Raw genomic sequence first — 144,179 nt, forward strand, 5'->3', positions numbered from 1 at the left:
ACCAAATATGGCAATATTATATTATATTCATGTTGATCGATGCACTAACTTATCTTGGGCATGGGCAAGATTATGACAAGCGGCTGGAAGGGGGCGGGGTGCCGGGTTGGGGGAGGGGAGAGGCAACTGCCAATGTCCACATTTCCTTAAACATCCCAGTACAGTACAGAAGAAGAACCTTATCAATTGCACTCAGCGCTCCAAATCCTTTGAACTTTCTACACTACTAAATGTCTTATCACTTTTATCATGTCCCATTTGCAGGCCAAACAAATGAAAAAGTTGAATTCCAACTGCATTTGAAAGATAATACTAATTTAGAACTTCCCTAACAAAGGTGGGGCTTGAAAATGACTTCTAGTGGGAAAATAACGACTATTAGTTGTCAAATCGACTTTAGGGCTATAGAGCCCAAAAGTAATAGTCTTGATTTTCAGACAATTGTACCGAATATGGTCATACGTTTTATGCTGCGCAAAGAATCAATCAGTTTAATCTTGGCAATTACAAGAAGTGGCTTATTGATGTAGACAAATGCTCATGTACCCTTTACAACTCTTTTCATGTATGTTATTACCAAAGAAGAAAAAAGCCAGTCAGTCACTCAATAGTGTCTGACAGTAAAGTCTAGCAAGTAAACGGGTTTCCTTGCATAATTTGAATATGAGGACACTGCTAACGTTTAAATTTCACAGATAGGACACACATGACATATTCATAATTCCTGCAAAGTTCTACAGAATTTGAGGTTGGCTGCAAAAGGGACATAGTACCTTTAATATACTGATATACTGGCCAAAATCAGAGGAATATCTACAATAAAGCACATTTTTGGCTCAAAATTTACATTTCACACACTACATCACTCATTGAAATTGATATCAGAATGAAGGTATTTTAATTATCCATCTTTTGACACCAAATACATGGTGATTAGAGGTTTTAGTTCAAAGTTATCTTTAAAACTCGATGTAAACACACCAAACAGGTCCTTAATACACTAATGCACGTATATGCATACAGTTAATACACATGTGGGCAAAAATGTTGTTTTTGTGGAAATCAAATCAATAACTTTGGATTGCTATAACTTTTTATTGAAATGATATATAAACCTCTCCCTCGCACAGGATATTGTCGTTGTACATAAGCAAATTCCTGGAAAGTTATTAAAAAATTAATTTTTCAATTTTGATATATGGAAAATAATGTTTTTTGGTAAAATTCAATTTTTTGAAAAAAAAACACAAAAATCATGTTTTTTACTTAAATTTGCGATGTTAATTAATCCCAAATTCTTTAAAATTGGTATCAAAATGTAGATAATTTAACTCTCTTTCATATGACACTAAACTCATGGTGGTTCAAGGTTTCCTTAAAATATTATTTACAAAATACTATTTTGTCGTCAAAAGGGCCACTTTTTTGGTTGGGGGCGTCCCCCTGGCCACACCCACCACTTAGAACATGCCAGACGGTCAATTTGTTATGTGAAGGTATGCGATCTTTACATCTGTGCACATGAAAATTGGTTTCCTTCCCAGCTAGGTTGACCCCCCCTGGCTCCTGTACTATTATATATGTAATGTTATTGCGGGTATAAATAAAGGCTTAACGAATAAATGCACTCTGGTCTTCCTGCTGAACTCTTGTTCTAAGTAAGTTCTGGGTCCAGTATCACCACGTGGGGCAACAATTGATCGTAGGATTGATATTATTTCGACCATGAATTTTTGTTTGCGAGTGATTGCATTAAAGGCATCGTTTAAACAATGTTAAATCTGAGATACACGGCCCTAAATGTTGTCAGTGTCTGTATGTTGTGTAATATTGAAGTCCCCCCCAAAAAATGCGCTTCAAAAAGATCAACATTTTACCATACTCGTTTTCCCCAATGTAGTTTTATGAAAACCGTTAGGAAAACGCAAAATGTGATTTCGATTTCCAATCATAAATACCTTGATAATCAGACAGGCGACGGCTCGTAAACGTCATGGGGTTCCTTACTGACCTAGAGCTTTATAATTGTCATTGCAGCATGAGCTAAATCCAGGATTTTGTTTCAGAATCTGAGACAATTTACCCAATCCCTTTATTTATTATATGCAATCAATCGCATAAATCAATCGTATGAACAATTGCTAAACTTTGGTCCTGCATCAGGATATCGGGTTGTTTATGTTAATATCTATCACAGCCTATCATAACCTTCCCATGTTTCCCCTCTAAAGATAATCGATTTCACAATCACTTCCGGCAACGTGTTCCCTCTCATTTCCGACCATGACGTCAGTTCTTCCTGTTATTGGTTTAGTTCTTATCATAGGCATTAACACAAAGGATACAGGTTGTTCGATTAGTTGCCATCAATGACCTTAACATATAAAAGATACATGTTGTAACCTATTCATTTCTAAAAGCTATGGATCGCACAACACGCACTATAACAACCGTATTCGAATAAGGTTGCTGTATATCTCTTCATAATGTACCAGAGGTAATAATAAGAAAAACATTATATTCTAAAAAACCGATATTCTTCCTTTGAGAGGTGGTTAGTGAGAGGAGGGAGGGTGGGGGGGGGGGTTGTCTGCAGAATAACACTGTACGTAGAGATTTAAAAATCATGATTCATTATTTTAGTATTTTACTCTGATCGAGACTCATAGCATTTTAAACTTTCACGTGATAACCCTACAGCTGTTATGGTACTTCAAATGGTACAAATATGTTGGGCAAGATAAACTGTTATTGCTTTGAAATAGTCATTCAAGCCTTTAAAATCTATCAATAGGATAGGGCTGTGAATAGACAATGTGGTTTATCTAAGTATGTTCTCATGGTACTACGTATAATGTTGATGAATGCTCCCAATGTGCAATTATTTAATCTAATTTATGGATTTTGAACAAAAAACACACCATAATTCATCATATAACGACTACCCCTGCAATGTTTCCCCAGCGGCCCTCATGACCGCCCAACTCTCATCATCGCCCCCGCCCCCCCCCCCCCCCCGCCCTAATTCCAAACATTTGAATGGCTCCCAAAAAGGGGGTGTGAATACAAAAAGAGTTGGCCTGTCATTAGAAACCGTTAAAGGGGCATGTTCCCCGTATCCCAGAGGGCGCTCAAAATACGTACGTGCTGGCGGACGGCGCTATAGCTGCCTATTGACACCAACAGAATGCGGCTCTTACGCAGATGGCATGTTTCGATAACTACACTGGCGGGAACGTGCCCCTTTAAAGGGACATCCACACGTGACCTTGATAACAAACTATTCTAGAGGAAAGCAGAAATATCAGAGAAGCAGACCGGTGAAAATGTGAATGTAATCGGGAAAAAAGTAATGAATTTTTGGCAGTTGTAATCACTATAGGTATGGGTTCTTCAAATTGGCTGAATCGGTAATGTCTCTGTGATGTAGTGGCGGACAGCTTTCCCGTTTGTTTCAACCAAAAAATGACTAAAATTTCAAGCCTGTAAGAACATGCTATCCATAATAAATGTATGAGTAGTGCCCCAAGGGAGAGGGCACTAAGGAGAATAAAGAAGTTAATGATATTCTTGTACTCGACTAATGGGAGAATTATTCGCGACTACGTCACAAACCACTTACCAAACTGCCATTGGAGATTTGCATGGACTTTGATCTCGTCTTCCAAACTTTCTTAATATTGGCCCGATTTATTTCAAATTGTCGCCATTCGGTTTGTCTTATTGTTCTGCCTATATAGAAATGAAATTTGTAACAAGGGTTGGATTTCCCTTTAAAAACTAATCGCCAACCGGCTCTCCCTGTCAGTTGCGGATCCAGGGGGGGGGGGGGGGGGGGGGGATGCATATTTTCAAATTTTCGAGGGCAAACAAATAAAAGTGCTTACTACCCCCCCCCCCCCCCCCCCCCCTGAGCGCATTTTCGGGAGCAAAAAGAAAACAAATTGGGCCCCCACCCCTAAACAGTCCTGGATCCGCGCCTGCTTCCTGTTACTGGCGTTCACCCCGGACGTTCAAAGTTAGTATAAAACCTGCTGCTAGTCGATAAACCCAACTCACTTCAGATACTGAGCTAACTCGCTTCAGCGTCCCTCTCTCTCGCTTCTTGGTCCGCTCATCGAACACGGCTCTGAGAAGACGGAAGAAATAGAAGTAACTATATCTGCCAATATCACGAAATAACAATCCTCCTCAGTCTTTCTTCATTACCGTTGAAGCCGAAATCTACATCAATATGGTAAGTCATAACTGATCCTTCTTATTTTATTCATTCTTTTAGTATGCCTAATAAAACATTATTTCCTACTGAGTGATAGTTTAAATTGAGTTTGAAGTCTTCATGTGCTGGTCACAAAAGATTCAGAATCCAATATAAATAGTAGCCAGGTTCATTTCTGCCTTGTAAGTAAAACGGCTAGGAGATGAATTTTACGCTCTTCCTTTTGTGTCAGGAAAAAAATCTCTGTAACTGAAGACAGTTCTTTTAAATTGTATCAACCTCCTTACTTACATTGCATAGCTATCGCTCTTATTTGATCAGATAATGCGTTTGGTCTTTAAGCCTGAACAAATATTCTAGTTTCGATTGCCACTTTATTTATATCCTTATTTTGAGCGTTGATATAATTGATACCGTAGTGGAGTGACTCTCTTACTCTTCAAACCATTTTCACATCCATGTTTTTTCTCCTTTAATGGAGTACTAACTCCCCATGTCATAATACAGGGTGATATATTGTGTCTGAAATGAATTGTGTGCATTTGTGAGAGGGCTTCAAAATGAACGATATCCTTGTGAGATCTGGATAATATCCAATACATCTGAACGTTTTCTGTGGCTGTTCATCCATCTTCTGTATGGGGTTTATGAATCAAAACTAACATTAAGAATTTACCTCGATGCAAATGTTATGGATAGGAATTAAATGGTTGCCTCTTATTCGTGAATAGACTGACTAGTAATATAAACTGTACAGGAAACAATGAAAAGTGTTTTTATATCCATAATGATAGTCCATTTCCGGCCTTTTGGTAAGTTTTAGTTGAATACGAAACTGAAATTGTCAATAAATCGCCCTTCGAGTGCAATTAATATGCATCACTATATAATGACCACAGCAATACTTTCTAGAAATTTGAAAATGCTTTATCTGTCATTCTGTCAGTCTCCCCCCCCCCCCTCCCCCGTTTCAGTTCTTAAGGTTTCCCTTTATTGTTCATCAAGTTATTGGGTACAGCCAAGAAACATTACTGAGTTCTTCAACAAATGTGAATAATACTGGTGCTTACTTGAATCACGGTTGACAAATAAATTGTTTATCCGTAGTCAAAGTGCTGATTGACCACCAAGTAATCATAAGATAATCGAATAAAAGATCAATTTATTTGGCTCAGTAATTAAACAACGATGTTTTGCGTGGTTGCAAAGCAATAATTACATTATGATAATGTAACCAATAAGACAATTATACACTGGGTTTTAAATCAAGAGAACGCTATCAACATGATCAAGAAGCAAAGTGAAATCTTTGGATGAGTTGTGAAAGAGATATGGACAGTGTCAACATTATCTAATACAAATGCCCGTGCTTCATTCCAATAATCCATATTCTGCAATATTTATTTAAACATATTTCAAAGTACAAAGAAAAAAAGTATAGGTTTTTCAGTAGTTCGCAGGAACAGAACCTAATTTGAAACTTTACAGCAATTCCTGAATCCTTGAGCAGAGCCTAGCTTTGCCAGTCTCTTGCCGTTAAGAGCAGCTAAAGTACAGAGTATGTGTAGTATGCCAGCAGCATAGTCTCACGGTGCAGACAATGTAATTACGCACAGCGCTTGAGAAGGGCTTGTGCCTACGGACTAAGCTTTCTGTTCCAATATCTTCCGGAAACTCCCATTAAAGCTAAGCTACCCTGGGCATGATGTGGTCACGTGATGTGATATGGTGTGACCACCGCTGGGCCGGGAGTTCAGCCTCCTATCTTTAGAGCGAAAAAGAGGTAGGGAGGGAGAGAGAGAGAGAGAGAGAGAGAGAGAGGGAGGGAGGAGAGAGGGAAGAGAGAGAGAGAGAGAGAGAGAGAGAGAGAGAGAGAGAGAGAGCGAGAGAGGCGATGAAGAAGAAGAAGAAGAAATATAAGAAATCCTATGACTTTCCACAAATCTATAATAATGACGAAATTGTTAGCAGGGGTTACAAACATTTGAAGCAAATTTCCCTTTAATTTATCTTAAAGTTACTATGTCCCTTTTGCAGCTAACATCAAATTCTGTAGAACTTTGCAGGAATTATGAATATGTCATGTATGTCCTATCTGTGAAATTTAAACGTTAGAGTCCTAATATTCAAATTATGCAAGGAAACCCGTTTACTTGCTAGACTTCACTGTTAGACACTATTGAGTGACTGACTGGCTTTTTTTATTCTTTGGTAATAACATACATAAAATGAGCTGTAAAGGGTAAATGAGCATTTGCCTACATCAATAACCCTCTTCTTGTAATGGCCAAAATTAAACTGATTGAATCTTTGCGCAGCATAAAACGTACGACCAGTCGGTACAATAGTCTGAAAATCAGACTATTACTTACTGGCTCTATAGCTCTTAAGTCGAATCGACAACTAATAGTCGATATTTTCCCACTTAAAGACATTTTCAAGCCCCCACCCCTTTTTTTAGGGAAGTTCTAAATTAGTATTGTCTTTCAAATGCCGTTGGAATTAAACCTTTTCATTTCTTTTTGGCCTGCAAATGAGACATAGTACCTTTAATAGTTTCTTCTGTTTTAATTTGGGCGAAACGCATTATATTTTTCGATTCAATTAAATGTTGTGAAAGATCATGGATGGGTCTTTGGGGAATACTACCTAGACTAGAGAGTGAGAGGTATATTTTTTTAGAAAGCCCCTACCTTCCCCACCCCCACCCCCACCCCCCATCGCGGCACAAATTTAAAAAAAAAAATCTCTTTTCGAAAATCAATTTCATTTTTTACTATCCACTGCTCATTCGTGAACTATTCTCCGACCGTTTCTTTTGTAACATATTTCATCCTGGCAATCAAAATCTATAACTCAGCTTTTTTCATTGCCATAAAAACTTTAAAGCCTGTCTGCACTAGTTTGATCAGGAGGGATTAGACCTCCCTGCATGGTCACTGACAGGGGGTTATCACTTCGAATCAGCTCTCACTTAACATAAGAAAAGGGGGATCATGGGTACCAACGGGTACTGCTTAGGCACTGTTTGCTATGTAGAGGGCGCAAGTAGCTACAAGTAGTGCAGTCCCGCTTTAACCAGAAAAGCCGGACAGGAAACGACGCGGCCATTCTCCATGTTTGCAATCTTTGTCATCAGTATGATCGATCGATTTAATATCAACCTGCATCCTGGCTGTAACTTTGTTGCGGATCAAGGAAATCAGATAAACCGGCTCTGCTTCTTGCGTGAAGGAAGTATGCAGATAAGATTGAGCGCGTGAACATTTTAGATTTAGTTTGATGTAATGTATCGTACACAAAGGGGAGTAGTAAAACGTGTTTTCTGATAATGATCATCCCTTTAAAGAAAACAGTTTAGTTTTCAGAAATCATTTCGATCGACTTAAGAGAATTGTTTTTCTCACTTATCAATCACACTGCACAAAATCATTTCCAGCTAAGTAATGGTCACACGAACTAGATAACTAATTAAATAATTGGATCTTAGTATTATTTTGTCTGTCCATAAAAACGGTAACACCAAATAGCCTGGGTTCACTCAGTTTTAATAGTAATTTGTATCGTTATATTTGCTCGATAGCGGATTTTGGGGAGCGAAATCAAATATTGCATGCAAGAATTGGCAAATCTCAAAATGGAATTCCAAATACATTATTGAATTCTAAAAAAATATAAAAGTACGCGTTTTCATCCCCTTTAAAACGGCATTTGGGAGCACGTACTTGTGAGGTTTTGCACCGGTACTTTCAAACATTCTTCTCCAAACATGGCAGAATGCCGATGGTATGCATGACTCTTCCCCGGCGTTATAATTAGCCAACTTCCGTGTCACCCCGAAAAGGGCAGCCTGTTGAGGAAGTGATTCAAAACATCCAATTTAGGCAACTTCTTACTCCTAATCTTTAGTATCCTATCACCATCTTATAACAACGAGGGTCCTGACACTGTGTTTACTACAAAGGCAGACGATTTCTAATTTTTTAGTCACAACGTCTAGAAGAGTTGCATGGATTACATTGGAAATCTATGCGACAGACATTAGGGTTATTTTCGCGAAGGTCGGGATCATAACGATTCAGGAGAGACCAAGTTGGAGGGAATAGTCATTTGGTGTCTGACTGCCACTATCTTTTGATGATTATTTATTGCGGAGAGTTGGTATATTCAGAACCATGGAGAAAATTACGAAACTGTACACTAAACAAGCTACACGGGTAATTATATTCTTATATCTAGCATATACTGCTTGCTGGCAGTACATTCTATTCTTCTATCTCTTGGAGCCTATACAACTCACTTTTTCATGTACCACAACCGGGGAGCGTTTCACAAAACTTGTCATCGGTGACAAATGACAGTTTTTGTTATAAGCTACTGAAATCCTTGCTTCTGATTGGTTATCAACAAATCTGTCACTGATTTTTGTAATTTGTCATTGAAAAAAGGCGTTGTGAAACGGGTTCCAGATAAACTGTCGGTAATTTTCGCTGGAGAATGACGAGACGGTCAATTCTTCATCAGTGGTGTTTTATGAAGTGCGCCACCCTGTAGTATAACGGCATGCATCAGCCATGACGGAATGGTTAGCCTGTTTGCATAATTTGTGTTGTGGATGTTGTAACCAATCTTTGTAATTCATGGAGGGAAAGTGGAACCATTAATGTCAAACGTCAATGATTATTAGCATCCATGTCTTCGTACTGTTTCACTTTTAAAGTACTTTTGTCGGAACATGCCATTCACGTTGTCGCTTTCCCTTGCAATGCTGACGACTGTCAATATAGACGAAGTCGGCGATTATTGAGCTCGGACGATCACCAAAAAATGAGACAACTTTACATCTTGAGTAATTCTTGACAGTCAGATATATTCAAAGAAGTGGCTTGCATGTCTAACCTTTTTTTTCCCTGTTTTTCATTAACAACAGCGTGAATGTATCTCCATCCATGTCGGCCAAGCCGGAGTCCAGATGGGTAACTCCTGCTGGGAGTTGTACTGCCTGGAGCACGGGATCCAGCCCGATGGTATGATGCCTGGTGATACCTCCCCCGGCAAGGAGAATGATGCCTTCAACACCTTCTTCAGTGAGACCGGTAACGGGAAGCACGTCCCCCGGGCTGTCATGGTTGACCTTGAACCTTCGGTCGTAGGTAAGACTAAGAGCCATGCATGTCATGTATGCAATAATAATAATAATAATAATAATAATATGTCTTGTTTACCCAGTGTAGCCTCATCAGTTTTCATACTGTTCTCCCTGTGGGTCCTGCAATCATGATAATTATTACCCCGGTCATCGGATTCAGGCTTACCCACACACAATGTATGCACATTCTCCACTCCCTGGGGAGCATTTCATTCAGGCGTCATTTTTACAAGCGCACACTTGCTAATCTATAAGCACTTTAGCTTTCACATCCTACCCTACTGTAATCATCACGAACCTGTTTGGGCACCATGGCGTAGCAAAATTAGGCCACTCCATTCAGGAGGAACTGGAACAATTGGGGCGGGTGGGGGGGGGGGGGGCATCAGTCTTATACCCGGACATTTAAATGTGAATTTACAAGGCTACAGATTAAGGGGGTGCGGAAGATGTAACACGCGACTTCTTTACTCGTCCTTTAATGATACTGACATACAGAAGAAGAAATGTCAAGTTCAAGCTTAAGAACTTAAAGCCCCACTGTCCTACTTGTAGCTACTTGCTCCCTCTTTATAGAAAACAATGCCTAAGCGGTGCCTGTTGGTCCCCCATGATCCTCTTTTTCTTATGTTACTTGAGAGCTGAGTTGATGAGATAGCCACCTGTCAGTGACCTGGCTGGGTGGTCTAATCCCTTCTGGCCCAGTAGTATTGCCGGTCTTTAACATCTTTTCTAAAGAAAAGTCCAATGACTAGCATGACTATAGACTATAGCTGCTAGACAGAAAAGGCGAGAGAAAGAAACGGGAATAGGAGGAAAAGAATAAGAAATCGAAGTAATTTGTTCATTAAAATAATAAAAAATCATCATGATCTAAAATACATGTTTAAAATGTAAAAAGTTAATGGGATGCTCAATATTTACGAATCTTCGTTTCAGATGAGGTCCGTACCGGTACCTACCGTCAGCTCTTCCACCCTGAGCAGCTGATCACCGGCAAGGAGGATGCTGCCAACAACTACGCCCGTGGTCACTATACCATCGGTCGAGAGCACATCGACAATGTCATGGACAGGATAAGGCGATTGGTAAGATTTTTTTCTTCAAATATTTATATGACTTAATTAAGTAGTATTGTTGCTGAACAAACATGGTCATGAAATAGGCCTAAAGTCCGAGCTATTTCGTCACATAATTATCTAACCGATAATCTCAGGGCAGTATTCATACACCCAATGATAATAGTCCAATAAATGTTTGATCAGACCAAATATGAAGCAAAAAGATATCATAATAATTCGATTTATGTTGGTAACTTCACAATACTCGTTAACGGCTGGGACACCAACATGGCCTCAAATCTTGGACGTATATAAACAAAAATAGCATGAAATATGGAAAATTGAGACATGCTACAAACAGTGATAATAGTAGATTCATATATCGAAGTCGATTCTTATATCTCATTATATGCGTTTGATGGTAGCGATGGCGGCGTTGACAACCTTTGGGACGAAATCACCACAGCACAATACTAATGGTTCCTTGTTATTTTCTCTTTAGGCGGACAATTGCAGCGGTCTCCAGGGCTTCCTTATCTTCCATAGCTTCGGAGGTGGAACAGGATCTGGGCTAAACGCTCTCCTCATGGAGCGTCTCTCCGTCGACTTCGGCAAGAAGTCCAAACTGGAGTTCGCCATCTATCCGGCACCTCAGGTTTCCACCGCTGTTGTCGAGCCATACAACTCCATCCTTACCACTCACACCACCCTCGAGCACTCCGACTGTGCCTTCATGGTCGACAACGAAGCCATCTACGATATCTGCCGTCGTAATCTCGACATCGAGCGTCCGTCATACCAGAACCTCAACCGTCTGATCGGCCAGATTGTGTCTTCCATCACCGCATCTCTGCGATTCGATGGCGCTCTTAATGTCGATCTGACCGAGTTCCAGACCAACTTGGTGCCATATCCAAGAATCCACTTCCCTCTTGTCACATACGCACCCGTCATCTCCTCTGAGAAGGCTTTCCACGAGCAGCTCAGTGTTTCTGAGATCACCACTTCCTGCTTCGAGCCTCTGAACCAGATGGTGAAGTGCGATCCCCGTCACGGCAAGTACATGGCCTGCTGTCTCCTGTACCGTGGTGATGTCGTCCCCAAAGATGTCAACGCCGCCATCGCTACCATCAAGACCAAGCGTTCCATCCAGTTCGTCGACTGGTGTCCAACTGGCTTCAAGGTCGGTATCAACTACCAGCCACCCACCGTCGTCCCTGGTGGTGATCTTGCCAAGGTTCAGCGTGCCGTCTGCATGTTGAGCAACACCACCGCCATCGCCGAGGCTTGGGGTCGCTTGAACCACAAGTTCGATCTGATGTACGCCAAGCGTGCTTTCGTCCATTGGTACGTCGGAGAGGGTATGGAGGAAGGAGAGTTTGCAGAGGCTCGGGAGGACTTGGCTGCTCTCGAGAAGGACTACGAAGAGGTCGGCATCGACTCCTGCGACGCTGAGGCAGAAGATGATGAAGATTATTAGATACCGCTGGGCCTCGGTTGCTAGTCTAGACGGTTTCTATGTACATCCATCGTAACAATCTGTTCCTTTATCATGTGTACAACTTCGTCATGAACTCCCAGCCTTGTATTAATGTTTAACAATGAAACGAATAAGACTACTAATCCTATATGAATAACGCCTTTATCAAATCTGTTCAGAGTCAGCAAGGCGTTCATTCTGCATTACAATAATGAGTTAATGCCCTTCTGGCTCCGAACAGACGGTTTGTTCTATTATTTTTTTTAAACTTAAATACGATCAGACGTTAGTCGTTCCATCGACGGTGTGTGACGTATATACATGTTATGCCATGCTTCTTGCCATAGTCTTTCTTTGGGTCCCTCTGGTTGGAACCATTCTTATTACGTGTGCTATCAAGTGCAATTTGAGACAGTGAAAACCATGACTCGATGAGGCTAATGAAATCCATGTGCCTTTTTTCTGTCTATAATTAAAAAATACATATTGTTTCCATATCCGTGTTGATTACTGAATGTCAAATAAATTTGAGAACATAATTATATTATTACGACTATTTATTTTTCTCTTCAAAGTGTTCTTGCGTTGACTCATTCTACAAAAGATTGGCTCGCTCGCTTCGCCCTCTCGCAAAATTTAGAAACAAATTTCCCCATGTGTTCATGGCATTTGACGAGTGTCAGAGTGATGCAAAATGAATCTTCTGTAAATAAATTTGGGACTGGGATGACGCAAAAATATTATTTCTTAAAAGGGTGCCGTGACTAAAAAAAAGTTTTAAAAACGCTGCTTTAGTTGACCGTAACTAAAGGTACAATTTGTAAGCGACAGTGGGATATACAGGTAGTTAGAGATACTCATTAATGGGTAATTACATCACAAGTAACAAGAGGAAGTTAAAAGTGATACTTATCAGAGCTGAAAAGGGCTATGTATAAGTAAGGCAAAGGTAATTTATTAAAAGGGGAAAGTGGTAATTTATTATAAAGGAAAAGGGGCGTTTGTGTAAGTAAAGGGGGCTCCTATCATAATAGGGTACTAATCAGAAGTGAAAAGAGGCATTTAGGAGAAAATAAGAAGGGGCACTTATTATAAAGAAAAAACTTGTGAAAAGTGGCACTATTGGAGTGTTCGATACGTGTGTGTGCGTGTGGGTGTGCGTGTGTGTGTGTGTGTGTGTGTGTGTGTGTGTGTGTGTGTGAGGGGGAGGGCAATGTGCCTATTCACCCTCCTGTGGAGCTCCTGCTCTGCAGGCAATTTAATGTGCATGTTTAAAATTGTTTAAAATACAGACTATCTGAAGCTCTAACCTAAGCCACTATGAAATGGAAGGATGGACGTCAATGGAGCGTAAATAGAATGGAATGACAGAAAACAGGTTGCGAACAATGTAAAAGAGAGGGGCCAGACATTGTACGCGAGCGAGAGAAAAGAGAGGGAGAGAGAGAGAGAGAGAGAGAGAGAGAGAGAGAGAGAGAGAGAGACCAATGTGACCTTCTCAGCATTAAATAAAATGCAAGCTTCCATACAAACTATACAACTTTTTTTTCTTTCTTGGATCATCAAGTCCAATGACGCTCCGCTAAAATGTTTGTTATGTTCGATTATTTATCTGAGTAAATTTATTACGTATTATTTTGGTAGGGGGGAGGGGCGTAGTACCACCAGGTACTGCAAAGCATGCTTTGCACATGCGCAAATACGAAGCGCCGGAAAACTAAATTTACTGAAATATCTAAACTAGCCCCTCCCCCCTCCCTCCCCCCCCCCCCCCCCACCGTCACTCTCACATACACAAGTGGCACACACCCGTGTCCATCAACCTCTGAAATGGCGCATGTATCGCACATGGGTCGAACCATGTAAACCTGAAGAGGTGCCCGGGGGGGGGGGGGGGGGTTGTGCGATCAGTGCTTGAAAACAGGACGCCGTATAGCTGTTTTCAGCGCACTGGTGCGAAGCCAGTCATGTTGGGAGTGACCCCCCCCCCCCCCCCCCCCCCACCCGAAGCACGCAACGCGTGGGTAACGTACCACCTTTGTTTACATTTCGAATGAATTCTGCCCAGTAAGAAATATACATCACACCAATTGCATGTATTTTTTTTAAAATCTAGTATAGGCCTATAATTATTAAGATCTTCACAATAATGACTTATGGCTGAATAACAATTATTTTGTTCGAATTTTGTGGAAAAAAGCACATCTAGGGTTCTTTTACTATTTTCGGGGCTAATTTTTGTTTCCCTAATAATCAATTAATTTTGAACAGCCAAATATAGCTACTATAGGGCTGTATATACTGGGGCTTGGCCAATGGCAATGCTATGGGCTGGACCCCCCCCCCCCCTACTCCAGGTTCGGAGGGACCGCATGCGTGTTCCCCAAATCACCGGTAAAGGGGTACTTTTCCGCGGGACAAAGTCTGGCCCGCCATTGACTTTCACACCGGAGATAGGGGTGCTTTCGAAAAGAGGGAACCTGCAAAGGCGTACTCTAAATAACACTGAGTATTGGGGGGGGGGGGGGGTTCTGTCCCCATTCACAGCCGGCATTTTCTTGGTTAGTTTTTTTGTTTGGCATGCAATATGTTTTCGAGCATTCTACGGAAGTATTTCAAAGTTAGGTTTCTCCGCATTATTTTAATTGCTAACCCTCTAGTTTATCATTCTGGCCTTTCGGTGTCTGCTACATTCACTGACCTCTACCACTGTCTGCTATAGCGAGGATTTTTTGTTGTTGTTGTGTTTTGAGTTATTGGCGATTAGTCAGTTGTTGTTGTGTTTTGAGTTATTGGCGATTAGTCAGTGATTTGACTATTGTCGCCAAATTACTTTACGGCACGTGTTATATCTCTCAATTTTGGATTTGACTATTGTCGCTATTGGAGCTATGGTATCTTCAAAAGAAAAACGTCAAATTTTTAAAACGTCAAACGATATTTTTAAAGGTAGGCCTACTATGTCCTATTAGCAGGTCAAAAAAAGGAAATGGTTAAATTCCAACGGCATTTGAAATACAATACTTATTTAGAACTTCCCTCAAAACGAAAGGGTTTGAAAATGTCTTTTGTTGGAAAATAACGACCATCAGTTGTCGAATCGACATAGGTGATTGCAACCACCTAAGTAATAGTTTGATTTTCAGACCCTTGTACCGAATGGTCGTACGTTTTTGTGCTGCACAATTATTTAATCAGTTTTATTTTGGCCATTTAAAGGGATAGATGAGTTCTGTTGCAGAGGGCGCTACGCAAAATAATTGTTTTGTGAGATAACGAAAAACCGAGTGTCAAATTTGAAAGAACATACAATTTAAATGACAAAATCATATTTGTTTGAGTAAAATCGGTTCAGAGACGGCTGAAATATCCATAAATATAACGATTTCTAATACTTATGTAGCACCACAAATATTAGATAATTTGAAAAAAGCTGTTGAAAAAACGAAAAAGCGCCTTTTATGTCGTATTTCAGCCAATGCCGATGTTGGCTTTTTTGTTGGCATTTTCGTGTTGGTTATATTACGCACAACCAGCCGGCCCATGTATTTTTTTATTTTTTATTAAATAAATGATTAACGGTCACCGTGTTTTTTTAAGTGGAGCTGAATTGATATGATCGTATTGGCTAAATTTCACATATTTTGGGGTCTAAAATTACCTTCATAGCAATTTTAGGTTCTAAAAGCGCACTAGAAATGTCATAGATATGAATTAGAACAATAACCATGCACTTTGAAGGCATTTGTGGTCTGAAAACAAAACTCAACTATCCCTTTAAGTAATGGGACAATAATGTAGACAAAATGCTCATGTACCTGTTTAAAATGTTTAAAACATTTCATGAGCTAGCACCTAAATATTATGACTGATAAATTTGTATTTAACGAAAAGTGTTACGGGCTGCTTCCGAAACCAACTACCAATCAGTGTAAACGTACATTCTTATATCGGGGATCCGTGTTATACAATGAACTACCTATTAAGCTCCGTCAGTTAGGCACACTAAATTTGTTTAATAAACATGTACAAAAATACTTCAATTATTTTGATATTTAAATTTCGCAATCCCAATGGCTTTTGCCATAAACATAACCAATTTAATAACAGACTAAATTAGATAATGTGTAGAATATTTTAAAACTAATTAAGTTCATTGTTAGCAGGGTGGGTGATAAGGGTGGGGTCGTATTTTTGTTACATTAGGGATGGTAGGGGATATTTGAATAGATTTTAATGCTTTTTGTTAGTGTTTTTTGTTTAATTTAATTTAATTTGATTTAGTTAAGTTAAGTACAAGTACAATGTTGTTGTTTTTTTTTAAAATATTTCTAATTACGACTTACTATTTTGTTATATCATTGCTTATTATAGTATCATTATATATATATATATATTGGACTCCATGGAAGAACAGAGCCATTAGGTTAATGGCTCTGAAATGGACTATCCAACCGTTTTATCATTCTATCATTGTTATATAAGTCTCTGATTTTGTTATATTGTGTTATTGTTTTTTATGATGATTTTCGGAAATAAAACAAACAAACAACTCATTTATGCATATTATTACCAAAGAAAAAAAAAATGTCAGTCGGTCTGACAGGAAAGTCTAGAAAATAAAAGGTTTCCTTGCATAAGTTGAATACTAGGACACTGCTAACGTTTAAATTCACAGATAGCTAGACATACATGTCCTATTCACAATTCCTGCAAAGTTTTACAGAATTTGATGTTGGCTTCAAAAGGGACGTAGTTTCTTTAAAGCCTTTAAAAGGTACTATATAATCATGTCCCATTTGCAGCCAACATCAAATTCTGTAGAACTTTGCAGGAATTGTGAAATATGTCACGTATGTCCTATCTGTGAAATTGTGTCCTATAAATATTATTATAGTATTCAAATTATGCAATGAAACCCGTTTATTTTCTAGATTTCACTAGCAGACACTATTGAGTGACTGACTGACTTCATTTTTTCTCTGGTAATAACATACATAAATTGAGCTGTAAAGGGTACATCAGCATTTCACTAATAACCCCAGTTATTGTAGTGGCCAAAATTAAACTGATTGAAACTTTGCGCAGCACAAAACGTAGTATTTGATACAATGGTCCGAAAATCAGATTTACTATATGATTGTAATCCCTAAAGTCAATTCGACAACTAACTGTCGTTATTTTCCCACAAAAAGACATTTTCAAGCCCTTTTGAGTTTAGGGAAGTTTAAAATTAGTATTATCTTTCAAATGCCGGTGGAATTAAACTTTTTCATCTTTTGGCCTGCAAATAATTATATTTGCTTATATAGCGCCTTATGTATTTTAATCTTCTTTTTATTGGACTCTCGGTCTGTGCCTGATTTAGTTATTGCACAGCTCGAGAGCCCTTTTTTGATGTAATTGTAATGATGTATACTTATTCGTTTATATGTCCTTTTTGCAATATTTACTGATAATAGTTTAGTTATTTGATATTTTAACTTATGTAACTTATGTATTTATGCATTACTGCTATTTTATTATGTATATTTGATTTAATTTTATTTTTGTACCCAAGACAGTTGTCAGTCTTTGGACTGTTTGCTCTTGGTTTTTGATGTTTTGATTTCAATAAAATCCTATTATATAACACTTACTTTATCAGAAGTCTCTAAGCGCTCTACAATAATGCAGCATAATTACCCTGGCTTTAGCAGTGCAGCTGTTACGATGGGACATATAGTACCTTTAATCTTTAAAACGTATTTTGGCCATTACTGTATTTATTGTGCAGATATATAAAACCCATAAACACCAGGTTCAGCTCTAAATGCAATCTGACTAAGAGTAAGACACAGACATAAATTTGTTCCATGTATTAGAGTAAAGAACAAAATTTCAGCTTTAAAATGGTGTAGGTCATTATTTATACTAAATGTGACACAGTATTTTTAAAAGCCATTATTGTATATGTATTGTGTGTGTGTAAACCTCATAAATGCCGAGCCCTCACTTTAATCTGAACAATAAGACCCCAAAAAGAAGTTTCTGCTTGTGACATTATACCATATTAAAGAGAAAAAAGATTAAAGTTATTTTATAGTTAAAATGTTATACGACAGTTTTAAAAACATCCGAATCTAATCTCTTATTCCTGTTGCCGCTATACTGTCACCCATGCAAGACGTGGAGAAAAAAATAATCCGTTTCCTTTTTGATTTACTGCTTTGGAGAAACCGTTACCGGTGGCTACTTTCTTCCTTTATTGGGCCTGGGCGCTGGCATGGCACGGCTTATCAGTCGCTAGTTTCAAGGAGCCTTGGTTAGGGGGGTAAATTCAAGCTTGAATGTGACTTTTTAGTCTGCAGTCTTCGTCGAGTGTATGATCCAGATCAGCTCAACAATATACAGTAGACACAGCCGTTCTGCTACTTACACCTTTTTCGTATTCTTTATTGGAAAACACCAACAAGCAACGAAGTGATCGTTCCCGTCTGTCTGTCTGTCTGCCCGTTCAGCATGACTACAGCACAAGGTAAGGTTTAGTCGCCAGGACTTAGCCGAGGCGCGATAGAGGGCAGGTAGGGTACCTACATGTATGGAGCACTAGCGCTAACTGTATAGTGCAGTGCAGTGCAGAGTGTACATGTATACTAGTGTAATTCTGTGAGCAGCCTGTGCAAGTGAGTGTGTAAGTGTAACACTAACAAACATGATCAAAGTAAGCACTAGTGATAGCTTGATACTTGAATGATGAAAGTACTAAATTAACCAATCCCTTACGGGCTTTGCCTTTAATCAGCAGCTCAATCACACATATATAGGAGCATCACTATCCTAGCTGTGACCTGTGTAGAAAAGCTGTGCTTTGGATTCTCAACATTTCAAACACCACTGTACAAAACTCAACTGATTTCACTCAAAATCGGTACTTTAGTGACAATTGATGACACCTAAATAGCAGTAAAATACATTTTTTTTAACTTACTGATGTTAAAAAGAATAATTTGAAAATTCAAATTGTAAGTCTAGTGTCAAACTTTGCTTACAGTTACAGCTGCATCGACATGATTGTGTACAGTCTATGCAATATTGTGTGGTGTGTATATTTGTGTATGGGTCTAAAAATACCCGCCTCACAGCAAGCATGCAGTGCTAGAGGTCAATATGCATTGGCATTGACTCTATGCTTTGCTGGAGTGGCTCAATCAGGATCAGGAAGCAGTCTTTTGCATGCATGTTCACACTTTGAATTTCACATTTCATTGGAGTTATATTGGATTCTAATTTCTAAACATGCATGTAAAAGAATATAATAATTTTTGATTAGGCCTGAAATCTATAAGTAACGAATCATTTTCAATTTCACAATACATTTGAATTGACTTCACATGAAAAAAGAATATAACAATGTTTTACTCAGTCATAGATAGAAGTTATTGGATGGGTGAAAATATGATTTGCAAGAGAGAGCTATAACTGCAACTTGCAAAACTGTCCGAGTCTGACTGAAATGAAAGTGAGAGTGATGACTATTATAACTTCTTCTTCTTCTCCTCCTCCTTCTCCTCCTCCTCCTCTCCTCCTCCTCTCACTGAATTGACTGAATTGAATTCAGATACATGTGCACGATTAATATTATTCTTGTTTAATCATTTGTTTTCTCCACAGGTACATGCAGTATAGTTATCAAGCAAGAGGTGTCAGATGAAGGTTACTTTGACAGCAAACAGTCTAATTCACAGACATTCTCACAAGGTAGATATTCTTGAGATAGGAACTCATACATTGTAAGCTGATCAATCATTGTCCCATGGTTTTATAGACTTTTGTGACCTATTGTGAGTTTTGTGACCTCATGTAAGCCCCCCCCCCCCCAAAAAAAAAAAAAAAAAAGAAAATGTAGCTTTTTGTTCTTGTTACGTGTTAAAAACAAATGGTAAACTGTACATTTGTATACTATTTGGTCTTGTATATACATAATTTTTAATTTTGTCTTTAAGCTGTAAGTGAAAAAGCCTTTTAGTTAATCATTTATTCTATTTGTTTACCTCTATTTATTTATTTAAAAAATGTATGTATTTATTTTTGTTTATTTATTTCTTTACTTAAATGTTTATTTATTCATTTCATTTATGTATTTATTTGTCTTTATTTTCATAATGAAATTTCATTCCAATGGACTGCTCACAAATTTGTCAAACTTGTTCATTTGTTTCGTATTCAGAACCTTATTTCAATCTTTTTATCATTTCTTCAGAAATTGGCTGTAGCAGGCTTTCAGATGAGACCTGTATCAAGGAGGATTCAGCACTCTCAAATTCAGAAGAGCACCCTTCATCACAGGCCACATCAGAAGGTATGTGAACGAATCATCCGATAGGGAATAAAGAACATGGACTCCTCAAACTGAAAACCCTTGTCTCTTGTCCACTCCTGACGAAATCAGTACATGATATAGGCCATGCAATAAAGGAAAGTTGGGGAGGTAATTCCATTTTGCAGTTTCAAGCTCTGTCCTTGTAAAAAAATAAATTTAAGGTCTACTCCAATACATTGATAATTAATCTTAAAGGCATCGTTTAACAATGTTAAATCTGAGATGCATAGCCCCAGTGGCGGATCCAGAACATGTTAATTTTACCTTGTTTTGGAGATGGGCCCCCTCAACTGGCACTCAAAAGGGGGGGGGGGCGATTTTTCAAATTTTCGAGGACCCCCCCCCCCCCCCCCCCCCCCCACCACTTATTCACCGTCTGGCCGTTTGGCCGCCTCTTTGGCCTCTCTTTGGCTGGATTCGCCCCTGCATGGCCCTGTGTGTTATCAGTGTCTGTGATATGGTGTAATATTGAAGCCCTAAAAATTGCGCTTCAAAATGATCATGAAGTGCCTCAAAAAAGTAAATATCTTTGATTAACCGGTTTAATATACCATACTCACTTTCCCCAATAGATTGTAGTGTCCCTTGATCTGCTCACTGAATCCTAAAATTCTCTACAACCCAATTGTTTTAGTTTTACAGTCTTGTATTCAATAGCTCTTCTTTCTATCCTTTATTTTCTCTTCTTTTCTCAGAAATTAGCCACAGCAAGACTCCTGGTGAGACCTCTAGAGCAGGAGCTTTATCCCTCTCACATTCAGAAGAGCATCTTGGAGCAACACAGGCCAGCCAAGAATGCAGTTCAGCCATCTTGAATGATTCAACATATAGCTCTACTAGTCATGGACAATGTCGTGAGGGAAAGAGGAAACATTGTGACTCTAAAAATGGAGATGGATCTCAGAGTGAAGTGAATCGAAGAAGTTCATCTGACAAGGATGAAGAAATGACCATGAAAAATTGTCATCCAATGCACATGAGATTAAAACTGAGAGACAGGACCCCAGCTCGTTTAAAAGGTGGAAAGAAATTGCAGGGAAAACCACCTTTAGGTCGCGGAAAACGAGTGAGGAACGAGGAACATGAAGAGAGTTATCGATGTACTGTATGCAAGAAGGATTATTCCAACAAACATAACCTCAGGAACCACATGAAAATCCACATCTTAGACAAACCCATTCAGTGCTCTGTGTGCGCTAAGGGTTTTTGCTACAAGTCCGATTATGAGCGACACGTGAGGATTCACAGCGGGGAAAAGCCGCACCAGTGCACCGTTTGCGGAAAGGAATTCACCCAAAGAAGCCACTTGACCGATCACATGAAAATTCACACAGGAGAAAAGAAGCATCAGTGTACCATGTGCGGAACGTACTACGCCCGCAAAACCCATCTCAAAACGCATATGAGAATCCACACGGGTGAGAAGCCATTTGAGTGTTCTCTCTGCGATAAGGCGTATTCTCGTAGAAATGATCTCAAGAACCACATGCGATCGCACACCGGTGAGAAGGCACCTCATCAATGCTGCGTGTGTGAGAAGGCATTCTCCCACAAGAGCCATCTTGCGCACCACATGAAATCTCACACTGGATCTGAACCGTTTCACTGCTCTGTATGTAGCAAGGCATTTCTTTACAAATCTGATCTGACTAGACACGAGAGAGTCCACAGTGGAGATAAACCTCACAGCTGTAAAATATGCGGCAAGGTGTTTGGCCAGCGATGCCATCTCACAGACCATATGAGAATCCACACGGGGGAAAAGCCGCATAAATGCTCTTTGTGTGATAAGGTCTACTCTCGTAGGAATCAGCTTACAGCTCATATGAAAGTCCATGTTGGTGATATGATCCCTCTTCACTGCACTTTGTGTGCTAAAGAAATCCCTAATGAAACTCTTCATACAGACCAAGTGCCTGATTATTGTTTTGACTGTTGCAAGAAACTGCTTTCACAGGTGGATCCTACTCCACCGATGAAATCCCCTGCAGGAGACCTCCCTTTGAACTGTCTCAAGTGTGATAAGAGCTTTCTAACGCAGTCCGATCTCATGGACCATATGAAATCACATACAAAAGAAAAGCTCTTTCATTGTGCAGAGTGTGATCAGAAATTTGATCAGCAGTCTGATCTTACGGATCATATGAAATCACATAAAAGTAAAAAGTCCTTCCAGTGTGCGAAGTGTGATGAGAAATTTCCTATGCTGTCTGATCTTATGAACCACAAGAAATCGCACCGAAAAGAAAAGCCCTTCCATTGTCCGAAGAGCAAAAAGAAATTTCAAACCGAGTCTGATCTTATCAACCACAAGAAGTCGCACCTCAAAGATAAGACCTTCCAGTGTCCAGAGTGCAATAAGACATTTCCAACAGAGTCTGATCTTATCAACCATAAGAAGTCGCACCTCAAAGATAAGACCTTCCAGTGTCCGGAGTGCGATAAGACATATCCCAAGCAGCCTGATCTTATGGATCATATGAAAATGCACAAAGGTGAAAAGCCCTTTCATTGTCTTGAGTGCAATGAGAAATTCCTTCTGCAGCGTGATCTGTTAGACCATGTCAAATGTCACCCGGGAGAAACAGCGTATTATTGTTTGGAATGTGATAAGGGCTTCGGTACAGAGTGGGATCTTATTAGTCATGTCAGCATACACACCGGAGAAAAGTAACAACAGTTTTCTGGATGATGCAATGGAGAATTGATTAGTCACTCACAATTCACAAAACAACAATGGTCATCACTTGTGTAACTCTCGGCTGAAAAAAAAAAAAAAAAAAAAATCCCTACCTGAGATACTTTAAAAGGGGTAGTGAGTGGTCAACTTTGGAATGTACATGTATTCATCTCATGCAGTTGGTTAACGCTTTTTAACCTGTTCGCAACTTCGCATGTATGAAGAGAAGGTTCTGAAATAATATTTTTTAAATTTTGCATGGAGGTGCTATGTATGATGTATTAACAACTCAAGTTGCATTGTAAATTTGTAATGCTATGGTCACAAAGGTTCGTACAAACGATATTTTCGTACAAATCTCCCTGTTTTTCCATTGTCTGAAAATCATTCATACTGCGTTTGTAGCAGTTCGTAATGGCATTTGTGACCGAGGCTTAAAGCATACATGTAATGTGCAGCAAGAAAGCAGCAACCAAATATTGATGATAAAAACAAGTGAATATGAACTTTTTTTTATAGGGCCCCAATGTTGGAAATAACCAAGTAAAAAAACACTGTTCTTGATCCTCCTCTCAAATGTTTGGGTAACTGGTCTGTCATGGTACACTTGTAATTTGTGTGTTGGATGTGAAATATGCTAAGGGATTTGTAATTGGACAATTCACACTCTTTGGTTGAAGGATGATTTCCTCTTCATTGTTACAGGAGAGAAATGGGAACTGTGTAGAAAGATTAAAGATATTACAAAGTTTTGAAAATTGGGTGGATAGTGATTCTTTACAAATTTGACATATACTTGGATGCCCCTGTGGATGTATTATAAGCACTAGAAAATTTAGCCCCTAAAACACTTCTGCTTTCAAGAAAAATTAAATATGAAAATTTACCGCTGCTCCTGGTAAATTTTGATGAATTTCAAATAGCGCCTAAGGCCGTTCATTGGTACATAGCTGCGACCATGAAAATCTCAGAGTATATAGTTGTGATATATAGTTTCCAAACGGGAATAGCAAATCGGTCGACTTCAGTCAAAAAACATTGTTTTATGGCTTAATTAATATCTAGACCTTGAGAGGGAGCTATACAACTTAAAGAGTTTATTATTTACAATTTTATAACTTTTTAATTTTTTATAACTTTAGACTCGATTTCAACTGAGACAACGATCATTGAATATTGTAGGATCGCATATGCTTCCAATATGTTCATTTGAACCAAATTCATGACCCCATACCAAAACTTTGTATTACCTTTAAGGAGGGTCATGCTTGTTTTCTGCCCATGAGCAGACACAGGTTATACATACATATTGGATGAGGGGTCACTAAAGCTACTCAATCATTCATTTGAAGGGGAAGTCCACCCTGATATGAAGTTGGTTTCAATACAAGCGAACAAATGATAGGAACAGGTCAATGTAAGTTTGAGAAAATTCTGATTAGAAATAAGAAAGTTATGAAATGTATGAAGTTGTGATCAATCAGACTCAAATTGACAATTCTGTGACGTATCTTACAAGCTTCCCCTCCATTTGCTCAAGAAAGTTTTCAATCCTATCCTAAATATAATTATTGCAGATACATGTATGTTTTTATACCACCCCTATATGAAACATATCTATTCCGTCATCAATGACTAAAATACACTGTAATGAAAGTTTGTGAAGAGCTTGCAAGCTACGTCACACAAACAAATTCTTAACTTTCCTTAATTTTAATCGGATATTAGTCAAACTTTCACTAATTTGTGTCTCTAATTGTTCTGCTTTTATTAAAATCAACCTAATATCAGGGTGGACATTTAGGTGGGAGTATTTCTCTCCTCAAAAGGGTAACAAAAGGAACTCCTTGAGTCCCTCACTTTTGGATTAATTATTCTAAAATGCATGAAGTGGGACCACTTTTTGTTAAGACAGATTTGTGGATATGTTGGGTAATTCGTGCAATGAATTACATGTACATGTAACTATGAAAATCATGAGTTTGAAAAAAAGAATTTAGAAATTAATACTTTTTGTAAAATTTGAATTTATTTTATTAAAACACAATCAAAGACTAAAACTTGTTCGGGTAGCTGAAGTCATGAGGATGTTTAGCATTAATTGTAAAGCAATCAATCATTGAAAATTAAATACCAGTAAGTTTGGTGTAAAGAGATTAACTTGAGGTTCACCATTGTATTTTTTATATTTATTGAGATAATAAAATCGGCTATAAGTTCCAAAATGTATTGTATCTTTAGTCCTACAGTAATGGATAAAGACATATCATGATAGCCTCTTGCATCTTAAAATGGCCAATTTGCTAAATTAATGATATGATGAATAAATTCTTTCAGGGTTGGAATCAGATTTGTACTGTTCGGAAGTTGAGGTCATGAGGATATTTTGAGAAATATAATGATTATCATAAGGAAAGGTAGAAAGAGAAATGGTGGAAGGATAAAAATGAATGTTAAGATATAGAGGAAAACACAGAGAGAGAGAGAGATAGAGAGAGGGGGAGAGAGAGAGAGAGAGAAACGATGATAGGATAAAATCAAAGAATAACATATAATAAGGAAAGATAGGAAGAGAAATTGATGGAAGGATCAAAACAAAGAAAAACATTGGGAAAGAGCGAGAAGATAATAGATTTTTAAAAAGGGAAATACTTGGAAAATGATAAAAGAAAAGATAACATTTTAATACACTGTATATCATAAGGAAATATAAACGTGAAAGATAAAACTAGCTAATAACATTTAAGATAGGAAGGAATATATAAGAAGAGAATGAAGAAATGCAAGGGTAATGAAAGGAGGAAAGATTAGGTCTAAAGGAGTAAAAAAAAAAAAAAAAAAAAAAAAAAAAAAAAGGCAGGAGAAAACGGTCAAATGATTAAAGCGGAAATAACGTAGATAAACGGGGTAAAAACAATGAATAACATAGGGATTGATAGAACGAAAAATGTCAATTTCGTGTAAAAAAAAATATATATGAAAACGCTACGTATTTTCATGAAGAAATAACATTTTAAAAACAATCGAGTGACTTTTTGTTTCCTCGCTCGCTTGCAACATTTAGAAGCAGTATCAATCCCACATAAGAGGTAACGATCGAGGTGCCATAATTCATTTATCTCTCTTACAGCAAGGTACCCCAAAACATCTTTTTATACGTTTTTTTTTTTTTTTTTTTTTTTTACTCCGCTCGTTCGCTTCAGGCCCCAAACTATGGAATTCTCTTCCTACTACCTTAAACAAAACTGTTCATCATTTAATACTTTTAAACGCAGGTATATATATACATATAATTACTGTTAAACACATGTCCTCTTACCAACGATTGAAGTATTGTAATGGGGTTATGTGTGTGGCCCTTTACATACTCTAGTCATTTAACCATTTTCTAGAAAAGCACCATGACTTATCTCAAATTTTGTTTTCCCTCCCTTCTCCTTTTTGCTAGGACCCTACTCTATTCCCTACTCTGTATTTATATAATTTTAACATTTTAAATGCCTTTTTGTATAATAGTATCGTTTTGTTTTGTTTGATTTCACTGTATAATTGAATAATGTACACGTTCATCCTTGTTTGTATCGAGTGAATAAACTTTGAACGTTTAAGCATTACGACTCAGAAGTGAAGATATTACCGTAGGATGATGAATTCTCCATGCATGGATGATATGATGGCAGGCGCGTACGCTGGATTTTTTCAAGGGGGGGGGGGGGTAAGAGGACCCTTTTTTTTTTTGGGGGGGGGGAGGGGTCTCGAAATTTGAAAATTTGACATTTTGCTCCGTTGGGGGGGGGGGGGGGTAAGGTCAGCTTTTTTAGGTCAGCCATGGGAAAAAATCAATCCAAAGGGGGGGGGGGTAGGGGGTTATGGGGGGGGGGTTACACATAGAAAAATACCAAATGGGGGTTTAACCCCCCCCCCCCCCCCCCCCCCTTTGTACGCGCCTGCTTCCAATATGTTCATTTGAACCAAATTCATGACCCCATACCAAAACTTTGTATTACTTTTAAGAGATAGGAGACTGCAAACTTGCGATAATTGATTAGAGCACTTTCGGTTGATTCGGATCAATCGCAACTTGTTATAAGACAAGCCCTGGTCAAGCGATTACATTAACTGTGTTGAAACAATGGTAAAACGTTGATTATGTAGTACATAAGCATAGTTGTATACTGTGAGGTTTTGGAATCGTTAAAATAATAAATAATTTGACTAAATCTTTCCGCAAATGGGACTGCGCGTATGACACAATGTTTGGTCCAAAGTTCATCTATTTATTGTCATATTTCCAATATCAGAGCACCAAGAGCGATCATTTTCTTTGACTATTTTTTTAAAACTGTCATAAAAAGAATGAGAATGCTACCAAATTATTTGTCGCATTGTACTATAACTAAACCTTCACTTTGAAGATAAAGACCAGTTCTGGTCATGCGATTGCATTGTGAAAGAAACGTTGTGGAATCAATCAGAAAAGGTTGATCATCTGGCATATAAGTATTGGTGTGTACTGCAAGGTTCTGGAATCATAAAACTGATAGGAAATTTGGCCCAGTCTTGGTTAAGTTGCAAGCACTGTACACAGAAAGATGTATATGGGACTACGCGATATATATCCAGGCCGGATAGATATGATAATTTACCAAATAATTATATCAATTAGTAGGCGGTTTCCCGGCAAAATTTGTATCATCACGTATTAGTCAAACATATTCTTTCACATGATCGGTAACAAGAGCTTACATTTTTATTTTTGGGAGGGGGGGGGGGGCGTTTCCAAAACTGGTCTATATCTTTAAGACCAACGTTCGCATACCATACGAGCACTGCTCTCATGAATATTCAGCATAGGTCGTAGTTCATTTGCCATGATTGCTGGCCAACAAACTCAAAACAGTTTTTGGTTTTAAATGATATTTTATTTCCTTCCTCATGAATTCACATTACAAGAAATTATCACAATACGTCATACAGAACAAGATCTTCGATACAAGACACTTCATAAATTACATCAATCATTGAACAATGAACATAGAAAAATCTCAAACTATCCATGATGTACATTTTTCCTTCATATAACAGATCATAGGGGGTAGGGGGCAGTTCCCACACATAAAAAACAAAGAAAATGCAATAAATTATCAATAATTCATTGCATTTTACCCCGGTTCCCAACATATCAAAATCCTCTGTACGGCCATGCATTATGGCTCAAGGAATGGGAACACAGAATATTTTTGTATGTTGGGAACCGGGGGAAATTCAATGAATTATTGATAATTTATTGCATTTTCTTTGTTTTTTATTTGTAGGAACTGCCCCCTACCCTAGCCCCCGACGGCGTCATTTTTTTCTGCGGCACAGATTTGGGTTTTTTTTTTTAAAAAGAGGTCTTGATTTAACCCTAACCCTAACCCTAACCCTAAACTTTCCCTTGGCTCAACACGCACCTAACCCCAATCTGTGCCGCAGAAAAAAATAACACCCCCCGCCACATACAGTCGTGGTTCAGTGGCAAAGCAATGGCCTCGTAAGTGTGAGGCCTCAGGATCAAAACCGTGTCGATGTGCTACATTAGTGCCCTTTTGTGGGGCATTAATCCTCATTATTGTCATTTATGACTTAAGGGCGTAGGTCCCCTAGTTAATAAGCATAGAAGCATACACATGCTTTAGCAGTCACGCAAAACAAAAACTGGCAAATTATTATTCAATAACACCTGAGAATGTATACTATTATCTAGATCTATTACGAATAAATCATTGTCAAAATAATTCCATAAATCGGGGTAAAAAAAAATATTCCAACTTTATGAGCGACAGTGTAGTTGTTGGAATCTTAGAAGTGACGTATGGGACAAAACCGTTTGGACTTCCGCATACACGAATACACTACAGCCAAAGAGGATAAATAATGTGATATCTTAAATCCAATCGACAGAGAAGTAGGTGTAGAGAAAGACGGACACCCCCAGGAGAATGACCATGTTGATGTGGATGAACCTCTTTGCGCGTGGATCCTGCTCAATCGACGTTGTAATCTTACGTACGCGTTTCTCCTCCGCGCGCGCTTTTCGCTGACCCTCTTCGCTGTCGTCCCCGTAGCCGCAGAACCATGTCACAGCCCGGTAGCAGCCACTCTTCCTTTCTGAGATCTTATATGGCGGATCTGTTTTTAAAATAGAGAGAACTCAAGGAAACAATATCACTTTGTTTGTAATCATCATCCTGACGTAATTCCATGAATGTAAACGATTAGGACAAGGATGAGAAGAAAGAAAAATCAAAGGTTTGGGTTGCATCTTCAAAAAGAACTGTTTTTTCTGGATAAAAGGGTCATTTGTAGAAGGGACTTTAAATGCAGGTTTTCCAAGCAAATGGTAATTACCTTGGTGTGAACTGATATTTTTTCACATCAGCCCTTCTTGAATAATGAATATTAAATGATACCTTAGTCCTATATACACCGAGTATTATTATAATTGCCTTATTTCACAAATGGCGTTTTTTCGATTGCGTTGTTACGGCACTAACTTAGCACCATTCACGTTGCGATGATGATTGTTTCAATCTCACATAAACGCGTCAAAGACAGCTTCACTAACTGATAACTGCTTCTAAAGGGCTACCACTCAATTGACGTCTTTCGGATGGCGACGTTAAAGGTCGGTCTCCCCAAAACATATCTGATTGATAAACGTCTGTAAAAACCCAATTACACACACACACGTCTCATGTGCAATCTGCATTAAGCCAAATGCACACTTCTTATACCATCTGAGAACGATCCGATTTTGAGTGAATTTACACAGCATTTCATCTGAATATTCAAATAAATAAGATCGTAATTATGGAGGATCTGAACAGTCTTTATGATTAATACGTCTAGATGTTAGTATTCTTCTCATAATATTTAGAAGGTTGTGTTTATTTAGTTCCCCATATCTAATATAATTGCCATTTTCTTCGAAATCCAACCGAAGCAGGATAGTATATAGTATAAAGCTTTAGGCATAGATTACATAATAATAATAATCTTTTAAAGTCCACGTATATAGTATAAAGCTTTAGGCATAGATTACATAATAATAATAATCTTTTAAAGTTCACTCCAAATGTTATTAAACCGAAAATGGAAATTCTTTTTGCCCAATTTATCGTGAGCCCGGCAGCCACTGAGCAGCGCCAGATCGACGTTGCTCTATGAACATGACGGACAAAAAAAGAGGGCAAAATATACAGTTCCTCATTCTACCCTCAACAATAATAGACAAAGGAACATCCCTTCACTGCTATTATGTAAAAATGTGTAGAACAGGTGTCACATGCATATTCACTGTTGTACACATTTTTACATAATAGCAGAGAAGGGATGTTTCTTTGTCTACCACAGTAATTGTTGAGGGTAGAATGAGGAACTGTATATTTTGTCCTCTTTCTTTGTCCGTCATGTTCATAGTGATACCTTTCACAATGTCAGTAGACTCTTCCTTGTCGTCGAGTTCGATGTCGTCAGTTTCAACCGCCTCATCGTCATCCTCTTCAGTATCGTTGAACTCTGCCTCATCTGATCGCTTAGCCTTGCTAAACCGCGTCCAGAATGTAGTCCGGATGAGCTGAACAAACAAAGGTATATATACTTATGAATGAATACCGCGGTTTATTTCAGCAGTATATGGTACATTGCCTGTTATTAACTCTGCCCTCCAAAAATGCGGGTACACCTGTAATCAGAACTGATTTTTCACAAGCACCAACATTCTATTTTTCAGGCAGATTTGTGGTACTGCAACAATTTGGTATCGGACTGAAGAGTAGACATCATTGGTCAAGTTTACACCAAAGCATTTCAGGAGGCAGTCATGCCTGAAAAGGGGCAAACTAGACCCCCCCCCCCTCCCCTTATTAAAAAAAAAATCCATAACAACCCCATTGACTATTGTTTGTACTGACCAATATTCCACAATGATTGTCTATACATGTAAGTACAGCCAACAAGCATTCGTTTACTCATGCAGAAAACAATTATTCTCATCTAAGAAGCTTATCATAATGGGGACACCACCATGCTTTAGTTTTTTATTTTCATGTTATTGTTTATTCTATGCTTTTGCGTTACTATTACAAACCAAATTCATCACAGAGTTTTCGAAAATGCAACATCAAGGTTGACCCAAGTAATTTACCCTTTCAGGTGGGGGAGGTTCGGTTAGGAGGCTGACGGTTATGTCAACCGTAAACACAACCGCAAACAGGATCATATTGAAGTAGAAGTAATGAAGCTTGAGGATATGTGGCCGGTTATCCTCTTCCCAACAAACCGGTGCAGGCCAGATGAAATCCAGTATAAGCCGGGTGAAACCGGTGAACGCCCCCGCGACCAGCCCCCAGAACGTACCCTGTAAATGTCGGGAAAGGAAAACGATTTGAGAACTAAAGTAATAGTGCTAACGAATGAAGACATACGTTGGATTTCTGGTATAATTTTTCTCCGTGATAAATGGGAATAACTTTTGCCAATAACATTGATTATCTAAGCTAAGCCTTATGAAAGCTGCAAATGGACGGGCAAGATAAGATTTCGACTAAATTCTTTTACGTAAAAAATAATAATTTAATTTGTAATTTGCATATTCATCACGCCTTTGTCTCAACGGACAGCATATTGAACCGTCTGAAACAGTTACATTTACTCTAGTACTCTCTTTACTTTTCTAATATATACACGCTACCTGTTCGTTCGCTCTGGGCCAGAGGATGGCGAGTAGATACACCGCACAGACACTGGGCGTAATTCTTCCGGCTATCCGGGTGAAGTAACGGTTCAATCCGTCACCGCCTTGCAGCACCTCAATAGCCGGTATCCACAGCACACTTAGAACCGTCATGACAAGCACTATCACTCTATGGAACCGAATTGAATATAATACCTGATAGTCATCAACTAAGAGGTAACATGAAATATAAGAAAGTGGAAGTGTCGTGATAGGCCTATAGTGATTCGTTCACTTGGTTTTCACTGATTTAGGGTTCGAAATAATATCAGCCTGCTAGGAACTAACGTCCTTTAGCGAGGCATTAATCCACATTTGCTACTCTCAACCCAGGTGTAAATGGGTCCCTAGCAAATGATGGGGTAGTGATAATTGCAGGGCCCTCGGGAAGAACAGCACTGCTAAAAAAAGATAATTATTATATTATAAGGAAATAAGAACATTAGTATCGGAGCAGCTGGGGGCTTCAGATTTGAGCATTATGGACGTATAGGCACGACAGGAGCGTTTTAAATGATTATAGTGTATAGCTAGGGGTGCTGAAACATGAAGGTGTCGGAATATGGGCCATTGAAACAAGAGAGTTTCGGGAAATGTGTAGCTATGGAAATGTCGAAAAACTCATAAATCATATAAATTTGGGAAAACATTTGTAAACTGTTAACCCACCTGCCAACGATCATCATCTCTTTGACGGAAGGATCTTTCTTTGAGTATTTCTTTCTGAAGTAGTTCCAGATGTCGACGGTAAAGAGTGTGCTGATACTGTTAAAGAATGAAGTCAAGCTACTGACAATAGCTGCCAGCATCACAGCTAGCATGACCCCACGAAGACCTAGGTCACATGAAGGAGAAAAAGGTCAAACAAGCATTGCTGAAGTTCATATGGTTTATTATTAACCGTATCAGACATCTGAGCAGGGCAATTTTTAAATGGTATTGCCCTCAAGGTTTTGATGGATAAGTCAACAAAATTACAATAAGTTAGTCCGCGCAGAAAAGTCAATGGGATTTTGTGTGTAATTTGGCGGGCAATATAGGTTATATAGAAAACCAATGCGCAAATATTTTACCCCGCTCAGAAGAGTCAATGGGATTTGTGTGTAATTTGGCGGGCAATATAGGTTATACCAGGCCCCCCAAGCTCCGCCATTTTGTCCGGATCCATTAGAAGCCAAAATAAGCCCCCTTGCATAATTCATGAGCCCTATGAATTATGCATTCTGAAGGATGCTCCCCACGAAACGTGTACTGGAATGATGTTCACTACATGGTAAAAGACAATACGCGTATCAGCGTAATTAGAGAGGTCAAATAATCTACTGTACGGAATTATGGGTAATTTATTCATCACGCTGCGCGCTAGCAACGCAAGTGATTCAGCGAATCAGTGTAGATTATTCTGATGCGATCACCGTTAGGTGAAATACGCGCTCGAACTTGTATTATCGATCATTAGTATAACAGCTGGTGTACCCAGAATGCATCGGGAAGTGGACCTCTCGTTGTTGTGTTGTTGTTGTTTTTTAATATGGGGGAGTGGCCTTAACTTCATTGAATAAGAAATACTGATCCGATCTTATTCCCTTTTTAGTCTATCAATAACTGGGTCTGTTTTTGTTTTATTAACTCAAACATGCTATAAGCCATATAACAACACATTCTCTGGCTATGATTATACATTTTAAATATGCTAATGTATAAAGTGTCCTTATTTTATACAAACAAATTATGTGGCAAAGAGGATGGTTTTTCTCCACCCACTCTCATCGTACCTTAATGATTCCCTTTCTCTCTCTTTCTCTGTCTTTCGTAAATTATCTTCTGCAACTAACGGTTTGTTGTCTTGACTGAACAACCTGTTGCAGTTCCTTTCTGTCTCACTTTCAGTCGTAATACCATTCATTTACATTTACTCGTTATCAACTACGATCAACCATTGATCCATATTCACTCCATTACTGTCCACATTTCACTTGGATTATCTTCACTTTTCCTTTTTGCAGCCTTTGCAGGAGCTTTGAACATTTTTAATGTAGAGACCAGAGAGATCGGAAAATATGTTAATAATTTTATTCGAATTGAAAACGGAAAGTGAAACATTGTTTTTCAACATCTTGACATATTTTTTGTTTAAAGACAATGGAATTTAACACTGGAAATTTTGAATTGGGGCGCCCCCCCCCCCCCCTCCAAAAAAAAAAAACATAAAAAAAAAAACCCAGAAGTGGTACCAGGGTTAGTTAGTTGGGAGGCCCATGTCCTTTATAATTTTATTTTTAGGAATAGTTTTCTCTTTGTTATCAATTTGACATTGGTATACCGTTAATTTCACTGGGAAAACCAACCCCTTCCCTTACACATCAATACTGCCATTACTTCTAGCAACAGTAATTCTATAATTCAAAACGTTTTCATTTTCTAAATCCTTCTAATATATACATATAACAAATATAATATTGTTTACACTTTTGCAACCTGTTACATGGTCCATTTAGAAACAGCACCAGGAAGAGGATAACAAGCCCCCCCCCCCCCCCCCCTGTTTTCTTAAGCTAGGAAGTATCAAAACATGATTCTATTAAAATTAGCAGTTTGGATACAACAGGCAATGATGATTAGCAGTTTCCATATTTAGTGCATTTAGAGGGTTGTCTTTCAAACCTTCTTACATACAATACTTGAAGCAGCAATAATGTAATAATCTACAAAACTTCAAATACAGAAGTCCATAGACTGAGGTAAATGAATTTCAACATGTATAATTATAATTAAAATATCATTGATTGATTCAATCTTTGATATAGACTGATAGATCTTTATCACTCAAATTTCAAGGAAATTTCTTTCTGCCCAGCACTCAGTTTCATCCTATAAGATGGTAGTTGACATTGTTAAAATGTCATTAATGTTTATTCATTGATGATTAGTTTAATTATTTGAAAGTTGACAAGATGATAAATTCATTAGCTTTTTTTAAATGTGGTATTCTACAAACATATAGTACAAATAATAAATAAATAGTATGTAAATATTCAAGTTTAAACCCATCTCTACTGTCCTCTTTCATTATATGAGGGTGGCATCTTTAAGAGGTAGTCCCATGTAGATGTCTTCTGCATTCATCGATGAATTTGTAGGCTAGTTTTCAGAAGAAAGGGCTGTGATGATAACCCAAGTCTGTTGAATGGAAAAATGAAATAAGATACAGTGTATAAGAAAATAAACAACAACTAATAACATACACCCTGATACCTGCTCTGACAAAAAGAGGAAGGACTAATATTCACTTGGGGTTCTAGTGGGAAAACCGCAAATATATTTCCTACAAGACTAGTTACTGACCACATGTTAGATTATTTCTGATGATCCCATTAAGACAATAGGCCTGATGGAGCTTGGATCAGAAAAGTATGAAATAAGTAATACTGGTACGTGTACAATGTACTTGTAATGTAAACTCGTGGTCATAAATGAATAGTACTCGGTTTACATAAAATGACCAAACAACTTGGAACATGAGAATGTACAGGAAATAATGCTATTGAAACATACGTTATGTAGACTTATATTTCATGTATATTGACATTTTAGTTTTAATCTAAATCACAATTGTGATATTCAGTCAAATACTCTTTTACAAGTCAATGGACAATGAAAAATATAATTGTCAGATCTATAACTTTCTGCATGATAAATGTGTTCTACAGTAGTTTATTGGGGGTACCTACATGGTATATTAGCACACTTGCTTGTATGAAGTGCAGTAGGCCCACATCTCTAGATATGATTCTGTCAATATCTGTTCTTTATTCCTCTCCTGGGTTTGTAATCAGCATGCTTTCATCATCCACTGTAGAGAAGCATCATCCTACATAAGAGAAAGCAATGTAGGTACTTCAATTAAAAAGTGATAATAATAGATACATATCAACCATAATTCATCGTATAAACAGACTTTCGTTAATCTTATGTTGTGTTCTTCTTCATCTTCATTGCTCAAGAAGTGAAAGGACCACTTACAAAAAAAAAAGGAATGAGGGGTCCTGTGTATACCCTACATGTATGATCATTATCATTATTATGTAGTGCTTTGAATGTGCATTAGACATCGTTCTACACACAGGACCTCCTGTAAATAAGGACAAATCCCTTTGTAAACAAAGAAAGGGAAGAACTAGAATAAAATATTCCCTCCACTATACACACTTGAAACATACACTTAGTTCCATTTCCTTTTTAGTGAATTAATAGGTGGTGGTTTAATATTTGTGTGCTAAATATCCTGAAAATTTTACCTGCATGGGACTTTCAGCTTCATCTTGAAAATATAAGAAATGTTGTAATGTCTACTCATCATTTAACTCCTTCCAGCTCTTCATCAGTTTCCATCTGTTGGAACAAAAAGAAAACAAAATCAATACGACAATCAAGGCGTCCCTTTCTCCTTAACAAAATAAAAATAGATCTAGCATAAAAGCTATTTTTCATGTCATGGTTGGCCTTAATTTTAATATAGTGTGGAAATCAACATTCCAATTTAATGGACCACAGTACAAAGTAAAATCAAATGGAAGATTTAATGTGTGCCTCAAAAAGTGCTTTATATGGCCTATAAATATAAAGTAGTCTTAAGTAGAATTGGTTTATTAAGACAAGAAAAGTGGACTCCATAAGAAAACATAATTGTGGACAAGGGGTCTTCTCTTACACAAACAAATAGATTTATCAACATGAACTGCACAATTCAGAGAAGAAAAAAAAAATCTCTAATATATTAAAAGTAATAACAGGAGTCAGAAGCGTACGCAGGGGGGGGGGGGGGGGTAAACCCCCCTACCTTCAGTTTTTTTTTTTATATGTGTATGTTTTTCTGGAAACTACCCCCCCCCCCCCTTTTTTTTTAGTGTTGTTTTTGTTTTTGTTTTTTTTTAATACAAAAAAAATCCAAATGGATGACCTAACCCCCCCCCCCCCCATGCTTATTCAGTGGCTGGCTGAGTCGTTGCGAAATTTTTGGGCTGATTTCAAAATGTTAACCCCCCCCCCCCCCCTCCCCCTTGAAATAAATCCTGCGTACGCCACTGATAGGGGTCTAGATCTAGATCTAGTAGTAAGGTCAAGGTCTAGACTCTAAATGATAACTTGACAAGCATGCTGGACCCACACAAAATCTAATTATTAAATAAACAAATCCTAGTGTTGATGTTTTTTTAATACTTTTTATTAATAAGTTCCAGGTTTACATCTAAATGAAATAGGATTTGGAGTTGTTTGATTATCAATGGTCACAGATAATTTTGGTCTAGAATAAAGTTGACACGGATGCAACTGAGCGAACGGATGGCACTGATATTGATAAGTAAAGCCATCAGAGTCAACATCTACTAAAGATTTTAACAAGAATTAATCCACTTGGATTATCAAAAAAATCATGCTTCAGAGATTATTGTAAGGTGTAACGTTAAATCTAGATTTAAATTAAATCGATGATTGGTGAATTAGATTCATGATGACGATCAAATCTGAAATAAAACTTGATTAGAAAGTTTGATCTTGATGCAGATGACCCAGATGAGCACCGAAATTCCCCGGGGTGGGCCTGCCGGAACGGCCGGGCCCCTAACTGGAGTACTAGGGTGAAATGACGGTAAACCGCAGTCAAACTACTTCATGACGATGAAAATCAAAGTTCAATTTCAAGAGCAATAATTTCCTAGTCTTTTCCCCAAAAATCTGTTGAGAACGGTCTCACAATGTAACGAAATTACCGTAGATCACAAAGACTATTGCAGCTTTTTCAAAATTGATGACTAAATTCACTTAATCTACTCATATTTCAATCAATTACTCACCCATTCTCAATGAACTAAATCTTCTCAGTTTGTGCGAGTAGCCTGCGTCGTGCATAAATCTGCATAATTAAAGTGACGCAATGAGGTCAAATATATTATCCGGTTTCTTAAACGATACTATCGATAAAATACATATTCATGAGGCTCATATCCAATCAAAAAGCCGCCTCGGGTGCTTATTTTGTCTTCAAATGATCCAAAAGAGGCGGAGCCTAATCACATTCGTCTGCATGGTTTCCGCGCGTGCTGCTTTCCGTCTAGTAATTATATTTAAACGTCTTTGGGTTATACAGTAAGTCAATGGACAAATATTTTAGCCCGCTCTGAAAAGTCAATGGCAAAATGCGTGTTAAACTAGTGCGCAATAATGTAGTGCCAGTTGTAATTTACATCGCGCATCAGCTATTGTAATTTACATCGCGCATCGTGTATTAGAAAATGCGCACTTTGCGCGAACTCCATTGTGACGTAACAATCACACCCTAGGCAAACTGTTTGCAGTGTATCGGAAATCTGTCAAACACTGGATGAACAGTGCTGGTTTGACAATGTTTTTGCAACTTCTAATGCTAGGAAACCCTGTGTAGCCTACATAATTTAAGAGTATAAGATAGTAAGAGTTTCTTGTTTGCTCTAGATGTCTGATGTGGTTAATAATAGTAATATTGACTGCCTAATTCAGGGCAATACGACTTGTCATATATCACCCTCACCTTCGGTTCGGGCGATATATGTCGTATTGCCCAGAAGGCAGTCAATATTACTTAAATAGCAAACCTCAAATGATCTGACGATTTTGTTCTGGACAAATATATATTTGGGGTAACCCCATCAGGTGCAAATAAATAGTGATACAGTTTTATTCGGGGTTTAGACGTTTAATTACGTCAGATGAGCATTATTATACCCTATTTGTGACACTGGCAGGTCACTAATTGGCGTGAGGTCCAGGGGGCGGAGCCCCCAGAAGCTCAGGGGTTTTAGGCATTTTATAATGGTCAGATAAACATATTTTGATACCTTTTTTATGACACTGGCAGGACACTGATTGGGGTGAGGACCAGGGGGCGGAGCCCCCGGGAGCTCAGGGGATTTAGGCATTAAATTACCGTCAGATGAGCATTGGGGTGCCTGATTTCGGGCCCTAGGTGAAATATAAGGGGCGGAGCCCCCGGAAGCTCAGGGGTTGTAAGGCATTTAATCACGGTCAGATGAGCAATTTTTTTTTACCTCGGAAATTAGAAAATTACGACGTCGTTCAGTGGCTTAGAAGGGGGAAGGAAAACTTTTTTTTTGTTGCTTTCTTTAGCACAAAAAAAAAAAAAAAAAAATCTTTCCCCTTTATTTTCCTTATTTTCTTCCCTTTTTTTTCGTTCCTTCTTTTTTTGCCAGGGGGGGGGGGACCGCCCCCACCCCCTGGATCCGCCACTGCATTCATGTAAACACACAACAAAACAAAAACATTCCCAAAACAACATATTAAAACAACAAGAAGGAACAAAATTCCCAACAAGAGGTTACTTTGGGGCTGATCACCTTAACTGGGAATTCTGCATCAGTTACCATTTTGCTAGCATTAAACAATACTAAGCACGCGGGTAGCAAAATGCGAGCGCCAATATGAACTAGTCCGCTTATTACAGTTGGGTTCCAGGACTACACCCCATGATAATTTGGGATTGTAAAGTGATTTTGTAGTAACGCAACTAGTTATTTTTACATTCTTATATTTTTGGTGTCGTTCTTATTTGATTCATCTTATCAAAGACAAGAAGCATGAAAGCAAGCTAGCATCTATATATATTGTTGACCACTTTTAAACGGAGTAGCCGGAGAACCGGGGATATTGTGAAATAGCCCCATCGTGGGAGAAGGTGGCGTGTATGGTGCGCCATTTGACCGATAACCCCGATAAACACTGTTTTATCGCCGATAAACAAGGTTTATCGAGCGAAAAACATCGTTTATCGTGAGAAACTCTGTATATCGACTGACAGTTTCTCTCGATAAACACTGTTTATCGACGATAAACAATATTTTTCGGCGATAAAGATTGTTTATCGAAACTATGTTTATTGACTTATAAACATAGTTTATCGCTCGCCATTTGCTAAATAATTCAGATAAACAATGTTTATCAACGATAAACAGTGTTTTTCGCTCGATAAACCTTGTTTTTCGCTCGATAAACCTTGTTTATCGGCGATAAACAGTGTTTATCGGGGTTATTGGTCAAGTAGCGCGCCGTAGCTGACAATAAAAAGACCATCTCCAAAACGGAAGACCTACCATTTGGCATGACACCGAGTACTAGTGAAGGGAATGCCATGTTGGTACATCCCCGGGGATTCCCGCATGCTGCCATGCAAGCCTCTGCTGATGCACATGCTACAATATCTAAAGACAAAAGAAAGATGAAACATGAACATGTTAGGTAGTGTACGAAGCTATACTCTCATGAATACATTTTTTCTCTTTTTTTTGTATAAGGTATTATTAAAATAACGACCAAACGACCAACAAACATACAAAGTACATGTGTACAAAGAAAGGGAAGATGTGAGCAAAATAAAAGGAATCGATATAAGAACTCCACAATACTCGTTCATGTATGAGATAATGGGAAACCAATGTCCAAATAGTTTGGAACTTGCTCATAATTATCGTTTTCATCATTATCCTACCGGCGAACAAGACACTGGATTATCATATAATGCTAGGGTTGTTTTTACTAATATTATTACTAACATCATCACGAACGAATAAATTTATAAATTTGTTACCATTTCTTAAACAACATATCAAACATATTTACAGGGTATACCAAAAGTATATGGTAATGGGAGACAACTGAATATCCGAAATGGCTAATGAAAATGTGGTTCCTAAGACGTCATAATACTTGCGGTGTATTTCAACGCTACCTAAAATGGATGATGATCGATGATTGTTTTACCTGACTGCTAAGAAAGCATGTAATGCTTGTAAGTAATGACCCAGTGGACTGACGGCTTTAAGTGCTCTCCGAGGGACTTGGTAATGAGGATTAATGTCTAACCAAAGGGTACGAGCGCATTAACTTGGTATCGAATGCGAGACCTGTCGGTTACGAAACCACTGCTCTACCACTAAGCCGTCGCGTCTCCTCTAAATAAAGTACGTCATCATGAGCATTATGAATATCATTAAATCCCCGAATTTCCATCATGTGAGTTTACCTGTGAAGAGCACCCTTGATATCATACCAGGAATGACGATCATGAAGAGGGGTAAGATCTTGATGTAACCAGCAAAGATACAACCCCCTTGTGCGTGTGAAAGACTCTTGGCCGAGAGAGTGCGCTGTACCATCACCTGTTCGAAGACGCAGTAGTTTAATTAGGTTTTTGTAGTAAGTTCATACTCGACACATATAGAATTATGAAAAAACGTGATTGTTCTGTTGCCATGTTCATATAGAGTTGGCAAAAATCATCATAATTTAGCTCTTTTACCATCCGTTCAAGAACAATAAGAGTTATATGTAGACTTATATATGTAGATTTTAATGCAGACTCCCCGTCACTCTTTTAATTTTAATGTTTTACTTTGTTTTTGTTTTGTTTTGTTTTCATGAGATTTGTCTTTGTCGTTTCGTTTAAGCTACATTGATAATATTGCAAATGGCCCATTTATAAACCAGGAATTTCTTATTGAGGTTGTGAGCTTTGCGACTGCGTATATGGGTTTTCTAGTGAGTAGTGACGTTCGGAGACGCAAAGTGGATACAGAATCACACAGCAGAGCGATCACTGCTTATTTGAGCAAAGATAACTCTCTTCTGTGTTTCGGCTGACGTCATTTACTTTGTCGCGTGTTGAGAGCAATAAGGGAATCAACTCATATACTTTAACGAAGTGTTAAAGCCATTTCGGCTCCAATGTGTAATCATGCGCAAAAGTTTGTGCTTATCCCATTCCCTCCCCCCCCCCCCCCCCCCCCCCCCCCCCCCCACTCCGGGAACGGAGGGGCCACATTCATGTTCCCAAAAATATCCGGTATATAAAGAGGTACTTTTCACGCAGCAAAGTCCGGCTCGTAACACACCCAAAATCGGCCAGTATTGACTTTACACACCGGACTTAGGGGGGGGGGGGGGGGGGGGGGGGGGGGGTGTTTTCAAAAGAAAGGAACATGCACACGGGAACCCTAAATAACACTGAGCGGGGGTGCTGGATCTCATTAAAGGAAATTCAACCTTAAATTGCAAATTGATCCCCAAAAATTTTAGAAGCAGATTTGTGAAAGTTTGAACGAAGTTGGACCAACTATAACAATATTATGATATTTTAAAAGTTGTAATCACTATGAGTATGCTGTGGTCACTTTACCCAAAAGTAGCCTGCTCGGCGGCCGAACGGCGAGTTTTTAACCAATTCTGCCTGGGGGCTGCCCGGCCACCGAACGGCGGCCGCCCAAGCTCGTCTTAGGGCATCGCTCGGTCGCCGCTGAAGTTTGAGCGCGAAGTTAAAATTTGGGCGGCGCCTTCTCATTTTTCACTCGCCGCCCAAAATACCCTCGGTGCCTGGGCGGTCGCCGCCCGCGCACCGACCTAATTGCTGGGCGATGCTTAATTCCAGGAGCGACCAAGCAGGCTACTGATCGGTCGGTCGCTGCTCTGATTTGTGACCATAGCTTTAAGGGGTTTCAAATTAGCCGAATCGGTAATGTCGATCACCTGGTCAATGTAACGTAGTGGCGGATATAACTCTCCCATGTTGTTCTTCTCTTTGTAGAAGACCTAATATAATTATGCTACCAATAATATATTATGGGTGCTACCCAAAGGGAGAAGGTGCTTAGGAGAAAATCAGAGTTTAATTATATTTTTGTGCAAGACAAATGGGAGAGTTGTCCGGGATTACGTCACAATCCGCTGACCAAATTACAAATTTGAGATTCGCATAAATGTAATTTTTTTTTTTAATTTCAAACATTCATAATTATTTTGTATTTGTTATCATTGCTCAGTTTTTTTTTCAAGTTTTCACCATTCCGTTTCTCTTATTTTCTACTTTCATACAAATGAACTTATAACAATGGTTTGACCAGGGGGGTGTTTTAACTCACATACCCTGGTTTGACTGGACTTTAACTTGGCCTCGTATGAAATGAATGTATTTTTAGATTACCTGTTCAGCGCAGAAGTAGGTGATGGATGTCATGCTTTGTCCGATTAAAAAACCGATCCAAGGAAAATCCGAGTTGTAAGGATCTGCACTCCGTAACATGTGGAAAGCCTCGGGTTTCGGATAACCGCATGTGTAGTTCGGTGTGTTCAATGTATCGTTAGAGATCGCTTGAAAGTACTTGACCTTTAGCTCCTTGAGACCTCCGACCTTTATGTAACCTTAAATGAAATTGTCAACTTTTCTTTAAACAGGGCTTGGGCAAGAAACTTTAATTCAGTTATTCTCTGTAACGTTTATTAATATAAATTTACACTTGACGTAGGCTTCCATTCAGGGGCGGCGATCCGGGGGGACGGGGGGACACGTCCCCCCCCCCCCCTCGATTTTTTTAGGGGGGGGGGGTCGTCCCCCCTCAAAATTTGAAAAACTGCTAAAACAAAATGTATAGCAAATACTGGCTAAAGACTGCAACAAACTTTTAGGCTCTGGAAGCCCAAGAGTGCAGCGTTTAAACAAATAAAAATGCAAAAATCTTCTCGCATAATATCCTTCAAAATGTACAAGAAAATACCGAGAAAATGGAAGGGTGAAAAAGGTATATTACTGACGTTTATATTATAGTCTTGCTAAGGAATATAATATTTTAATACAACAAAACTTCAAAAACCTGTGAGGGGGGTAGTCAATTTCGTCACCTTCACCCCTCTCATTCACTATGCTCCTTCGCATTCGCGTACTGATGGGGCGGGGGGGGGGCTTTAGGGGCAGTTCCCCCCCCCCCCCCAAAAAAAAAAAATGAAATGAAATGAAATTCAAACGTGGTTTATTCCCACGCCAAAGTACGATACACTTTGCTTTGCTTTGCTCTACCTGATCGTAAATACTTTAAACCCCCCCCCCCTCCCCCTCACTTTAAAAAAACGTTCCCAGGGCCTGCGTAACATGGAAGAGTGGTGGTGATGCGGATTTGTTCTGCTCCTCCAACGTTTTTGCCCATTATGCCACTGCTCCCTCGTCCCTCGCATTTCGCCCCCCCCCCCCCGGTCATGAAAAGAAATCGCCGCCCCTGCTTCCATTATCAAATGTCTTTCAAACAGCCTAGGAACGTAATTTCTTGTCATGATCGGGAAAGGCGACTGAATCGTAAAGAAGGATTGGTCGAGGTTAAACGCCTGTAAGAGTAACTCCCCCCGGAACTCCCCTTCCCCCATCAGAATTTGCCTTTGTAGTGGGAAAAACCGTTGCAAAAAAGCACGATCCCTTTTAAAATTTCTTATGCACATGCAGTGATATTATCCATTCACTAATTTTTAAATTCACATAATATGTATACTCGATAAAATCATTATTATTCTAAAAAAACTTAAATAAATCTGTTATTGTTTATCTGACTTTTTATAAATTTTCTATGATATTTTTCTACTTCAATTTCTTCAAGATATTTGCTCTTCAGGTTGTATTTTTGTTTCTCTTTATAATCCTAAGATTTGATTTTGGTGTTGCACTGCACTCACATCGAAGAGACTAACACCAGAGATCTAGCTAGGCACCTGTACGACAACAGACTTCATAAATTACATTTCCACTATTGGCCAATACTTCGTCAGATATCGGCCAGTCTGATGTTAGTCCGGTGGTGTGACTGAGATTAATCTCAAATTATTTAATAGACCGGTGTACTAACATGGATGTTTCTTTCCTGGGACCTAGTGACGAGTTATCCCATTAACCTCTTATACATGAATGAACTAAAATACTAGGAATCTAGTCTACATATATTATTTGCTGCTATGTCAGGCAAGCTTTCAGGTTGTCAGGAACAACGTTCATTTATAAACTATGCATACGTATGACTTCAATGGATATTACTTACTGAGAACCATGAGGGTCATTCCACCCAGGATCATGATAAAGACTTGCACAGTGTCTGTATACATCACTGCCGCCAGCCCACCTGCATGAATTGTAATAATCGTGAATAGTGGTTTATAAAGTGAAGTTTAAAAGTTGGGATTTCATGATGTTTTCACAATGATACCCTACTAAATTGTTTAACCTTTGCCATATTACCCGAATTCGCTGGCGTACCAAAAGTACCGATCGGCGCAATCAATGGGAACAAATTAAGAGAAGGATTTCATCGAGCATGTCAACGCCTTTTGGGGGCTATGAAAATCCGGTTATGATCCGTATGTAATAGTATTATACTAGGAAATCGAAAATATTTACACGATCACCACGGCTTCTGAAGACTCAACCTAAAGGCAATTTCAATAAATGTGTGCGTCACCTTGTCAAACGTGCGAACATGACAAAGACGTATTACGTAAGCCCTCGAGTAGATTTTTTTCTCGAAAATAGTTGCGATCTTGTTTAATCCTAAAACCTCTTCTGAGCTAAAGAGTTAATTATAGTGTAAAAATGAAATATATATTTTGAAATCGATATGGTTTCGGGTGTTAATTTCTGGCATGCCATGGTTATCTCATAACCGACACATACCAAGCCTGATTTATACCATTCAAAATCGGGGATGGGGGGGGGGGGAGGGGGGGGGGGGGCGGAGAGAAGATCACATGACTTGACCCACCTGTGACCGTGAAGATGCCCACAAAGACCAGTAAACAGACAATCGAAACATACTGATTCCAGCCCAGGGCCTGCTGGATGAAAAGAGCCCCCGAATACAGATCGACCTGAAGGCATAGAAGAAAGGAGAAATAAGAGTTTGAAGGGGGTGTCAGATCATTAACAGGGAAACAGCAAAATGATTCGATTTCAATCCTTAATCTTTCGAATCCAAGTTGTTCTCAGCCTTTAAATCACTGTACATGGGTCAATGAATGTTTTGCCCCCCCCCCCCCCGACAAAAAAATGTTATCGCAATTATTGAAAGTGCATGTTTCCTCAATCAACGTTTAAATATCTCATGTATTGGCCAACTTTAAGATTGTCATATCGGGTTTGAAGGGGAAGCACGTACCCCCCACTACCACCCCCCTTTCCCTCCATCATTTGTCCACAACAGGTCATGTTCATGAACCTATCCAAAATAGTTCCAAAGAAATTCCTCTTACCGAGACTCTTGCTACGATGTAGACGAAGATGGACATGCAGGCCAGATAAACCCGAATCCTCCGTCCACCAAACCTCTTCATCATAAACTCAGGCAAAGTACAAACCTAGTTAACGGATAATGAAACAAAAGTTAAACTGTAAATTACTCAAAAAGGGTGTGCATATTAAAGATACTATGTCCCTTTTGCAGCCAACATCAAATTCTGTAAAACTTTGCAGGAATTATGAATATGTCATGTATGTTCCATCTGTGACATTTAAACATTAGCAGTGTCCTAATATTCAAATTATGCAAGGAATCCCGTTTTAACTTGCGAGACTTCACTGTCAGACACTATTGAGTGACTGACCGGCTTTTTTTTCTTCTTTGGTAATAACATACATAAAATTAGCTTTAAAGGGTAAGGGTAAAAATGCCGTTGGAATTTAACCTTTTCATTTGTTAGGCCTGCAAATGGGACATAGTACCTTTAAAGCTTTATTATTTTATGGAGGTATGAATTTCCTGTTTCTAAAATATTCGTCATACTGTACCCCAACCCTTGAATGATTCGAGTGACTCTCTTAAAAGCATGCCATCCACCTTCAACATTTACTCATACAGATGAAAAATAAACAGTTTTGTACAAAACAGTGGGTAGTTCATCAAATAGATAGTGAATTTTTCCTTTCCACTCAAAATCCCTTCTTTTATCACAAATCTCTTGATTGTTGATAATTTCGCCTCCTTCTTCTCTAATATTTTGAATGCAAATCTTGATAACACTTATTTAATGGACGAGAAGGACATTTTATTTTGTTTGGTGTAACATCAATGTATTTACGGATTCCCTAGTACAAGACGGATTAAAATGAACAATAAATGTATTTCAAGAAGCGTGCATGATTCTCACCCCTGATGCTATGTAGACTGGTATGAATAAATAACCCATCAGTTGGAGGAGACTCAGGGCCTGAAATTATTCAACGAGTAAATTTGTTATCATATGCATTCTTATATCATAATATCACTATGTAATTGAAAGTTTATTCATTTAAAGATCTAGCAAAAACGGAAAATGTGAATATATTACATTTTAGACACTGCTAGAATTTCCTAGAAAGACAAATTAGCCTGTACATGCATGGAAATCACAATGCTATACTGTATAGTAGCGATATTGCTAAAGTAAGGGTCCGCAAGTTCATTCTTATCAACTTGAGCATTAAATCAATTCAATTTGACACTGAATCTGTCTGAATGTGGTAAGGGTAATTAAGAGTGGAGCTAAATATTCAAATGCGTGAATAATATAAATTGCCTCTTCGTAGCAGAGGGGTTTGTACAAGCGTGTGAGTGTGACAGAGAGTGTAGAGCTGACAAGTCTTGAAGTATATACAGAATATAACTTTTATGAGAAACAATCTGAATGAAATCTAGACCCTGTCTTCAATACTGAATTTATATTCCATTCTTCTTGTGCATTTAAATCATACTTTTCAAAAAGTGAGCACAATAAAAATGGAAACTATGAAATACGAAATACTAAAATAAATGCCTTTCTTTGCTTGGCATTATTATCTTTTCATCCACAAGAATAGAGGAAACAAAAGTGTCAATTTATGACATGCACGCCTACTTTTATTTTCGTACCAAACAATGGAAATCGATTTATGAATCGTTTGTTCTATGATTAGGAAAGGTTTTATGGTGTACAATAGGCCATAGTTCATAGGCTAACTAGCTTAACTAAATATTGTTACTGTGAGCAGTGGCGTAGGGCATAGGTCCAGACATTGAGGGGGAGGGACATCGGTCTTAAAGGGATCCGGTAACTTTGTCTCAGTTTCTGAACCAAAATCCTGGATTTAGCTCATGCTGCAATGATAATTATAAACCTTTAGGTCAATCAGGAACCCCATGACTTTACAAGCCCATCGCTCGTCTGATTATCAAGATATTTATGATTGGAAATCGAAATCAAACCCGGTTTTCACAACACTACAGTCTATTGGGGGAAAACAAGTATGGTAAAACCGGTCACTCAAAGATTTTTACTTTTTTGAGGCACTTCATGATCATTTTGAAGAGCGATTTTTTTAGGGCTTCCATATTACACCATATCACAGACACTGATGACACGTAGGGCCGTGCATCTCAGATTTAACATTGTTAAACGATGCCTTTAAGAGGGGGATAAAATGCGAGAGGGAGAGTGTGACATACTGTTATTCATTTTCCATCATGATATTATCAGTGGTTTATCCAGAGGGAGGATCGATAATTGTTAGAAATGGATGCATCAATTTTACAACAATTTTAGTCTTCTTTGTTTTACATCAAAACTGTTCGGGAAGGGTCATGTGATTATTTTGTGAGAGTGTCGTGGTCGAGTGGTTTAAGGCGTTGACTGGAGATGCGAAGGTCGAGGGTTCGAATCCCGACACGACACTAATATCATTTGCACTTGCTGCTCTCCCCCAGGTGTTAAATGGGTACCCGATAGGATGCGACCGTCAATGTTGGTCAAACAGTTTTTGAGCGTCAAGTAACGCCTGGCTGGAATGCTCCACTGTGGAGATTGTGCACACAGTGTGTGCAGGCAAGCACTGAATCCGATGACCTGGGTAATATTATATTTATAAAGCGCTAATGGACATTTGTGATAAGCGCTATATAAAAACTAAATATTATTATTATTATTATTATTTTATTTTATTTACATGTATTTACTTTTTGGGGGTGTCTCAAAGCGGTCATTTTCATTGATCTTTCTATGGTTTATTTGCCTATTTCAAGCTTTAAGAATAGATACTTACATTCAATTCGAACGCACCCGGGGTTAAGCCACTCGCTGCCGCGTCCCCCGCCAAACCGACGAAATGTTCGCTGCCGATATTACTGCCAAAGATTGACGCTCCGACCTGTTTCAGGAAAATGAGCAACTCATCACTATTGATAACGTCCTTCTAATTTTCAACATTATATTTTGTATAAAGCTATGTTCCAAAGATTATGTATGTGTATATATAGATATGATTAAAGGGTGACTGAGGCTTAGGTAGCAAAGCCCAGAAGCATTATACAACCAATTCCACCACCCCATTGCCCCCCCCCCCCTCCCCTCCTGAAAAGAAATTGGATTAAAAAAATGAGAGATGAAGGCATAAGCATTTTTCAATAGCGGCATGTTACCGAATTGTGGAAATATTTACATAATATTTACAATAACAAAATATATATTCATGTTTCTGCCATTTTCTACCTAAAAAAATCAAATCAAACAAGGGAAATGTTTACGTTGGATAACTCACAGGCAGCCATGTCATAAACCTTCCGGCTAGAAAGTAGCCGTTAACAGTCCCTCTATTTGTCGTCACCAGCGCCTGCCAATTTAAATTTGAGAAAGAACAAAAATCTTAAATTTAGCATGATTTACGACGTACACTTATATGACATTATTTATCCAAATTTTTCATTCACAATGAAAAATATCTTGATGTTGACCATCGACTTAACTTTATGTCTGGTATTACTGGCATTATGAAATGGTCATATCAAATATATAATGCATTATTTAGATGAAATAAATGGGGAACCAAAGTTTGTCGTACGGTACATTTTGCACGCGATCACCCATTACGATTAATATGAAGTTCCATTCATTTGAGATACGCAACTAAATAACTAGGTTGTTTACTTCCAGGCATATACATGTACATGATTACTTAGCAGTCAGGTAAAACAATCATTGTTATCATGAATTATACAATCATCATCAATAAATTCTGTTGAATTTCAAAGTTCGGGCGGTGCTCGTGAATTTCAATTCAAATTGTTTTTTTAGATGATTTTGATCCAAATTTATGGCTTAAACCAAACTACTTCTTAGTCCATGTTTGTCTCTTTTGTGAGTGTCATAAACATTCCCAAAATAAGAATTGGACCTTTAACCTACCTTTTTAATAATATTACGTTGCTTTCCTCTTGTTTCAGAAATTTTCCATGGCCATCGTATTCCACTAAATCATTTAAACACCTATTGTCTAAGATCACTTATAGCAAAGTAAAACTTAGACCTTATACTAACTTTCTTTGTCATTATTTCGCTTTCGAACTACAGCTAATGCCCAGCGTCGGGTTTAGTTTTTAGTAGAATGCGGGCCCATGAGTTGGCCGTAACATACTTTTTGAAAAAAACCAAAACAAAAGCCAGTACACATATTTTAGTAAAAACGTGCCTTTTAGTGGCATCTAGTGGTCTAAACATACCATTCTACTTATACAGACAGGTTATGGGCGCATTCGGTCAGTAGCCGGGGGTCCGTTATGTACGATAATATTTTTAATTTGTTTAACTTCTTCTTTTTAACTATACCAAGTATATCGCAAAGTCGTATTACAATCGTAAAGTTGTACTTTAAATTGGTTATAACACATTTCAGTCGTTCGAGCCTCCGAGGAGTTTGTCGAATACAAGGAATATAATAAAAGGGGCAGATTATTTTTATTTTCAAAAGGAACACTTCCCATCGAAAGAAAATTGTGAGAAGCAAGCAAAAGTGGGGGTCAGCATTTTAATAAATGGTTTACAAACAAATTCTCTATATAAGCAAGAAATGGGTTATCTAATATTTTAGTTCTAAAATTCGAAGATGGTGGAACTATTTTCTTATGTGTAATTAGATTACAATATCAAAAATCTTACGTAGACTGCGGCACCGATGACTATCATAAAATAGCATACGATGGCTACGTAGTCCCATGCATTGAGAACCGCCACCTCAGCCATCGTATAAGAACGGCTTTGCACTCGGTCTTATATATATGGGGATCTGTATAAAATAGAATCGCATACATTGATACGCCATAAATAAGAAGATAAGATGATGAAGATAATAATAATAATTAAATTATTGAAAAATTTAAGAAGTCATGATAATAACTGTAAGCATCAGATCATATACATTAGGTTTGTGTTAATCCAAATCAAATCATGACTCGTTACCTATTTCACTGTACGATAGGTTACAGTGGCGTAGCGTTGGCTCAGTCTTGGAGGGGGGGGGGGCACAAGTCGTTAGTTTACTAGATCAGCACTTTTTCAAGCTATTTATTTTTAGTAACTGCACCCTTTCAGGAGTTAAAAAGTTTCACGTCTCCCCAATCAAGTTCATCAGAGATGATTTGTTTTCCATCCCTCGTACATAATACACGTTCGGGAACATTTTCGTGTGTGGCCGAAAATACTATCCGGATCCAAAAAATTGCGAGCTAGCGAGAAAAAAAACACTTTTCTAATGGCAAAAATGTTTATTGATCATCAAAATACATTACATATGTAAAAATGTATATTCGGTCATCTCGTTGCCAGGAATCATATCTATTCATCAATTTAGCGAGAAGTGAAGCGAACGAGCAGAAAATAACACTTTTTTGTGGTATAAATTTAATTTCGATATAAAAAATACAATAAGTGAGGTTATATTCGGGCGCCATGTTGCCCGAATAATGCCAATTTTTGAGCAGTGAGTAGCCTGAACATTGTCATATCATATTATGAGGATATTCATGGACTTCGCTGCCTGAATTAAAATTTCCTGTTTCTAAATTTGGCGAGCGAGCGAAGCGAGAGAGGAAAAAAGACACTTAACTAAATATTTCTCGAATGTTACTTCCTCATCAAAATACTGAATGTGATATCAATTTGGGCATTTGACGTTATTCCAAAATGTATTTTTAATATTACTAAAATACTCTCGCTGCACCCTGGTTAAAAAACGCTGTACTAGAGAGTCAACATTGAGATGGCAGACTGACGTAGACCCCTTGTCCATTTTAGAATGGAAACATTTTGCCATCTTAAAGTGAAAGAGACACACTCACATAATTTCTCTGCCTCTAGTTTTTCCCTATTTCCTCTTGTCTTTTCCTCCTCTAAGTTAAACTACATCAAAGACGCAGATCGGATCACCCTGAATCATTTTACGATAATCGTTTACTGCGCCTCTTACCATTTAAAGGTTATCATGCCGTCCCACATTACTGATTCACATATACTATTATAATCTTTATAGAGAGTTTTCGAGCAATCATTCTCTTTATACTATCTCACATTCTGTTTTTATGTATTCCTTCACCTCTTCCCTCGCTCTCTCCACTTTCTTCCTTCTTGTCTTTCGATTGGGGAAAAAGTGCCACCATGCCCCCCTCCCCCCATAGCTATGCCACTTATTTGGGGTTGTATTTAACCTAGAAATCTACCGGACCGACATATTGATCATTATTACACATTAATATGATAGTAAAGTCGTAGAATGATATTAATAAAAAGTGAGAATAAAAGCACTCCATACATACCTCTCTACAAGTTTGGCTGAATGAAATCTATAGTTCCGCTATTTCTGGATGAATAGTCGTTATAGTGTAGAATGTTGGGTGCAGCAGTGTAAACCAGGCTATGTATGTTCCACAGAACTTTTAGAAAGAAGCAACTTATCTTTCCTTGAGACGTGTACTAGTAAATGTACGATCATCGTATATTCTGAACATTCGTTGCTACCTACTAGGTCACGACTCTACACACGCCCATTATCTCCCCATCGTAAAATGCTGTAGTCACTTGTATTTGGGCCAGAGATCAAAATATGACATGATTCTTTCAATACCCCGTTCCCCTTTCCTATACTCGCGACTGGGCGTAATTTGTCGCAGTGATATACAAACAGGAGCAGGGGTGCATGATAGTGTAATTGGAATCGAATTGCATTGATTTTAATGCTAAAGCTAAAGGGGTTTGATTTCGTCATCTGATCACGGTGGGGTTTTTTTTTTTTTAGAGGGCGTCATCCCCATTAAACCCCCTCTGATTGGCCTCATCCCCCCGCCCCCCCCCCCCCCCACTCCGGGGTCAAAATGACCCCATGCCTGTTACCAAAATGTCCGGTAAAGGGGTACTTTTCGTGCGACAAAGTCCGGCCCGAGAATTGTAAAAAAAAAGGGGTGTATTAACTTTTCACCCGGAGATTTCTTTAAAAAGGGGGTCTTTTTTCTTTTTTCTCTCATCTCTTTGGACTCCTGAGAAATTATTCCGAATTTAGGGGGGGGGGGTACATTGAGCAATTTTCCTGATTTAGGGGGGTCTCCAAGGCAGGAAAAGCCCGCAAAAAGCCCGCGAAAGGGGGGTTCGGAAATGTTGGCAGTCCTCAGATAGGGGGTGCTTTCAAAAAGAGGGAACGAGCATATGCGTACCCTGAATAACACTGAGAGGGGGGGGGGCTCATCCCTCATCTTTCAAGCCCTAATTCGGTCGTAAGAATAGGGAAATGGTACACTGGCCTCCTCCATAAATCCATCACTGAATAACGAAAGATGAGGTAGGGAGGGGGCATCGGCCCGTGCACCCCTTCCTTCTTAAAAACGGTGTCGTATAGCACAAGAACATAACTCCCCTACGAATCGTCTCCTCGTTTCCCTTTCAATTTTTCGACAGGGAATTCACTTTTTTGACAGGAATCGTGCAAAAACCACCGCCCTCCCCCCCCCCCCTTTATAACAAAATACTAAATCCTCAATCCGCCCCTTCGTAATTATGTGCCCACAATAGGCCCTCAATCTTTGTCCTTCCTTGCCCTATATTAATGGCCTGCTGCTCAACTTGCCTCGCCCCCCCCCCCCATCCCCGACTTTTACAATCTTAGTGACGGCAGCATATACCGTAACAAGGGCAAGGATCGCAATAAGAGCTGATTGAAAAGTGTAAGGGTCAGAGATTGGGTTATCAAATAGGTATACAGCTATCACTATGGTGACCCATTGAATTCCTAAATTAAACCTGAAATCACTGAGATTCACGTTTAGATTTCTTTCTCTACAATTGGCGGCCTCCACTGACAAACAAATTTATAGAAATGCATATATAGCATGTAGGTGCATGTGAACGAGAGAAGGGGTGGTGAGAGGGAGAGAGAGAGTGGGGAATTGGAGAGAATGAGGAGAAGGCAGAGAGAGAGAGAGAGAGAGAGAGAGAAGAAGAAAGAGGCCTACAGAGCATTTATTTCTCGCATGTCACCAGATTTCATAAATAATTTCAAGTCGGAGAGGTTTTTAGTTCTTCTTCCTCATCATGAGAACTTTAATGAGCTTATCATATTATAGAGTCACGGTGGCTATTCTCACTACTGACTTCTCTTAAAATATGCATCTTATGCGTATCAATTACTCGTAATATAGTGGCGGATACAGTGGTCTGATCCCAGCTCAATTAGGGATGTCTTGATAGATGCACTGAGTATGCCGAGGCTACACTTATAACTATAGATGATGTTGGTAACGCATGGGAAACGATACGGTGGCAGGGGCAGCGATTTCTTGTCACGTCCGGTTAAGTACTCCTTAACCGGAGATTTTGATCCCTCCGACTCAGGGGGTGGGGGAGGGGGCCGGGTCAGTCAGATGATCTTTTTTTATATTGTATGTATGTACGTTAGGGCTTAGTGTAATTACATTTTAATTTTTGGCTGGGAGATGGTGACCTGTGAATGATGAGCCTTCCAGGGCCTGTCCCTTAGGGTCAATGTCGCTATTCATAAGGTTTATTATTCATAAGGACCGCTGTACATAATCAGAGAAGAGGGTCGCTATTCATAACATGAGAAGAGGGTCGCTATTCATAATACAAAATCGGGTTCGTTATTCGTAAGGGTCGCTATTCATAATAAGAGAAGAGGGTCGCTATTCATAATACAAAATGAGGGTCGCTTTTCATAATAGGAGGAGAGGGTCGCTGTTTATAATACGAAATGAGGGTCGCTATTCATAATACGAGTAGAGGGTCGCTATTCATAATGCGCATTGAGGGTCGTTATTCATAATACGAAATGAGGGTCACTATTCATAATATGAAATGAGGGTCGCTATTTATAATATAGAGTTAGGGTTTCTATTCATTATACGGAATGAAGGTCGCTATTCATAATACGAAATGAGGGTCACTATTCATAATGTAGAGTTAGGGCCGCTATTCATAATACGGAATGAGGTTCGCTATTCATAATCCGGGATAAGGATTGCTATTCATAAAAAAATGAAAATGAAATAAGCAATTAACAAAATGTTAATCAGAAAGCGAAATAATGGATAGGGGACACCCCAAGGCTGTGGCGTAGGCGGGAGGGGGCAGTATTTCCGTGATACAAGTTCATATTACCGACAATTCTCGTCCAAATAGTTCATAGATGGCGTAGCCTGTGTGTTTGTGTGTGTGTGTGGTTGGGGTGCAGTGTTGCCCTATTGGTCTATTGGTCTATTGGTCTATCATGTCCCTTATCTTCAGCAAAGGAAGGAAGTGGCAAAAAGGGGGTTGTAGGGATTTAAGATATATACAATATTCAAGCTTTTCGTAAATATGCAATATTGCACGATATTTTGTTCTCCATATAAGTAAGAAAGTAAGATTTTCAAGATTTTAAGTCAAATAAGATACGATTTTGCGACCGTAAGGCATTTTGCCTTCAGACTCAAACATTTTTATATAAATTGGTCATGAGGAAAAGGATTTCCAACAAATGTCGAGATGTGACTATGCTCGGGAAGGGAGGGGGATTTGTTGAGCTTTGGAATGAAGGGGGAGGGGTAGGTAAGTTTGTATGTGTGTCTGAGTATGTGAGCGTGTGTGGTTTGTCTCTCTGTCTGTGCGTAAGGCTTTGAATTATATTATTCATTCAGTATAATTAATTTGAAGACATTATGTACTGTGTATTAAACTATATTATGTATTTATGAGGGATGTACAATTTTCTTTACATTTTGAAATGTTATGTAAATCAATGAAGATGTATGTTTTAAAAAATATTTTGTACTGAATGAATGCTACAAAAAAAAAAAACCGTTGGCGTCCCTTTTATTATGTCTTTTTAAAAGTAGGCCTATATTTTCTTTTTAGCTTTGATAATTATATAAATACATCCCCATAATCTAGCTAATATATTTCCCCCGCTATAGTATAGTGACCAAAAAAGGAAAACATAACACACACATAATCCTATCGTAATTTGCCCCCCTTGTGGGAAATCTTCCCCCCCCCCCCTCAACTGATAGCCAAACTTAAGAAAATTTACTTCGGTGACAAGACCATATATTTTATAAGGAAAGGAAAGGAGACTCTAAGCTTTCCAAATATGTATCATTCATTAATTATGGTTGTAATTAAGTTATGATAAAACATCGATACTTCTCGGTTTCGTTTTTTCTGGGACGCACTGTATATACATGTATATGCTTTATGATTATCCAACCTCTCCTACGAGATGACCCCGACAATAAGACACTATTCCAAACTAATGGAAGACAGTGAGCATGGGATGACAATATATAATGCTTTTTACAATACTAAATTCCATAAGGATTAATATGGTTGATACAATTTTTAATACTATTATGAACAGCGGTCCTTATGAGTAGTGACCCCCAATGTAAATTATGAATAGCTACCCTCTTCTCGTTTTATGAATAGCGACCCCAATTTTGTATTATGAACAGCGGTCCTTATGATTAATGACCCTCAATATGAATTATGAATAGCGACCCTCATCTCACGTTATGAATAGCGGTCCTTATGATTAACGGTCCTCATTTCTTTATGAATAGTGACCCTCTTCCCCCATCATGATTACCGGACCTGCAGGTATGGGAAGTTCCACGTTATGAATAGCGGTCCTTATGAATAGCGGTCCTTATGAATAACGGTCCTTATGAATAGCAAATAGACCCCATCCCTTAAACTGTCAGATGCCCTTTTTTATTGAATGTATGTAGGTTAGGGCTATGTGTAGTTTGGCCAAACTTGGCCCTTTCCCTCGCTTTGTTAAGGTTTGGTCTCAAATGTTGTTTACGCACATCTTCTGAAAACCATACCTGACCACTCCTCAATCAATCAATCACAATTACTAAAGACCATATCCAACCGACACATTTCAAAATACTGTAATGTAAAGGGTCAACGCCATGTTTTCCATATTTATTATGATGATAGTTCAATAACATCTTCCGAAAGCAATCCGTATTTGTTTTCTTTTTTTTTCTGAAGAGTTTATTTAGAAGTATTACAAACAAAAGAAATCGTTTCGGGATCATGTTAGAATGTATTCAAATTGTGTCATGTTATTACATTTCACTCTTTGGGATAGATAAACCATTAAAACGATTGCTGTTTTTTTTTTATACCGAACTCTATTAGGTGGCGTCATTTGTTGTAATCTTCAGAACAGTTACCACCCTGTTTTATCATTGACTTTTTATATTGGATATTCTCACGTCATATGGGGGCAGCATTCTTTTTTAAATTCGTCAATTTCTAGTACACGTACTCTTTTACAGATGTAACAAAAAAAAAAGTAATACTTTGTGACCAAACACTAACATTGCCACCCTTATCATAACACCGGGTAATATGATTTTTGTTTAAATATATTTTGATGTAAGAAATATTCTTGTTTTTCATATTACATAATGATGTCACATGTTTAATGAGACCAGGCAAATACTCTTAGTAAACCGGGACTTTCATTTTGTCAAACACTTTAATGTCAGCTTATGGACAAATCAGTGTTTATATTATCATTAATATTATTAATAACATAATACCAGTAATAACATATTGATAATGAATTTACCGTACAATGTACGATAACTTCATCATCTACTGTATATTACGTCTGCTCACTTTGTAAACGATGGGGGGGGGGGGGGGGTCATACACTTTGACATATGTTATGACATCTTGTGACCAAACACGACTCTAAATATAAAACAACCTGGCCTTAATTAGCGTTCTCAATAATGTATTTGAGGCGTGCGTACTTTAAAAAAAAAAATCATTGTTAATGTGATTATTATAATTGTTACATTGCGTTTAAACGCAGTACTTTAGCGCCGAAACGTTCGGAAAAGGTCGAGGGGCTTTTGAATAGTCCTAGCTACATCGACAATATTTATTTTTTTCAACTTCATGCCCAAATACCTTTGCATACAGACTTGTCCATCATCGATTAAAAGGTGCGAACATCACAATGAGATGCGTATTCGGCCATGCTATCTATGGGATAAGGCAATATGCTGTATTGAAATTGCCTACGAGTTGATTTCTGGAAAGCCTTTCCGATCCTGTCGAAATTCGTCTGGTTTATCTTGAAGCCTTTCCCGCTCTCGACGGGGGGCCGCCCTTTTTGCTTTTCATCTTCGAGGCGCTGGGCGTCACTCGAGGTGTAGAGCTCGACGACGATGTCGCCCGATTCCGACTAGCTGACCTGTCTTTCTTTCCTTGGAATGGCAGTTCCCTCTTACGGTACTGAACGAGGAGAGTGTCTAATGAAAAAAAAAAGATAAAAAAAAAAACGTTGTCGCTTGCTTCATGTGGAGATGATATATTTTAATATTCCGGCATGAGCATGCAGTAAGCCTCCCCCCCCCCCCTTGCTCCTTGTTTAGGATACGGCAATGAGGTCAACTATAATCGTCTGCTTCTCAGAGACGGTTGTTTGCGAATTTCTTCGCCGCTTCGGAGAAAATAACATATTTCCAAAGAATTTTCAAGAGACATAATTATTTTTAACATATTTCCACATCATTGAAAAATGCAGTGAATAAACTTAGTTTCTCCAGATTCCATAATTGTGAAGGTGCAGAAGGTGATTTGTTTTGTTTAAAAGAACAGGTAAGTGAAACTTTGAGCAAATCCCATTTAAAACAAGAAAGTTATGAATTGTTGAAGTTGTGATCAATCAAACACAATAACCGATTGACAACTCTGCGACGTGTGTCTTGCGTGGGGGGGGGGGGGGGACATGCACTCCCAATAATTACTCCGTACAGAAAATGTCATAACCTCCAGAGTTGCCATTTGTGTTTGATTAATCGCAACTTCAAAAATTTAATCGGATTTGACCCAAACTTTCACAGACCAGTTCCTCTCATTGTTCTGCTTCTATTAAACCAACTTAATATCAGGGTGGAGTAGAAAGTGTTACTGAATAGGTTACACATGTACATGTACTTACTCATAAACTCAGTATTCTCCTTCAGTTGCTTCACAAAAGGTTCATAAGGTTTGGCCACATCGTTCTCATCACCTGCAAAACACAGTAAACTTATAGTTGAAACATTGTGGGAAAATCAGAGGAGACAAAACCCAAATTACCTGATCATGGATTTGCACTGTAGCTTGTTTTAGACGTCTGTATTTTTACTTGGTGAGTTAATATTCAATTTCAAGCTATATTGAAAGGCTGAAGATATATGCTTCAGACAAAAGAACCTGCCTCTGGGATATTTAGAGGAATGAACTTGATTTTATTACCATCTTTCCTGTTCTTTCCATTTCCTTTATTATTCGTTAATTCCTCTAAACGCCCCATGGGCAGGCTCTTTTGACGAAAGAAAATGTCAGCAGCATTTTCAATATGGCTGTTACGGAAAGCCTCCAATCGTGATAGCTCTTTTTCAAGAAACAAGGAGCTTTATTCAGATTGATAAGCTTTGCATCAACTTCAATTGTTATAATTAGCCGGTATCATCTGAAAGAAGTTTGATATCTAGCCAATGAAAATTAAATTAACTAGATATAGTATTCGACATTGTTTTAGTGGTAAAATAAAAAAATCGTCACCAAGTGTTATGTTATCAATTTAGGCTTATAATTATGTTAACAAAATCCTAGTGATATCTTTCTCTTTAAAATTGTGTTTGCTGGTAATTTGGGTATTTCCTACAATGGTGCGGTTACGAAACGCAGGGGGGGGGGGGGGGGGGGGGCAAAAAAAAAAAAAAAAATATTGTATATAATTACGGATTATCTCTTTTTAACGATCTTTTCCAATATTTTTAAGCAGTTTAGACAATACTTGACAACCTCGTTCATAGTTATCAAGGAAAGTTGAATTTCGTTTTTGTTTTGTTTCCCTAAAGAAAACTATCAAGCGGTTGTACCAAACAGTAAATGGGTTTACATTAAACACTTTGCAAAGATCTTCGAAATCAACCTAAGACAAGTTCAATACCCTCGTCCATCATCTAACTATCGAAATGTGCTAACATTACAATGTCATATTATGTAACCTGGGGGGTGTTTCACAAAAATCCTAAGTTAAACTTAACTCTAAGTTGGACTTAAAAGTTATGGAGAGCCATTTGTAGCCTTAAAATTTAATATTTTCAAAAGCAAAAATTGAAGTATTATAGACTTTTCATAAATTCCACATCAAGAACATGAAATCTCCTTGATAATAGAAAATATGAATGATTTGAATCAACATTTTGCTTTTTGAAATAACTTTTACAAAATATTTTCAATGATGCTAATGGCATTCCATAATTGTTAAGTCCAACTTAGAGAAAGGTTCAACTTAGCATCTTTGTGAAAGACCCCCCAGAAATTTACTGTATGATATGTAATAGGGCATTGAATGGCCTTGAGCTGATTTCTAGAAAGCCTTCGCGATCATGTTCGTGCAAGAAACCCGATACCCGAGTCGCACAAACATAGCCGAATCCACATCGTCTCCAAATCGACCGATTATCGGTCATTCGGCCGGGGGGTAATGTGAAAGTTTGTTCGGTCTATCGTCGGTCTGGTGTCGGTCTATCGTCGGTCGGATGTCGGTCTGGTGTCGGTCTATCGTCGGTCTAGTGTCCGTCTATCGTCGGTCTGATTTCAGTCTATTGTCGGTCTGATGTCGGTCTATTGTCGGTCTGATGTCGTTCTATCGTCGGTCTGATGTCGTTCTATTGTCGGTCTGATTTCAGTCTATCTTCGGTCTGGTGTCGGTCTATCGTCGGTCTGGTGTCGTTCTATCGTCGGTCTGATTTCAGTCTATCGTCGGTCTGATGTCGGTCTATTGTCGGTCTGATGTCGTTCTATCGTCGGTCTGGTGTCGGTCTATTGCCGGTCTATCGTCGGTCTGGTGTCGTTCTATCGTCGGTCTGGTGTCGGTCTATCGTCGGTCTGATTTCAGTCTATCGTCGGTCTGGTGTCGGTCTATCGTCGGTCTGATTTCAGTCTATCGTCGGTCTGGTGTCGGTCTATCGTCGGTCTGGTGTTGGTCTATCGTCGGTCTGATTTCAGTCTATCGTCGGTCTGGTGTCGGTCTATCGTCTGTTTGGTGTCGTTCTATCGTCGGTCTTGTGTCGTTCTATCGTCGGTGTGACTGGAAAAAATAGAGATGAACATTATTGGTATGCTGAGTCAAAAGCCTTACGTTCCATCTTGATCGGGACATAGGTAGATCGCGGTTTCAGCAAGTGTTTTGTGTTTACCCTGACATTGTAGTCTGGCAGGCACTTCAACATTCCTTCCTCATCTGCTAAATCTAACGAAACTTGAAAAATTAAAGGAAACAGTGTTTAAATGCTGCTATTTTATCAATTGATCAATGTGCTACTAAAAATGCTGAACTTGTAAGTAAGCCCGTAGCGAAGGCATTAATACTGTACAATGTTCTTGAGAATGATTTTAAAACCTTTGGCATGGTTAAAAACAAATTTAGAGGTAGATTGGTATATTTTTTAAAGGTTTGATACCAGTGGTTTTCAATGCATCATTTTTTAATGCAATTAGTCTATCAACAGTTTTTTTAAAGGGCTAGAGACACTAGACTATAACAACTATGTAACACATAATGTAAAATATAAATCTCTTTAATTCATTTGCAAGCCCGACCTCACTGCTATCATCGCCCCACGTATGTTGTGAAAATCCATTCCTACCATCTTCGTCGTCGATACTGCATTTCTTGCGGAGAAGATCCATCACATTTACCAGCATGCAGTTGAGGTTGATGAGTTGGTAATCGGTTCCTGAATAGAACAAAGAGGAAGAGAGAGAGAGAGAGAGAGAGAGTGGGGAAAGAATTACTATATACTTTTTCGTTCTATCGGAAAGCCTAAATGAGAATAGAGGTCTAGAGTCTAGTCTATATTATAACTTCAAATCATTGACATTTACACTTTTTAGTCTCACTTTCTTTTAAACGAATAAACATTCAAATAACAAATTTGAGTAAAAAGAATATAAAATTCAATAGGGCCTACCAAAATTAAAAATTCTGATTAGACCTACAAAATTAAGTTTAGATCTAGACTAGGCTATAATAAACCTACATAATTATATTATAGGTGGGTTAATCAATATTTGTCTTCCTCACCTCATAACCAGAGCTACATACATCAGCAGAAGAGACCACACACTCAAGCTCTCTGTTCCTGAGACAACAATAGACTCCTACAAGTACTCGTTTTACCCCCGCACCATTCGCATCTATAATCAACTACCACTACCAGTACCAGCCACTGCAGTTACTGCCCCAACACAATAGTTGCTGCTTTCCAGATGACCGCCCTCCCTGTCATCAAAGGGTTGGAACCTCCTGTAGGTTCCAGAATGCTGTAAACCATTTAGCAGCATTACTTTTTACTTGCACGTCACTATTTTATTGTATAAAGCAATTGTACACCCTTTTGTTGTCTGCACCTTCACCTGCTGTCACAACGCATCCCATCCCAGTATAGCTTGGAAAAGCTGCTTCAGGGATTACCTCATCAAATATTCAAAAAAAAAGTTACTAGGGCCTATAGGGCCTACAGGGACATGGGGGGGGGGGGGGGGTGGCAGTTTCTTCCAATCCGATAGTGAACGACATGTGGGAAAGTAAATACATGTTGCTTAGTAGATCTAGGCCTTATTAACTACACAATTTTCCATGGATATTTATTTGTTAAGGTGAAGGCCTATGGCTCGATCTATGTAAAAAATTGCAAACGGCAATGGCATTCGCAACAAACATCATTTAGGTCTAATGCTCGCCGACAAACAACCGTACTCTACAAATCAATTTAATAATCAACTTACCACCGAGCCAAACACTCGCAAACATGGCTGAGGAATCACTCCAAACTTTTAAAGTATTCAAAATGTGATATGAAATATGAATAGATCTAGGCCTAGTCCGAATTTATGCATTACGGTAACAAAGGAAAGATGGGGAATATAGCCGCCGCGCCCACGTGTATATATCTGTCATCCCAGCGCGCAAAAATTAAGCGCGTGAATTATTAAAACCAGCCACAGTTACGCGCAACTCTTTTCCGTTGGTTTCTGTCTTTCCTTCCCCCCCCCCCCTCCTCTCTCTCTCTCTCTCTCTCTTTTCTTCTTATTCTTCTTCTTCTCTCACTCTCTCTCTCTCTCTGTCTTTAGATTTTTTTTCGTGGGGATGGTGACGTCAATTTTTTTTAGCACGTGCACCCAAAATAAAAACGTTTTATTTCATTCCCTTAAATGCAATTGCCATGAATTCACTAGCTCTACGCGGCATGCAACCTAAACGTCTGCGTCGTCTTATTTTGAGCAGAAAGTAATGACGTCGAGCGCGTAGATAACTGTGACGTCACACTATGCGCACCTTATATAAATACTTGCGCAGAAACAGGTTACTACAGCAACGCATCTCTCAGCAAGGATGCTAGCACTAGCAGCAAAGAGACTAGATACCCAAAACTGCCTAATAATCGAGCTTGATTTACAGCTTTAAAAATGCCATTGCAGAATCCATTTTCGCCGTCACGGATTCGACGCCGTTTAAGTCGCGAAACCCTGGACAGTGATAAAACTTCGCCGGAGAGAAGCGGTAAATTTGGATGTCGAAGTGCCGCATTCCAGCTGGATGACGAGGCATCGCCGAGCAAGGAAAACAGACCGTCTCCATCGCGATCCAAGAAACGGTCAAACCGGGTGGAGGATCAGAAGGGCTTTTCCTCTCCTACTCGCAATAGGTAGGCCTAAGTAGGGTGGCAATGATTTAAATATGGATGTTTTAATTTATAGCATAGGCTCAAAGAATCAATTATAAACAGGACGGGGGAGGTGGTGTGTGAGTGTCCGGACACCTTACAAAACATGTGACGGGGTTGGGTATCCGGACACTAATAAGCATAAAGACTTCTCCTTTGCCTTCGGATTCAACTAAAAATATTCAACAAATAGCATGAATAGGTCTACTTGTCCTTTATAATACTGCACAATAAGTTATAAATGTTAGAAGATTATTGAAATTTACTTGTTGTAGGCCTAGACCTACCAGAACTCATTTTTCCATCGGACAGTAACTGCGTGGAATGCACTTTCAAAGATCACCCTTGACGCTACTTCACTGGAGGGCTTCAAGGGAGCGCTTCCACCAAGCATCTAGACCAAGAACTAGATAGTTTATTCCTCAAGCACTACATCCTGACTTATGGATCCTGCTGAGTATCGTCGTAGAAGTAGAAGTAGAAGTAGAAGCTAGTTGTAAACTTCTTTAATATTGCTGTTTTAAATCAAGCGGACGTACAACGTCTGGGTAGATAGTTTATTCCTCAGCACTACATCCTGACTTATGGATCCTGCTGAGTATCGTCGTAGAAGTAGAAGTAGATAGACTACTGGCACTTTTGCCTTGGATTTTTCATCAAGAAGTACCGTGGTATGACCATAGTTCGCGCATCTTCTTAATTCGCGGACAGTTCCCGTCTGTCAAACAGGTGGTAATATTTAGAAAACTGATGATATCACCAATGAAAAGAGGAATTTAAAGTTTCCCTAGTTGACGTAATTTTCTTTCAAATTGGGTAAGAAATTATGAAAAAATGGACCAAAGGTCGCCAAATCTTGTAGGCGAAATGACTAGAGTCTATATACTCCTAGACTATAGACTATGATTAATTACAAATATTTATGGTAAGGTGGTGAGTTCTCTTTGCTGCATATGTTTCGATAAATTCCAATGCAAAGGTGACAGCTTTAAATCTAAGCGTCCTTAGCCTTCACCACCCCCTCCCCTCTTCAAAAATCATTGTCTCGAGGGTTACATGTATCTAACGTAGATTTAGACTTGTTGGTCATCCGCGTTTAGGATGAAGCTGACGATGCTTTTAGAAACGACAGTCATGGTGTTAATTATGGTGATGTAAGTGATAATGGAGGTTTTGCATGATGAAGTCTGTGGTGTACTTGTGATGACTGACTGACGATGTTGAGGATGACGATGGTGGTGACGATGGTGATAATTATGAAAGGGTCTATCACGGTTACTTACAGTGATAATAAAAAATAAGGCATGAGAGTCGGCATTGTAATGAAGTTAGTGATTTTGAAGATGACGATATTAAATCTCCTGATAATGATGATGATAAAAGTGATGAAGAAGGCATTAGAACCCAAATTACTAATTCGCTTGCTAGGCCTTGATTACGTTTTGTGACCAAGTGAAAATCTCTCAATTTGGAGTAAATCATTGTAGCCAAGACACAATCCCCACGAAATATGAATCAAGATACCATTGAAGCTATTGTCTTCAACTTCTTCTTCTTCTACTTATTTTTCTTTTTGATTTCCTCTGCTTGGCGAAGAACTTTGCGTGGGCACATGTTATCGAGAAAACAGTAGCACTGTCAGGAAAAGTCTTTAGATAAGAAACACGAAAAGAATGAAATACGGAAGTAAAGTGTAAAGAGATCTTGTGATAAAACTGCAGAATGGCTCGGCCAATGTCAGAATCAGCCCTACTCCCCATCCAGCTATGACCGATTAAACAAAATCTTCCTTTTGTCCACACCTTTCTCATCAGCCACACACTTCCAAAATCAAGCGAGAGAAGAAAAGACACTCCCACTGGAACCCTTCAATCATCGCCTCGTTGCGACGCTCGTGAGGTCGCCGCCGTCGTTTCGCCGGCCTTGCCGTACAGCAAAGACTTTGGCAGCTTCGACCTGACTCTGTGCGAGGCCGATGACGGTCGATGTGTCGTGCTCGTCGAATACGAGGACAGGGTCTTCCTCAACGGGAAACAGGTACAAAGGACTTTAAGCGGGGACTTTAAATAGTCTACATTAAAAACAATACCAAAGTAATAGGCAGTCATGGCTTCAAACCTATGTGGGACCGAGTCGCGAATTCTCTGCGGCACTGCTTCATAATGAACACAAACAAATCAATGGAAGCAGGATTTATTTCACTCACATTAATTTTGCTAGTTTACCTGATTCAGAGACTTAAAAAAAAAATGAAATTTTAAATGATAAATTTACTCTCGTTGTGTACGATCTAGTCCCCCCCCCCCCACATAACTGAGCTAATACACACAGAACCTGTAGTGAACAATAATAAACAAAAAGCTATAATGCATGGTATAGGGAACAATTTAATAAACAAAAAGTTATAATGCATTATTACAAGGTTACTTCTAGTAACTTGTACATATCAGGCTCGTTTTATTACGTCTCCAACAAAGTTTGTATTTAAAAAAATTCTACTTCTTCTTTTCTTCCTTTATGACTGGCTTTTTTTGAAAATTTCCTGCCGTCGAATAATATTGTCCGACAATCTTCCTCTCACTTCTTATCAAAATATTGTGGCGCCGTTCTCTCTCTCTCTCTCTCTCTCTCTCTTCTTCTCTCTATCTCCTTCTCTCTATATATCTGTCCCTCTTTCTCTCTATACATGTACCTCTCTTCTATTTTACATCTCTCCTCACTCATCCACCCCCTCTCTCTCTCTCTCTCTCTCTCTTATTACAGTAATCGCTAAAAACCTTTCTCCTATTTTAATAAATTTACCCTTTCTCTCCCTGTTCCATCAGTATTTTTTTTATACAATATATCTCATTATCATTTTCTTCACTTTTGATTTATGGTCATAGTTTATAATAAGGATATATTGACTGCTTTGAGAGGCATAGTGGTTTCTATAGGGTCAAGGGAAACTCACAACCTGCTATGACCCCAAGGCGCTTGCGCCGCGGGGTCATAGCAGGTTGTGAGTTTCCCGAGACCCTATAGAAACAACTATGCCTCGAATATTAAAAGCAGTCAATATATATTTTATATACCGAAAAAAAGGAAAATGTTGACTCACCCATTTAGGTTTCCATCTCTTTGAAGTCATGAATATTAACACCAACAATAATTGGAAACAAAAAACCCAGTATTTTGCGATCGAGACTAGTACACAAAATGGCGATCGGTCGTCTGCGCTGCGTGGATTGGTAGATTCGTCGCCTGAATGCAGCGACCAAAATCGAATTGCACTCAAACACCGTTAACGGTATTGCGCATCGGTCATCGCACAAAAGAAACTTATACGGTAACACGTAAACCAAAATGGGGATCGCAGCAAAATGACGTCACGTTTCACAGCCATGGAAAAGGTGCTATGAAAAATGGATATAAACCGGTAGAGCCGGGAAAAATGACTATGAATTTCAATTAGCGGGCATGGTTAAGAACATGACTTCATTTTCAACCAATCAGAAGACAGGATTAGTAAAGAATCTTAAAATGAGGTATATAATCATAAATAGAAGTTTCAAGTATCATCCATTATGAAGCCGCATGTGTTGATTATTACCGTCGTCTCCACACTGCTAGATCTACATCACGCTCGATGGCACAGTCACAGACAGGGACGGCATTCCAGACGATGTTCTTCAACGTAGTTACGATTGCGTGCTTCAGGAAAAACGACGCTCGCGCAAAACAGCTAGGGGTACATCCACCAAGAAAGACAACAATGGCGGCCCAAGAAGGTAAGCTAGCAATATCGAAATGATCATAAATTGAGCTTCAACGCTCATTTATATACCCCCACCCCCCCCCCCGATAATATTTACCCCATAATAGGATATTGCCAAAATCCCGCCGCCCCTCACAGATTCGCCCAGAGGGAAATAATGGAAAAAGAGGAGGGGAGGGGGGGGGGAGGGGGTAAGGGTGGGCATGGTCTTCCCCTGATTTCCCGATATGAGGAGCTTTTCCGGGGGCACATCTACCAAGAAAGACAACAATGGCGGCCCAAGAAGGTAAGCCAATTTACGAAATTATCATAAATTGAGCGTCAACGCTCGTATATATAGTTAACAACTAAATTATTCATACCCCTTGTAAATGTGATGTTTTTTGTGTTTTTCGTTACTTAGGAATGAAAGGTGGACTAGTTGTGTGAGGGCCTTTGTTGAATACTTTTAGATGTAAGCTTTAACATGCCATATTCTCAAGAAACATAAATCGGGACAAATCAATATTTCACACACTTAAAAAGTTACAAAACTTGGTAAGGGTATGAATAATTTAGTTAACTGTATATCCCCCCCCCTCCAATAATATTTACCTTATAACAGTATCCAGCCGCCCCTCTCAGATTCGCTCCGAGGGGAAGAATGGAAAAGGAGGAGGGGAGGCCGGGGTGGGGGGGGGGGGGGCATTTCGGCCCCTGTGTTTGCCTGTGATTTAAAGAAATCATAAAGTCCCATCTTTCGGTTTGAAGTTAAGAGAGAAGGACTTCTACTTGCCTTCAGTTGGTAAATATTGTTGAGCTGAAACAATATGATATTAACAGATCATTGCTCACCTCAGTATTGATCAATCAGAGTCAAAGAAGGATGATCCCTCATTATTTAATTCGTTGAGAGAGACTTTCTTCGTGCGTGATTGGAAAATGCAGCTCTTGGGGAGTATGTTGCAATCGAAAAAGTCAAGACTTGAAAATGAAATGAAGCATTTTTAATAGACCCGAATAAACATCATTGATTAAATTAAGTTATTGCATTTTACTCACACAAATGCACCTTTAAGAATCATGTACGATTTCCAATATCTAATTATGTTTGATAAATGTTCGGTGGTTGTATAATATTTCACGTTGGAATTTCCATTTAATTCATTCCTCATTGCTATTCCTCTAGGGGAAAAGCTCGGAGTATTTGCAGAGACGCCGAACCTGACATAGCACCAAGTCGCATGTCTCGAGCCAAAAAGCATGCCGCTCGTAATGATGACAGGTAAGACATGTTATCAAGTTCTAGAATGTTATGTCTCGCTCGTGTTCACGAATGTCTTGCCTCATACGCATTTTGTAAATGTTGGCAGTTATGAATACGACGAGTCTGATGACGTAGAACGGACGGGGTCAGCAACTTGCTTGGTCGGTCTTTAACACGCCCTGTCGGGGTCAACGCACCAAACGTGAATACAAAAACAAACTTCATAGGTAATGTCTTGATTTGCCTCCACTGCATTGTAAAGCCCGGCGCATATTACTCGATATTCCTAGGGTGAATATATCATATGGAAATCTAAACAACCATTATCCTCCTGATTTAGGTTCTAAATAATGATAAGAATACTAACAATCGGAATGTTATGTTATGTTGTCAGAATAAAAGCCGAATCGACTTTAAATCGTAGTCAAACGCAGTACTGAATAACGTAACTACGATTCTGACCAATTTTAGCATTTTCCCATCCATGGAATCCCTTGGAATTCAGATTCGCCTTAATCATAATACTATTCAGATCCTCGGTCACTAAGATTTTACATGTATGAATGTTCATATAAAATGCTAATGCGATATCTCACATAATCGTATCGAAGTCAGCCATTGTTCGTTTTGTTTTTCTTTCTTTCTGCCTGTTCTTCTTGGATCATCCAGGCCCGACATTCTCACAGAGATGGCCGACATCGAAGGATCATTCAGTGACATCATTGCCCGGCTGTGTGAGGCTATCCTCAAGCAGAGCAAACGTCGTAAAAACAGGAGACAACCTGGTGATCAACAAGATGGTCATTCTTACGAAAAGATCTCAAGCCATGTCAATGCCACTCTGGACCGCCTCATCGATCAGTTCCAATCGGTGGTCGAGCTCAGCGCAAGCATCGACGAGGATGGTGACGAAGCGAGGAACGTCGATGTCGATGACGAGGCAATGATTGAAAAGTGGGTGGCAGAGGCCTTCAACGATAAGGATGGTGAGAAGAAGGACAAGCAGAATGATAAGCCAAAGAAGGAGGGTGGCCAGACTGCCAAATCCACAAGAAAGGCATCAGGTTTGCGCACCGTGGGGACCCAGATCAAAGAAAGGCGTGTAGAGAAGAGGGATAAAGGAGGACAAACAGAGCTCATAAAAGAGTTGGTGGAGAAGTTTGACAGGAGTGAACAGACGGAGAAGCGATTTACTGGCATGACTGTGGAGGAGAAGCTGCTCAGGGAGCTACGGGACGAGAACCGTCTGCTCCAGGGAGAGATCTTCGCCTTGGAATCAGAAATGCGTGAAATGCAGGAGCAGCAGCAGGAGCTGGAAAAGCGATTCGAAGAGGAGACGGCCGCAAAGCTGGCAGTGATGAAAGAGCTTGCCGAAATGGTTGGTAGTAAAACCAAAATTCAGGACGGGTCGACTAACACTGTGAACAGGATCGGTGACAACACCGGAGAAGAGCTCGTCGGCACAAGGAAGAATGAAGCAACATCGACAACTTTCATTGCAAAGTGCACGATCAGTTCAACAAGCATCAATAGCCTATCGAGCGTCACTAGCAGCGAGTCAGAAACTGCAATTGTTGAGGAGGCCAACGAACCTGGAGTTGGCATGCGACAGAGGAGCCGTGCTCTGAAATCCGAGATTGGGAGACTGAGGAATGTGTACTCAGACGTAGAAGAACAGATATCCAAATTAGCAGAAGAAAACACCAACCTTCGACTTCGCATGGGGAAGTTGAACCGGGAGGCAAAAGATACGAAGAATCACATGGAGCAAACAGACCTTGCTTGTGAAGAGTACAAACGAGAAATAAAAAATCTTGATAAAGTGAATGCACTATTGGAGAAGAAGCTGGCAGAAATGAGCAAAGAAAAGCTGTTTGTCGGAGAGAAACTGGATGCCGCGAATGATGAGTTGACCAAACTTGACGTAGATCGCCGGAGAGCCGAGAGGGAGCTGGCCGAAGTGCATAAGAAACTGGAAAATTTGACGAGAGAGAAGCAAAGGTTGAGTGAGGAGTTTGGAAAACTAGAGAAGTCTCACTTGGAGGTGAGCACCAAATCAGCAAAGTTATCGAAAATCAGTGCTGAAAGTGAGGTGCAACTAGGGGTCCTACGAGGACAGATCGGAGATATGACCATCGAGACGAATCAACTCTGTGGCGAAAATCAGGCAAATTCAGATGCCAGGCAGAGGGCGGAACGCGAGAACCGAAAGATGGAGTCTGAACTCAAAGCAACTCGCAGGATGAACGGGGAACTCACTGGTGAAGTGCTTCAGATCAGATCAAAGATAGGTGCCCTAGAAGACGCTGTACGCCATCTGGAATCGGACAACGCCCAGCTCATGCAGAAGAATGTGCACCTGGATGCTGGCAAAGAAGCATTCGCGAAGCGGGCGTCCGACGCGGAAACTAGCAACCAAATGATATCCGCAAGTCTTAAGGATTACGAAGCAGAGCTGTACAGGATCAAGAGGGAGAACTTTGAGTTGCGGACAACGGTGGAACAGATGAACATGATCAACACAAGCATTCGATCACGATTGGACAATTGGGGCAAAGACAGCGTGGATATAGGGAAGAGAATGAAGCAAATAGTCGGAGTCAAAACAGAGCTCCAGAGCTTCATCCAGCAGCTGAACTCGGTCAACACGAACATCGAGGAACGTTTCGAAAAGATGGACTCTGAATACGCCGACCTGGAGCGCAAGTTACAGGTAGTGGGCAAGGAAGACGAAGGTGGGGAGGAGGCCGGCGATGTCTGTGGAGCCCAATGCAAGAGTTCACTCGTCTTGCTAGAAATTGACTGAGTAGAAAATCAGACTTTCTATATGTGGGGTAATAAATTACAAGTTCATTTGAACTTGAATTACAGAGAATTTTCCAACTAATATGATTATTCGTATCAGCCTGGGTCGACCGAAAGGCACGTTTTCGACTGAGAGTTATTTACCCATCAAGGGGCTCAATTTGTGTTCATGCTTTTGTATCTATTGCTGTAAGGCTCCATATTTTCCTGTTTCACAAACATCAAGGAAGACGAAAAGGTCAAATTAATTCCCTGAATAAAAAAAGCATGGACTTACTACAATGATAAAATCCCATGCATGCCAGTTCGAAATCGTTGCAGATCCCAAAATGGGTATAATGAAACGGCATTTTTTCCCGGTCTGCAGCACCTTTATACTCATATTCATTTGCCGATTTGATAGCAGTTTTATCTTATTATCATTCTTATTATTATTCTCATTCATCTCAATTTCTCATTAATATCCTTACAGATAATTATTTTGTGCCTGTCAAGCCATAGTTTTGTTTTATTTTATTGAAGAATAAAGTTTGTTGAACATGCACATTGTTTTCAAAAATTGTGTTCATTTCCTACTAGTTCTGCTTAGAAATCTCCAACTCTACATTTTCCATTTTGTATTCACGATTGGCCGTTGTTCTTCTTTCTCCTCAAGCAAGTGTTGCCATGGGGGGGGGGGCGTTTCATGAAACAATTAGTCGGTGGTTTTCACCGACTAATATCACTTTCACCAACAATTTCATTGTCACCGACTATTTTCCAGGCCTCTGATTAGTCAAATTTAGTCAGCGTTGACAATGGTCGGTCGTCAAATATTGACGAAACGCGCCCCCCCCCCCCCTTTCCTGGACACTTGCTTTTCTGTTCCTGCTTTTAACGTTTAACGATCTCAGATATGAAAAGGTAAACCGCAGCTTCTTTTTCCTTAAAAAAAAACAAAAAACTTAAACGTATACAAAAATAGCCACTGTTCGCAACACAGGTCTTACGAGTATTCACTAAGCTCTGTGTTTATAAGATACAGAAATGTTGTGTGAATCTCACTTTCGTAATTATTAAAAACGAGTCTCTATCGGTCGTGCTGAACTTTAAATAGAACAATAATAATTAAGGCAACTTGACCTAAATAGGAAGCTCATTTTAATAGATCAAGCAATGAGGACGGTGAAAATTTTACAAAATCAGACAAATTGACAGTGACCAATTCTAAGTTGAAATTATTAATTACAAGTATATCTGAAATCGATAAGTTTGTCGTGCCGACGACCATGAATGTAGGACCACTCTCCAACCAGATTATTTGCCCAAAATAACTGAAGTTACATTTTTACAGTTACAATATCCAGCAAACTTTAAATTCATTTGAAGGACATTTTATAGTGATTGAGCAAAACGCTGTTCCAAATACACCTTGGGTAGGTGAGGTGGAGCGTTTAGAGAAAATATCACGACAAACTTGCCAATTTCAGACGATTCCCATACATTCACAGATCTCAAGGATTATAAGCAGTTTATTTTGGCATCGTCGGATTTATTCTTTCAAAAGTTCATCCATCTATACCTCGTACATAAGAGCACGGGACTTTTTGTAACCTGATTCAAAGGATTTGTTTTTTAATGAAGAAAGCACTCAGAAAATATTTCCAATCTTAAGAACATTTATTCATTAAAAAAAACATGCATTTTCATCGAGTCTCAAGGATCAGCATCTTGCACATGGCTTGGAAAAGGTGCTACAACCCAGTTATCAATATCATCACCATCATCATCACCAGCATCATCACTCATCATCATTATCAGTGTGTTTAATAGCAAATTTTAAAAAATGGGGCGACCAGTTTTGACAAATGTTATAAATCCCGAGGATATCTTTGTTCCTCTTTTGTTTTGTACAGTAATTACATATTATTATCATATTATGTTTGGAAATCACTTGAGAATTAGTTTTATCTCCAGTGTTCCTATGATACCTTGCATTAGATTTGGTGTTATTATATGACCTAAAATGAATCATAACTTCGACCTAACCAAGAACTTATCATTGCACTATGGTAACACGTATAAACTCTACGGCAAAGACTGGGCTGCCTCCACCATGTTGGCAAGCTTTGCTCGGAGAATGTCCTTGGGTAGGAAACCCAGACCGCAGTCCGGTGCCACGATAAGATGATCAGCGGCCGGTAGATGCTTCAGGACATCCCGTAGTCGTGATCGTATCTCTTCCACGGTCTCGACACGACTTCGGGCGACGGCTACGGAACCGAGGATGACCTTGGTCTTCTTAAAGTGATCGAATAGGGATAGGTCGTTCCGGCGATGTGCGTCTTCAAGAGAAACTGTTAAATTGTAGTAAAATGTATTTTAAAAAAATGTTTTTAGCTTGAAGAGCTATGTATGTCTTAAGTTTTGCTCAGATATAACAAGGTAAACCCCTCCCACCCACCCGTCCAAAGTTCGAAGAAGAAGAAAAACCGCCGCGGGTTTTTAACTTGTAAAATGAATGATAACTGCACTCAACAAAAGTCCTACGCATGTTCACGGAGCTCTATGGTATGCAATTCTAAAATATCCTGAAATATCTCTGTCTATGCCAAAACGACACCAAAGCGATCTGTTCTAGGCCATTCTGGGAAACGCCGTCATTCTTCGTTCAATAGGTTGTCTATATTGCGACGGTCTTGTCGGTGTGATGGTTTATAAATGGGCTTACGTGCGGCGACGAAATAATAATACGAAATTATATGGAAATATCACGTTTCTTTTTGCGGAGAGCCTCTACACTGATAAGAACATCGATTCCATTGTCATCATTGCACTAAAAAAAAACTTTAAAAAACATGTTTAACATTAAACATGCTGCACATAACAAAGATAACCATTCACGTGAACTAAGAATAAAGTAGGAATGATCACGATTTTTCTATATTTCTTTGAAATGATTAAACTTTTGGAAACTTACTCTCGTCGAATCCTGCCTGGTCTAATTTATCTGCGACCACAAAGTAGGCATCTTTGTCGGCTTTAGGGTAATCAGTTTGATCCTATGAAGGAAACAAAACAAAAAATTAACAATCCAATACCAATGTTATCCCAAAAAATAATTGGACATACAACAGATTTGTACAGTTGATTGTAAATTGATTTTACATGATGTTACAGGGCCCTGGGACCCATTTCACAAAGCCTTCTTTCAATGACAACTGCCAAAAATCAGTGACAAATCTACTGATAATCAATCAGAAGCAAGGATTTCAGTAGCTTATAACAACGACTGTCATTCGTCACTGATGACAAGTTTTGTGAAACGGTCCCAGGATACACCTTTTACGCAAGATTCCCTAGTAGATTTAACATTGGGAGCACCCCCCCCCCCCCCCACAGCCCGATGGGAGAAACGTCATCTAAGCAAAACACTATTAAAGGGTTCACACGGAACAATCATTTGAGTATTCAAAGTTTCAGAAGACAAGCCGGGAAAAAAAAATCATTTTACCTACATGTTAGCGTAACATCGAAGTTAATTATTCAGTCCGCAAATTATGTTGTGAGGACCCCGCTGCCAAGTATGCTTTTGTTTATAACTTCGACAATAACCTTCAAACTTCGTATCCCCGAGTGCGTCCACACGGTCCTTATCTACGACCTAAGTTGAAAACCATGACCTAAACTTAAATTGATTGGGCTGTCGTGTGAACCAATCGACTCACCAGATAAAGTGGATAGCCACAGCAAAGATGGACGGTTTTGGTGACGTCTGTGCCGACACCGTCAAAGCATTGTGACGCATGGTCGATGCCGTAGTCGAGCGCGACGTCGGGGTCTCGAACCATGACCGGCTCGTCCAACTGGATATGACGGCATCCTGAGGAGGAAGGAACGGAGAGAGAGAGAGAGACGGTGAGAGAGAGAAAGAGGGAGATATAGAGAGGGGGAGAGAGAGAGAGAGAGAGAGAGAGAGTGGAGAGAGGGATGCATATGGAAAGAAGGAATTGATTGATTGAACATGATCGCAACTATTTTTGAAAAATCCTCGCCAGGAAAATTTCAATAATTTTAATAATGTCTAATACAAATCCTCTTCGGGTCTCGTAACAGCGCATCATTAGGGACTTTTAGATTTGCGTGGACTGATACGTGTGACGTCCATTTAAGGCAGTGCATTAAAAGGACGTCGATCGTAGCAATCCACGTTGTCGTTGTGCAAATCTAAACGTCCCTAATGTCATGTTCGCACAGTCGATATTCAGTAGGTGACGCACAAGGCTATTTAAATTGTTTTAGGTATTTTTCGAAAGCAGTTTCGATCGTGTTCAATGAACGTTTCACAAATTGATAACATCATCAACGAGAACAAGATAGAAGGGAGGAATGAGCAAAGAGAAAGAGAGAGGGAGGGCATACAAGAAATTGATTCATTGATCGTTTGATTCACTGATTTATTCATTGATTCATTTAAATTCACATTTAACAACTTCTCATTCCCAAGCTGTTAGGCTCGGCCCCTATTTAATATCAAATAGCACTAACCATCATGAAAATGGGTCTTTTATTATATTATTCAACATATTTAAGATAAACTCCAGGGCCCCGTCTTACAAAGAGTTGATATCAATCGTAACTTATTTGCGATTGATATCAATCGTAACTATGTACATAAGAGATAGGAGACTGCAAACTTGCGATTGATTGGAGAACTTACGATTGATTTGGATCGATCGTAACTCTTTGTAAGATGGGGCCCAGGTCTGGTAAACAAAAATATTAAAACAAATTCTCACAGAATCAAACGAAACTTACACTGAATGTTCAAGATTACAAATAAATGAAATGTGCCAAACAATTTTGGAAGAAAATGTATACTGGCCGAGTATACTGAGCATAGAAAGACAAGGAAATCAAGGTAGTACTAGCCCCGACACCCTGTGTGTTGTCCCATATATAGCTTTCTGTGTACAGTGCTTGTTACTTTACCAAGACTCGGTCCAATTTATTATGATTTTGATGACTCCAGAACCTTGCAGTACACACCAATACTTGCATGCTACATGATCAACTGTTTCTGATCCATTCTACACCTTTTCTTTCACAATGCAATCGCATTACCAGAACTCACCTTTATCTTTAAGTCGAATAAGATTCATGAAAGACTGCTTGTAAACTTCTTCAATTAACTGTCTTAATCGCCACCCACCAGGCCGGGCCCTACCCCCCCCCCCCCCTCCCTAAAAAACAAAACCCCAACATAATCGCCAAATTATTCTTACCTGCTTTTACTAAATGTTTTATGTGTGCATTGACAACCTTGACCAAGTCAGAGCTGAGCTCTTTCACGTCGTCGTAGAAAACATCTGGAATAAAGAAAGATCATCCAATTAATTTGATAATAAAATATGTTCGGCATTTATACAAACGATTGCTGCGTTTGCAACAACCATGACAAACAAATAGAGTGACCCAATATATTTGATACACTTAATTTAACCATTGAAACTACGGTAATAATAAACAATAGAAATTCATGGAGGGCAATGTCTTCCTCTGAGATAATTGTCAGACTTGAGCCACTCCCTCTTCTGCCAGAAGGGAGCACTCATTTTCCAAACGTTCAAAAATCCGAAACACGAAGTTCTCAAACCATAGGGGTTCATAATTTCGAAAATGAATTAATAGGGATACTAATTCCGGACATTTCGAAGTTTCTCTAGAGATAATTAGGCCTATTATTCATGTTCGTGTTATATTGGTTAAATATCTTGATGATTATGATAAAGATAATGATTATTATTATCATTTAATAGTAGTAGTAGTAGTAGTAGTAGTAGTAGTAGTATTTTGGTTGTTTATATTGTTAATAGTGTTGTTTATAAACGTTATTACCGTCTCTATTAATATTAATATAAATTATAAGTTCAACTACCTTTGGAATAGCCTGAATTCAATAACAAAGATGTGTATATTGTAGTTTAAATAAATTTTGACTCGGCTTACTCGATCTTTGAACACACAATATTCATAGTTCCTTCCAACAACGACAGCAATAAATTAGAAATGATACATATTATTAATATAAGGCCTTTTATATTTTATAATTATAATTCATTCTCAGCGACTATACAGAAAATAGCTTATTTTCCTCCGTCAGGCAACCTTTGATAAAAACGTTACCGGTAGACATGTTACCGGAAGTAGACATGTTACCGGAAGTAGACATGTTACCGGAAGTAGACATGTTATCGGAAGTAGACATGTTACCGGAAGTAGACATGTTATCGGAAGTAGACATGTTATCGGAAGTAGACATGTTACCGGAAGTAGACTTACTGGCTGTTGACCCGATAATAGTCATGGGACCGGGAACGGTGACCTTGACCGGCTTGTCACAATTGTTCTGCCAACAAAAGGAAAAGAAATTGTGTTTGCGAAGGAGAGGGGGGGGGGGGGGGAGAAAGAGAGAGATAGAGGGAGAACTCAGATGCATAAGCAATGCAAGCAAGGCATTGTGTATCATGAAATAAATAATTATTGGCAGAGTGAAATCAATATTTTTTGAGTAAAAACAGGCTATTTTCTTGTTTGTTTGGTAATTTTTCATTCACACTCGCTCATCTTGAAAGAATGGATAAACATATAATTGTTGCCAATTCGAGGATGAAAATCCTATTCAATTTACACATTTACAATAACCTGAACTTCTATGGCAAAGTGATATTGGGCTCTTTTGATTATCCTTTTTTTTTTTCTTTCTCAAAGTAAAGTTTATAATAGCATTTCCCCCAGTGCTTATTTGATTGATTCACTTTTTTGTTCTTCACGATTTACCTGAGCTGATCGCCATTCCTCAGCTATCCAGTCCATTTCATCAGGTATCCCTAAAGAGAAAACGAGAGAATGGGGGATATTTGCACATCAATTTAACGAGCATATTCCATGGAAATCTATTTATCTGTTTTATTTATTTATTTCTGATATTTATACAGGCTGGCACATATCACCGAATTGGTGGTATTCTATGAGGCCCTGTTCGGTAAGAATAAAACAAATAACAGCAGCAAAAACAAAATAGATAAATACACAAGCATATAAACAGGTAAAATAATTACAAGTTAATTGGTATCCTCATGAAATCATGATTATTCAAGAATTATCCTTGATCATTTACAAGAAATATGTGAATAGAATTTTCGATTGAAATAGAAAATACATTAACAAATGAAAATATAGTAAAGAATAGATGATAACCACGTATTTATGCATAGGTGTGTTACTTATATGTTTCCTTTATTTCACCAACGGCGCATATCAGTTGGCTATCAATGTCCATCATCGTTTTCAATGGTTTAAAATCAGAATTTATGTTCTTCTTTTTCGTTAATTTGAATGTATTATGTAATCGTTTGAACAAATTGTTTATTCTCTTTAATAGGAAAATTAATGTATTCAATCGTGTAGTCAAACCACACTAATATCAAGATACAAATTTGCGCCGTAAAAACATAAACAAGAAGGTAGACCAGCAGCGCAGTGTGAACGGTTTTCCTGTTTTCAAAAGATTCTTCATGTTTTCTTTTCGACTTTATACCCGGTTACACCAACGATACCGATCGACACCAGACCGACAAAAGGCCGAGCGCCGAGCGAAATATTAAACTACCCTTAACGGCTAAAACATTGGTCGGAAGGGAATCGATTTGGTAGTGTAACTTGGGTCTGTGGTAGCTTGAAGGGGTACGGGGGGGGGGGGGGGGGGGACAATAGTACACGGCAGAATGACTACCAGCTTGTGCCTCATCCACATTGATAGGAGAAGAAGTAAAGAGAGAGCTGGGAGAGAAAACTGCAAATGACAAGAAAAGTAAACGTCTGGACCATTCTTGCACCCTCTCCCAATCAGTATAGCTTTGTAAATTTTCGGAGTAAGAGTAGGAACGGTGCCCCCCCCCCCCATTAATCGGCAGTCCTACGCTACGCTAATGACTGAGGTACTACAAGACTCCGGTTGCATTGTGCAGAGGTTCAAAGGTTCGGTTTATATGCCCTGATTGTTGAACTCGTGATCAATCTGAGTAAAATTTGTTTGGCCCTAATCAGATAAATGTCTGGAGTTAAAGAGCAATCCATCCTTTGTAATAAGCTCGTTTGTATGAAAGTTATAACAAAAGTGCCTTCTCCCTTGGGGCATTAGTCAACATATATCATGGTAAGTTTATCATTATAGGCGGTCCTCCAAAGAGAATAGGCTTTCTGAGTCATACGTTTTTGACAAATTGATATTTTCCCCTACATGTTGTGTGTTGGAACAGTTGGGAAAGTTGTCCGCTACTACATCACATAGACATTAATGATTCAGCCAATTTAAAGATTCCATACTTTTAGTGATTGACTTTCAGAAAGTTATAACTTTCTCATTTGTCCGATTTCGTTCAAACTTTCAAGTCTACTGCTCTGATTTTCTGCAGGCTCTCTTCAAGAGTAGTTTTCCCTTTAAAATATGAACTTTGGTCATGGAGTTACATACTGCCTGGACGCCACTGGCAAATATTGTTTATGCCGGTGTTTATGTAGCTAGTGGAGGCCTGCTATAGGAATTGATGTATACTGTGGCTGTCACTGAGGTTTTGACTCCCCCCCCCCCCCCCCCCCCCCCACTCCGGGGTCGGAATTACCGCATGCGTGTTACCAAAATGTACGGTAAAGGGGTACTTTTCACGCACCAAAGTCCGGCTCGCACATACACAAAATTGACTTTACAAACCGGACTTAGGGGGTGTTTTCAAAAGAAGGGAACACGCATATGCGTACCCTAAATAACACTGAGTGTGGTGGTGGGGGGGGGGGGGGCATATGGAAACGTTGTATCATCCGCTCAATCTGACTTGCGTGCATAGAACAAATAAGCATTTTTCCATGAAAAGTGAAGTTTTCTAAAATGTGCGTTTCTTTCCAGCTTTGGGGCGCCCGGAAGTCACTCGGGTAACATTTCATAAAGTATAATATAAAAAGACCATATGCAAATTTTCTGTACTTTTGTCGGAAAAATACATTTATCCAGCACAATGTCGTCTCTTTTTGCGTTGGAGAAGAGCAAATAGCGAGTTTCAATCACACTTTGGCCGATCTCGCAAGCTCTCACTCGTTTCACTGTGGTCAAGAGACTTTGGGGCAAGCGGTTAATGAAATACTAATCGTTAGCTTTCTTCTGGTATCAAACTTATTTTGATTGATTGTATAATTTTGTCGGAATAAAGGAAACAAAAATGCTCGACCAACAACTCATCAGCGTCTGAATTGACCTTTTGACCTTGAATTCCCTGATGCAAGCGCACTAATGACGTGATCTTTGCTAAATCGGTGTCTTTTATCGTAAAATGCGACACTTTCACAATGTTTATACATCTTTTTTTAATTATTAGTAAGATATAACATATTTTTTCTGATATCACTGAAGTTTTGGGTTTCATTTAATGAGTAATTTTAAAATAAGAGCCATTTTATTGTTTTAATTTACTGGATCGTACAATTAAAGTTGCAGGGTAGAAAGATGCATTTTCCAACCGCGCCAAATTTAATTTACGTTCCGACATTATGTTAAATGGGTTTGTGTTGTTAAGAATCCACTGCTTTCTGCTCCAACAAACGTCCACATGCGGGGTCGTTTATCAACTAAATTATTCAAATTTATGGATGCTTCCTAGCTTCCCAGGTGTTTGTGTTGCTGTTGAAGCATTTCATTCATCTGCTATCATTCTTTGTACTCCAATTGCCAGAACGCAAATTTCATTTTGGTTTTATAGTTTCATCGGAGTCGTTTATCATATATATGTATTCAATTTATGAATGCTTCCTCCCCAGGTGTTTGTGGTGTTTATGCATTTCATTCACCTTTTATTATTCTTTGTACTCCAATTGTTAGAATACAAAATGCATTTTGGTTATACAGTTTCATGCAATAAGTAAGTCAATAAACGAGTATGTTCTGCACAATAAAAACAATGTGTGTCCCTATTGTACAATGTAATGTGTCCCCTCATTTTGTAATAGTTAATTTACCCATTCACATAATGGAACTACCTGCCCGATGAAGCCATTGGCCTGTGACCCCTGAGCACTCAACACCGTGTGGGAGTCAGTTCGTGCTCATATTCTTTTATGAGACAAATACAAGCAAACGTTTCCATATGGGGGGCGGGGGTTTTAAAACTACCAAATTAGAAAGTTACTTAGTCTTCCTGAAACTGACATGTACTAAAATGGCTTACACGTGTGGCATGAGCTTTGGTCTCAGCCTTTATCTGTTAATTTATTTTCATGAGTCGAATATGAGAGCAGCTATAGCTGAAGAGCAATCCTTCTCAGGGGACATTTCTTTTGTGATATTCTCTTAAAAATAACATAAAAAGCGCAAGGAAGCTCTGCAAAAAGCATTTTCACCTTAATTAAACCGAACTTTAACATTATCTTTAACTTCCAAAGACTACGGTGAATGTGCAAACGAAGTATAAATATTATACGAATGACAATACAAGATCTGCAAATGAACGGAAATTCTGCACAAATTATGTTTTACCTTAACCTGGACTTTAACCTTATCTTTCACTTCCAAGGACAATGGTGACTGTGCGAAAGAGATATTGTATATCAGTAAAATATAAGATTTGGAATTATGTTGGGGTAACACTTATCATTTTCTTTCCGTTCCGTTTCAAAACACAATGAATGCAAAAACCTTCCTCTGTTTTGTGGCGTGAAATCAGAACAATAATAAATTGCTTGCATGGACTTTAACCTTAGCTTTAACTTCCAATGACAATGGTGACTGTGCGAAAGGGATAATGTATATCAGTACAATATTAACCATGCTTGCATTGGGTTTATTGCATTCATTTTCTACATGTGCTTTGTTTTAAATTATTCATAATTGGACAAAAATAGGGGGGAAATCTTAAAGTGTTTTAAATTAATCAATTCATTTTCAATTGAAAAATAATAGTTATTCATTTTTTAAATCATTGTCATTATTATCTTTTTTTTTTCTTGGGGGGGGGGGGGCTTGAGAGCTCCCCGAGCCCCCTCTAGAACCGTTACTGCTTGAGAATGTTAGCTTACTTACTTAACTTAATTTACTTACTCATCTTTCCTCGGATAGTAGGTACCTCGGAGACCCAAGCCCCGTTCCGACATGATTTTCTCGTTAAGTTCTCGAAGTCAAAGCCTTCTAAATGCCGACTACATAAGATGGTAGAGAAAGAGGTAGAGGAAAAGAGAGAGAGAGATGGAAAAGAAATGAGGGGGGTGGGCGGTGGAGGACAATAGTGAAAGAAAGGTAGATTAATAACACGACAGACTGAAAACAGAATGACAGAACAAAAACTTCAAAAGATATTATAAAAGATTGGAAGAATCACATTCAGTAGTTGTATTTAAACGACCGACTGAGGTATGAACAATATAAAATCCATCTCATTTGAGTTGGAGGTGTGCCGGTGTGGTATATTGTTTCTTTCACTTGACTCTAAATCCTAGGGTTGAGGGTTCAAATCTCAGCCTGGCACTCCTGTCTTTGGCAGGATGTTAAATCTACATCTGCCACTCTCAACCCAGGTGTAAATAGGTTCCTAGCATTACCTGGGGTTATAATAATTTCAGGGCCCGTAGGAGGAGCAGTATTTATGCTGATGTGGCTGCCTAGGGTAGGTACATAAGGCCTTTAAAAAGTTGTTGTATTTGCCCTTTAGGTGTTAAAACATGGGTCGGTCGGTCGTAATTTTTTTTAAATACTTTTTTTATATACTTTATACTCCCTCTTTGGGCTGATATTTCTCAGTTTTGAATGCTTTAATACATTTTTTTCTTCTTAAAAACGGTACAAGAAAAAACAAAAAAAAGCCGACCGTAGATTTCAAGATTTTGGGGTCGGTCGCAAAAGGCAATAAAGCATCTTTTTTAAAGGCCGAATACCAACTTATAGTATTATTATCATCATTATAATATTGATCTCGTTTGATCTTACCAGAGATGATTGATATAATTGCCGCGTCGAATCTCGCCGTCAGTCACGACATCGATACCCAATGATGTTTGTTCTTTCAACGTTTCTTTGACGGCCTTGTCGACCAGCGCTTCGTAGTCTAGATATGATGAAAAAGATGTACAGGCATTACTTATAATGAACTCCATTGTGCATCAGATGACGCCCTTGCATGACTCTCTTAACCTGATCTTATACCCTAAGCTTCAAAACATCATACGAAAGTAGAAGACTATAATATAATGGAACTTCTGCAGTAATATTGATATTTTAGAAAAACCTTTACAAATAAAATAAAACAATTTGTAATTAAACATGCTTTTTCTGTCTACTCATTTAAGGTCTATCCGTTTTCTTTTGCGGTCAGCTTGTTTTGTTTTATGCTCTGCCTCTTTTTCCCTTTTCATCCATTATGATTATATTCAGTACCTTCTATCTTAATTTAAACGTCTCCTGCCTCTTTTTTATAGTACGACGGGAAATTGCACTTACCTCACTGTACTATTTCTTTCACATTGCTGAATGTATTCTCAATATCAACATTCATGTCATTTTATTCTTACCATTTCCACTCATTCTAACTGATGTTTTTTGTCTTGTTAATTTACAGACTTTTATTTTTTATTTATTGTACAGAATTGTATTTTCCGTGGCAACTACAACCCTAACAAATCTCCAACTGTCAAACATAATATAACCGCACATTGTTATACTACTAAATTGTATTTACAAGCTACGCAAGAAATTTGTAAATTCTGTCCCCTGGACTAGCCCAACCATCCGGACAACTATCCCTGGTGAATACGGACACAAAATATATATGACCAGACATCCTAGGAAACCCCTGGAATATTACTCCTTTGAATATTTACCAAGATCAGCAGTCGGATAAAAGTAATCTGATCAACCAGATCTAATCCAATTGATAGATAACCATTTAGGATAGTTATTTCTTTTTAGGATTTTCTCTCAATTAATTGTCTTAGGATGTTGTTTTCCAAGTGGCTATTGTCCTGTGTGGTTAGCCCAGGCGCGGATCCAGGATTTGTTTAGGAGGGGGGTAGTGAGCACTTTTTTTTTTGGGGGGGGGGGGGTCCCCCCCCCCCTTGAACGCCAGGGAGGGCCATCTCCAAAAAAAAGGTAAAATTAACGTGTTTTTACACCGGGGGGCCGGGCCACCCGGTGCCCCCCCCCCTGGATTCGCCACTGGGTTGGCCAGTGTTATATCACAGGCTGGGGGTGATTCCAAAGGAAAGGTTGTCCAGGTCGCATTGCACCGAGGGAGGTAACATCGGACGGATGGTTGTCCAGTGGAACAAACCGTTCTTTTCGTACCTTCTGGTGCTACACCCTTCACAAATTTGTTGAAATCTGCCGGATTATAATCTGCTTGGTTGGTGAACCAGTCTGGGATATTGCAGCAGGCAGATTTGGGGTAACTACCAATTACTGTTGTCCTCAGAGGCATGCTGAAGGTTACTTTACACTTTGGGTGATTTAGCCGTCAACCTATACTGTAAGATTTTTGAGAAATAAGTATGAATGAAAGCCTCCGTGAAGTCAAACAGCCTTATAGTCGAGGACTTATAAAACCGACTGGTCAACTAAACCAAGAGCAACCAGACGGACAAATTAGCTCTCGATCGTACCACGCTCGGTCTCATGGACTTTAAAATTGCGAAAATTTCAGCAGGGTAGTTTTAAGAAGGTCCACGAGACTGAGAGCCACCCCATTCCCCTCCCAAAGAAGATGTCTTGTTCAAGAAACATCCAGTCTCGTAAAATATTCGGTTAAACTTACGGTCTCGTAGACCTTCTGCAACGAGAGTACAGACCATTCCAACTTGACCAACCCATACTGGTACCACGGCTTCCTTGCAATATTGTCCTTGGGGTGTGGTTATCCAAGTGGTCATTGTGGTAGCAGTAGAGGTGGTCATTGGACCTGTGTGGTGATCTATGAATGATTGTTCTGCATAGGTTGATGCACCTGCGGATGTCTTAGCTCATGGGGGGGGGGGGGGGGGGGGGGTAGTCGTCCCGACTCCGATCTGTAATTTGCCCTACATTCTGGAGATGTACCCTTCGCGAACTTTTTTTAATCTGACGGCTCTAGCTGTCTTGTCGGTACTTCAGGTCGGGACTTTGCAGTACGGTGGTTTCCGGTTACTCCCGATCAAGGTTGTCCTTAAAGCATGGACCTATTACGGATGGACATTCATCGTTTCCTTAACGAATTCATTGTGATTGCCTGCGTCAATGTCGTCTCAATAACATTCCGTACACGTTTCTTCACTTTGGTCTCATGATGGTCGCCGGCAAAGAGCCGGGACAGAATCAAGATAGTGGTTTTACACATGTTAATCTACATGCGCAGAAGATAATTACTCGCCTAAATCATGGAAAATCGATGTGCAGTTCTGGCTTATAATCGGAAATTGTTGTTCCGTGTACTGTATTTTATTTTGAAAAACATGTTGATATAACCAGATAGCGCCAGATAGAGGTTATATTTCGATTGGTTGTGATTTAAAATCACGTTTCCCTCTATTTCCTCATAATATTCCAGAGTTACAAAGCGCAGGGCTTATAAAGATTATGGCCTTCTACCTGTTTGATAAGGTCATGGGTGTGTGCGAAAGTTTGCGAATCTGTAATAATACATTTCATATCACCAAAATCGTCTGCTTTTCAACTTTGCTGCTCCCCATTGGGGATGCTTTCACACCCTTACAGAGCACACCATCCAAACAAAACCCAAGAGAGAGAAACTGCTCCTTTGTCAATGACCGAAAATGCTTACGCAGTCGCTATTGTTAAAACAGCTGAATGTTCTCATTAAGATGCACATAATCAGAGGGCGGCGACTATCATTGGATCAAAGAAAGAATCACGTTGAATGTCCATCCGTAATAGGTCCATGCTTAAAGGCATGGCGGAGGTCAGTCAATGCTTGCGTTGCTATAACTGGTAAACCTCCTGCAACGTTTTGGGGAAATAAGTTTGAAAGCCTACACGAATAAGGAAACAAACAAGCAAACAAATAAACAAACAAACAACCAAACAAACAACCAAACAAACAAAAAATGTATGGGGTATGGATGAATTCTTACCTTCTTGATTAAAGTTTGCTGAAGAACTGTCTGTGGTCAGTGGGAATGTACTTCGGGTTATCGAAAAATGATGGGATTTTGAAATAGTCTGGTTTCGGGTAAGCACCGATGACAGAGGTAAATAGTGGCATGACTAGTGATGGAAGTGAAACTGGACAAAGAAAAATGGTGCAATCGAAATATGAGCATGCGTAGGTGTACACGAGAAAGAAGACGGTTGAGGAATAAAGTAGAGGGGGACGAGCGAAAACTCCACAAGATTAAGAAACCAGAACGAAACGTTTGATATGAGATTGGTACCCTGCACGATTGCATATTTTGGTCACCCCCTTTGAGACCAGGCGCGTATACAGGTATTTTTATGTGTGTAAACTCCCCCCCCCCCCCATCACCCCTCTAACCCCCCCCCCCCCCCCCCCCTTTGGATTTTTTTTTTTTTTTTTTTTTTTTAACATGATAGGATCTTAACAGCTAGGGCACATTGTGAAATTGACATGGGGGGCTAGCCTAATACAGGCTCTGTATTAAATAAAGAGATCACAAAAGTATAATTTCACAACTAATGGCTGACCTTAAAAGGTGACCTTACCCCCCCCCCCCCCCAACGGAGCCAAATGTCAAATTTTCAAATTTCGAGACCCCCCAAAAAAAGTGTCCTCTTACCCCCCCCCCCCCCCCCCCCCCCCCCCCCCCCCCCCTGTATACGCGCCTGGTCTCAAAGGGGCTAGCAGTACAGTATAAAGTGCGTATAAAAAAGTGTACCCAATCTTGGTAGCTCCTAATTAAAATTCATAACCAATATGACATTGCAATATATTTCATGATTAAGACTAATAACACCCTTGTCATAATTCTTCTGTCACGGGTGACTGAGCACCAGAGTCTTTAAGAGTGTTCCAAGTTTGGGCTGATGGAACGAATGTGGGTCAGGCTACTAATGCATACGTGTGCTTATTAGGTCTTAAATCTTTTTAAAAGTTAAATTTTGCCTCGTTCTTTATTGCTTTATTGTATAGAAAAAATGATGCAATGTAACTATGCTTTCGCAGAAGCTTGTTTTAATTCATAGGATAACCTTTAATTATTTCGAACAGCCTCCTATCTCCTCGTCTCATTATATCTTTCTTTCTCTGCTCACTTGAGTTTTCTCTGCTCACTTGGCCGCTGTACCATTTCACACGCGCAATGAGCATAAGGTTAATAAACCAATTGCACAAAAGAACATTATGATGATAAGTATCAAAGAAATTGAATGTAGACTTTCATTTAAAAAAAAGATAACATCCCAAATAAATGTTATCCAATTTGTATCACTCAATGAGAAGGGTTACCTTAAACAAGGGATGCGAACGAATTCAAGATTGTAATCGTCATAACAAAGAAAAACAAATCATAAATTCTGCTTATAATAAGCATTTCTTTGGGTTTGAGTTGATATTTATATACCTTTTCCTTTAAAGTGCCTAAAATCCATGTAAATAAGTGAGCAATTATTTTTGGAATGAGATAACACAAACATTAAGGCTTTGGATCCACATTCATTGCTTCAGCCCAAACTTGGTTAAAGAGGATTTTGACCATACTTTTTGAAAAGCATCCTGCTCAGTGATCCGGAGAAGCACAATAATGAAAATGGTATATAATTAGACAGGGTTTTATAGTGACCCTTTACCATGAAATATGATTCAAGGTCACGTAGGTCATATATTTTGAATTAGAAGCTACCAAAGTTGGGTAATCCTTTTTGTTGTAGGCAGTGGCGGATCCATGCAGGGAGGGGGCCCGGGAAAAAAGGGGTAAAAACACGTGAATTTTACCTTTATTTGAAGACTGGCCCACTCCCCTGGTGCTCAAGAGGGGGGGGGGGGGGGTGCGATCTTTAATATTTTGAGGGGCAAAATTATTCACCGGCTAGCTGTTTCGCCGCTAAGTATTTTCTCACGAATTGGGCCCCCTCCCCTGCCGCCGGCTGGATCCGCCCCTGGTTGTAGGCACTGTACAATTGGTAATTGAGAATGCCCTTAAAGGTACTATGTCCCATTTGCAGGCCAAAAAAAAAATGAAAAGATTAAATTCCAACGGCATTTGAAAGATAATACTAATTTAGAGCTTCCCTAAAAAAAAAAAGGGGGGGGGGGCTTGAAAATGTCCTTAAGTGGGAAAATAACGACTATTAGTTGTCAAATCGACTTATTAAGCTATAGAGCCAGTAAGTAATAGTCTGATTTTCAGACCATTGTACCGAATGTTCGTACGGTTTATGCTGCGCAAAGATTCATCAGTTTAATTTTGGCCATTAGAATAAGTGGGTTATTGATGTAGACAAATGCTCATGTACCCTTTACAGTTCATTTTATGTATATTATTACCAAAGAAGAAAAAGGCCAGTCAGTCACTCAATAGTGCATGTCTGACAGTGAAGTCTAGCAAGTAAACGGGTTTCCTTGCATAATTTGCATATTGGGACACTGCTAACGTTTATATGCCGTCGATCTACCCGTTAGAAAAGACTTCAAACCCCCCCCCCCCCCCCTCAGTGTTATTTAGGGTACGCGTATGCATGTCCCCTCCTTTTTGAAAACACCGGTGTGTAAAGTCAATACGGGCCAGATGTTTGTGTACTACGTGCCGGACTTTGGTGCGAGAAAAGTACACCTTTACCGACATTTTGGGAACACGCACGCAGTCCCTCCGACTTCAACCATGAAAGAAGTTTTCACAAATACCAAAGAATTCCAACTTTACAAGGAGACGTAATTGGTGAGGGACCATATCGAATGCCTTCATATTGTCCATATATTACATGGCATATATTGTGCCACCCCTGTACAACACTTGTGTCCAATTATCGAGTAGGTCTCTAGCATATAAATTTATATTAAATTTATCAGCACGACCAGCAACAAAGCCGTGCTGATGCATGGAAATTAAATTATTACTCATTTATAAGGTGATCACACCATTTTGTTTTTGTTTGGTGCAGATTCTTCTAAAAGCACCAAATTTGGCCCAGAGGTAGATTAAACCATACTTTTACGATTTCTGTCGGACGCCAGTATGATAAAAGTTTATATATTTATGGGGTTTTCGGGGTCAGAGAATCTGATTATTATGTTCTTTCATCGATTTGAGGTCTCCTCGGGTCATACTGGTAATATTGGTCAAATCCAAAATAGCCGCTATCTGAGTTACAGGTCAAGTGTAGTTACGAAAGGAAATGGGCTAGTATGATAAAAGTTTATTTCGAAACTACACATGACCTGTAACTATCAGATGGCGGCCATTTTGAATTTGACCAATATGACCAGTATGGCAGCCCCAAGGAGACCTCGAATCGATGAAAGAACATCATAACCAGATTCTCTGACCCCAGAAACCCTACAACGTATTAGTTCAATCAAGCTCTATAACTGGTCTTCTACAAGAACATAATAACTAAAATCCAGTATAGAGGGTATTTATATACGCCCATCAATCAGCACCAGTTTTTTGAAGGGGGGGGGGGGGTTAAAATTTAAAAATCGCGCCGAAAATTTCGCAACGACTCAGCCAGCCGCTGAAAAAGCGGGGGGGGGGGGGGTTAAGAGCACATTTAAACAAATTTTTTTTCCCCCGAAAATTTGAAAATTTGGCCGATCGTTATTTCGTTCCGTTTGGGGGGGGGGGGGGAGGCGTAAGGTCACCTGTTTTGGGTCACCCATTACCACAATTTTTTTTCTTTAAAAAAAAATGAGTTCGACCCCCCCCCCCCCCCCCCCCCCCCCCCCCCCCCCCCTCCCTTCTGCGTACGCGCCTGATCAGCGCTGCCATCAATATGTCCACAATCCGCAACTAAACTGCCCTGTACACAAGGGTGTCGATTTGTATCCTCGGTTGGGGGGGGGGGGGTGATAGTTGCCAAAATATTTTCGGCAATGGATCAAAGCAACCAAGAGGTAGAGGCGTGTGGCAGGTTGCACCCCCTCCCTTCCAAGTTTTTAACTTTTTCAAGTCACCCTCAATAAACATAACATTTTAGAGAATATGGGACCCATGTGGGTCCCACATGCGCTTGCTACCTAGGTTTTTATCCTCTCAAGCATATAGGCAGGATTTTATTTCAGGGGGGCGGTAGTGAGCACCTCCTAGGGGGTTGGTGCAGGGAGGGGAGTCCCCCCCCCCCCCCCCTCCCGCGCGAAGCGCGGAAGCTCTGACGTTTCATTAAATTATTCAAGAAAGAAGACGATTCGTTGTACCATTCTCGACTCTTAATCCTTGTCTGAATTCAGTTTCCCCCTCCCGCGCGAGGCGCGGAAGCTCTGACGTTTCGTTAGATTATTAGAGAAAGAAGACGATTCTTTGTAACATTTTCGACTACTAATGTTTGCTGAATTTAGTTCCCCTCTTTCCGCGCGAAGCGCGGAAGCTTTGATGTTTCATTAAATTATTAGAAAAAAAAGACGATTCGTTGTATCATTCTCGACTCTTAATCCTTGTCTGAATTCAGTTCCTCCCCCCCCCCCTTCCCGCGCGAAGCGCGGAAGCTCTGACGTTTCATCAAATTATTCTAGAAAGAAGACGATTCGTTGTACCATTCTCGACTCGTAATCCTTGTCTGAATTCAGTTCCCCCCTCCCGCGCGAGGCGCGGAAGCTCTGACATTTCATTAAATTATTAAAGAAAGAAGACGATTCGTTGTACCGTTCTCGACTCTAAATCCTTTTTCTTCCTACGTCCTCTTTCTTTCTTCTTTCTCTCTCTTTTTTTGGGGGAGGAGGGGGCGACCACCCCACCACCCCCTGGCTACGCGCCTGTACCCCCTCTGTCTCTCATTATCTCTCTCTCCCACTCTCTTCTTCTTTTTTTGCACTTTTGCGCTTCGCGCTTAACATTTACTAAACTCGCTGCTTTTTAACGCTGCGGCTTTGCATTTGGCGCACTGCATTTATATGATGCTGTTGATTGAATAAATTGAATAAATTCATCAATTCCTGATGAAGCCGTATGAACGGAATTCAATTCATTCTTGTTTCATATACGGTCGTCTCATTTACTTCGTTTTCTATTTTATATGTATGTATTATGAAAATGAGATAGCAAATGGGAATATTTATGGTCATCTTGCGAGTAATAACCATTAACTACTCTCATCGGGCTCTCATCATTATTATTATTATTTTTTTTTTGATGGTGAATTATTGGGGGGATGATTGTACAGGCCATCCCCCCCACCTGAAATATTGGGGGGATATATATATCCCCCATCCCCCCCCCCCCCCCCGGATCGACACCCATGCCTGTACATAATAATTTACATATACTTTTAGAATGCTAAACGAAGGTATGTGAACACTGGTCGATAAGTCTAATCATCTTTTGACAAAAATCAATATTGCGTTCTTTAATTAGCCTACGGTGAAGTTTTTGGTGGATTTGTGACGCAAGGTATATGACAATGCGAGCAGTATAACTCTATAATTCAATCCTGAATCAATAGTAAAGTCATAATATACGTAAGAAATTCACAATCCATTATATTCATTCATTTTTATTTATGAGGCCTCGACATGCATGTGGACTACACATAATTTCTTGAATCAATTGAAGTAAAGATGATCAGTTTGTTTTGATAATATTATCTATTCAACTTTGACAATTTCAGTGATTCATAAAATCGTGTAAGACATTCTCTGCATATGTTTCGTATGTTTGTAGTGCATTTGTTATGATCAAATGAATGAATGAATAAACTTTAGATTAATACTTATAATAATAACAATAATAATAATAATAATAATAATAATAATAATAATAATAATAATATAATAACAATATTTATAAAGCGCAACATATCTATCTCTAGAGATGCTCAAGTCGCATACAAATGATTTAAATTAATATTCAACATATTCAACATAAATTTAACAATATGCATATCGAGCATCAGGTGAGTTTTAAGCCCAGTTTTGACAATAATAATAGGCCCACATTGTAATAATAATTATAATAATATGACAACGACAAGATCAGCAACAAAAACAACAACAGCATCTTACTTGCTTTTCGTTGGATACAAGTAGATCGGCTTGGCTTTGCATGCACTGTGTGTGTACTGAACGAGCTTTATTCAGTCTGTTGTTCAGGTAAACCTGTACTGAATGAATGAAACATTGTTTGTCTCTTGCGGTTCCGTACTGTCGCATATTGGTTTGATCGTGCCTGCATGGCGGACCATAGAGGTCGATCTATTTATAGATCTCTGCGGCCTTGGCCTGGGATGTTTCATAAAGCTGTGCGTAAATTTATACATGACTTTACGAATGACTAGAAAAAAGTTAAATGGGATTCTCAAATCATTTTAATTGCAGAAGCTAAAGTTGAAATATGAAATATGCAGATGCATAGATTAACCTTATCATTATTAACAAAACATTTCAATAAAAAGAGTATTTTTGGCTACAATTTATTTGAGATAATGGGAAATACCAAGGGCGACGATTTCTTTTCATGACCGGGGGGGGGGGGGGGGGGGGGCGACGAAAAGCGAGAGACCAGTGGCGTAATGTGCAAAAACGTTATGGGAGAGGGGAGGGGGGCAGAAGAAAAAGAATCTGCATCACCACCACTGTTATTATGTTACTTGCATGCCCCGCGGAACGTTTTTCATATATGGGGAGGCTAAAGTAATGATCCGGTAGCGCGTATAGCGAGTGGGGCGTAAATTTGCGTGTGGTCCACGGGCAAAGCCCGCGGGGGGGGGGGGGGGGTCAAGGGCTGGAGCCCCCGGAAGCTCATGGGTTTTATGCATTTACATTACTGTCAGATGAGCATATATTAATACCTCAAAAATGACACTGGTAGGTCACTAATTGGCGTGGGGTCCAGGGGGCGGAGCCGGTCACCATTCTTTCTTTCCTACTTTCTTTTCTATTTCTCTTCAACATACTTTTTCAAAAAAAAGTAAGGGGACCATGGGGGGGGGGGGGGGGACTGGAGCCCCACGAGCCCTGCCGATCTGCGGGCCCTGACATGTAGCCTTTTAAATAATTAAATGTTTTGCCTGACTGTAAATTTGGGGTTTTGTCATTTTCCATAAACGCATAAAAAAGTATAATTTACAAAAAAAAGTGAGAAAAACGTTTGAATTTTATGGGGGGCAAGCCCAAAGTCCCCCCTCCCCAGCATCAGCACGCCAGTGTGAGAGACGAGGGAACATAGCGAAGGAGAGGGGCGACGGTGACTATGTTGTAGTGATTCCTTATACTGAATGGAGCAAGCGGAGTATTCATTTTTGTAGCACTGATCTATTTCGACTCTTAATCTGTGCTTACGCGACACCAACGTAATACAGATTTTCTACAATATTTACTTGTACAATTTGGAGAATATTATACGATGGCGGTTTGCGACCGAGCGAGAAGATTTTTGCATTTGTATTAGTCTGAACGCTGCACTCTTGGGCAGTGGCGGATCCAGGGGGGGGGGGGGGGGTGCAAATTGAATTTTTTTTGAGGATCAAAAAAAAAAAAAATGTGCTCACTACCCCCTAATATATACACCCTGAGAAAATATGTAGCGCCCGAATAAGCCTGCCGGCGAAAGAGCGGGGGGGGGGGGGGGGGAGGAGCACTTATTTGTTCTTCTTCGAAATTCGTGAGCAAATATTTAGCGCCGAATCAACACCCACCCCCCCCCCCCCTACCTTGCGCCAGGGGAAGGGGCCCTTATTGTTTTTTTATTTAAAAAAAACAACAAAAAAACAAAAAAACTGTATTTTGCCACTGCTCTCTCTCTCTCTCTCTCTCTCTCTCTCTCTCTCTCTATCTCGGTTGTTTTTAATTCTTTTTTTTTCTATCTCGTGATTCTCAGTTTGAGCGTGCAAAGGATTCTTCTGATTCCATCACAATTAATCCTAGCCACAGGTTTCTCATCCCTACATTAAAAGAGCACTTGTAAAGTTGAACGCGAGTCATTTCTTATGATTTGCAAGCTATTAAGATAGGGTACTTAGATCGAATATAGCCCGTCGTATATGCCAATGGAGAGAAGGGAAAGGGAGGCGATCACAATATTTTATTAACAAATTGTAACTAAACGACGAAAACGAGAGCAGTGGGGCAGAACACACCCATCCCTCTTAGAGATCAATGCCCCGCCCCCTCAAACAAACAAAAATGTGTTTTTATAAGAGATGGCGCTATATCCATAATGTAAAACGGCACGTCAACCGATCTCAGCTTCGGGTCTATTTTCTCTGTTGCAGACCCACACTAAAACAAAATTTCTGTTTGGCTATCCACAGTGCATGTATACAATCATAGACGCAAAAGGCATGTGCCCTATCTCACATGTACTCCGAAAGAGAAAGAGAGAGAGAGAGAGAGAGAGAGAGAGAGGAAGAGGAGAGAGAGAGAAAGAAAGAAAGAAGAAAGAGAAGGATATAGAGTGCGATTGAGGATTAAGAGAGAGAGAGAGAGAGAGAGAGAGGGAGGGGGGGGGGGGAGGGAAGAGAGATGGGGTAGAGAAAGGAAATTATTGCACCCGCACCTCCATCTTCATCCAAAACCATTTTCTAGCATGGAGGCGTCGACCCCACTTCGGGGTTTATAGGGAGGGGGGGGGGGAGGGGTGGTCAATGCATGGAAGTCAACTGAAACTCCACAACGAATTGCTGAGACTACAGCAATCCTCCATAATTTAGGGTAATAGTTGTAAAGGGATATTTTAGTGCCGACATTCAAACATATTTGGACGAATTAACTATACCCTCTACCCCAACCCCGATATAATATAATAATAATAATAATAATAATGATAATAATACTAATAATGATAATAATAATAATGATAATAATAATTAATAATGACGATGGAGATGATGATGATGATGATAACTAAAATAATGATAAAAGCTAGGGCCTAATGCTAAAAATGATGATGATAATAATGATATAATAAAGACAATAATAATAATGAGAATAACAATAATGATAATAATAACTTTGTTCACTCAGAGAAGCCTCGTTCCTCCTGTGGTTATTACCTCAGCAATTACACTTATTTACGCATGGGTGAAGAGCAGCAAATACGGAGTAATGTCTTGTCAATGAATGTGAGTCGGGTTAGGATTCGAACTACCAGCCCTTGGATTGAGAGTCAGATCAATGAACCACTATACCACGACACCTCCATGCATGCACTTGTCCCTCCTAGCATGGCGCATGTTCCTAAAAGATTTACATTTACTAAGTGGCTGAGTAAACCGAACTTGTGAACACATCGACGTGAGCTCCTGCATGACAGGCTATACTCAACCAGTATATTTCATTGCAAGTTTTTGAACAAAATTATCCAGATACAAGTAGGCCTATAATCACACGATCACATATACCCTCGTTAAATCAGCTCGACCCCTGGCAATTTCAGTACCTTATTGCATATCCCATAATTATAGAAATCATGGTCGGATGACATATCACTGTCAAAAAAACCATGGGAAGCAAAATAATCTTGAATGTTGAATCTTGAATCATGTTTTCGAAATATTAGCAAAATTAATTTCAAAAGGTGGTGGACAAGGCTCTTGAAATTGTGTTATGTTGATTTTTTTCGAAAGCCTGTACGACCGTGGCAATTTGCCTTCCATACCGTGCCAGGAGAGTTATATAGGCCCTATAAATATATTTTGTGCATGGAGTAACAACAAACAACTTTTCTAACAAAACAAGTTTTGCATAAATACATTGCCCCGGCATCATTTTAAAGGGAAATCCTGCCCAAATAGACAACTACTCTAAAAGAAAGCAGGAAAATCAGAGAAGCAATCTGACCAAATCATATCAAAGTTATGAATTCGTGAAAGTTGTAATCACTATAGGTATGGCCACTTCAAATTGGCTGAAGCGGTAATGTCAATGTGATGTAGTGCCGGACTACTTCCCCCATCTATTCCAACATAAAAAATGACTAAAATTCTAATTTTTCAAACTATAGGGCCTACGTCCATTATTGGTCCGATTCATTTAAAACTTTAGCCATTCTCTTTCTGTTATTTATCTGCTTTCATACAAATCCATCAATACCAGGGTTGGATTGGGTTGGGTTGGGTGCCGCCAACCCTGAACCAATAACTGTGATAACCTTTACCGAGGTATACCCAAAAGGACCACGCCCACTTTTAGGCTTCTTCTTTTCTTCCCCCCCCCCCCCTATTTTCTAAATTGCGAAACAGACTTTCACTGGATGCCCTGAAAGCTAAACAACTAAAACAATAAACAACATTTGAATAGCATCTTTATAATTAGGAATGAAAAGATAGAGTAAGGCCTACTATACTTACAAAATCGGAATTGCACTCGGAAGAAAGAGATTGTACTTTTGTTCCTCTGGTTGCGGATCATTGGGTTTTGTGTGTGTGTGTTATTACGAAGCGAAAATGACGTCATCGTAAACCGGAACTCCCTCAATCTCGCTCCGTACGTTATACCGTGCATATTTCCACAAGGGAGTACAGCTGTTGAAGCCGGTAGAATTGCTACAAATCGTTCATGACAGTTTGATTGCGAGGACAAGTTCATGAGTCGTCACTTCCAATTACAGTTTCAGGCTGCTGAAATCAAAGTACATGTTGAGGTAAATGACAGACGAAAACTTTTTAGTTAATAACATGTCTTGAACAGGTGGTTGAATTTGACAGAAGTGAGTGCTGTGTGCGGAGCTATGCAGCGCTGACGTGTATCTACAGTAATGTACACAATGATGTAGACGCTAGATCTAGTACCATTTTCGAAATGTCACCAAATTTAATCCGAGCCATACCTCTTTTTGAAGTGCCTCAATGAAAATAATAATTAATTTAACTGTAATGAATAATTGTATTTCAATAGTCAGAATGCAAAATCACGCTACATGGACATGTAGCGTGTAGCCCTAATATAATAAAATGTAACTTGTCCTAGATCTACTACTCCAGTCTCCACATTACAAACAAATAATATGGCAACAAAAAAATCTACTAGCCTAGTAATGTAGATCTATGCGTTTGCATTCTGACTGTTGAAATACAATTATTCATACTAGAAAGAAATAATTCTTATTGAGGCACTTCCCAAAGATGTATCCATTAGATTTGGTGACATATAATAATAATAATAATAGCCTAATAGTCCACTCCAAATTTTATTAAACCGAAACGGAAATTCTTTTCAAATCCATTCATTCAGGCAAAGCTTGACCCAATTTACCACTTTCGTAATGACATTGTGAAAGTGGTAAATTGGGTCAAGCTTTGCCTGAATGAATGGATTTGAAAAGAATTTCCGTTTCGGTTTAATAAAATTTGGAGTGGACTATTAGGCTACTATTATTATTATTATTATTGTTATTTTGATGGACAGTTCAGCGAAGTTGTAATTTCACATATGTAGAATAGATAGGCTCTATCGAATCAAATTGACCAAACTAAGCTGATTGTAAATCCTGTTATAAGATGATGAGGTGGATCATCATCATCATTTTATTCTCCCTCCACTATTTCGAAGATCAGCGATCCCATGAGTGAAGCTAAAGAGTAACATCAAGGCAATTAAATGATTCGTTGAGAGTGTACATGTGACCAGGCATTTATCTTGCCTAACACATTATTTGATAATGATCAAATGCTAATGACTGGTCATTATTAGTAAAATCATGTTATAAAACATCATTTTATGAAACAAATAAAACATAATCTTATACAAATTAATTACACATCATTTTGTTCAGGCAGTAGTAAAATGACCCACACTATAGGTACCTTCAAAACAGTCCAAACACCCTCGGCTATCGCTTTGGGCGTGATGGGCTGTTCCAAAGGTACCTTATGTGGGTAACTCTTACTGATGCCCTCACTACAGTAACAGTGATCAGAGTTACATTGTACATTTATCAGGTTTTCTCAAGTAACTTTTGAATCAAATCAAAGTTCAAATCATTTACATGTTTGTATTTCCATTATGAAAACATACAAAAATTATTACAAATAATAATTTTCACCAATCTTTCATCCATCAATGCCTTTTGATACTGTCTGCTAGCTGTATTCACCTGTCTCTTGGCCTGTGCTTACCTTAAACAATGTGTCAAATTCATTGGGCTTGAAATCCCATAGCATATAGCAATATAGCAAGTGCAACTTTATTTCCAAGTGCTGATCAACTTCACTATGATCCATAGATCTGTCCATACCATCTTGAATATGATTTTCGTTTACTGATAGACGTACTACTTAAAATATCTTATGAATAGCATATCGTCGGTGGGGTGACAAAACCTTGTATCTCAAAAATCATGAATTTTCAGGAGAGCGAAAAAACTTTCCTGTCTCAACAAATTTAGTGCTGTGACACCGTCCTTTCTTTTTAAAACTGGAATATTTATACAATGTCATTGTTGAAATACAGTGAAATAATTGTTTTTATATTTGAAAGTGAGTTACAAGGTTTTTGCGTTTATCTACATTGAGATACAAGTTTTTAGTTTGTATTCAAATTGAGATACGAGTTCTTACTTTCAACTCTGAATAAGTTACGAGGATTTGGTTGAATAAGTTACAAGGATTTGAATACACCAACTTCGGTACTGTTAGGCCGTGTGTGAGTTACGAGGAAAAGGAATTACATATCTTATGTTACGAGGTTTTGTCAGTGCAGCTTCAAAGGGGGTTAAAGTTGCCAGGTTTAGTTTAAGGGTGTTTGTGTGGAATTTGTGAAAAAAACCGAGAAGGAGGCGTTCCATGGATTTATCAGGTGGTGTCGTAGGCCATAAGGTACAAAATTATGCAAAAAAATCAAAATCTCAAAAAATTGAGATACAAGGTTTTGTCACCCCACCAACGATATATAGATCTTCTAAAAAAAAAAGAAAAGATCCTCCTGAGTCATACATTTTAGTCAATGTTTGTGTCGTGTTGAAACAAATGGAAATGTTGTCTGGCACAACATGCACACTACATTAACATTACGCCAATTTAAGTGATTACAATTAGCCCTAATCAGTTTGAATGAATTTTAAAGATAAAGACCAGTTCTGGTCATGCGATTGCATTGTGAAAGAAACGTTGTGGAATCAATCAGAAAAGGTTGATCATCTACCTGTAGCATAAGTATTGGTGTGTACTGCAAGGTTCTGGAATCATCAAAATGATAAGAAATTTGGCCCAGTCTTGGTAAAGTTACAAGCACTGTATACAGAAAGATGTATATAGGACTACGCACACGTGCGTTATATCTATCAGGTCCAAATATATATAATAATTTACCAAATATATCAATTAGTAGGCGGTTTCTCAGCAAAATTTGTATGATCACGTATTCAAAACATACTCTTTCACATGATTGGTAATAAGAGCTGCCATTTCAGTTTTTGAGAGGGGGGTGTTTCCAAAACTGGTCTTTACCTTTAAGGTTTAGCAAGTCAATTTGAGACTTTGAACTTAGAAACAGAAGTGAGAAATCCATGTGTGTACACACATATTACATAAGAAGAGGATGCACGAATTGATATTTGATACATGATTAAATAAGAATCAACATATTCGGGAAACCCCTCTTCAGTGGTGACCAGCTATTCCATGAAATTTATAAGGAAATGTTGTACATGTATTTGGACTTACATTGTACCAGGAAGCTTCAAACTTATAGTCTTTAGCGCCTTTGCTAAGAATCCAAACCAATCCAATCCAAAAGATATTTGATATAGCGCCTTTTCCTTGCAGTTTCAAAGCGCTGCACACACGCTCCACAATGTTTGGGCCACTTAAAAACAAAAGTTAGACACTTCTCAGAGATTAGCAAAGTATATGTAGGCTGGTAATAAAGTAATTTCTAGCAGAATAGATGTGACTTGAGTAGTTTCTTGAACTGGTCAGCAGATGAGGCCATCTGCACAGCAGTACATGTAGGTAGCTGGTTCCACAGTTTTGCAGCAACCGATGGAAAAGATGAAGTTTTAGTGAAGCAACTGTTGGTTTTTGTGCTGGTGTCTCTTGCAGTGATAGGTCTCATGCCGTATCCTGCTGCTCATCAATTCAACTAACTTCCACTTTTCACTTTTCATTCTTTTTAATAAAGTACAGTCCACCATTGGGTGTATTTTCCTATTCGATGGGTAGAAAGAGATATGCCATATGTTTTTTCCATGACTGTTTTCGGTTCAGGAGTACAAAGTTATATTAACACCTGAACTCTGAAAGAGTGGTAAAAAGTTAATAGACCCTGAAGACCGTACTCTTCAATTAGTCTTAGTTCTACGACAACTGCTCCACGGTAATTTCCTACTCGAACCAAACTCTTAACTTAACCCTGGACTCAACACTATTCTTAGCTCTAATCCTAAACCTAAACTTAAACCCAATTACAACGCTAACCCTGATCCTGAACCTAAACCTAAACTTAAACTTAAACCTAAACCAAACTTAAATCTAAACCTTAACCTTAACTTACCTACATGTAACCTAAACTAATACCTAATTACTACCCTAACCCTAAATGTTGGATCGCCATTATTTTCATGTCAGTGATCCTTTTTTTTCTTTCTCTCCCTCTCTCTCTCTTGCAGATTTCTTGAACTGATCGTCGTCCTATAATTTGATCATCTGTGGAAGGTCGTAGAAAGCGGCCATGTTTGATGAGAATCGGAAGGTGTGGGTCCCTCATCTGGAGCATGGCTTCCAGCTGGGGAGGATCATTGACATCGGGGTCGATGGCATCACCGTCCAGCCGGTAGACTCAGGCAAGGTGAGTCACGTTCCATTTTAAAGGCATCGTTTAACAATGTTAAATCTGAGATGCACGGCCCTACGTGTTATCATTGTCTTTGATATGGTGTTATATTGAAGCCCTAACAAAATTGCGCTTTCAAAATGATTAAGAAGTGCCTCAAAAAAGGAAAAACCTTTGAGTGACCGGTTTTACCATACTCGTTTTCCCCAATAATCAGACAAGCGATAGGCTTGTAAAAGTCATGGGGTTCCTGACTGATCTAAAGGTTTATAATTATCATTGCAGCAAATCCAGGATTTTGTTTCAGAATCTGAGACAAAGTTACCCAATCCCTTTAAGGCATTTATTATCCTGTAACGGTATTCCGTAGATTATTTATCCTTTTTTTGTTTATATCAAAGTATGAATTTTCTTGTACCACAGTCACATTTAGTGGTCCTAAGTTTGTGAATTGTATTGATGAGTCTGAAATGAAGAGTTGCCCTTCTTTAAATAGTTGAGTTTTAAAAAGATATAAAAATGAATTTATTAAGTCTTACACCCCCTGATGGAATATTCATAACCAAATCTCAGTGTATAAGACGCACCCTTATTTTGGGGGCAAATTATTTTTATTTATTTATTTTTTTTTGCTGACTCTGCAGCAAGCCAGGTCCGTGCTAAAAAACCCACGAGGGGAAGGACTTTCATTTAACTGCGAGGTGCAGTTGAAGGCGCCGACTTGTGCTTGTGAACTTGTCACAAATATTAGAAACAATGTCATTTTTAGAAGATTGGGCAAGATCATTAATGTAAATTAAAAACAGTAGAGGACCTAGGATAGAACCTTGTGGTAGGCTGTGTGTAATAGAAGAAAAATTGGAGGAATTATTATTATACACCACATATTGAGATCTATAATAGACAGATTACTTTCAAACCAAGATGACAGACAGTTTGTTGCTGTACCTGTGTATAAGACGCATCCCGACTTTCAATTTTTTTTTTGCGGCAAAAAAGTGCGTCTTATACACAGAGATTTATGGTATATGTACTTTGCTTCTTCTTGTGTGTGCGTGTGTGGGTATGTGTGCGTTTGTCTAAGCTCTTTCGTATTCCTCTCCAAGTACATATTATGTACAGTATTATATGATATATTTCCAGGGACAAGATAGGCCTTTGTTTGTACCTCCATATTTTGATGAAATATTGTGTTTTTGTCCTTCTTTCTGTTGAAATTTTGTAATATACCTTTAATTGTTGTTGAATTTCTTTATACCTTTACTATATTGCTATGTTTATACACTGTAGGTAATTTTGTATGTTCTTATTGTCAATATAATAACATTCAATAAATTGAATTGAATTTGAAATGCTATGGACACTTTTGAAGTGATGTCACAAAGGATTTTTCAGGTGTGAAATTTGACTTGTACACATACCAATCACTTAAACATTTGATATTTGTAGTGGTAGAATATATACCAATCAACCGCAAACATCTTTACCTGGCAATATATGGGCTAATGGATAAGAAATAGGAAGGAAATAATTAAGTATGAAACATACAAAAAACTTGAAGGAAAAATTTGGAGATCGGTGCACTTTACCATTTGTTTTTTTCACTGTGAGATCAGGTTATTAAAGATTGATCCCAATTGGAATAAAAATCAACACTAAAAGTATCTGTTTCTGTCTCTGGAGGTAAAGCATTTAATACCATTGTGAGTCAGAACTCTTTGTCCAACACTCAAACTGTATAATGGAATTTGCCACCCACGAGAGTAACCGCCATAATTACATTGTCTGATGCATCATTGTGTACATACATGCATGTGGCTGCACATTTGTTTTATTAGAATAGAACATCATCTTCAATTCTGGACATTGAAGATCATGATGATGATAGGTGTTTAATGACATGCGGGAGGACTGATATTTTGACAAGCAGTCAAAGCAGATGAAGTCAAACAGCTTTTTTTGTCATTAGAGTTAGAGAGGCGTTTGTCAAGTCACTCCATATACTGTACATGTAGAAGCACACCTATAAATATGTGAGAAATTTCACGGTTTATATAGCACTTTTAACACATCAATCATGTCTTCAATTTCAAGCGCTTTACAGCTATATTATTATAAGCGTAAATGCTTGATGATGATTGTGGCCTCGGCCAAGTTAGCAAAATAAAAGAACAACCCATGCAAGGGACGCGATTAAAAATCCATCTATCAGTATCATTTGTATTATAAATTGGTGTGTTGTATTCAATGTTAAATAAGATATAACTGAAGTGATTAAAAGTGAGCATGGCTGAATTAATTTTGAGTGAAAATAACAAAATATAATTGGTGAAATATTTTGTGTTAAAGAGTGCATTTGTGCATAGTGCAAAACTTGAGCTTGGTGGAACAAAAACCACACAAAGTCCACCCTCATATTAAGTCATTTTTGGTAGGAGAAGAAAAATAAGAGGAACAGGTTCAAGAGAAAGTTTGAGCAAAATCTGATTAGAAATAAGAAATTTTTTTAAGTTGCGATCAGTCAAACACTACTTGGCAACTCTGACTTATCTTTCAAAGTTCCCTCCTATTTGCTCTGTACTAAAAATGTTCATGTTCATGTTTATGCTCATGTACATGTGCAGGGCTTGAAATTAGCGGTTGCCCGGGTGGCATTGACCAACTCAAACGCCACCGGGCAACCTAAAAGTCCTGTCTTGGCTGCCCGGCTGGCAACCAAAAAAAAAGCCCAAATTCCGATTACTGTAAATTTTGTGCAAAACCATTTTTCACTTGTTCAGTGGCACTGGGGGCATGTGCGCCCCCCCCCCCCCTGCCCCCACTGCAACCTCTTCACAGAAAATGGAGCTTCTGTTCTAACAGATCAGTCATTCTATGGCCAGTGCCACTGAACTGGCACAGTTGTGAAATGTCTACCTACCGGTGTTTTGTCTGTTGATAAAAGGGGTGTACAGTTCAGACCTGTAGAATGGTAGATAGTTGCATATGTTGGCCCTTTGTCATATCATTGGACTCTGTAGCTATTTGTATTACTCTCCAGACACAGCGTACACGTTTGCTTGAGTAAACACAATGCTTGCCAGGTACACTGTAGTATTCCGGCATTAGACACCCAACCACACTGTAATAAGTACAGTACCTACTTTTCCAAATGAATTAAACCGCTATCATTGTGAGTTGAATGATTTTGTGGCCGAACCAAAAAGAAAAAGACAAAGACAAAGAAGAAAAATACATAAAAACCCAATTTAGACAATTTAATTCAGACTGACTTGTAAATACAAGTACATGTTTTCAATATTCATTCATTGTACTCATTTCTGTTTCTTCTCTTTTCTGTGGGGGCCGAATGGGCCGGGTGATTTCAACCCCCCCCCCCCCCCCCCCCCAACCCACCTCACCATAGACAAAAAAAATCCTGGATCTGCCACTGACATAAATTATTATTTGAATTAACACTACTAGTTCATGTGTTCTGGTACATGCTGTCTTCTTTCCAAGATGAATTAATACTTCTAAGGTGTGTCCTCCCTACGGCGATACATGCCTTATAAGAATATTACAAATAAATGCATTTATGATTAAAATTCAAAGCACTCATCCAGGCATCAAGTGACTTTTCAAGGTTTGTGGTAAGATGCTGAAATGATTGAAGGTACATCTAGCTATGTTACCATGGTAACTAAGAATAATGCAATTCCATTCCTGCCTGTGTTGAGCAGCCAATATGCAGAGTTGGCTGTTAGGGCATTGGGGAGAAGTCAGTGTGCATAATAAGGGCAGCATATCAAATTAATCTGTCCCAAAATCATAGGGACATACTAGTATGTACATGTACATGTACAGTGCGTCCCAGAAAAAACAAAACCAAGAATTATTGATGTTTTATCATAATTTCATCACAATTCTGTTTGTCATTCCTTGCTCATTTTTCCTGATTGAGGTGTCATATGAAAGGGCACAAACTCACCTTTATATTTTTGTGATTTTCTCTTTGAAATTCAGATACCGTCCGCAAAATGACTTTTTGGTTTCCTCTCTTCAAATTCATTTTAATCACTCATGCGTGAAATATTCATCATGTACATTTGTAAGTTGCATCAAATGAAAGAAGAGGATCTTAGCTTTCTAAGTATGTGTCATTTATTAATTATAAATGTGACTAAGTTAAAGGTAATACAAAGTTTTGGTATTGGGTCATGAATTTGGTTCAAATGAACATATTGGAAGCATATACGATCCTTCAATATTCAGTGATCGTTGTCGCGGTCGAAATCGACTCTAAAGTTATGAAATTTTAAATAATAAACAATTTATGTTGAATAGCTCCCTCTCAAGGTCAAGATATTAATTAAGTTATAAAACAATGTTTATTGACTAAAATCGACCGATAAGCTATTCTCGTTCGGAAATAATATACCACAACTACATACTCTGAGATTTTCATGGTCGCAGCTACCATTATACGGCCGTAGGAGCTATTTGAAATATATCCAAATTTACCGGGAGCACCGGTAAATCTTTATAATCAATTTTTCTCGAAAGCAGAAATGTTTTAGGGGCTAAAATTTCTGGTGTTTTTAATTCATCCACAGGGGCATCCAAATATATCAAAATTGTAAAGAATCACTATCCACCCATTTTTCAAAATTTCCCAAAACTTTGTAATACCTTTAAGATAAATCATTGATAGTTCTTGGTTTCATTTTTTCTGGGATGCACTGTACATGTGTATGTGTACATGTACAATTTATCCTGTGAAAGGAGAAAAATAATGTTATAAGGTGATCCTGCTTTCAAGAAGATTTTCAGAATAGCCAGTGTTTTAAATATTGATAAGAATTATATTTACTGTGCATTTTGAGGTTTTTAAATTAAATCATTGATGTTGACAGCATCTTGGTGAAAATTGTAAAATAATGGAAATTGCTGTTACGGGTGGATAGGATAGGGCCACACAAGCATTTGTTGACAGAAATTTGGGTCCAGACTCCAAATTAATGTAGTTTTGGTCTTTTATGATATGATACGATATGATAGCAATATAATATCAGTACGTTCCAAGGGCTACAGGTGTACTGTATATCCTTTTTCAATTGAATTTTTTCTTTCATCCATAATTATGAAAATTAAGAATTGAGATACTAGGTCTACAATACATGTATGTACATGTATGTACAGTGTAGCTTACAAATCAATTTCACCTTTACCAATTTAAAGATGAAGTTGAGTTTGGTCATGTAATTGCATTGTGAAAGAAAAGTTGTGGAATCGATCAGAAAAGGTTGATCATCTAGAATATAAGTATTGGTGTGTACTGCAAGGTTCTGGAATCATCAAAATGATAAGAAATTTGGCCCAGTCTTTTATAGAGTTACAAGCACTGTACACAGAAAGATGTATATGGGACTACGCACACGTGCGCGACACATGCTTTTATCTCCCACACACCAATAGATTTAAACTAATTTACCAAATATATTAATTAGTATGCAGTTTCCTGGCAAAATTTTTATCATCATGTATTAGTCAAAACATATTATTTTACATGATTGGTAATAAGAGCTTCCATTTCATTTTTTGAAATTGGGGTGTTTCCAATACTGGTCTTTACCAGTAATATCAAACCTAAATTTAGTTCTTTTGGTTTTATCTGATTCTCAATACTCATCCTATAGTGGAGATGGATCTCTTACTGAAATCGCAAAGTCAATAATGGCGTACACAAACCTAATACATGACCGTGGATGCAACCACAGATTGGAGCATAATTAGAAAATTTGTGCATGGGCATTTCAAGAACAACACAATTTATCAAATATTGCTTGAAATATTGTTCCAAGAACATTTTCATTACCGTATGCTTTAAAGGGATTTCACAATATATCTCTAAGTTGGAATGGATAGATCTGCAATGTACATGTATATTTGGTGAATTTTAGATGTACATACTGTACATTATATGATCGGTAATTACATTTTGCCATCCATTTGCCTGTCTGTGGGTGAGCGATTGGAATTTAGAATCTAACAAATCTCTTCTGCCTTGCATACATGTACACTGTGCATACCGATAATGATTTTATTTTAACATGAAACCGACAAAAACAATCGGATCACAGACAGGATTGAAGAAATATGAGCTTTCAGATCAGTTTGACAAAGCCAGGGCTTTGCTTTATCTCTCTTGTCTCTGGCTTTAGATGAGAGTGACAAATTTGAGACAATCATACCAATTGGTATTCCCAACAAATATCATTGCTGTCATTGTTGTTGTTCTTGTTGCTGTTGTATTTCGTGTTATTATTATCTTTGTAATTACCGTAATTAACGTCTTATTAACCACACATTTTTGCCGCCTAAAAAAAATCAAAGTCAGGGGTGCGTCTTATACACAGTACACACACACACAAAAGAAAAATAAAAATAAAGTTTCGATTTATGTCCCTCCACCTGGCGCTATGCCTAGCAATGTCTCCCAGCTCAGTAATCAGTGTGTTGACTCTCCACTAGGAAACTAGACCAACACTCAAATTTGCCTGTCATCTTGGTTTGAAAGTAATCTTTGTGATAGATCTCAATATGTAGTTTATAATAATAATTCCTCCAATTTTTCTTCTATTACACGGCGTACCACAAGGTTCTATCCTAGGTCCTCTACTGTTTTTTTAATTTACATTAATGATCTTACACATTCAGCTGCACCTCGCAGATAAATGAAAGGCCTTCCCGTGTGAGTTTATTAACATGGACCTGGCTTGCTGCCGATAGAGTTTTTTTTTTTTTTAGGGTGAAAAAGAGGGGTGCGGTTAATACACGAGGGCGGTTTATACACCGTCAATTACGGTATTAGTATTTTTATGATATTTCCTATTCCGACTATCATCATTGCTTGTATGATTATTTATTATTATCATAGTATTATTTAAATTATTATGGTCATTGTTGTTGTTGTAATGATCATTATTACACAATCTTTCTCTCTTTTCCTCTGTCTGTCTATCCAGGCTGTGAGTGCATCATATGATAGGGTTTTTCCAGCAGAAGATGATGAAGCAAAAGTAGTGGATGATAATTGTAAGTTACAGCCCTTTTGATTTTGTGTTTGTTTGTTTTGTGTTTTTGTTTCTTTGTTTCTTTTTCTTTTTTAAAATAATGATTGATAGCAAGTCATTGTGATTTGTTCCTGGTTTAATCCAGCAATATGGGAGTGAAAAAGCGATAGAGAGATCAAAATTTATTGTCAAATGGAGAATTAGGGGGAACATGATCAAATTCGTCTTTATTCAACGTTGAAGTTATACAGATTGGATGATCTTTTAAATTCTAGACTGATGTGTGTGTGTTATTTAATGCATTTTTGTCACTCAGTTTCATCATGTCAAAATAAAATTATGCAAATGTTATGTTTATCTGTCTCTCTGTTTGTCTCTCTGTTTCTGTCTCTGTCTCTCTGTCTCTCTCTCTCTCTCTGTCTCTCTCTCTGTCTCTGTCTCTGTCTCTGTCTCTGTCTCTGTCTCTGTTTCTCTCTGTCTCTCTCTGTCTCTCTCTCATCTATCTACCCTCCTGCAACTTAATTTGACAGTCTCTTTCATCTTCTCTCTCTCCAGGCTCCTTGATGTATCTGAATGAGGCCACGTTACTCAACAACCTCCGGCTACGCTACAAGAAAAATTCCATCTACGTAAGTACAAAATTATCATCTTTCTTTTCATAAATTTTCAGAAGGGTGTTACAATGTTCATGTATCTCATGTAATCCAACACTGGATAGATGCCCTTCTGGCTCAAAACAGGCAAAATACAGTTTTGTTTATTCAGTTGACAACTAAATTCTCTTTATATTCCCATAGACTTTAAATCAGGAACCTTACGGTGCCCATGGGCAAAGCTTTTTTTAATGAAATACTATTAATTTGACTTCATGAAGAGACTTGTAGTGAGCTGTTGTGTGATACATTGATAGAATAAGAGTTAGAATGTGCTCATGCATTGCCTATCAGCATATTTTTAGTTGAATAGAAATATATGATTTTCTTAGCAAAGGAAAGCAGGATGTTGAATCATATTAAAAGCCCACATTGTGCTCCAAAATTGATTCAATTTACTTGGAATCTAGATTTTCATTTCCTTATGAACAGCATTATAAAGTCTTTTCTAAATAATAATGAGATGTGTAGTATGTGTTAGATGTAATATGTCTCTGCCAGAATTCAGGTTAATGAGATCGATCATGTTGGGGGCTGTTTTGTTTTGCCCCCATACATTTATATTTATTTTCCGCTTGTACAATGCAACTTGATTCACATTTAAACATGACGTTGATTTTATTTTGCTTTGGCTTTAAAAGGAAAAGCTTGACTGACTTCAAAGTAAAGGAGAAGTGAAAATGAATGACTGCATGTTCTTTAAATATAGTTTTCCTGAATACATTTAAATGTACATGTACCTCTTTCCTCATTGAATTCCAAGTAAATGTACTTGTCATAGGCTAATTATATATTTCTTTTAATTTTTATTTCCTTATGCCTCTTGACATTTATAGCCTTAATTTACCTTCCTCATGAGAAAAATGATACATTGTATGCCGCACTAATTACACATATTATCAGTTCTATACTGTAATTTGACATGTGTGATTAACAGTTGGTTGTTTTGTTTACGATAACAAACCTTCACACAATGTATGCAATTACAATACATTCTTGTTCACTGAACTGTATCCACTTAGGTATGTGTCATTCAAAAGTAAAAACAAACAAATAATCAAACAAAGTGAAAACAAATAAAACTCAAATCTGAGAGTTATATTGCTGCTGAAAGTTGTTCATAACTATTCATAATACTTTAAACAAACAAAAATTACCAACTGTATGACTGCATTGACAATGGAGGTTTGGAGATCATGGTGTCTTGTAATGATCTTTTTTTCTTTAGACATATGTGGCCAACATCCTAATAGCTGTGAACCCATACAAACAGATGGGGGATCTCTACACGTCCAGCAACATAAAGAAATACCAAGGAAAGTCCCTCGGCACACTACCGCCTCATGTCTTTGCTATAGGTAAGGTTCAGTCAGTGAAAACAAATACACAGGGGCTTGGGGCGATTTAGCTCCCAAAATGCTAAAAAGAGCCCCTGAAAGTCATAAAAGAGCCCCAACAAATTTGCATAGAGTTCAGTGCAAAACAAATTAAAGAGTGTTATTTTCATGCAAGCAAGCTTGAAAAGTAGCCCCAGAAAATGTTAAAGTATTTTTTTCCGTGGTTTCAGTGAGAGTGAAATAAATGGGAAGAAGATATGTACAGGTATGTAGAGAACGTGAAGACAAAAATGCAGGAAAGAAGTTTTTCAATATACACTCAGCAAAAAAACAAACTGTTTATTGTCCAAAATGTTCATATAAACCATCGATAAGATATAATAGAATATATATGAACTTAAGGAAGAGCCATTGGATACCTCCAACTAATGCTCATCACCATTTTAATGCCAGATGCCCCATTTTTTGCAATTTTCTTTTAGAGACTTGTTGATTGTTTCATGACTATGCTCGCTCATGCATGTATGGTATGATGTGTGCAGATAGTTACAGTGTGCATATAATAGGAGCTTTGTTGATATTGATAACAGTTTCTTTCTTTTAGAAAGCATACTTACGTTTACATGTAAATATGACGTGCATGTATATAGATGAACGTCACAAAGAAGTGGCCACATTACAGTTGATTCGGATCGAACTCGCATTCAGATCTTTATTAAGTGCCACGTCACACATTATTTCATTCACCTGTGAAAAATAATTATACTCTTAAAGGGAAAGTCCACCCCCAAAATAAGTTTGTTTCGATAGAGGCAGAATAATAACAAAATCAGGTGAGTGAAAGTTTGAGCAAATTCTGAATGAAAATAAGAAAGTTATGAATTATTGAAGTTGTGATCAATCAAATACAAATTGTCAACTCTGTGACGTATTATACGAGCTCTCCTTCATTTGCTTTGTTCATAATATTCCATAAAATCATGTTTTCTTCGTTATTGATGACGGAATATATATTTGTTCCTTGCAGGGGGAGTATAGAAACATATTTGCAATTATTATATTTAGGGTGCATGTATGGTTGAAATTTTTCTTGAGGGAAAATGAAAATTTTAGATTTTTTTAGTACTAAGCAAATGGAAGTTGAGCTCGCATTTTACGTCATAGAGTTGCCAATTTGTGTTTGATTGATCACAACTTAAAAAATCCTAACTTCCTTATTTTTAATCGGAATTTGCTCAAACTTTCACTGACTTGTTTCTCTCATTTTTCTACTCCTATTAAAACTAACTTAATTTCAGGGTGGACTTTCCCTTTAATGGTCAGAATGTGCATTGCATGTATCAAGTAAATTGCATATATACATGTACATAAGTGTTGCTAGGTAGGACAAACATTCTGACTATTGAAATACAATGATTTGTAACAGGTTTTGAAGAAAATAGTGTATAACATGGCATTAATTTTGATAATTACATTATGAAATTGGGCTATTTATGATTTAATGACTTGCAATCAATTCCTATACATTTTGTCATATGACATGACCCTGGAATGCATGTTTAACAATTTTTGCTCAGCGATATGTGGTGAACTGCTAAATAGGCAATTTGCTGCCTTTGCGATCTCCATTTAAGTGTAATTACTGCATTATGTGGCTAATTAATTGGTCAATTATACCAGGGAGGTGATTATACTGTAATTTTGATGTACTTGCACATCACATGCATGTTGATCCATAAGGTACAGTACAGATGGCTAATTAGGCTCAAGGTTAAAGGTAAAGATCAGTTTTGGAAACGCCCCCCTCTCAAAAAATGAAATGGAAGCTCTTATTACCAATCATGTGAAAGAATAGGTTTTGACTAATACGTGATAATACAAATTTTACCTGGAAACCGCCTACTAATTTAAATATTTGGTAAATTATTATATCTATTTGGACCTGATAGATATTGTGCACTGTCACGCATGTTTTTCGCGTAGTCCCATATACATCTTTCTGTGTACAGTGCTTGCAACTTAACCGAGACTGGGCCAAATTTCTTATCATTTTGATGATTCCAAAACCTTGCAATACACACCAATACTATGATAGATGATCAACCTTTTCTGATCGATTCCACGTTTCTTTCACAATGCAATCGCATGACCAGAACTGATCTTTACCTTTAAGTAGTACGGTTTATGGAGGAGGCATCCATGAGCATTTGAGTAGTGGAAGAGCAACTTTAACACAAGTGAAAGTGAATAGTTTTACAGTATAGAATGTGGCAGTGGTCAGCCAGCGTCTTGACGACCCACTGGACCATTATGCATGGCATTTGCATGCATAAGCCTATTATATACATATATAGTCTCAAACCTAGTCTCATTGGGGGGGGGGGGGGGAGGGGGTACTCACATATTAAGACATACAGGGGTGTGCCGCTCTAATGGGTAACTTTTTCACTAAAAATCTCTAAACATGGGTGTGCTTTTTCATATTTTTCAAAATTTTGAAAATTGTTGGGCGTTTGCCATTTTTGAAAAATGGGCTTTACCTTGAGAAAATCCGCCAAAATGACCCTTAAAAATCTGAGCACCCCCCCCCCCCCCCCCCTTGGGGTCTCATTACAATTACCTGCTTTAACAAACGGGTCATTCACTGCTTACCATAGACATGCCCATGTTTACTTTGTATCCTATTGATCAATGGACCATATGTTGACTTTCATACATTATATATTCTACACTACACATATGTCTACAGTGTATATACCCCACAGTTTGATAAGAGCTTTGATATAATAGATGTCATTGATTTTGAACTTTGCACTATGATTCAGAAACTAGGGCCATGTGTACGCCCCACACATGGTCTTAATTGGCAACACTTATCATGATGCATTTTAATAGGACTTTATAACATTGTTCAGATGAGAGATAGTGGTGCTAAGGTAGTGACTTCAATGCTAGATGTACAATTAATGATAATCTGAAAATTTGAGTGAAAATGGACCATTATTAATGATAAAAATTGGGAGAAACTGATCTGATCGATTCCTTAATCCTCCCAACTATATTATTAGAATTTAATTACATTTAAGGTGAATGTATATCGTCACAAAGCGATGAAGTGGCTCTATATACCATTCCAGACATTTAAGTGTTGAACAAAATTGTAAAGCCTTTCTAATGTCTTATTTTCATCAAAAAATGGTTGGGAAAATCTACTGTTATCAGTCACTTTAGAGGGTGATGCACAGTGACGCCTTCACAGAAAACCATAGATATCTTTATGGTTTAAGAATTGTCTCAGGATTTTTTTGCCTGTTTATTAAAGGATAAGTACAGTAGAAGGAATATAATAAGTAACATTTCATACAAAAATTACACTTTTTTTTCCATCAACCTTCAACAATGTTACCGAGTCACCTTAAGCATATGAGCATGTTTGCTGACTACTAAAATCTATTCATGAATAATTAGTTTATATGCTATCCTGTAAATAAATCATACAATGCACAGTTCAAGGCAGTTACATTATATTTGTTTAAGTTGGACTATTGTAATGGTCTACTGTATGGGATCCCTGACTCTCAAATAGTGAGATTGCAACTGGTTCAAAACACCTGTGCAAGGCTGATCTGTGGTTGTTCTAAATTCACACGGATCACCCCAATTTTAAGAAATCTACATTGGTTACCAGTACGCCAGAGAATAACATTCAAAATCTTGCTGATTGTATATAAAGCACTTCTTGGTCAAGCTCCCACTTATATCAAAGAACTGTTGAATTTCAAACCTAATCAACACAATCGCAACTTGCGCAGTTCCCGAGATACTTTGTTGCTACAGATCCCATCTATCAAAACAAAAATAACGCTAGGTGATCGAGCATTTGCTTGTGCAGCCCCAAAACTCTGGAATAACTTGCCATTTGAAGTCAGGAAATCACCATCTGTAAACGTCTTTTAAGTCAAAACTGAAAACACTTCTTTTTAATTAACTGTACCGTAAATCTAAGCATATCAGGAGCTCTTGTAGCGCAGTAGAATATATACCTAATGTTGGATAGTTTCTGCGCTCTATAAATGTACTATTATTAACTGACTTGAACTTGTATTGAAATACATACATGTACATATTCATGGTGTCAATTACGTAATGCCTTTGGCAAATTTTTGTTCTCAATCCATCATATTAATTTCATGTTTGATGTCTGGATACTCGTTTACACACATGGCATAATAAACCACAGAGACAGCAGTGGTAAAAAAAAATCCATGTCATATAAATGCACATAGCAAGTCTTGATTTTTTTTGTTAAATAGAAAGAATGACTTCCTGAGCAATGTATTCTGGGTGTTGTAATGTATATTTGCCAAGAGCACTATTACTAACTAATTCACGTAAAGGCAGTTCACCACTTTACCATGGTTTCACAACCTGTCTTATTTGCATACATGGGTTAAAGCCTGTCTGCACCAGTTTGGTCAGGGGGGATTAGACCTCCCTGCAAGGTCACTGACAGGTGGTTATCTCATCCAATCAGCTCTCAATTAACATAAGAAAAAGAGGATCATGGGGGACCAACAGACACCAATAAGGCATAGTTTGCTATATAGAGGGCGCAAGTAGCTATAAGTATGTGCAGTGGGGCTTTAAAACGATTCTCATGTTTGTATGTTTATGTTTGACTGTATTGTATTAAAGCTGGTATGGCCCACAGAGTGTAAATAAGCAATCAAACTTTCATTTGTTGAATCCATAGCCGTGAAAACATACATGTATTCACAAATTATAATTCCAACATGTCAGAGTGGCTAATTTATTAAAAAGATTTCTACCTATATGTTTGTGTTTATATTGAATTAGTTGACAAGACCTAAATGTACTGGGAGATGTTCATAGCGACAAGAACATGTGGTACAGCTAGAGTCCATCTATAATCTTTGTTTTTTCTATAATCTGGGCTCACATATTCAGAAATCACAATTGAGAGTACATTAGAGTTGGGCACAGGCTTAAAACAAGATTTCAATGTTTATATGATTTGATGACAGCTGACAAGTCATACCGTGAGATGATCACGTCCAAACAGAGTCAAGCTATCATCGTGAGCGGAGAATCTGGAGCCGGCAAGACAGAGTCTACCAAGTATATACTCAGGTGAGGAGAATGACTCTTCTTTAATCACTTCCGTGGAAATCAATGTTTATTGTTCCTATTGAGTCCCTTAAATATTCCCTGACAGAAGGTACGTTTATGCTTAACTTTTTCTGGCCAGAATGAGGCATTTGTTACACGTTTAGTTCAAAACACGGTTGCGTCCTTTCTCATTTTTGTAGAATCCCCGAAAAACGGCGATCATAATCGCTGATCATAAACTCACAAAAAAGTGCGTTTTGGATCGGCGATTCAGGGGAAGCATAAACTCACAATCATTTGTAAACATGTTTAAATGGGGTCAACGTAGCATGCGCAGTGCAGGTTTGCGAATCCAGCTGCAGAGCCAGAATCATGCCTAGAGGAGCCAGAGAAGTGAGCATAAACAGTACACCCTGGAACTACGATTACGATGAGCTCATTCTGCCTTCAAAATTGACCATAAACGCACCCAAAGCCTCATAGGCAGGGTGTAGGAGTCCTGGAGTAGAGGATACTTGAGACTTTGCAATGCCATTACTGTGTAAATCAGTGGTAAGCCTGATTCCTTAAGTCCAATGGTGTTTCTGACCCTAAGGTAACTGACAGAGTCTCATGAGCCCAGTCATAGAGTAAGAAGAGGATCATCAAGGCTTAACCTGCTCCTTCAAAGCCTAAGGCAATGCCAAGACCGCCTTGATCAGTGGCAAAGACCATGGCGATAGCTCAGTTGGTAGAGCAGTGGTCTCGTAGTCTGGCAACCCGGCTCGAAACCAAGGCAATGCGCTAGTGCCCTTTGGTTAGGCATTAATCCTCATTACCAGGTCTTTCGGAGAGTACCTGAAGCCGTCGGTCCTCTGGTTGCTTTAACTAGTCAGGTAAAATAACCACCACTACAAATAACATAGCATTATTATTAGAGGTTTGTTGTTGCCTTTGACCCCTATATGCAGGTATCTGACAGAGTCTCACGGACAGAGTGCAGGGATCATAGAGCAGAGGATCATTGGGGCTAACCTGCTCCTTCAAAGCCTTTGGCAATGCCAAGTCTGCATTGACCATTGGTAAAGACCATGTAAATAACATAGCATTATTATTACAGATTTGTTGTTGCCCTTTGACCCCTATATGCAGGTACCTGACAGAGTCTCACGGACAGAGTGCAGGGATCATAGAGCAGAGGATCATTGAGGCTAACCCGCTCCTAGAAGCCTTTGGCAATGCCAAGACGGTCAGGAACAACAACAGCAGTCGCTTTGGAAAGTTCATGGAAATGCACTTTGGAGAGAAGGTTGGTAGCATCCTTCCTTTTGACCTTACATACTAAAGCAGGGCTCCCACTTAGCCAAGTTGTATTAGCGAGTTATGGCGAGTTGTGGTGATTTGCCTCAAAGAGGCACTCGCAATAACTCGCAAACAGCTCTTCTTGTAACTCAGGATAACTCGCAACAATTCGGTATGGCTTAGCGTAACTCTTTACAACATTCCACGACTCTCCTCAAAGTCGCGAGCAGTTTTTTTTTTTTTTGCCGATTCGAGGTGAACTCGCCTACACTCATAATGAACTCGCATTACTCGTAACAAGCTCGTGTTGCATTCTTCATAACTCGTAGCAACTCGCTATCTTATGAAGAGTGCCGCGCGAGCTTATTACGAATGTAAGTGAGGTCACCTCGAGTTACAACGAATCGGTGAAAATTTTGGAACTGCTAGCGACTTCAAGGAGAGTCGTGGAATGTTGTAAAGAGTTACGCCGAGCCATACCGAGTTGTCCCGAGTTATCCTGTGTTACAAGAAGAGCTTTTGCGACTTATTGCGAGTGCCTCTTTGAGGCAACTCACCACAACTCACCATAACTCGCTAATACAACTTGGCAAAGTGGGAGCCCTGCTTAAGAAACAATTCAAATTTAAATGAGTTTGTTTTTCAATGTACTTCAAGATTTCCCAAATAAAAAGTGCTCTTATATAATCTGGGATACAGATGATTCTGTATTTAGGTTTTCTCCAGCCCAAACAGTGGAGTCCCTGACAAATTTCCGAGACATGATATTTTCTCAGCGTTTGTGTTTAGTGTTGTTTTTATATTTATTATTCCAGCACGATGTTGTTGGAGGCTATGTATCCCATTATCTACTGGAGAAACCACGAGTCTGCTGGCAGAATGGAGAAGAGAGGAACTATCATGTATTCTATTACCTGTGTGCCGGTGCTCCAGATGACCTCCGCACCAAGCTACGTATCCAGACCCCCGATGATTATCAGGTTGGTTTGTAAGAGACAATAAGCACGATAAATGAGGATTTGGTTTTGGTTGGGTTTTACAGTTGTGTATTCAGCGGATCTAATTGTTCTTGTCTAGGAACTGACAAAGTTTGTCAAAGGCTGTAATATGGAAGGCCACCCTGATATTCAGTTGATTTTTATAAAAGCAGAAAAATTAGAGAAATTAATTAGTGAAAGTTTGAGCAATATCTAATTAAAAATAGGAGAGTTTTTAATTTTCTAATTGGCAACAGTTTAAGAGTGTAATCTGGATGTAATGATAAACTATTTATTATTGACGTGTAATCTTTGCTTTGTTGTAGTACTTACGGAATGGCATCACTCAGTACTTTGCTGGCAAAGAATCACAGAAGCAAGTGAAAGCAGACAGGCAGAGCAAAATGGTAAGGCAATCATTTTCAATCAGAACAAAAAAAATTATAATTATAATGGCCACCCAATAAAGATAACCCTTGTATAATCATATGCTTTTGTAAATATGTTAATTCAGATACCCTAATTTATATATAAACCTATGAACAGGGACCTACATAATACAAGTTTACCACTTTATTGATTGATTTATATGATTGTATTCTCTGTTATAACTACAGTCAAACCTGTCTACAGCGACCACCCAAGGGAAACACAAATAGTGGCCGCTGTAGACAGGTGGCCGTTGTAGACAGGTGGCCCTTTGCGACCATTTTGATTTTGAACAACTGATTGACAGCACTCGCAAGACCTTTTGCAGACCTGCCGCGACCCGCCAATGCGACCGGACCAACAGCAGCCGTGAATATACCGACCAGCCACAGCGGCGCAATTCTGCTCACACAGTGAAGTCAGAAAATCGTCGGCACTATAAAGCTACATGTAGATCTAGTAATGGTCACTTAAACACAATAAAACTATTCAACCCCAAACTCGTCAATCAAAACATTTAATTACCGACAGGATATTGTTTCTTGCACATTTCATGAAAACATAACGCTGCAGAGTTATTGTCATGAACTTCAATCGATGACTGGATTGTTCGTCGCGCCGCACGTTCACAGGCTAGGCTATAGCGAGGCCTGGCGAGTGACGTGGGTGGTCCCTGTCTGTCAATCAAATTTTCAGAGTCGTTCATCTTGATTTCTTTTAAATAATTTATGACATGCGTTAAAAAAAATGCCGGACAATTTTAAAGATAAAAAATTATGTTTAATTAATTCATATTTTTATTTTGTTTAAAAACCGTACCACTCTTTGTTTAGTAAATGTTTAAACACCGATAAGAAACCTTGCGTTGTTAGATTTATTTATTGGCTCTTTGCCTCATTTTCACCCAACTGAGCCCTTATAAATTAAGCCACGGAGAATTGAAGTTTTAATAAAAGCTTGCATGGTTGAATAATTTTTGTGTGTTTGATCTAGCTTTATTGAAATCACAGCAGACAACAGAAGACATGCACAATCGGTGAACGATAGAATACAAGTGATTATGAACGCCATTTTTCTTATCTTTATAAGGGCTCTGTCCAGCGATGAGGCAGAAATCCGATCAATAAATCAGACAATGCAAAGCGAAATTCGATTACAGAAATAAAGATGAACGAGCCTGAACAATTGATTGACAAGACGCCGCCCCGCCCACTCAACATGACTCTCGCAGGCTAAGCCTGTTCGAACGTTCGCGAACAATGACACATCGATCGCATGTGTACATGTGACAATGATGCTGTATTGTGCTGTTTTCAATAGGAACGGCACGTAATGAAAATGTGTAAGAAGCCATATCTTGTCAGTAATCCAATGTTTTGGATAATGTTTTACTTAAAGAATGGGTTGAATAGTTTTATTGTGTGTAAATGACAATTAGATCTAGCTTTATAGTTAGCCGCTGTGGCGACGATCGCCTGACTGTGTGAGCGAAATTGCACTAGCGCTGCTGTGGCTGCGGTCGCTACATTTACACGGTTGCTGTTGGACGCCATACGGCTGGTTCTGGCGGTCGTTGTGTGGGCATTTTCGGTGGCCAGCGGAAGCAAAATGAGTGGCCGCTGGTCGCGTTAGACAGGTGGACGTTGCGGACAGGTTCTTAAGTACATATAATCTCACGGGGGGGGGGGGGGGTTTAAGTGGTTGTTATGGACAGGTGGTCGCTACAGACAGGTGGTCGTTAACACAGGTTTGACTGTATAACCATGTACATTATGTTTTCTATATTGTATGTTTAGTTATAATAATTACCATGTTCATTATGTTCATTCATGTTATCTTTGATAAAGTGAAATAAATAAACTTGAAACTTGAAACTGTAATAGGTGGTATTGATAGAGAAAGCGCTTCCCGATTCCAGAAGCCAACATTTTTCACCAGGGTCCTGTTGCATAAAACTTACTATGGTAACTTTGCCATCAATGCTAACTTCCATGGAATTATATAATGATTTAATATTCCGCTTTTATATAGCGCTACATGTATCTACGATGTCTGTAAGCGCTTTACAGATATGCTGGAAAACTAGATTTGATTGGCTGTTGAGTGATGAGTTATTATTTTTTTATTATTTTTTGTTCCCTATTTTATCCTGATTTTCCTGATTTCTCCCTTATTTTCTCTTTTCTTCCCTATTTTGCCCTATTTTTTCCCAATTTTCCCAATTTTCCCAATTTTTTCCCAATTTTTTTCCCAATTTTCTTACTCGAAAGGGGGGAATGTTGTTAGATGCCATTTTTTCCCCCGCGAATCCTCTCCTTCTTTTTTTTTTACTCAAGGGGGGCGTGGTTGAGGGGAAAACAAAAAACCTATTTTTTTTAGTGCTCACTATCACCCCTGTAATTGATGGCAAAGTTACAATCAATGGCAAGTTGTATGCAACAGGGCCCAGGTCTGCATTGAGATACGATAGTCTTATGCTTTTGAAATTGGTTTAAATTGTGTCATTTGTAGAAAAAAAGGTAAGTCTCTGTAGTCATGGATACATATCATTTTGTTTTATTTTCTCAATTTTAAGAGTGGGGAAATATTCAATATGCTAATCTAAAATTGTAATATGTCAAGAATTGATGAGAAATAAATTAGGGCTAATTATCTCACTGCATTCTTCCCGACTCCAAAGAAATATAATGAACCAACAAGATGAGAATTTTATTCTGAGCAATTCAAGCGGTGTTATATTTTACTGAGGTCGCAGGTCGAGGTTGAATTATAATGACACAAGGGGAATCGTGATTATGGAGGTGAATTATAAGTTATATTGCAATGAACAACAAAATTTATGCAATATTTGTTACATAAAATTGAGGGTATTTGTGATCCTAGGAATGACAGGCCCTCTCAATAACATTCAGGTTGCGTTTGCATGAGATGCGTGCAGCTAACACAATGGGTACTTGCAGGAAGAGAGTTGTGCCGTCTAATTCACAACGTATGCGTTTTACTGTGCAAAAAACGGTTGTTATATTGCACACTTGTGCACATATAACAAATTGTTGAGTGTCACGTGACACCTTGTCAGCCAATATAATTCTTGCTATTACAGATACTCTTTTTCATATTTAATCATATAGCATGCCAAGTTTCAAACAATACCAACCTCACTCCTTCTCTTCTTCGACTGCAATACCTGTACATGTATGTCTTCAAATCAGTATTAAACAGCAGTCATATTCTCTATATGCCTATGGATGACACTGGGGAGTGCATCGAGGGCTCATATCTGTTGAGATACCATGTGTCTTCTTCCCTTCTTTGTACATCATAATCCAAATTCCATATACTAGTACATGTTTATATATTTCCATTATACACCACTTACTCCTCCCATTGTTCCTTTATATTCCTCTTCTATTTTTCAACTTGGTGAGTTCATTGAATCTCATCTTTGATATAGTAGAGCATGTGATCATTTTGTCAGGTTTTGGAGAAATTGTGATGCTTTTATATTTTGCAACCTCACTTTGCTTGTCTGAACATGTTACCTTATTTTTTGTCCTGTACATTTACACTTTCAGCATTTTACTGTTGTTGATGTCGTTCAACCAGTCCTATAACAGTACTTTTGTTCATATTATTATCACTATTGTTATCATTATTATTAATATTATTACTATTGTTATTAGTATTACTATTATTATTAGTATTACTATTATTATTATTACTATTATTATTATTATTACTATTATTATTATTACTATTATTATTACTATTATCATCATTATCATCATTATCATCATCACCATCATCACCACCACCACCACCACCACCACCACCACCACCACCACCACCATTGTTATTTATTTGGCAATCACTCAATCACAAGTACAAAGTAAATAGCATAAAGCGCAAATAAAACACAATAAATTTGTACATGAATTGAATTGAATTGAATTTCTTTATTGTCATGCACAAAATAAAATGAAGGCATAAAAATTGTCTTACAAAGGGAATGAAGAACGCATTTCTACCTCATTGCCACAAGATGCCGGAGCAGAAAACAGATGTCTGATTCAGAAATGAAAAAGTTAAAAAAAAAATATATAGATATCAGTGTTCATAATTTTACAGTAAATAAAATAATTTTAAACATTGACGACGGATAGTCAACCTGTTCGAAACGTCGAGCCACTCCTGCCACCCATCCTCTCCAAGCGCTATAGTTCTCCTTAGAACTATAAGCTAAGAAAGATAACCAACAGTCTTTTTCAAGACTACACCAACAGTCCTTTTCAGGACTACACACCCTCAAGAAAGATTACAGAGAGTCCTTTTCAGGACTCCTCAATTCTCCCTTTCTCTCTCACATGGTGCATCCGAAAGCCTACTGTATATTGTAATTATCATTTTAAGTTTTCTTTGGATGGCTTTATCTTTGGATAGTCCAATTTACAATCAGATGGGTGAAGAAAGACAAACTAAAGTGGAGTGTCTGAAAATGATACAAATATTGTGCCCTGCCATGTTCTTATTTTGCATGAATATTTGTCTGCATGCATTTTGTAATTCAGTGTATGCAGAAGTTATATGTATGGTGTTGTAATAGCTCTTATATGTCTGTATGAAATTCTCATAGCTTTTTATTTTCTTTGAGTGATAATATGTAAAATTATCCTACTACTAGAATGAAAAAATCAAAGTGTAAATTGAGTCAAAATCTCCAGAATACCCATTTTGAGTATTAACTTGTCCATTTATATGCATATATATCAAATAACCTTTAGCATGTTACATTCAAGTACACAGTGGGACAAGAAAAACACCAAAGTGCTATAAGACATATTTGTCGGGAAATGGTTGTGATGCCACTTTCTTCAGAAAAAGTGCAAATTTTGAATGGTGGAGCATTTCCCTGATCTGGCTACATGTAGGATATTTGATAGCTTAAGAGAAAAATGATTTTGGTCCATGACATGTTTTATTTTTGTGCCCAATCTTGTGGATATGCTTATATATGATTTTTTTTCCTGATGCATGACAGGTGTTTTGTTTTTGTTATAAGTTGTAAATATATGTAAAGTATATTGAACAGAAATTTAAGGCTTGTAAGCCATGATGTTTGAAAATTGAGAGTGTAACTGTATATTTCACTAAATGGGAGTAGAGTAGGGGAGCTGCATACATGTACATACCCTTCTTTTTTCAGTGATAGTTTTAAATCGTTATAGAATGTGTTTTTTATCTAAACCAACAATATTTATCTTTTTGCATGCCAGAAACAATACTATTTCTTTGTACATACACATGCACACAAATGAGTTATGATATACACTTTATCCCAAACTAGATATTCTATGCATTTTGTGCAGTTTTTGGTCGTGAATTTGTAGAATTGAATATTTTATCAGACTTATATCTTTTGAGTCTTAGTTTTCTTCAGGGGGGTGTTTCACAAAGATCCTAAGTTATCTCTAAGTTGGACTTAACAATTATGGAAAGCCGTTAGCATCTTTGAAAACATTTTGTAAAACTTATTTTAAAGCCATAAAATGTTGATTCAAATCATTTATATTTTCTATTTTAAAGGAGATTTCATTTTCTTGATGTGGATGTGGATTTATGAACAGTCTAAAATACTTGAATTTTTGCTTTCGAATATATTTTATTTTAAGGCTACAAATGGCTCTCCACTTAACTCTAAGTCCAACTTAGAGTTAAGTTCAACTTACATGTAGGATCTTTGTGAACCCCCCCCCCCTAGTTCTTCCTCTATTTCATTCAATTCTCTATACTAAGGAAATAATGGGTGGCCAAAGTATGAAATCACTCGACCCTAACCTGCCTTCCCCCCTTGATCTCTTTCATCTCCAAACAGTATAAGAAGAAGGGCGCGCTGCATGACATCCAGGTGGATGATTACCGTGGTTACCAGAGAGTGGTGGATGCGCTCCGGAAGATCGGTCTCAAGCCCCAGGAGGAGTATGACATCCTGCGTATTGTGGCATGTGTCCTTCATCTTGGGAACATCGCATTCACCGGCAATGACAGCCAGGAGGGTAAGAATGCATGGCTGTATCTAAGTATCTTCTCCCGGTTCAGAGGTTGATTGCGACATCTCTCCATTTCACTCTTCTGCCATTCTGGTGCACTGGTCACTCCAGTTCTTGACATTATCTTCCCAGTTGATTTTGGGTTTCCCTCTCGGTCTAGTTCCTTCCATTCTTCCTTCCAATACATCCTTTAAGAGGCTTTGGTGCTTTTTAACGTGACCAAAGTATTTGACTTTTCTCCTCTTAACTAATCCTACCAATGCAATTTGTTTACGCCCTGCCATGTGCAATATCTCTTTGTTGGTTTTCATTCGTTTCCAGGATATTTTCATCATTCTTGCTTTTGTGTCTTCTCCAATCATCACATTACATACATATGTAAAGTCTGAGGTATCTGGTGTGGGATTAATGGAGTAAATTCTAACTGAAAGCTTCTAAAATAACTTTTTTTTTTTTCTTGCACTAAAGATTAAGTATATTCGCAGGAGTCAGCAATAAAATATTGTTATAGAAATGAACTTTGAGGTAAAGGTATGAAGAAAAAAAAGAAAAAAAATTTCCAGGAAATCTCACATTTGCTATATGGTGAATCCTCAAATGATCAAATGGGTCCCAGGAACTTTTTGCAAGGAGATGCCACTTTTAAGAGATAAAATCTTAAATGATCTGAGTGTTTCACAAAGACTAAGATTGACTTTAAGTTGGACTTAACTATGGGAGGTTGTTCATGCCTCTGTTTGCTCTTAATACCATGATGATTTTTATAATTTTTTCAGATAATATTTTTTCCTTCAATAATGAGTCATCAAAACTTGTAAATTCTGTAGATTTGTGACCACCATTTGTACGTCCCTTGACAGACCAATGCCAGTTAGTGGTGAGAGCAAACAGTGGCATGAACGGCTTGCCATAGATAAGTCCAAGTTAAAGTCAATCTCAGTCTTTGTGAAAGACTCCCCTGTAGTATTGAATAGAAGGATATTGTTATGGTGGCATGATTGATCATGTGACCTATTTTCTTGTGTGTCAGGTGGCTGTGGCGTATCACCTGACGCCCAGGATTCCCTCAAGTTTGTAGCAGACCTCATCAAGGTGGATGCCAAGGAACTGGAACAATCTCTAACATCTCGTACCATGCAGGCTAGGGGGACCGTCATCAAGTGAGTAGAGGCAACAAAAGATTTTTTTTTTCTTTTTTTGTTAAAATATTTTTATTGGGTACTTAAGGATAATATACACTCTAGCTCTATAGGGTCTACCTTTTAATCCGGTGGCACACAACCCACCATCATATTAGCTGGTTGAAAGATTGTAGTTCTTTAGTTTTTGATAATTGGTTCTCATCACCACTGATGGATTCTAATCTTGCTTCACACCCAGAGTGCCGTTGAAGAAAGAGCAAGCATCCAATGCTCGCGATGCCCTGGCCAAGGCTATCTACTCTCATCTCTTTGATCACATTGTATCCCGCATCAACGAGTGCTTCCCTTTCAAGACCTCGGCAAACTTCATCGGCGTGCTGGACATCGCAGGATTCGAGTTCTTCACCCTCAACAGCTACGAGCAGTTCTGCATCAACTACTGTAACGAAAAGCTACAGCAGTTCTTCAATCTTAGGGTGCTCAAGGAGGTAAAGTTGTTAAAGAGGGAATTAAAAAGAGTTATAAACTTTCTTCTTCAAATAAGCAAACATTTTGCATCATAGCTACATTTTATTTGCCTCCAAACCGGAAGTTGGTGCCAGAGGCATTACACCATACCTTTTTGGGTCATCCGTCCCGCTTTTTGTAACTGAGTTATTGAGCACATTTTTATCAAACTTTGGAGGAAGTTTGAATAAAACTTGAGGAAGCACACAAGGGTGAACTGAAACGTAAACGTACGTTAATTTGTTTAGAAACACAGTGACTTTTGACCTTTTGCGCAGATTGCCAATTTGAGGATTCGATTCCTCTTTTTCCTTTGGAAACTTTGCAGCATTTTTTTTTTTTTTTTTTGGGGGGGGGGGGGTTGAAAATGTTTATTGCATTCAAGTTCTCTCAACCATAATCTACACGAGGGAGATTCTAATATAGGGCCAGCCTCTAAAAGCTATTTACAGCAATTCTAAATTTGCATATTTTTATTGTTTGATCATTCAAGGAACAAGAACTTTATGAGAGGGAGAGTCTGGGTGTAAACACAGTCAACTATGTGGATAACCAAGATTGTATCGGTAAGTAATGCTCTTACATCTACAGTGAGAGAAAAATGGTATAGGTATTATAAGCTTGATAATGTTATGGTGGTATTAATAATGATTATGATTGTTTTTTGAGGAGGCGCGATCTAGCTCAGTTGGTAGAGCAGTCTCAGCAGTGGTCTCGTAATCCGGTGCCCCGGGTTCGAAACCATGGCGATGCACTAGTGCCCTTTGGGCTTTGGTAAGGCATTAATCCTCATTACCAGGTCCCATGGAGAGGACCTAAAGCCGTCGGTCCTCTGGTTGCTTACTTACAAGCATTTTGCTTTCTTAGCAGTCAGGTAAAATAACCACCACTACTATTACTATATTGTATAATTGTTATGGTAATGGTTATGGTAATAGTAATGACAATGGCAGTGATGATGGTAACAGTGATAATGATGATACCCTAAACTTGATCCTTTCCTTCTCATCCAGATCTGGTTGAACTCAAGCCCAATGGTATCCTAGATCTACTGGACGAGGAGAGTAAGCTACCCAAAGCCAGCGCAAACAACTTCACTCACAATGTGCATCAGAAACATAAAACTCACTTCAGGTTGGCTGTAAGTCTTCAATATCATTTCCATACTAAATAAATAATAATAAATAATATGGTTATTTATATAGCGCCGGTATCCGTCAGGTTCTGAAGACGCTCATGGCGCTTTACACATATTACCCTAGTCATAGCCGAGCTGCCAAAGTAACTAGCGCTCAAGCCTATCAGGTACCCATTTACACCTGGGTGGAGAGTGGCAAATTTAGAGTAACGTCTTGCCAATGGACATTAGTGCCGCAGCGGGACTTGTGATCTGCAGTCAGGTGACTTATCCTCTAGTCCACAACACCTCTACTATGTGTTTGTATATTAGGGAACTACAATTTTACAAGGCCTTCGGGCTTTATTGACCGTTTTTGTAGTTCCCCTTTTCATTTTCAAATTTTGTGTATGATATATTATCATTGATATTGATTGTATATTTTATTTGAGAATGAAATAAATTAAATAAAATGATAAAGTACTGTGCAGATCACAAATTGGTGATAGCATGTACACCACATATCATCACATCTGATCAAGGCCTTGTGCTTATTTGCATATAGTTGATATGTAAGAAATCAGAAAACATCTTCCTGTTTTTCTTTGCTGATATGATTTTGATGTGTTATAATTATGAATCTTTCAGATCCCTCGTAAATCCAAGTTGACAGCTCATCGTAACCTCCGAGATGATGAAGGAATCCTTATAAAGCACTTTGCTGGGGCTGTGTGCTATCAAACTGTAAGTAACATTTTCTCTATCAAAGCACTTCCCTTTAAATTCAAATTCCAAGCTTTAGAGGAGGAGCAACGATGCTGTATGAGTCCGTAACATGCCTGCCAGCAAGCGAGCACCTTGCTTGCATACAGATAATAGCAAGTGAGAAAAGGACTAGAAATACGCACACATAGCAGTCATGTCTCATGATGACAAACACATGAGAGCGCTAGACTAAATACTTTTTTAAAACGTCGATCTACCCTTACATCGGCCAATATGTTGCTTTGAAAACCTGATATATTTTCTCTTTGTGAAGATGGTAAATAAGTTACATTTTCTCTCTCATTTTCAGATGTGATAATCAATGATCACTATAATCATAGCAATTGGATTTTATATCATTTGGTCACTTTTTATCTGATTTTCTTCAATTTTGCAAATTTGCAAATCTACAAAATTGCTTGAGAGCCATATTTGAAGAGAGCATGTTCGGCTATTCCTCTCTTTCCATGCCTTCTTCCTTCTCTCTCTCTCCCCCTCTTCCTCTTCCTCTCTCCCACTTCTTTTTCTCTCTCTACATGTATCTCATTTCTTTCTTTTTGTATGCTCTTGTCTCTCTTTGTTTCTCCCCCCCCCCCCTCTCTCCCTCTCTCTCTCTCTCTCTCTCTCTCTCTTTCTCCAACTGCAATACATAACCTTTCCTATGTATATACTTGTTTCCCAATCTAGAGTGAATTCATAGAGAAGAACAACGATGCTCTGCATGCGTCTCTGGAGGTTGTTATACGAGACTGCAAGGATCCTTTCATCACCAGTCTCTTCCCTAAGAACGACAAGGAACCCTCCAAGGGGCGTGGAGGACAGAACGTCCAGAAACTGGCCTTCGACAGTGTGGGAAATAAGTTCAAGGTAATGATATGTTATGGATAGTCTCTTGTTTATTCTATAGTTTTTTTGTTTGTGTTTCTCTATTTCTTTGTCATGTTTTTGTTGACCTTTGAGTGTTTTTAGCTGGATCAATGTTAAAGATAATCTTGTGTTCTGGTAAAAAAAGAAAATGAACTCTCACAGAATTAAATGAAACTTACACTGAATGTTCAAGATTACAAATAAATGTCATTTGCCAAACAATTTTGGTAGAAAATGAATACTAGCTGAGTAATGAGCATAGAAAGATAAGGAAATAAAGGTAAGTAGAAAATATACATCTTTCTGTGTACAGTGCTTGTTACTTTACCAAGACTGGGCCAAATTTATTATGAATTTGATGACTCCAGAACCTTGCAGTACACACCAATACTTACATGCTACATGATCAACTTTTTCTGATCCATTCCACACCTTTTCTTTCACAATCGCATGACCAGAACTCAACTTTATCTTTAGATGTAATAAAAATAGTTAATGATTCTGCATTTTCAGGGTGACATGAGGTCACTAAGAGCAAAATAAACTGAATAGCCTAGACTCCAATTACCATAGGTTATCATGTTCTTTGCTAACTCCAGTAGACTCTTAAATGAATGGGCTGGAGCAGGGCTAATTCATTGCTGGGGGCTGGTGTGAAATGCTCAAGAAAAATTCGAAGATACTCGTTTATGGTTAGAACTAGGGCGGTGTCTGATCACCTTCGAATCTCTAACTTTCGTTCTTGATTAATGAAAACATTCTTGGCAAATGCTTTCGCAGTCGGTCGTCTTGCGGCGATCCAAGAATTTCACCTGTCACACCGCAATATGAATGCCCCCGTCAGTCCCCCTTAATCATTAACTTGAGTTTCGAAAACCGACGCGATACCACCGAGGTCCTATTCCATTATTCCATTCTCTGCTGTTCAGGCGTGAGGCCTGCTTTGAACACTCCAATCTTTTTACCTGTATACCATTCTTTATGTGCAGGTACAACTCAATCAGTTAATGGTCGAGATGAATTCTAAGATACCTGTATACTATTATTTCAGGTACAACTCAACCAGTTAATGCTTGAGATGAATTCTAAGATACCTGTATACTATTATTTCTGTCCAGGTACAACTCAACCAGTTAATGGAGAAGCTTCGAAGCACTGGATCCTCCTTCGTACGTTGCATCAAACCCAATGGCAAGATGGTGGACAGTCTGTTTGAAGGGGGACAGATCCTCAGCCAGCTGCAGTGCTCAGGTAAACTACTTTTTGCCTCGCCTGCGTAGCAAAAAGCGAGACATAGGCGCCGCTTTTCCGGTGACGGCGGCGGCAGTATCAACATCAAAAACTTAACCTAAGGTTAAGTTTTTGAATTTTTGATATAATTTTGAAAGTATAAGTTCTTAGTCAATGAAACTTGGACTATAGGGTTATCAAGTCTCCCCAATCTTGTGAGTAGAATTTCAGGTCACTAAGTTAAGGTCAAAGGTCATTTAAGGTCAACAAACTTAGACTTTGTTGTGGCATCAACATCAAGATTTTCAAAATGCTTCTTCTTCATTTTTTTTAAACCGATTTTGATTCTGATTGTTTCATATGATAGGGCTAGGAGGGGGATTTTAATTTCATTATCTATGCTAATTTATGCAAATTTATTCAAAATCACAAAAAAGACTTCTTCTCCTTCATTTCTCGACCGATTTTGATTTGGTTTGCATAATATCGTAGAGCTAACTTTGGTACACTAAACTTCTACACAGAATTTTGAAATTGTTCTCCATTAATTAATTATGGTAATTTATGAAAATTTATTCAAAAAATAACAAAAATTGCTTCTTTTCCCTCATTTCTTGACCGATTTTGATTTGGTTTGCCTTATCTGGCAGAGCTAAATTTGGAACACTAAACTTCTACACAGAATTGTGAGATTCTGCTCCATTGATTATTTATGGTACTTTATGCAAATGAAATGAAATTATGTCCCTTCCAGGGCATCAAATTTTTATTTTTTGACCAGCACAAAAGTGTACCACATAAAATTTACGATATTTGTTGTTGCGAGATGCAGATGAGCGCTACGTCATTGACGTTCTGGTTTATCATATTGAATTGCGTTTTGCAGGCGAGACCGCCAAGAGCGTTTCCCTTGTTTCATTACAGTTCAATTCAATTCAATTCAAAATGCAAATATGATATTGTTCAGTGCATCCAAGAAAAAACGAAAACGAGAATTATTAATGTTCTATCATAACTTAATCACAATTATAATTAAAAAATGACACATATTTAGAAAGCTTAGATCCTCCTCTTCCATTTGATGCAACTCACATGATCCATATTTCGCGCATGAGTGATTAAAACTAATTTGAAGAGACGGTACCAAAAAGTCATTTGGCTTGGCGGTATCAGAATTTCAAAGAGAAAATCACATTTCTAGAAAGTTCATTTTCTGCCCTTTCATATTAAACATCAATCAGGAAAAACATGTTTGATGAATGTTCTAGATATGTTCATTCTTTTCCCTATGCACTAACAGGAATGGTGACTGTACTGGATCTGATGCAGGGAGGTTTCCCATCCCGAACACAGTTCTCAGATCTGTATAACATGTACAAGCAGTACATGCCACCAGAGCTGGTCCGTCTAGATCCAAGGCTATTCTGTAAGGTAGGAATCTGGTCATGTTTGAGGTGTGGTTATGGTCCTGTTCTCTTTTGAAAGAGAACATCTTGGGTTGAAGAAAGGACATCAGACAGTGAAGAATATTTTCACAATTCCCGCTGAGTGTGTGTGACGCAGGACCGGGACCACACACACTCCAGCGGCAATTGTGATAATATATTTTACTGTCTGATGTCCTTCCTTCAACCTAAGATCTTATCTTTCAAAAGTCAAATCTGAGTTTTAAATGTTTTGTTTACTTGTTGAATGAGACATTAAATAATTTCATGACAGATAATGTACTACACCTTTTCATTGGTGTTTGCAGTGGTTCTGGGACAATTACCCCTTGGGCCATCAAACCTCAGCCAATTACCAGTGGGACAATAACCCCCCAAGGACATTTACCCCCCAGCAAAACTAACCCGTGGACAATTAAATCCTTTTTTAGTATAGATAAAATGAAACACAATTATTTCCAAAATGCCTCGAAAGGTCATCAGTAACTTCTGTGGCAGTTTGAAACATGTATCTCATTGACTTGTCCTTGCAGGCCCTCTTCCATGCACTCGGACTGGACGAGAACGACTACCAGTTCGGTCTGACCAAGGTGTTCTTCAGACCAGGCAAGTTTGCTGAGTTTGATCAGATGATGAAGTCCGATCCAGAGCACCTGAGGATCCTGATCAAGAAGGTCCGGCGCTGGCTCATCTGCACACGCTGGAAGCGAGGACAGTGGGGTACCTTGATGGTCATCAAGTGTAAGTTAAAGATGAACTCTTGTGGGGAATTAAACAGGATTGGGGTACAGTCTAACTTGTCTATAGCAGCCGCCCAAGGGAAACACAAAAAGGGGTATCTGTAAACAGGTGGTCTTTGAAGACAGGTTCCTTTAGGACATGTTTCAATGAGAAACCGTTTTCAAGGGGAAAAAAAAATGTGGTCTTTGTAGACAGGGGGTCACTAAAGCAGGTTTGACTGTATTTTTTTTTGCAAGCATGTTGCACATTAACAGGTGGTAACAGTAATAGAGAGTTGACCATTAGATTTGTTTCCCATGTCAAAAAGAATTAGTTAGGCTAAGTCCTATTTGCACTTTGGAAGAACCAGAAAATTACATACATGTACCTCTATTTCTTTGCATTTTGGGGGACATTATAGACATTTTGAGGACATTGCAAAGTACCTCTCTGATTTACTTGCTGCTCTCTCTCTCAAAATAGTACCTAAGAGATGTTCTTACATGTGGCTAGAAAGGACAGAATGTGAAGGAAAATTAACAACATTTGAGCAGAGGTGACTATGGGATCGTTTATTAAGTACCGGTAGAACTCTTTTTTTCTTCTTTTTTCTGATTCAGTGAAGAACAAGATCTTGTACCGTTGCGCTGCCCTTGTCAAGATGCAGAGTACTGTGAGGATGTTCCTAGCGATGCGCAAGCACAGACCCAGGTACAGGAGCCTCAAGCAAGTTAATACACTTAGCAAGGAGCTCGACAAGCTGGCACAAGTTGGTAAGTTACCTTTCGAGAGGTGTACAATTGTAGTTATGCTGTGGAAAATAAGGTATGGCAATGCATTTTTGGTTTCTGGCACCAAGGGAGTGTTTCACAAAGACTAAGATCGACTTTAAGTTGGACTTGGCGGGCCATTCATGCCACTGTTTGCTCTCACTATTGGTCTCTCAATTATGATCTTTAGATAACATTTTTTCCTTCAATAATGAACTATAAAAAAATGTAAATTCTGTAGATTTGTGATCACGACTTTTACCTGCCTTGAGAAACCAATGCCAGGAATGGTTAGAGGAACTAGTGGCATGAATGGCCTGCCATAGTTAAGTCCAACTTAAAGTCAATCTTCGTCTTTGGGAAACACCCCCTGGCGTAATAGTAAACACAAGCCCAGATACAAAAGCCTCATGCAGGTCCATACACTCACCCAAGAACTATACGAGATGGCATGAGTCAGTCAGTGAGAAACGTGCCTTATGTCCTGGTTTGTTCGATATGACCCTGTGTCTCTACATGGACTAGTAAGTCTGTTTACAAGTAGCGAAGAAGAAGAAGACAATATGACCAAGCTTGTAGTCATCTAGATCACAGACATGTAATAGCACACAATGTCAATGTTAATCACACACATTAAAGGGGGTGTAGAATGGCAAATACTGGTTAACGCCATCTACGACTTCTTTTGGACAACTGCACATAAACGAATAGACTTGATTAATGGTCAGCATGCACTAGCGTTCACGAAACAGACCGAAGTTCTCCTCACGCTTCGGTTTCGTGTATGTTGCACGCACATGAATACTGCGGTCGCGTCGACCATAGTCGTATTATACCCGATTAGCCCCCGAGTCAGGCCACGGGAAAGACACATAGTCTCGTCATGCTACACCCCCTTTGAAATTTGAATATATGTAATCCAATTTGTCATCATCATCCACTTGGAAGTTGGGCCATAGTTATTCAAATTAGAATCATCATCATTGGACGAATGATATATTACAAACAATGTAAATTACTCTGACTCCGCCACTGTGGTAAAGATGCATATTGTTCCTACATAAAAAAAAAATGTTACATCTGATTGTACTCTATTTTTTGTATTCTTACTTGATTGTGGATATGACCTATGACCTTATCTTCAAACAGCCAAGACAGTCAAGGACAAGGTTGCCCAACAACAAGTTGCTGCCACCAGCAAGGCTCTACAGGATCTTATTATTAAGATTAAGGTATGCCATTCTTTCTATAGAAACAAAGAGAGTATTAGTATTTTTAAGATATGTGTACTCTAGCCATTTATTTACTCATTGAAAGAAGATTAAATTCTGTATTCTAGTTGTATTCTTTTAGATTAATCTATAGAGTATTTGCTGTTCATATTTGTCATAGACCAGTTTGTTTTGTTGTCTGCTATTTTCTATTTTGTATTTTTCATGTACTTTTGAGAAGAAAGACAAAAATAATCTGGTGTAAAGTGGAATCTTGTTTTTACGTTTTCATGATGACCATTGACCTTTTGAAAGTAAAAGCCCACTCTTGAATCTTCAAACTTATTCGCTTTCAGTCTCACCAAAATTGTAATGAATATAATTTACTATATTCTATTATTTCACAAATTTCACAGAGTTTATTGGGCCTTTCCTATGGTTTAATGATTGCTTGCTCTTTGTGCCAATAGACTGGTTTACTAACATATTCAAATTGATGGATGTTTCTTTCTTAGAGACCTAGTGACAAGACATTCCATTAACCTGGTATTAATGAATGAACTACAATACTTAGAATGCAGTCTGCATACATTACTTGTTGCTATGTCGGGCAAGCCTCGGGCAAGCTTTCAGGCTGTCAAGAACTACCTTTGTTAAAAAAGTATGCATAGAATTTGAATATGTTAGTAAACCAGTGTATTGGCGGTCGAGCTTTGAACCTTGTTAATTTGAACATTCCAACTCCAATAAATAATAATAATAATAGGCATTTATATAGCACGTCTATCTAGACAATTTTATTCCAAGGTGCGCAAGAAAAATGGAAAGAATGAGAGAGTTTGGATGAGAGGCATATAGTGTGAAGTACAGGTATTGTTACTCCAATCCTCTAACTTGCGTCACTTTGCAGACCACGATCATGACCAGAAGACAGATGGAGGATGCGTACCTCAACCTCTCCAACCAGATGAGGAAGCAGCTCCTGGACCTGATCAACAAGAAGAAGGCAGAGGATGCAGAGGCAGACAGACTGCGGAAGATACAGGAGGAGATGGAGAGGGAGAGGAAGAGACGAGAAGAGGAGGAGAGGAAGAGGAAGGCAGAGCAGGAGGAGAGAGAGAGAAAGAAGTTGCAGGAGGAGGAGGAGAGGAAACTGTAAGTAAAGTGAAATGATATCAATAGAGACAAGAAATTGTTTTGACAAATTAATGAATAACATGTACAAGACAACTTGGTGCAGGAAAGGATTGTACTAGCTTGTATAAACAGCATTTTGATGAATGGAAACATAAGAATCTGGAACCTGTAAGTTATTTTCTTTTCATTTCATTTCATGACGGATTGTTGGTTGATTAAATAAAAGAGGTATTCCTAAGACGGATTGTTTGTACATTTATTGAACCTTGATGATTTACAATAAAAAATAACTAAGGACAAAGGGAAGACATAGAAATGACTCCTTGTCCAACAATAGGAGAAAAGCCAAGTGAGATATAGTGTGTATTTGTGGAAATCTGAAAAAAGGGAAATGTTAATGTCAATTTAACCCATTGACACCGTATTTGCCAGCGTAAAGGCCGCAGTATTTTTGGAAGAGAAAATATCAAAAAGTCGGGGTGCGGCCTATGCGGCGAAAGAGTAAAAAAAACAAACTTGCAAGTCAAAACCATGAAACACAGCACGAATTTGTACATATGGGACAACAATGAAAGGTGATGGACATTTCTAGAATAATTGTCTAGAATAACACATGTCTTACCGACCATTATGTGTTGTATTTATTAAATGAAGGGTAAAGTTTTGCCAATCTCGTAAATAAAATTCATAACTTACCAACCAAACTCAACTGGTAGATCTAGATTTAGGTTTTTGCCATAGCTAAAGCCTCTCGATCGCGTGAGCAAACCTATGGCGCAATGCATAAGAGAGAGGCTCAATGTATACATGAGAAAAAACTGCAAGCTGTAGTATCAGTGCGGGATGGCCGAGCTGTCTAAGGCGGTGAATTGGGTCACATCAACATTTGTAGGGAAGGGTTCAAATACAACTCCGACAATTTTTTTTTTTTTTAAATGTCAAAATCGGGGGTGCGGCCATATCGCCGGCAAATACGGTACTGAATTTCATTGTTCTTTTATGGTTTTAATACAGGATTGAGAGATAGCTTGGTTGGTGGATGGCATTAGACTAGATGATAATGATGCTCGCTTTTCAAGGCTGCCAATAACAGTTATATAATATTTTTCATCACCCCCCCCCCCCCGCACACTTTTGCAGGAAAGCAGAGATGGAAGCTAAACGCCTACGAGAAGAAGAGGAGCTTCGTATTCAACTTGAAGAAGAACAGAAGAAATTAGCCGCGGAGAGAAAGCAGATAGAAGCAGACCGACAGAAGCTGGAAGAGATGCAGAGACAAGCGGAAGAAGAACAACGTAGAAGGTGAGGGGTTATTAAAATGGGCTAGAATCAGTTTGTTTACTTACCATTTCGTCTAATAATAATAATAATAATAATACTGGATTCTTATATAGCGCACGTATCGACCTTGGAAGGTCCTCAAGGCGCTCCAACATTACCTGGCTATGCTAGGCTGCAGATTTCGACGCTCACAGCATTTAAGGAATTCCTTCCCACCGGTACCCATTTAACACCTGGGCGGAGAGTGGCAAGTGTAGATTAATGTCTTGCCAAAGGACAATAGTGCCGCGGCGGGACTCGAACGGCGGGCCCTTTGATTCACAGTCCGACGACTTATCCACTATGCCACAGCACCTCTACGTGTCTACTATCCATAAAGTCTGACAATCATTAAATGATTAATATTATTTAAGATCAATTCATTATTAGACCATATTGTTATTAGATCAAATGAACAATAGACCATAAGGGAAGTAGACTAATTAAAGATTTGACCAAATGGAAATTAGTCTTGGTCATTAGATCAATGATATTAAAGAGAAAATGATTATTAGACCATGTGAATAGTAGATGGGCTGGATGTAGACCATGATGGAATGATTTATTTAGAAAATTTGTGATAGTTTGAGCTTCCCCCCGCAGGGCTGTGGAGCTGGAGTATTAATTCAAGCAGACGTATTGTAATTCTATCACTATATCATATGAGTTGTATAACAGCAGAATGTTTCGTTAATTTCTTTGTGTGTTATAATTTTGCCAATTTGATAGGGAGGAGCAGGAACGCCGTGACTATGAATTAGCCCAGCGTCTCTCGGAGGAAGCTAATTCTCAGGTTATCGCAGAGGAATCTCTTGTAGCTCGGTAAGACAAACATTCAATTTTAAACCACATTTTCTTTTTTTGAAATATTTGATTTACCCTAAATTGTTTGATGAAAAATGTGCATAAATTATTCTGTGCAAGGACCTCTGTGTACAAGTGCATGTACGTTTAGATATATTCCAATGAGCCTTTTTCCTACAAACAGTAAATTGTGACTTTTAATTAAAACTTCCGTAAATAGCACTTTTGATTCACTATTAAAATGAACAGTGATGCATTAGTTCTCTTTAGAAGACACAGATGAAATTATAGCATCTGAAAAATTGATTTACTTTAACAAAATGTATTCATACTCTTAAATTCTGCTGTAGCATTGCTGACATTAAGTTGAGTGTATATCTCCATGCTTGGTGTTTGCTGTGTGCTTTGTATAAGGCAGGGCTGGCTCCATTCTTGATCCATTCCTTCCTCATTTTAAGTGAATCAAGTGTTCTTTTGATAAAGATTTGCATGGTGTGGTAGATGAGTGAGGAAATCTTTATTATGTCCTTATAAAGGTTGGGATATTCTTTCTCAGAGAGATGTGTTAGTTCTTAAAAGAGCTGTGGTATAATTCTTTTGCGGTTGTAGTTCTTCAAGAACTGTTGTGTGGTTCTTTTGGGTTATAGTTCTGGCAATATTTTTTTAGATCTTTCTCTTTCTTTGAAATAGATCTAAAAATTCATTGTCAGAACTATATAACCACAAAATAATTACACAACAGTTGTTTTAAGAACCAACACATCTCTCCAAGAAGGAATACCCCAGTCCTTATATAAAGGGCTACACACATGGCATACCTGTTTAAGTGTTCCTCACTCATTTAAGCAAATTGTCAAAAATTAAGGGTTTGCTGTGCAATTATTACACCCAATGGTTACCGTGACTGTTATAGTATCGAACCATGAATGACCCTGTTATAGTGTCAAACCCTGTTTAAAGGTTAAGCCACTTCGCATGCATGTGATGTGTATTGCTAAATCACAACTGTGCTTTTAATATTGCTTGCTCAACCATACTTGTGTGCAGTTTGTACTAAAAACTACAATTTCAATTTCTTTAAAGGTAAAAGTTTTAAAAAAGGGCAGTCCAATTTGACCAGTGACTAAATTTATACGTAAATCTGTAAAATCGGTCTCCTGAAGTATATGTGGAAACAAAATAATCGGATATCCTATAGACTCAAGATTATAGGTGCTGAAGGTTCCACCCCAGGTGCTAGTGAATTTTTACCAAAAGTTTTCTTGGATTTTTAGCACGTCCAGTACCTTGTCCCCCATAAAATTAAGGAGATCAATCTAGAATCGATTTATACCGTAGTCATAGTTATTGTTTTCCATCAAATGTGACTGCCCTTTAAGAAACTTGTTCATGATGACTGCATGCATTGCTTTTTATTGTGGAAGCTCTTTCCTTGCTGGTATCCATTCATGCTTTAAATTGATTTTGCTTTTTCCATGTTTTTCTCTTTGCTTTGATTTCAATTTTCTACCCTTCATTGCCTTTCCCTTCACGCTCTATATCGTCATCTGTATTATATTTGTATTATATACATATATATATATTCCTATAATCTACATTTCTGTACATTTCATTTCTTCAAAATATATTGTTATATAATGTCTATATCCATTTTCTTGATATTCAATTCATCAACTTATATTTCTTCTCAATGATACCACCAAAGAGCTCAAGCAAAAGTTGTAGAAACTGCCCCTCCCTGTGTATCTCAAAATACATCTCCACCTAAATCTCCACCAGTGTCTCAACATATAACTCAACCTAATTCTCCTTCTTCACCGCGACCTGTATCTGCTGCCGTACCTGAACCTCCTTCTCCAACGCAAGGCATTTTGTATGCATTCTTTACATTTATTCTCCATATCATTAATGTGCATTCAAATATTGTATGCACGAACATTTTGATTTAGAACAAGTTTGTGCATTTTAACAAAATTGTTAAATAATGCTACTGGTGCGTATGATTTAACCACAAACCAGTAAGAAAAGGTTTTGTACTTAGTAGTTTGCTTGTGGTAATATAGAATAAAAATGTATTCATAGTTCAGAAGAGCCAATAGTGCATCCTGGGTGGATATTTTTTTAAAGGCATGTTCCTCCATATCGCATATACCTAAACACAAACAACAGGAATCAGCGCTCTAGTTCCATTCCCTCATACCATGATTTGCAGACATGTCTACTTTCAGTTGTAAATTATTTGAAGGCGCCTCATAGGCTGTGGCCTGTTATATGTCCATGTTGTGTCTCCCATGCACTATCAAACAGTTGCTAGTTTAGGATTGCTTATAGCTTCTTCTTCTTTCTTTCTTTTTTACTCAGCATTTGTCTTTCAAATTAGCAATTATGATTTATATTTCCTGTACTACCACTCAAAAAATTATCATTATGAGGGATTTGTCTAATTTCTTATGATAATGTGTGCAGGACATTCTATAGAGACTCTGAATCGAAAATGCATGTTCCAATACTGCAAATAATGTTTTTTTTTTTGTCAGTTTAACCACTTCAACCTGTAACTTTCATTATTCATATTATTCTTATGTATCTGCATAATGTAATATAATTGATTTGATCAAAGCCCCAATTTAATGTCATCTAGAAAAGGGAACAATCATAATGGCTGTTAATTCAATACATTATTTGTAAATGTATTCAAGATTTATGGAGAAAAAATGGCAACAATAATGAATAACCAAATCAACCTCCTTGCAATAATGCAAAATTGTGAACAAATAGTTGTCGATCTTCCAATCTGTACGAATCCATACAGTAATATATAAATGACAGGGGAGATTCGTCAGTTAATCAAAAACGCAGATGATTTGAGCTATCACTATTGTTGTGATAATGTCCATTTCACATAAAATAATAATAATAATAATAATAATAGTAATAATAATAATGATCTTTTAAAGTCCACTCCAAATTTTATTAAGTTAAACCGAAAATGTAAATTCTTTTTGCCCAATTGATTGTGAGCCCGGCAGCCACTGAGCAGCGCCAGATCGACGTTGCTTTATCCCTTGTATTTATTAATTTTTTTCTAGAAGTTGTATTCATACGGTATAAAAGATGAACACTTTTATTACCTGAAATATCAGAAATGGCAATTCAGTGTCGAAAAATAATGAACTTTCTGAGCATTGGGAAGCATTAAAATAGAGATTTCATAGTTGAGTGTTTAAGCACTTGACTTGAAATGCAAAGATCTGAAAGATTTGATCCCCGACATGGCAATAATGTCCTTTGGTAAGGCATTAATCTACATTTGCCACTTAATACCCAGGAGAGAGATTGGTACCTGGCAGGATGACGAAAGCCATTGTGTTAGTATTATCCATATGCCCCACGGTGACCTTATAGTAGGAATACTTCCCAGGGAGTGGAAATGGTGCATATTGTGCATGAATAAATCCGATGACCAGGGTATTATTATCTGTAAAGCCCTTAGAGACGGTATTTCGTATTATTATTATTATTATCCAAGGGTACTAACATTCATTCATGGGTTTTTGTTCACCCTAACGCCCTTCCCATCATCTCATATCATAACGTATATTTAACCCTTCCAGTGCTGAGGCTACCGTTGTCCAAGCCGCTGCTCCAACCAAATCCCTTGATCTGACAACATGGAAGTATGCTGATCTCAGAGACACTATCAACACCTCAATCGGTAAGGTCTACTTCATGTAGTAATCAGAAATTCATTTTCAAAGAGTCAACCTGATTTTTGTTTTCCTTTTCTTTTCATTACTTTTTGAAATTTTAAGTTCAAACTGACTTTTGGAACCATCTTCTTAAAGGGGGTGTAGCATGGCAAATGCTGGTTAACACCATCTATGAATTCTTTTGGACAACAACACTTAAACGAATGGACTTGATTAACGATCAAGGTTCCCCTCACGGTTTTGCGTATGTTGCAAGCACGTGAATACTGTGGGCGCGTCGGCCATAGTTGTATTATACCCGATTGGCCCCCGAGTCAGGCCACGGGAAAGACATGTAGTCTCGTAATGCTACACCTCCTTTAATGTAAGAATCAGTTTCTGTTTCAGAAGGTAAGAAAAGCTTTTATCAAGCCACTAATTGTAGAACAGCTACATTCTTTAGTATGGAAAACGTCAAGAAGACCTTCCTGCCCGACAAGGCTGAGGAAACAGAATAGGGTGATTTTTGTAATTGATATTGTTTCAACGTTGTTTATGGTTGTTATTTGGTTTTGTTTTCTTTGGGGGGGGGGGGGGGGGGCATTGAGGTTTTTTTTCTTAGCCTTGGGGAATATCAAAGAATTTTAAGTATGTTTTGTACACAGAATATGCAGCTGTACATTAACATACTTTTGCCCTACAAGCTCATCACCATTTGTAACTGCCTGGTTTGTATGCAAGGTTATCCCAAATGGTTTAGAAACGTCTGCTGTATGAATATTCATGTACATCATTATGTTTCTTTGTGAATGCCAGACATTGCACTCCTGTCTGTGTGCAAGGAGGAGTTCCATCATCTGTATCTAATAATAATGTTTCTTTGTGAATGGTAGATATTGCGCTCCTGTCAGCCTGCAAGGAGGAGTTCCATCGTCGTCTCAAGGTCTACCACGCCTGGAAGATGAAGAATAAGAAGGTTGCCGCCGGCGACAAGGGCGGACCAGAGAGGGCTCCACAATCCATCTTTGAAAGTGGTTAGTACCCTATTCCAGTGGATATACTCACCCACAAATATTGTTTCTTTTCATTCACATATATACCTCCTCTTTAATGCATCTGATGCTTAAATTGTATTTGTCTCCAAAACAATGTGTCTACACTGTATAGACGACAGTAATGTTTACTTCAGTTTACCTGAATATTATAAATTGTTGATTCTCATGAACATTTGTAAGACGTCAAAATTCTTGCACCACAGATGGAAAGATTTTGATTGACAAAGACTTCCTCTTTTTGTAGTCTCTTCTTGTTAATTTTTTTTCTCAAGTTTATTATTATATGTCTTTAATGTATTGAATAATTACTATGTATATCGTGTATATTGCTTGGTTATTTCTTTTTTTGGAAGTGTAGAAATAAATCACATCAAATCAAAATCGGGGAAAATATATGTATATGATTGCATATATATGCACACAAGACATATTGAATAATTACTATGTATATCACGTATATTTCTTTTTTATTTCTTTTTATGGAAGTGTAGAAATAAATAAAATCAAATAAAATCATGGAAAATATATCATTGCATATAATTATATGCACACAAGATATATTTTATTATTAACGCTTTTCTCTCGCCCCATCTGCACAGCCCAACAATACAACCAGCTGGCACCCCCTCCGAAAGCCACCAAGGCTGCCCCAGCCAATCAGAACATCCAACGCTTCTTCAGGGTGCCTTTCTCCGTGACTGGGTCCACCGCTCAGGGTCAGATGCCCGAGAGGGGGTGGTGGTACGCCCACTTTGACGGTCAGTGGATCGCCCGCCAGATGGAGGTACACCCCACCAAGGTCCCCGTTCTTCTGGTTGCAGGTAATCTTTCAACTCAAGAAAAAAAAATTACAATATTCCAACAGCTACATATGAATTAGCTGTTCACTATGAAACAGCTTACCGGTAGCCATAATAGCTGTCTAAAAACATAACATATTAATTTTGCTACTAGCTGTTTCAGAATGTACAGCTACGCTTCTGCTTCTAGTTCTAGCTGTTCCATCATGTATTGTAAACAGCTAAGCTACTAGCTCAGTAGCTGTTTCATAATGTACAGAGCAGCTTCTAGCTGTTCTAGCATGTAACAGCTAAACTTTTAGTTGTTCCAGATGGTAACAGCTATGTGAAGGCTAAAGTAGCTGTTCACCTTGGTAAACGTATGGTTATGATAATTTGATAATATTCTGGGTTTACATAGCAGTACATCGACGATGACATCAGATTCTGGCTTCCCCACAGTGTATGCACATTCTCCACTCCCTGGGGAGCACTTTCAGACCTGCCAACCAGTTCGATTTAGTGGCATTTCGTACGATTTTTAGAAGCAAATACGACAGTACGATTTTCCTCGATTTTGAAGAAGAAAATTTTTTTTTTTTTTTTTGTGTGTGTTGCCATTTTCAATGGCAAAATGCCCATTCTGTCCTGTAAAGTATCCTACAAGCATCTCACATCGGCAATTTGGGGATTGTTCATTGGTTCATCGAACTCAACAGTGGTGACAAAATCATGCATATTCAACCAATGATCCTTAAAACAATTCTTCCCGTATGTAAGAACTGTAAGAGGCATTGATCCGCGTAACAGTTCGTGTTTATTTTTAAGGAGACAACTTTTGGGAATAAAGAATACAGTTTTTGAACTCCAGAGGTTGGCAGGTCTGCACTTTATCCTGAAACCATGTTACAAATGCAGACAGTAGATGCTACAGTACTACACATGTATATGTATGCACATTCTTCACTCCCTGGGGAACATTTCAGCCAGAAGCTTTGTTACAGACACTGAGGCCTGAATTCACATAGGAGGTTTGTCGACAAACCTTGGTTTCCGTGCGTCATATATCGCGTTTTGACGCGTTTTTACAAACTAGGTTTGTAAAAAACGTGTCAAAACGTGTCATATGATGTACATAAACCTTGGTTTGTCGACAAACCTCATTTGTGAATTCGGGCCTGACAGTGTCACATGGTGCGCGACACATGCTCTGTTGACGATTGGCCCATGGTCAATTCATACACTTTTTAAATCCTGTACTGACCTGTACTGAAGCATGTCTGATGATGGCCTATTCGCAAGTCCTTGTGAATCAGACTTAATGATACTTTGGTGTCAATTTATATATACCAAATTAATGTACTATGATAAAACATGTA

At 38.5% G+C, this 144,179-nt stretch overlaps 7 protein-coding genes and 1 long non-coding RNA gene across 12 annotated transcripts in view; 4 read left to right on the forward strand and 4 right to left on the reverse strand.

Annotated features, from left to right (window-relative positions):
• Positions 1-4,049: 4,049 nt before the first annotated feature.
• LOC115918926 (tubulin alpha-3 chain-like) lies at positions 4,050-12,394 on the forward strand. Of its 2 annotated transcripts, none has more exons than XM_030994832.1 (4): positions 4,050-4,237; positions 9,150-9,372; positions 10,308-10,456; positions 10,932-12,394. In XM_030994832.1, the coding sequence occupies exons 1-4, from the start codon at positions 4,235-4,237 to the stop codon at positions 11,907-11,909; spliced, it is 1,353 nt and encodes a 450-aa protein (XP_030850692.1). In that variant the 5' UTR covers positions 4,050-4,234; the 3' UTR covers positions 11,910-12,394. The 2 variants fall into 2 exon arrangements, with proteins under 2 accessions (XP_030850692.1, XP_030850691.1); XM_030994831.1 differs by lacking the exon at positions 4,050-4,237 and adding an exon at positions 8,173-8,436.
• Positions 12,395-18,187: 5,793 nt separating this feature from the next.
• On the forward strand, positions 18,188-22,945 carry LOC752772 (zinc finger protein 345). The gene is made up of 4 exons (XM_001180116.4): positions 18,188-18,426; positions 19,563-19,649; positions 20,152-20,250; positions 20,967-22,945. Exons 1-4 carry the CDS (start codon positions 18,411-18,413, stop codon positions 22,943-22,945), a joined length of 2,181 nt encoding a protein of 726 aa, XP_001180116.1. The 5' UTR covers positions 18,188-18,410.
• A 5,932-nt stretch (positions 22,946-28,877) lies between these two features.
• Positions 28,878-50,603, reverse strand: LOC584864 (sodium/myo-inositol cotransporter 2-like). Its single transcript, XM_030994402.1, has 15 exons — positions 50,520-50,603; positions 49,126-49,197; positions 48,631-48,735; positions 46,725-46,784; positions 45,831-45,935; positions 45,344-45,449; positions 44,627-44,707; positions 42,754-42,971; positions 40,801-40,936; positions 39,872-39,979; positions 32,397-32,562; positions 31,686-31,857; positions 31,140-31,352; positions 30,419-30,569; positions 28,878-29,122 (listed from the first exon to the last, which is right to left on the reverse strand). The coding sequence occupies exons 1-15, from the start codon at positions 50,601-50,603 to the stop codon at positions 28,878-28,880; spliced, it is 2,022 nt and encodes a 673-aa protein (XP_030850262.1).
• LOC115928094 lies at positions 34,743-37,858 on the reverse strand. Of its 2 annotated transcripts, XR_004065872.1 has the most exons (4): positions 37,583-37,858; positions 36,026-36,119; positions 35,459-35,598; positions 34,743-34,907 (listed from the first exon to the last, which is right to left on the reverse strand). It is a non-coding gene; the product is annotated as an uncharacterized LOC115928094 (long non-coding RNA). The 2 variants fall into 2 exon arrangements; XR_004065871.1 differs by lacking the exon at positions 37,583-37,858 and having other exon boundaries at positions 36,026-36,196.
• Positions 50,604-57,854: 7,251 nt separating the features above from the next.
• Positions 57,855-61,851, reverse strand: LOC105436816. The gene is made up of 4 exons (XM_030995496.1): positions 61,571-61,851; positions 61,063-61,182; positions 58,867-58,938; positions 57,855-58,174 (listed from the first exon to the last, which is right to left on the reverse strand). Exons 1-4 carry the CDS (start codon positions 61,626-61,628, stop codon positions 57,993-57,995), a joined length of 432 nt encoding a protein of 143 aa, XP_030851356.1. The 5' UTR covers positions 61,629-61,851; the 3' UTR covers positions 57,855-57,992.
• Positions 61,852-63,392: 1,541 nt separating this feature from the next.
• Positions 63,393-71,458, forward strand: LOC115927974 (myosin heavy chain, striated muscle-like). Its single transcript, XM_030994403.1, has 5 exons — positions 63,393-63,631; positions 65,464-65,686; positions 67,262-67,419; positions 68,575-68,670; positions 69,322-71,458. Exons 1-5 carry the CDS (start codon positions 63,393-63,395, stop codon positions 71,456-71,458), a joined length of 2,853 nt encoding a protein of 950 aa, XP_030850263.1.
• A 1,925-nt stretch (positions 71,459-73,383) lies between these two features.
• On the reverse strand, positions 73,384-92,799 carry LOC115918019 (5-methyltetrahydropteroyltriglutamate--homocysteine methyltransferase-like). The gene is made up of 10 exons (XM_030994834.1): positions 92,631-92,799; positions 84,818-84,996; positions 83,465-83,582; positions 82,583-82,680; positions 78,277-78,326; positions 77,779-77,845; positions 76,722-76,805; positions 75,165-75,319; positions 74,417-74,498; positions 73,384-73,793 (listed from the first exon to the last, which is right to left on the reverse strand). The coding sequence occupies exons 2-10, from the start codon at positions 84,948-84,950 to the stop codon at positions 73,525-73,527; spliced, it is 1,056 nt and encodes a 351-aa protein (XP_030850694.1). The 5' UTR covers positions 84,951-84,996; positions 92,631-92,799; the 3' UTR covers positions 73,384-73,524.
• A 4,227-nt stretch (positions 92,800-97,026) lies between these two features.
• The window catches only part of LOC115928095 (unconventional myosin-VI-like), a 47,607-nt gene continuing 454 nt past the window's right edge, over positions 97,027-144,179 (forward strand). The window contains exons 1-28 of one of the 3 annotated variants that reach the window (XM_030994836.1): positions 97,027-97,206; positions 101,170-101,348; positions 108,341-108,410; positions 108,944-109,017; positions 110,270-110,399; positions 115,424-115,529; positions 116,640-116,796; positions 117,605-117,769; positions 118,093-118,173; positions 124,077-124,248; positions 125,273-125,402; positions 125,623-125,872; positions 126,385-126,457; positions 126,905-127,032; positions 127,657-127,752; positions 128,461-128,640; positions 129,759-129,891; positions 131,171-131,301; positions 131,849-132,056; positions 132,656-132,808; positions 133,955-134,037; positions 134,927-135,171; positions 136,294-136,455; positions 137,203-137,295; positions 138,983-139,150; positions 140,892-140,992; positions 141,860-142,000; positions 142,621-142,842. In XM_030994836.1, the coding sequence (XP_030850696.1) occupies positions 101,232-101,348; positions 108,341-108,410; positions 108,944-109,017; positions 110,270-110,399; positions 115,424-115,529; positions 116,640-116,796; positions 117,605-117,769; positions 118,093-118,173; positions 124,077-124,248; positions 125,273-125,402; positions 125,623-125,872; positions 126,385-126,457; positions 126,905-127,032; positions 127,657-127,752; positions 128,461-128,640; positions 129,759-129,891; positions 131,171-131,301; positions 131,849-132,056; positions 132,656-132,808; positions 133,955-134,037; positions 134,927-135,171; positions 136,294-136,455; positions 137,203-137,295; positions 138,983-139,150; positions 140,892-140,992; positions 141,860-142,000; positions 142,621-142,842 (3,769 nt within the window). In that variant the 5' untranslated portion in view covers positions 97,027-97,206; positions 101,170-101,231. Of the gene's footprint in view, positions 97,207-101,169; positions 101,349-108,340; positions 108,411-108,943; positions 109,018-110,269; positions 110,400-115,423; positions 115,530-116,639; positions 116,797-117,604; positions 117,770-118,092; positions 118,174-124,067; positions 124,249-125,272; positions 125,403-125,622; positions 125,873-126,384; positions 126,458-126,904; positions 127,033-127,656; positions 127,753-128,460; positions 128,641-129,758; positions 129,892-131,170; positions 131,302-131,848; positions 132,057-132,655; positions 132,809-133,954; positions 134,038-134,926; positions 135,172-136,293; positions 136,456-137,202; positions 137,296-138,982; positions 139,151-140,891; positions 140,993-141,859; positions 142,001-142,620; positions 142,843-144,179 lie in introns of all 3 variants that reach the window. The other 2 variants (XM_030994835.1, XM_030994837.1) reach the window with 2 other exon arrangements.

This window comes from Strongylocentrotus purpuratus, unplaced genomic scaffold, assembly GCF_000002235.5.
Source record: "Strongylocentrotus purpuratus isolate Spur 01 unplaced genomic scaffold, Spur_5.0 spur5_scaffold_21, whole genome shotgun sequence".
NCBI classification, from domain to species: Eukaryota; Metazoa; Echinodermata; class Echinoidea; order Camarodonta; family Strongylocentrotidae; genus Strongylocentrotus; species Strongylocentrotus purpuratus.

Coding starts and splice junctions, on each gene's coding strand:
- LOC115918019 (XM_030994834.1), bottom strand. CDS start 84,950: ATGCCTCTGAGGACAACAGTAATTGGTAGTTACCCCAAATCTGCCTGC. Junction 83,583..84,817: donor GAAGGGTGTAGCACCAGAAG/GTACGAAAAGAA, acceptor CATCATATCTAG/ACTACGAAGCGCTGGTCGAC. Junction 75,320..76,721: donor AAAACATTTAGTAAAAGCAG/GTAAGAATAATT, acceptor CTTCCTCCTCAG/GATGCCGTCATATCCAGTTG.
- LOC105436816 (XM_030995496.1), bottom strand. CDS start 61,628: ATGCTGGTAAATGTGATGGATCTTCTCCGCAAGAAATGCAGTATCGAC. Junction 61,183..61,570: donor CAGTATCGACGACGAAGATG/GTAGGAATGGAT, acceptor TAATTTTTCAAG/TTTCGTTAGATTTAGCAGAT. Junction 58,939..61,062: donor TGTCCCGATCAAGATGGAAC/GTAAGGCTTTTG, acceptor TGTGTTTTGCAG/GTGATGAGAACGATGTGGCC.
- LOC584864 (XM_030994402.1), bottom strand. CDS start 50,603: ATGGCTGAGGTGGCGGTTCTCAATGCATGGGACTACGTAGCCATCGTA. Junction 44,708..45,343: donor GGGCATCTTCACGGTCACAG/GTGGGTCAAGTC, acceptor CAATTCATGCAG/GTGGGCTGGCGGCAGTGATG. Junction 42,972..44,626: donor AATGACCCTCATGGTTCTCA/GTAAGTAATATC, acceptor ATTTCATTTAAG/GTTACATAAAGGTCGGAGGT.
- LOC115927974 (XM_030994403.1), top strand. CDS start 63,393: ATGCCATTGCAGAATCCATTTTCGCCGTCACGGATTCGACGCCGTTTA. Junction 65,687..67,261: donor TCTTCCTCAACGGGAAACAG/GTACAAAGGACT, acceptor CCACACTGCTAG/ATCTACATCACGCTCGATGG. Junction 68,671..69,321: donor GCCGCTCGTAATGATGACAG/GTAAGACATGTT, acceptor TGGATCATCCAG/GCCCGACATTCTCACAGAGA.
- LOC752772 (XM_001180116.4), top strand. Junction 19,650..20,151: donor TTCACAGACATTCTCACAAG/GTAGATATTCTT, acceptor TCATTTCTTCAG/AAATTGGCTGTAGCAGGCTT. Junction 20,251..20,966: donor ATCACAGGCCACATCAGAAG/GTATGTGAACGA, acceptor TTCTTTTCTCAG/AAATTAGCCACAGCAAGACT.
- LOC115918926 (XM_030994831.1), top strand. CDS start 8,395: ATGGAGAAAATTACGAAACTGTACACTAAACAAGCTACACGG. Junction 9,373..10,307: donor CCTTGAACCTTCGGTCGTAG/GTAAGACTAAGA, acceptor TCTTCGTTTCAG/ATGAGGTCCGTACCGGTACC. Junction 10,457..10,931: donor TGGACAGGATAAGGCGATTG/GTAAGATTTTTT, acceptor TTTTCTCTTTAG/GCGGACAATTGCAGCGGTCT.